Source organism: Natator depressus, chromosome 9 (genome assembly GCF_965152275.1).
Source record: "Natator depressus isolate rNatDep1 chromosome 9, rNatDep2.hap1, whole genome shotgun sequence".
Classification (NCBI taxonomy): Eukaryota; Metazoa; Chordata; order Testudines; family Cheloniidae; genus Natator; species Natator depressus.
In genome coordinates, this window is record NC_134242.1 from 10,662,086 (window position 1) to 10,806,264 (window position 144,179).

General features: G+C 42.3%; 2 protein-coding genes across 4 annotated transcripts; one reads left to right on the forward strand and one right to left on the reverse strand.

Moving 5' to 3' along the window:
* The first annotated feature begins 9,511 nt into the window (after positions 1–9,511).
* DNAJC19 (DnaJ heat shock protein family (Hsp40) member C19) lies at positions 9,512–23,034 on the forward strand. 2 transcript variants are annotated; one of them, XM_074963510.1, is made up of 6 exons: positions 9,512–9,611; positions 11,021–11,072; positions 11,384–11,457; positions 11,936–12,012; positions 13,928–13,998; positions 16,102–23,034. In XM_074963510.1, the coding sequence occupies exons 3-6, from the start codon at positions 11,404–11,406 to the stop codon at positions 16,170–16,172; spliced, it is 273 nt and encodes a 90-aa protein (XP_074819611.1). In that variant the 5' UTR covers positions 9,512–9,611; positions 11,021–11,072; positions 11,384–11,403; the 3' UTR covers positions 16,173–23,034. The 2 variants fall into 2 exon arrangements, with proteins under 2 accessions (XP_074819611.1, XP_074819610.1); XM_074963509.1 differs by having other exon boundaries at positions 9,514–9,621.
* On the reverse strand, positions 20,673–81,038 carry FXR1 (FMR1 autosomal homolog 1). 2 transcript variants are annotated; one of them, XM_074963507.1, is made up of 17 exons: positions 80,934–81,038; positions 69,314–69,366; positions 60,272–60,365; positions 49,294–49,365; positions 45,295–45,443; positions 44,525–44,618; positions 43,305–43,421; positions 42,464–42,634; positions 38,962–39,040; positions 34,947–35,056; positions 33,624–33,710; positions 32,108–32,315; positions 28,090–28,293; positions 26,838–27,038; positions 25,761–25,841; positions 22,914–23,005; positions 20,673–21,696 (listed from the first exon to the last, which is right to left on the reverse strand). In XM_074963507.1, exons 1-17 carry the CDS (start codon positions 80,982–80,984, stop codon positions 21,523–21,525), a joined length of 2,037 nt encoding a protein of 678 aa, XP_074819608.1. In that variant the 5' UTR covers positions 80,985–81,038; the 3' UTR covers positions 20,673–21,522. The 2 variants fall into 2 exon arrangements, with proteins under 2 accessions (XP_074819608.1, XP_074819609.1); XM_074963508.1 differs by lacking the exon at positions 25,761–25,841 and having other exon boundaries at positions 20,674–21,696.
* Positions 81,039–144,179: the final 63,141 nt, after the last annotated feature.

Below are 144,179 nucleotides of genomic sequence, written 5' to 3' on the forward strand. Positions count from 1 at the left end.
CTGGGTCCCACTGCAGCTGTGACTGTGGCCTTTTGCCATTGTTTTGTGTGGTTATTTGATGGTTGGACCCAGACCTGCTCACCTATATGTAGTGACTTTAAGTCTTTAGCTCCTTTCTTGTACCAGGCGGCCTGCTCAGCGTAGTGTTTTCTTAACTACTTCTGTTTTGTCTATCAATCCTCCCCTGGACTGCAGCAAACTATCCCTCATGGGAAGCAGAGTTCCTGGGCTGGGCTACAGATTAGTCCTTGGGATATGTTGCAATGGTCCAACATTGCCAGGCAGGGATCCCTCCTGTCTGTTTTGCCTTTGCCATCAGTTTCTTGGATGTCTTTACTGCCAACTCTGCCTTCCCCAGTGAGTACCCAGGGGAAAGTGTATTGTGCTCAAATTCCCATTGCCTGTTATATTGTTTGAATTCTGCTACGGTGTACTGTGGTCCATTTTTTGACCAGAGCATGGCCAGTATGCCATACCTTGCAGAATGCACCTTCAGTTTCCTGATCACAGTTCTTTCCTGAGTGTCCTCCAGATAGTCCATTTCCCATAAACTGGAAAAGTAATTTACTGCAACCATAAAGTTCCTATCACTACAAGTAAGCAGGTCTTGTTCCAACCTTTTCCCAGGGTTGGGTTGGGATTTCAATAGGCTGTAGAGTCTCCTTCTGTTGTCAGCTACTATACTCTCTGCCAACCTTGCGTGTATGTTTTCAATTGGGCATTCATGCCTGGCCATTAGATACACTCCCTGACTTATCTCAGGTGTGCCTGTATCCTCAGATGTGAAGCATGTATCCATTTCAAGATGTCAATTCTGAAATCTGCTAGGATTATTGCTCACAAGGGAGGAGGGTCCCAGAGACTACACTCCAGCCCAAGCCCAAACATCTAAACTGCAATTTTATAGCCCCACAGACCAGTATACATTAGTGTAAAAATACAGTAATATATGCTTGCATTGCAATATTCTTCTGGACCTGAGAGAAGGGAAAATTTTAGATGTCTGAAATTCCTCTATTTTGGGGCCTTGGATGGAAAATACACATACTTCTAAACTACTGTTTAACTGAATCATTGAGAACATGGCAATCAGTAATAGTTACAGCTTCTGTCAACACAGAATCAGATTGGTTGCATGCATGGCAACTGTAATAGCAGAATTTGTACAGGTTTATAGGCCTTATAATGCTGTGATAGGTACCATCATCACAAAAGCCCTAAAAAAAAAAAAAAGAAAAACTATTTTGCTTTGGGGCTTTTTTAAATGAACATTTTCACAGAAAATTTTTATTTCTTTTGAAATTTCCTGGGTTTTAGTGAAAACTTAAATCAGATTTTTTTCAGTTAGTTTGGGGTTTTCGAAAACTGAAACTTTCTCTTTCTGTTGAAGAGTGTAAAATTTGCACAGAACATTAAAAAAATCATTTACATTTTTTTATCCCAGAAAATACATTCCTTTTTCTGGCCAACTCTAATTTGTCTATGTATTTGGGTAGGATGGGTGCCTAGCAATGCTTAGCAAACCATGCCCTCCAACGGCTGTGGTGCAGAGACCAGTTCTTTAGCTTCTCTCCCAGCCTAGTGCTCAAGACAGTACTTGGGTGAAACCATACCTAGCTTCTGAATGGACATTCTGGGTAGGGAAGAGATTCCCTGTACTGGCTTCCAGCTCAGCATAGGGCAGGATTTTATCTAAAGCATCTAATAACTAGAGGGTCACATGCCGTTGCTTCTGTAGGCTGAACTGTATACCCAATGGGAGAAAGAAGCATATGTGATATGTGTGTGCAGCAAGCTAGGGGCACCTGAGAGATTCCTGGGCCAGCAGCAATTTGGTAAGGTGGCAGGGATGTGTAGGGAGTAGAAGAGGGGAAGTGTGGCCCATGATGGGAACCAGAGATAATGGTCATGGGGGGTTACTCCCAGCCCCTGCACTCAAAGCTGCTTGTCCAGTACCCTCCAGTTACTTGTTAAGCTGACACTTACACTCCTGCCCAATTGCCTTTTCGTGATTTGGGGCCAAAGATGACCCTGTTTTTGCTCTGTCTTTTGATTTTTGTACCACCGCCACCCCGCTCACCCAGTGTTTGTGCATGCCAATTTGTGTTGCCCGCTCTCCCATATCTACTAAGGTGATTTATTTTGGGTCGCTGCCATGAGCTCAGCCTATCTGTCCATCCCCTATCAATTCTGCACCCACATCAGTTCTGCCCTTTGCCCCACCTCACCTCTGCTCTTCACTTCTCACTCTTAGGTCTGAGGGGGCTACGTTGGGGTCCCTTCTCCTCCCTGCAAGCTGGGGGGACACCACTCTCAGGGTTCTTCACCCCTCTTTTCCCTTCTCAGGCCAGGTGTTGCAGGGAGACACAGGAGAGAAGTAGCTGCCCTGTGGCACATGGGAGAGAGCAGGGTTTCGCTGGGCTCTTTCTGCTCCCTCCTTTCCTCCTGTGAAAACGGTGTTGACCCCTGAGGTGGAAGCTGCCTACTTCCTGCAGGCTCCCTGATCGGCTGCCCTTCCCCAGGAGGTGTGGCAGTGTGGAAAGCAGCCATCAGAAGGGGTTTCCCCCCCAAGGAAATGGCAAGAGGAAGCTGAGTTTAACATGCTGACACTGAATGAAAAAGAAATGAGTGGTGAGGAGGAAGGGGAAATTGAGGGGCTGGAGAGAATGGGGGACACAAGAGGTCCTTGGCATTGGGAGAGGAGAGAATGGGGGACTCATAGAGCTCCCAGTTTAAGAATGGGGGTATGAGGGGTTACACTGAATCCCTGAAATAGAGGAGGATGGGAGAATGACACGCAGGGAGCTTGTGTGATAGAATGGAGGGATGCACGGAGCCCCTGGGGTGTGTGTGCAATGAGTTCGGCTGACAAAAGCTACAAAGTGTGCGATGCTCTAGTTTTAATGTTCTTTGTTAAATTAGGGTATTTTGGAGCCAAAATGTTAAACTTATGTTATCGGGAAAAGATAAATAATGAGTGTGGAGCATGTGTGCCTTTTAGATTACTTCTGGGGGGGAGCTCTGCACCACTGTGCAATGCAGAATTTTGCAGAAATTAATGTGCGCACAGAATTTCCTTTCCCCCCACAGAAATGGACTGCAGTGCTGCTGGCTGCCACTAGGGGCTGCTGGACCCGGCAGAGCCCAGCTCACACACAGAGGACACTGCCAGGGCGTTGAGGAGGGAGCTGGAGGGTTCCTGGCAGCTGCAGTTCCCAGCATGCCCGGAGGGAAGGAGACAGCGGCATGCAGGAAACCCCACTCAAGCCTGGGATGAGCATCAGGCTGTTCCTCCCTCTTGATCCCTGGGCTCTCTCTGGGGGGGGGCGAGGAGCAGGTTTCTGGGCTGGGGGCACCCACGGCTGGGCTCTGGAGGAGAGGAGAGGGGATGGGGCAGGTGTCTGGACTCTGGGGTGAGGGGGGATGCAGGTATCGTGGGGGGCCATGTGCCTGGGCTCTGGGGGGGTTGGGTGGATTGGTGGGGGAACCGTGTCTGGGCTCGGGGGGAGGGGTTGTGGGTGTCTGGCCACTGTGCTGGACGGGGCGGGTGGGGGGGGGCAGAAAAACAGGAACTGGGTTGTCATAGGGGTTTTTTTTAACTCTCTACTCCTATGGGAATATTTTTGGTGTGTGTCTGAATGCATCCGATGAAGTGAGCTGCAGCTCACGAAAGCTTATGCTCAAATAAATTTGTTAGTCTCTAAGGTGCCACAAGTCCTCCTTTTCTTTTTGCGAATACAGACTAACGCGGCTGCCACTCTGAAACCCGTATTATTACAGACATACTTGCTGACAGCTATTTTGAAATAAATTACCAAAATAATTGAAACTGGGGTGATTATGTAGTGTGCTTTTGACCAATAACATTTTCAGAATTTTAAAGTATTATGCACAGAATTTTATTATTATTATTTGTTTTGGTGCAGAATGCCCCCAGGAGTATTAGGTGCACAGTCAGCAATGTACATGGTCTCAATACCCAGACTGTATTTGTGTGATGTGCACATTCAGAACTTGCCAGTGTGCAAACTATAACGCAATCTAACTTTTTTCTAGAAAATGAACTCTAATTCACACTGAAAATCAAATAACTTAAATCAGAAAATCCACAAGACGAAGAAACTACCAGTATCTACAATTCTGGAAATAAACTGTTTCATAGTAAATATAAAACAAGCACTGGAATATGGTTGCTGCCCCACCCTTTGGGGTTGTGGTCATCAATCCTTTTAAACAAGTGGAAAAAGAAATAAAGACCTTTTATTAATAAATCCAGATAATAGTATGGCAGGCTATTTTCCTCCTGGGAGGCATTAAGGCCTGGTTCTAGCAAATGAATCTCTGAGCGTGCAGGGTTCTGCTCATTTATACAGCCAATACAAGTATCTTAAGCACTCCAAGAACTTTCTTTCACCCTGTTTAAAATTTACCAGATTTTTTAAAAAATTGGTAGGAGGAAAAAGAAATAGAAAATGCCCTAAAATTTTACCTTATTTACCAAGAACTAGACCTCATTAAAATTGCAGCAAAAATGAAAACAATAACACAACAAACTCCAAACTCTGAAATCATGGTTTATTTTCTAAAGTGAACTCAGTGCTCATAAAACATATATGACAACAATGGAAACTGAATTTTTCAATTTTCCACCACAAGAGGCAGCAGCATTGCAAGCTTCTCTTCCAGTTTGATTCAGACCTCATCTTAGGTCTCTGATCCTATATCAAGGGCTGCCCACATGGAGGAGCTAGCATAATTGGTGCCTTAAGCAGAGAAAGGGCAGTTCAATTTTCATGCTCATTTGATCATTAGTTTTGGGAATGCCAAAAAGGGTGCTCACTGTGAGCCCTTGGGAATGCCAACAAGGCACTCACCATTCCACTAGGAATTACACTGAGACCAGCAACTCACTCATACAGGCCAAAATAGCCATCAGACTAGGGTGACCAGATGTCCCAATTTTATAGGGACAGTCCCGATTTTGGGGTGTTTTTCTTATATGGGTTCCTATTGTCCCCCACCCCCATCCCGATTTTTCATATTTGCTGTCTGGTCACCCTAAATCAGACAGCAGTGTTTAGACCACCTTACCTGAACCAGTAACTCAGAGCAGAAAGCTGCTTTACCCCATTACCAATATTCTGAGCCATCCAGTATCCAAAAATTTGATTTCATAATAGACCTACAGAGGGGCCCTCAACTACTGCATTGTTGCACAACACTGTATTATTAATACATGACACTATATTATTACTAATGCTCACACACAAGTACCAGACCTATAATTCGCCTTCATTTTGTGGTAATCTACAGCAATCAAATAAGTGAGCTTGTCCATCTGGAACCAGTACTTGATATTAAATTTACACAGATTGTACTAGTGGTCAGTCCCATTTGTTGACAGCACAGCAGGGAGTGTTCCATTAAGGTGTAAATTCACAGAGTTCCGTGGTAATGCATCTGGAACAAAAAGACTGATGCAAGAAAGAAGAAAGTCACAGAAAAATGGGATGGTCACAGGCAGAGGGAGGGAATTACACAAATAAAAGATATAATCAGAAAAGATGAAACACATAGGCTTGAGAGGCCAGAGAGAGCAAAAAGAAGAGAAAAAGGAGAGGGGCACATGTTAACAAGAGTGGGAGGAAAACATATCTGCCTTTCGTGACACATGAATTTGGTGTTTGAAAAAGGTGGCAGTCTATTTGACTTAGATCAAGACTGAAGTAAGACCATAAGAATAGCCATACTGGGTTAGACCAATGATCCATCTCGCCCAGTTTCCTGTCTTCTGTCAGAAGCCAATGCCAGATGCTTTAGAGGGAGCGAACAGAACAGGGCAATTATCGAGTGATCCACCCCATCATCCAGTCTCAGCATCTGGCAGTCAGAGGCTCAGAGGCACCCAGCGCATGGCGTTGCATCCCTATCTTGGCTAATAAGTCCTCCATTTATACACAAACCAGATCAACTGAAGCGTTTTTCATACTGTCATGCCTATGCCATTCAAATTCCACCTTGACAGATCACTTGTAAGGATCAGAAGTTGATCAGCTTCCAATCCTTTCTAATTTTGGTCTCTCTAGGACTGCAAGTAAGAGTACCAATCGGTGCCAATTTTGGTGATGGATTTTGTGGCCCAGATCCACACATCCATGGAAGTTAGGAGCCTAAATACCTTTGTAGATCAGGGTTGTCTACTTGTGGTTTAACTGAATCTACAAATTTCACACCACTGCAGTGTCAATGACTGGATTTAATATTAAAGGAATTATGCCAGATGTTTTTAGGTTCCATAGCATTTCTGAAATAGTGCAATCCTGTGTTCAAAGAATTCCCTTGTGGCTGTATTCCTGAATTCTTAAGAACCTGGAACTATTCTACGGGGCTAGTGTACAGTACAAAATTTTACTGTGTTTGAACATTATTGTGGAGAATCAAGTTAACTGACATGATGGTGACTAAGACTTTAGTGTCACTGAGGACAAGAACAAATCCTATTTGTTAGGATATAGATATTCAGGCCTGTCTGTAAAGGCCTTTACTCTAAGAATTTAGGTGTATTCTTATCACTTAATTAGTTATAGAGGTATAAAAGAAAGAATCAAAATCACTGTCTGCCGGTGTAAGGGCCTTCTCTTACTGTGACAGTCTGAGGCCCTGTTCTTAGGCTAAGGCCTTTGGCTAAGCAGCAGAGGCAGCCGTAAGCTGGGAAGCGAAAGGTCACATCCTCACATTCCAAACTAGTCACAGTGAAATAAGGTGCTATTGGGCTGTGAGGAATACAATCCTGTCCTGATAATGCCTATCACCTCCAGCATTACATCTTCTAGGGAAGTGCCTAGAAGATGTAAAAGGAAACTTAGTTTGATAGCATCCTGTCTGGCAAGAACTCACTTATCAATAGATGGGATGTGAAATCCTCCTTTCTTTCAGAGTAACAGCCGCGTTAGTCTGTATTTGCAAAAAGAAAAGGAGTACTTGTGGTACCTTAGAGACTAACCAATTTATTTCAGCATAAGCTTTCGTGAGCTACAGCTGAAGTGAGCTGTAGCTCACGAAAGCTTATACTCAAATAAATTGGTTAGTCTCTAAGGTGCCACAAGTACTCCTCCTTTCTTTGTTGTTCTATCACTGTAGTCCCTATTTCCCTATTTTTTGTCTGTATAATCTCTGTCTGGTTCTGTGATTGTTTCTGTCTGCTGTATAATTAATTTTGCTGGGTGTAAACTAATTAAGGTGGTGGGATATAATTGGTTAAATAACCGTGTTACAATATGTTAGGATTGGTTAGTTAAATTTCAGTAAAATGATAGGTTAAGGTATAGCTAAGCAGAACTCAAGTTTTACTATATAGTCTGCAGTCAATCAGGAAGTAAGGGCAGGAATGGGAACAGGGAATGGGGGTGGGGAAATTGGAATCATGTTTTGCTAAGGGGGGGAATGGGAACAGGGACACAGGTAAGGCTCTGTGGTGTCAGAGCTGGGAAGGGGGACACTAAGGAAGAAAACTGGAATCATGCTTGCTGGAAGTTCACCCCAATAAACATCGAATTGTTTGCACCTTTGGACTTTGGGTATTGTTGCTCTCTGTTCATGCGAGAAGGACCAGGGAAGTAAGTGGGTGAAGCAATAAGCCCCCTAACACTATTCATCATAACGTCAGCTAACCATGAAAGTTTTAATTATGATTAACCGACATGATACTGAGCAAGATTTGCCCTCAGCTTTTCTGACCAGAAAATCACGGTCAGCTCTGTCAGCTAACTTGTTTTTCCACATGTTCAAAATGGTAATATTTTGTAGTGAAGATAAACCTTTTATCACTCTCTTTCTACCTATGTGTAAATATAGTGCCTCTCTAGACAATACAATATAGGGCCTGATTCCCATTGATGTCAATATCAAAACTCGCCATGACTTCAGTAGTCACACAATAGGGCCAATATATTGTAATTTCTGTAGGTTTAACAGTACATACACCTACTTCCAGAGGCTTGTAATTCTGTTGTAAAAATTCCTAAAGTCTGACCCAGATGGGAGCTTTTACACATATTTTGGCCCTGAATGGGACTATTCAACATGTGTGAAGTTAAGCACTTGGGTGTTTGTAGAATATGGGTCTCATCTTGAAATTATTTTTTTGGGGGGAGGGTACGGGGGGAAACTTTAGCCTATTTTAGATGAGGGTTTAAACAAATGTATTTGCCTGGCTTCACTAAATATTCTTTTAATAAACAAATATGATTCAAAACCGACTTCTCTTGACATGTAAATTCAGGGCATTAATTTCTAATGCAGATTAATTGTTTTACATATTTCTGGAAAGCAATTTTCTTTAAAATAACAAAGACACTTATTTAAAACACATATTTTTCTCAAAAAATGAGGGAGGGGAAGGGAGATGGAAAGGAGCAGCACAGAGAGCACCAAGGGAGAAAGGGTGAGCCTCCTTCTCCCCAACCTCACTAGTCAGCGGCACTGCCTCATCCAGTGCTCCCCCTCCTCAGCCTGTACCCTCTCTGACCAGCATTACTGTGACCCCCCTCTGCAGATTGGCTCCTTACCTCCAGCATGAGCCCCCCTAGTGTGTGGCCCCCATCTCTAGCCTACTTCCACAGTCTGTGCCCTCCTTCCCCACCTGGCAACCCCTAGTCTCAGTACCACCCCCATCTCCAGCCTGGCACCACCCAGTCTGTACTCCCTTCCCCCCCAACTCCAGCCTGGGGGCCCCCGTCTACATTCCTTTTCCCCCCCACTCGCATCTCCAGCCTGGTACCCACAAGTCTACGACCCCTTCCCTCCGAACTCATCTCCAGCCTGGCACCCCCCAGTCTGTGTCCCCTTCCCCATCTCCAGCCTGGTGCCCTCCAGTCTGCGCCCCCTTCCCCCGCCCCCATCTCCAGCCTGGCGCCCCCTAGTCTGCATCCCCCCCCCTCTTCAGCCTGGTGCCCCCCAGTCTGCATCCTCCCCCAGCTCCAGCCTGGCACGCCCCCTACTCTGCACCACCCCCCAGCTCCAGCCTGGCGCCCCCTAGTCTGCATCCCCCCCCCCATCTCCAGCCTGGCACCCCCCAAGTCTGCACCCCCCCAGCTCCAGCCTGGCGCCCCCTAGTCTGCACCCCCTCCCATCTCCAGCCTGGCGCCCCCTAGTCTGCATCCCCCCCATCTCCAGCCTGGCGCCCCCTAGTCTGCATCCCCCCCCAGCTCCAGCCTGGCATGCCCCCTAGTCTGCATCCCCCCCCAGCTCCAGCCTGGCATGCCCCCTAGTCTGCATCCCCTTCCCCTCTGGGATCAGTGCCCAGGAAGCTCCAGGCTAGGGTGACCAGACAGCAAGTGTGAAAAATCGGGACGAGGAGGGTAATAGGAGCCTATATAAGAAAAAGACCCCAAAATCGGGACATCTGGTTACCCTGCTCCAGGCCCGCACCCCCAAGGGAAGACACTCCGCGTTCCCTTCCCACCCACCCTCGTCCGCAGCGCTTTACGACAGGCCCTAAGGCCCTTCGCGGGCTTTACGACAGAGCTCTGGTGCCGTACGGCGAGTCGGGGACGGCGGGGCCCCGAGCCGTGTCCGGCCGCTTCCCGCCCGCAGCAGCGGGGCTCCGCCGGGTCAGTCATGGTGAGGGCGGCTCCGGATCCCTCCGTCCAGGCGGGGGAGCAGGTCCCCGAGGGGACGGTCGCGGGGTGGCCCCGGGCCGGGGAGGCCGGAACGGCCGTTAGTCCCGCTCTGTGGCGGCCTCACCCCCGAAGCGCGTGGGCCGGGCCGGGCCGGGGGGGCGCAGCGCGGGCGCCCTTGAGGAGTTTGGCCTTGCCCTCGGCCCGCATTGCCCCGGTGCCGGCTGCCCGGCCCGACGCCGGCAAACCTCCCCCTGCCGGGCCGGTGTGGCGACAGCCGGGTCTACACTAGGCGGCGTGTTTCGCCGTCCCGGTGCCGTTCCGGCCGGGCAGCCCCCGCGGGGCGGAGTGACGCCGCGCTGCAGGTTCCGACGCCCGGCGGGCTCGTGCCGGCCCCGCAAGCGGAGTAAACTCTCCAGGTGCGACCGCAGCCGCCCGAAGGGCTGTTGGAAGAGGGTAGCTAGGCTGGTGAAAAGTCACCCCGCCCCCAGCAGCACAGGGATAGCCGTGCCAAATCTGCCTGCGGACCAGGCTGAAAGATGTGCAGGCGTTCTTGATCTTTAATTATCCCATTGCCCTCAGGGGCCTTACTTATCAGTTTAAAATTAAGCAGGGGAGCAAAGCAACGGTATGCTACAAACTTCTTCCAGTACAGCTGTGTCATGTAGGCTTGGTTTAGGACAGACCTAGCTGTGCTGGCAAAAGCCTGCACTGTAGATGCAGTTATACCAACAAACCATGCTTTTGCTGGTGTAGCTTGTTTGGCTCCTGGGTGTGTGTGTGGAATAAGCTATTCCAGTAAAAGCACAGCTAGGAGCACTTTGCCAGCGTAATATACTGGTATACCTTATGTACATGGCTGTGCAGATAATACAGTTTGCCAACTGTTACACAATAATCACTTATCCAAAATAGCGTCCACATATCTGTTGATTTTCAATAATTGAACAACGTAATTATAATTTTGAGCATTCAGACGTATTGGATGTCCTGAATGATGTTTGGATAATTGAAACTAAACTGTAATATTCGATATTGCTGAAGCATTTTTTATCTGTGGAACTCAAAGCATTTTATAAATACCAATTAAGCCAAAAAATGCACTTGTGATTAGTGGAACATAAGTTTCAGTAAATATATCCATATAGGACTAGTGAAGCTTTTCTATTCCCAAGAGTAACGGTCAACAGTTCCACCTGTAGTTTTGAAATACAGAAGTAAGGCTTTAAAAGCTGCCAGCCAATGTGTGCAAGTTAACTGTATCTATCAATTATATTGCACTTTACTGTTTTCTTGTCATATTTGAAGCCATTTTAGTTTTAATGTATATATGTAATTAACTTGGCTAAAGATTATTTTCATTTTTGTTAATTAATCAGTTACTCTTTCTCCCCCACACCCAGGCTAGTACTCTGATAGCGGTTGGTCTGACAATAGCTGCTGCTGGATTTGCAGGTTTGTATCTGGTGTGAGGAATCTAACACTGGATTCTACTTTTCATTACGTGCTTTAATAATGGTGCAGTGTAAAATATACTATCAGTTCAGCACAACGCAGTACATTATCTTTTAAGGGACACATACAGAGGAGTGGACTGGCTGGTCTGATTGCAGCCAAAGAAAATATCTAAATTTTTCTCTCTTCTTAGTCAGGTCAAAAACATTTTTTTCCTGCATACTAATATGAAAGAAAATTATTGTACTGAATTTCTAAATCTTCATGAAATTATGCCTTTAGTTCTGTTAATGTTAGTCATTTTCTTTAAGGTCGTTATGCGTTACAAGCTATGAAGCAAGTGGAACCACAAGTAAAACAAGCCCTTCAGAGTCTGCCAAAATCTGTAAGTTTTGTTTTATCCATAGTACTTTTTTCAATTGATGTTAAATATTTTTTTCTGTACATAAATAGCTTCACTCAGTCCCAGGCGAGAGGTTAAAGATGCTCGAATATAAATAGAGACAGACCAAACTGTCATCACAGCAGTAGTGTATTACTGATTGGTGCTATTAAATTCGGACAGAAGATCTCCAGATTGAGTGTATAAAACACTTTCACTCATCTCAACAATTTTGCTGTAGGTCAGTTCCAAATTATAGTGGTTGATTTGGCAACTCCACCAAACAGTTGAGTAAATAATGAAATTCAGCTTTGATTGAATTTCATGATAACGGTTCATAAGACGCATCCTTGTACTCTTATAGATAGGAATGCTCTGCAGCTACTAAAGAAGAAATGGTGGTCTCTTCTTCACCTCCAATATTGTTTAATTCATATTATTTTGCCTGTCAGTTTTCTTACTAATGCATCTTCCATTTCAGGCCTTCAGTGGTTATTACAGAGGTGGATTTGATCCCAAAATGACCAAACGAGAAGCAGCTTTAATATTAGGAGTGAGGTAAAAAATCATTTTAATTAAAAATGTAGGATGCAGGAGAGAATACAGCATTAATGAGTTTAAGATCGGGGTCTGATTTTTTCAGAGGTACTGAATCCTCAAAGCTCTCATTGACTTCAGCATCTGAAATTCAGTGCCAAGTTAAATTAAAAGGGATTATCATAATGCAGAAACTGCTTTTACTCAGCTCAGTTCGCAAGACTGGCTACCAGGTCTTTCTAAGGTTGCATATATTAGATTGTTGATTACAGTATGTTGTACAAAGAAACATTACTTTTTAAAAGCCATTTCAAATTGGGGATTCAGTATTCAACCACTTTTTTTTTTTTTTTTGTATTACATTTTTAACTTGCTTTAACACCCAACCTAACTTTTCTGGCAATAAAAAAAATGTCACTGTGCCTTTATATCAAAGCATGGACTATGGTCTATTTAGTATTTCAGTACAAAAAGAATTTTTGTTTTCAGTCACACATACTAATAAAGTTAATGACTGGTGGTTGCCTTCACCAAATTTTGGGAAGACTGACTTTGGTTTTGGCTGCAAAAGTTCCACAAGCTTTCTTAGCAACTATGAAGGCACAGCCTTATTTAGAAAATTCTTTCATTTGAAGTCTATTTGGATTTTAGGAACCCTTGCCCAGACTTCTGCAAAGCCTTAAGTTGTAGCTATCCTCATTCCTATATTCGGGAAATGGCTACTGTGATGACTTCAATTGGCGGACTCTGACTGCATTATTAGCTAATGTACTTGGTGGCCCTCTCTGAAGCTGACTTTATTCTGTAACTGACTGACCATGGAGAGGCTGATAACTGCAATCATCACAGACATTTTAAAACAGTGACCCCCAAATTGTGGGGTGTGCCCCCCTAGGGGGTGTGGAGGAATGTTCCTCAGTTTTGGCTCTGGGCCGTGCCTCTGGGGAAAGGGGAGTGGGCAAATTACATTAGGGCGGGGGGACATGACTTAAAAAGTTTGGGAGCCACTGCTTTAAGAAGTGCCTCAGTGTGGTGATCAGAACTACTTGTATGAGATAAATTTGAGGTAAGATTTTCAAAAGTGCCTATGTCCCATTTTCAAAAATAACTTGGGCTCGTAAAAGCACAAATCCCATTGACTTTGTGAGATTTAGGTGCCCAAGTTAATGGGAGTTGGGCTCCTACATACCTAGGACATAAGGTGCTTTTGAAAATTTTGCCCGTGGCCCTTATTCATTCTTTCACTGCTCCAGATTTGCATCTCATTGAGCTTCCCAATAGCATAAGTCTGTGACATTAGAATACCTATTATTTGTATTGTGGTAGTATCTAGAGGCCCCATCAGGCAGTGGGGCTCCATTTGAAAAGACCCTCTCTCCCCCAAATTGCTTAAGTCTAAGTAAAAATACTAAGAATAAAAGTTTTAGTAAAGAAAAATCACACAAGCAGGCAGCCATAACTAACAGTTTAGGGATTCAAATAATTAAATAGTTACGTCTTAAATGGCTTGCTCTCAAGGACTGTACACATACACCCACAAATGTTTACAGGACTTTTTACAGTCCTAGGGAGGGTATGTGTTTTCTCTTTCAAATATGACTGAATTTTCAAGAAATAAAAGACCATGAAAAGTAATGTCAAGCTCCTTTTGACAGTTCTGCAGTAGAAACTGGTCAACATCTGTCAATGAAGCTGTAAAATACACACTAACTTTGGCATAATGGACTGAAGATGTTGAACAAAGCAGCAACAGAAAAAATATTCAGGGGGGAAAATGTCTTTTCAAATTTCTTAACTTGTTGTGAACAATTTGAGCATGAGACAAATTATTCTTAGTAATTGCTAATTTTTTTTCTAATTTTTCAGGTTTTCTAATTGTATAATATTTTAATTCCTTTAAGTCAGGTTACCTAACTCTCTCTTCTTTTTAAACTAGTCCTACAGCCAATAAAGGTAAAATTAGGGAAGCTCACAGACGGATCATGCTTTTGAATCACCCAGATAAAGGTATGTAAAATCAGTAGGGATAAGTCCCATTTGAAATAAATCAATTATTACTGTCAACCCAGTATATTTTTGGCCCAAATTAATGGAACCAAGATCATGAGATGTATAGGGCATATAGGTACATCATTCATACATTAACAAAAGAAAATAAAAAACCTGCCTAGGAGGAAAATACATCTTAAGATGCTTGAATCCTTGTATATTCAGAGGTCCCCTGCCCAGACATTTGAACACTATTAAAACTAAGGTTTCAGAGTAGCAGCCGTGTTAGTCTGTATCCGCAAAAAGAAAAGGAGTACTTGTGGCACCTTAGACACTAACAGATTTATTTGAGCATAAGCTTTCGTGAGCTACAGCATCCGATGAGATGCATCCAATGAAATGAGCTGTAGCTCGCAAAAGCTTATGCTCAAATAAATCTGTTAGTCTTGAAGATGCCACAAGTACTCCTTTTTTATTAAAACTAATAGATTCAACAAATTAACTCCTCTCTCAGTACCCGATATATCATCTCTGCATTGACTTATCATATAAAGACAAAAAAAGTTCCTTTTCGGTGAAAGCCTACAGTGTGATCGTACAGCTGCTTCAATGTGTGGAACTCCTGTTTGGTTAGAATTGGGCTGTTAGTCTTCAGAAACAGCAACAAACTTAATATGTAGTATTGCTGCTTATGTAATGCTAATGCTGAGATTCAGTTAAGTACTTCAGCACATGCCTAACTTTAACCATATGAGTACTCCCATCTCTATTCATCATAGCACTTAAACCCCATTGACTTCAATGAATCTAAATCATGTCATTAAAAACGGCCATACTGGGTCAGACCAAAGGTCCATCTCGCCCAGTATCCTGTCTTCCAACAGTGGCCAATGCCAGGTGCCCCAGAGGGAATGCATAGAACAGGTAATCACCAAGTGATCCATCGCCCATTCCCAGCTTCTGGCAAACAGAGGCAAGGGGCACCATTCCTCTCCATCCTGGCTAATAGCCATTGATGGACCTATCCTCCATGAACTTATATAGTTCTTTTTTGAACCGTTAGACTTGGCCTTCACAACATCCTCTGGCAAGGAGTTCCACAGGTTGTCTGCATTGTGTGAATAAATACTTCCTTTTGTTTGTTTTAAAAACTTTTGTCTTTTGGTACTTAGCAAATTGGGACCTTTAATCTTGATTTAAAAGGTAAAATGGCCTCCTTGAAGTGACCGCGAAACTTCCTATCTTCTACTTTGCCTCTTTCCTCCTCCTCAAATAAATGGTCATCAGGACCTGCCTTCTTCAGAAATCTTCCAGCAGAGGCAACATCAAGTGAATTCTTAGGCATATACAGAGTCTACTAACATGGGAGTCTCATAATATTGCCAGTTTTTACCAGGAACTAAAGCAAAGAATACTGATGTTAGGAGACACTACCCTTTGTACTCTAAAAGGGTCTGTGCATCTTTTGGTAGGTGATCAAATCTAATTTTGGTGCATTTACAGTATATCAGACTGGAGGGATTACTAACATTTAATCTACTAATCACCTGTATTTTACATTTCACTCAAATTATTCCACCAGTACAGAAGCTTGGGTCAGGCCCTGCTGAATTAGAGACACTGGTTAATCTGTGGACTCATTAGCTTTATATAAAATATGCAGGGAACATCCAAAACACTTGGAAAATAGTTCTGCATACCCCTCTAAATCCTTGGTGATCCTATCATGAAATTCACCAAGTGACACAGGACTAGACTAGAGACCTAATAGAGTTTAGGGTTTGTCTGCACATGAAATTATTCCAAAATAGCTGTTCTGGAATCACTATTCCTGAAATCTGAGTGGAGACATATTCCAGAATCAGTTTTCTTCCTGACAAACTTAATCCACTTTGTTGGACTAAAAGCTATTCCTGAACTCCATGTTTAGACAAATCCTAAATATTCTGCAACTTATCAGATGTCATTTGTCTATTAACTTATGAAATAGAGGCACTCATGTATTTCTTTGAACAGATGTGCTCACATTTTTCTCCCTACTGGTACCATTAAGCCAGAATTGGGCAATAATGTAATGAAGTAGAAAAGATTCTTTTTTTGTGACGACTTTTTCTCTTCTAGGTGGTTCTCCCTATGTGGCAGCCAAAATCAATGAAGCTAAAGATTTACTGGAAGGCCAAGCTAAGAAGTGAATGTGGATATTTAGTTGTAAATTAATGGTTTAGTTTATGTATATTAATATCAGTTTTGATAACTGACCCAAGGAAAGTTGACACCAATCTTTTTGACTTGATCAGTGATTAAACTAATGCAGGGAACCCTCCCCCCCCAAGTCTTGGTTGGATCATGTGTATCTTGTTTTGGGGAGGGTGGGGCTTATAAATAGTGGCTTAGAATAATTTTTGAAGAAGTACTATCTTTAGTAGTGGTACAGTTTACCTCTAATTCAAAGTATTTTTCCTAGGATGACATGGAAAATATTGTGATTTGGTCTGGCTAATGTATATTCACACAAACAGCCTGAGTCTTGAGCACTCTGAAAATGCTGAATTTCAGTTTAACCAGGTACATCTGTTTGAAATTCATGCTGCTGTGGCTTAATATCCCAAAGTTAGCAAGATGATACTAATAAGAGAAAAGACTGGGTTGAAACAACCTAAGGAAAATCATGGATTTATTTGCACAATAGGAATAAAACATTTAGAAATGTACATTAATGCAACGTGGAAAATGGAGAAAGTGGAATGTACTGAATTCTCTTGTAAGATAACGTGTATTAACTTTCAAAAACAAGTTGGCCATAGTCAGTGCTATTGATTTGTCTCCATGTATTTTTTACTTATTTCTACACTGATTTTCATTATTTTTACTGATTCCACAGCATTTAAATAAAATGACAAACTTATACTTGTATTAATAAGTACTAAAATTTCATAATATACTAAAGCCTTACAGTATATGATGATTATCTTAAAAGAATAAGGTGTAAGTACTCTTAGGATAACACTGAAGTTTCTAGTAAGAGATGGAAAGTGGAAATTTTACTTGCATGAGCCTTTAAGATAGAGGCTTAGATTCAAAGTTACAAGGAGGACTTTTTTCTTTATCTGTTTTGAATGAGAAATTGTAAAGGAGTTTTCCCCCCAAACTATCCATTCTCCCTTGATAGAGAAAACATTGCTTTACAGCACAGAAGTTATATTATTTATACATGGACCAGAATTCACTCAACTTTTAGCTTTTCTAAATCTAATATGCTTGTATTGTGACCATACTGAGGTCTCTGCAACCTCTCCCTGGGTCGCTCTGATCCCAGTATGCAAAAATGTATGTCTGTGTTTCACTATGTATGAGCGAATCACCGCTGAAATTCTGTGCGTTAAGAAATGAGCAAGACTAAATCAAAGATGGAAAACCAGAACTACTAAATTGTTTTTAAAGGAGTTTAACAAAAAATATAGAAAAGGAGAAGCATGAAAATCTATATAGTGATTCTGATTGTCCAGGTATTTCCCAAACTAAAACACACAGATCTGTAGGTCCAGCTGTGATATATCTCAGGGTATTAAAATAAAAAAACTTTGTTAATGGCTCTCAAATCTACCTCTACACTTAATTCTTCTCCCCTATGTCCAGGATCACATTTTTCCAGGTGTCGTACACTGGACCCTCGCTAGAACGCGGGATCTGGGATCCATGCCAACTACTGCGTTATAACGGGGACCGTGTTAAAATGAAATTACTGTATACAGTAAGTGTCACATCCATAAAGTATAGAAAACCTTAGAAAATAAACTCCTACTTGAAGGAAACAAACGAGAAAAAAAAGTGTTGCTTTATTAGAGATTTAAAGTACATTACAATAAACTAGTCTAGTTTTTCTTTAAAAAGTTGGTGAGTTGGTTTTGCTTCTTGCTGCTGTGCCGCTTCTGCTTAGCAAACTGCAAAAGACTGTGTAGCTACATAATTTTTTTATAGGCTCAACATCTTGCGTCTCAAACCATCTCAAAGCAGTCTCTAAGCTGGCTATGGTCGCAGTTGACGTTGGAACGACATCCACTTCTTCTTCCACGGCGAAAGCCAATTGTTCAGCTTCTGGAATATTTGGTCATACTGCCTGAAGAATTTGGTCATCCGTTAGACTTTCAGCAACGGGACAAAATTCTTCTGCTTCATTGTCGCCTCTTATCCAGAACTCCGAGCCCGGACAGTTGCTGGCACAGCTCCTGCATCCACGCCATGTCTGTTCTTTCAACCTCCTCCTCTGTAAATCCCTCAAATTCCTCATCAGACTGTGATCTGCTTTCTTCATTTTCTTCCAGGAGCAGGTGGCCAAACGCCTCTCTGTCCCATCATCCAACAGCGGTTTATTGTTTCAGTGTGTAATAAATTCCAGGAATCGCTGCCAATGTAAAAAGTCTTTTATAGTCAACTTCTTCAGAAAATCGGTGACAGACAACTTGCTTTCTGTCATTTGTCATACCATGTTCCGTCGATTAGTGCTGCTTAAAAATGGCAATAACACCTTGATCAAGCGGCTGGATTTTGGAAGTCGTGTTTTTAGGTAAGTATTCAGCCCGTATTTTACCATGATGGGTTCCGAGTCTTTCGGCCGGAGGATGCATTGGACAGTTGTCTAGCAAAAGAACGGCCTTTTCTTCTAAGCGTTTTTCCCACAAATCCTTTCACACAGAAGGGACAAATTCGGTGAAGAACCACTGTTCAAAAATCTCTCTTGCCATCCAGGAATTTTTGGAGTTCTTGTACGAAAATGGCAGGCAATTCACATTTACGTGATGAAAGCACTGAGGCATGCGAGACTTTCCAATGCACAATGGTTTTAATTTATGCTTGCCTGTTGCATTCACACAAAACAATGAAGTAAGGCGATCTTTTGCCTGTTTATATCCTTTTTTCTTACGTTCATCTGTTCTGACAGCCAGGGTTTTATCAGGCAACATTTTATAATAATTTCCTGTTCCTCCGAGTAACCCTCTGCCTGTAAAATTTCCCTCCGATTCGCAGGGTACGATTGCGCAGCGGCATTGTCAGCAGCGCGTTTTTCTCCCGAAACTGCAATCTGAGAGTGTGTATCTTTTCTGAAATTGCTATAGTCAACCCAAACTCACCTTAAAATTGCTGAATTCGCCATTAAGTTCCCAGTCGAATTTTTCCCCTTGCATGGCTATAAGCAGACCAGAGATTGGAATGTCTTTCTGCTGTTCTTGCACAGACCACGTGTACACCGCAGAATCAAGATCGGCATCAGTCACTAAACAGGCTCGTTTTCTTTGAAGGCCATGCTCTTCATCCAATTTATGAATGTAAGTTCCGAGCTTGTCAGCATTCTTTAGCCATCCAAGAAAGGTGGACTCGTTAACGCCCATATCGTGGCTAATCCTTGCCTGGGTTTCGCCATTTCTAAGTCATTCGATAGCGTCCAACTTCTCCTGCACCGAGTAAGCCTTCTTTTTGCCCATTTTTGACATCTTTCTAAAGATAAATACCTGTCCATTATTACATTACATTTGTATGGCATTCTAGGCCTACAGCAATAGTCTTAGGGCTTGTCTACACTACCATGCGGGGTCGATCTAAGATATGCCGCTTCAGCTATGTGAATAGCTGATGCTCGACTGCGCTTGCGCTCCTCATTCTGGTGGAGTACTAGAGTTGACAGGAGAGCGCTCAGCGGTTGATTTATCGCATCTATACTCAAATTGTACTGTACAGTACTTAAATTTGGGATCCATGGCCATGACCACATTATATCTGAATTTGCATTATACAGACACACGTTCTAGCGAGGGTCTGGTGTACCACATTCTTAAACACACATCAGATGAGCTCATCTTTCTCTTTCAACAGTGCCATCGTGACCACCACTACCTTCACGATTACTCCAGTTGTTTACTTTAGAATTATTTTGACTGCATACTTTCACCAAATTGACACTTTTTTTCCCTAAAACATACGGAAAACAATCCATCCCTTCAGCTGAAATGCATACCTATGTCTTGGTTATCTCTTGCCTTGACTGCTGCAGCCTCTCCTTGTTTTGCATCTCAGCTCCTCTGGCTGTATAAAATGCAGCAGTTAAAATGTCACCCACTGCTCAGAGCATGTCATTTCTCAAATCTTTCGACTGGCTTGCATTCACGGAATCAGGTTTAAGATTGTCTTCTCTTTCAAGGCTCTGCACAACCCCACCCACACCTGTTGTGGTATCTTTCTGCATCCCTCTGGTCCACGTCACAAAATAAGTGACCTTGTTCCTTTGCATTTTCTAGTCCATATCAATATTACTTCCATGCCTGGAATGGCCTCTCCTATTCTTACTGTGCCAGGCTTTCATCCTCTAAGTCCGTCCCTCTTTAAAAGCCTGCAAATGTCAACATGTGTGAATGTGCCACTATCAGTACTCCCATCTATATATAAATAAATTATCACCTCCTCTAAATCCCTTCTAGATTAGAGGATAAAAAAGGTATTTTTAAAGTGTCTTAACTAATGTTTACAAACTCCTGTGTAGAGAGGTTAAGCTTAATGTGTTATCTAGGTCTTCCCTAGGAGAGAAGCTAGGGTTTATCTCAACCAGTTAATAAGTAAAGAGTTTAGTACTAAATTACAATGTCAATAGTCTGAAATATCTTGAGTTACTTTAAGTCATCTTTCTGATTAAAGGAAGATAAGTAACCAATGGAAGATCAAAGTTTATTTTTTTCTACCAGCATACAAAAACATATTGCACATCAAACAACCAAAATAAAAATACTCTACTAAGGACTAACATATGTAGTTTATACAGAATAAACTTTCTGGAAATTGATCTTTTCAGTAGTTCAGGTTATGTCTTAATGGACATGACTAATTCAGCTTAGTGTTTTAACTAAAGCTATGTTTGATTTTTAAATACTGTACAGTTTAATAAATAAACCAAACAAAGCCTCAAAGTAGAACAGTCACTGCCAATGCCACCCAATATCCCTGCAGATTATGAGAATTTAATAAATGTATTCCAGTGGTCTGCAGTTTTTTTCCTCTACATACAGCATTTAAAAAACATGTATTAAAACAGACCAGTTTCCAGACTAAACTAATGGAGAAATTACAATTCAGTGCAAAATATTTTAGACTGCATTTCTTTCTAGTTTTCCTCAGGTGAAGAAGTGGTTGCATATTATTAAAAATGTAACAAAAGCAGCTAATGCTTTCATAAAGAATATTACATTAGGGATTCCCCCCACATCTTTGCCATATTTTGAAAACAAAATAACATTTCCTATAGCCAGCAAGTTTTTGTTTATTTAAATGTTACATATACTATCTCAAGGCACATCTGATGATATATTTATAACACAGTAGGTGTCAAAGTATGTTTAACATATGATTTCTTCAGGATCCCTCCCCTTTCTGAATTCCAAAATGGAGGAACTGAAAGTGCGGTGTCAAGACTGGCGATCCATATTCTATCTTTGGCAAGCTTATACAAGCACTATTGTAAAATGTAATGTAAAAGAACTGTAAACTAGGAACTTCAGTTTATGAAACACCATTCAGCACTGCTTCTTCCTGATTATTTTCTTCTTCTTGTATAGTACTTGACTTCTCTTCTTCAGGACTATGCTGTGGCTTAGAAGGTTCATCTCCAGAAGCATTAGCAGGGCCATTTATTGCTTTTTCTGAAGGGCCATGTTCTTCAATCACATCTTTTGCCTTTAAAAGAAAAAAGATTTAAAAAAACCTACTAGATACAACATGGAAAACCCCAATCACGAGAGAGGGGGGCACAGTCCAGTTGTTTTAAACATCAGAAGGGGAGCCAAGGTCACTTGAGTTCTAATCTTGGCTCTGACACTAACTCCCTCACAGGAACTGCCATAGTGGGATCAGACCAGTGGTCCATCTATTCCAGTATCCTGTCACCAACAGCAGCAACACCAGTGCTTCAGAGAAAGGTGCAAGAAACCCTGCAGTAGGCAGTTATGGAATAGTCTATCCCCCAAGAAAGTTTCCTCCTAACCCCCCAGTAATGAGAGTCTGATTTAAATCGGATTAGGTTTTATCCTTTTCAAATCTCCCCTACTCCTTTTTAGTATTTACTAGTATAATTGGCTATTCTTGTTATCCAATAAATGAATAATACCTTTTCAAATCCTGCTAAGCTTGTCATCTCAATAAATGGCAATATTCTGTGTGTGGGTGGAAACGTTTTTGCCCCCTTTAATGTTACTGAATGCTCCCTTGTTCTGATATGAGATGGGTGAAGAATAGGTTCCCAGTTTACCACCCCCATACCATTCATTCTAGCCTCTGTAGCCTTATGCAAGTCACTGACTATCGCTGCCTTAGTTTCCCCGATTTGTAAAATATAAAAAATAATACCCATCACACAGGAGTCATGAGGATTAATATTTATAAAGTGCTTTGAAGATTAAAAGCTTTATAGGTAGCAAGTATCTAAGGAATTGGTGTGAGGACTTCTAATTTTAGAGTACTATGTTAGATGCAGTAAATTCAACTGAGAAAGTCTGCATTATAATTCAACAAGAGATGAACATCAACTGCTGTGTACTCAGTCACTTTCTCTTGTGATGTTACAGTCATCTCAATCAGTTGCCTCTTTACAAAAGATAAAGTGGTTTTAAAACACCAGAATCTTCAGAAAGGCCACCTGATTTCATAAATATTCTGCAAAATTAACGATTTCATAATTTGGCTTGAAGATGGAAACAAAGTACTTTTGAGACCCATTTCAAATATACATTCACAGAGTAAAAGTATATCTGCCTTGCTAGTTAGCATCAACTATATCATCAATAGGGTTTTTCATTCCCAAACTGTGAAAGACTATGAGCATTCCATCACTAAAGGAGAGAAAAACAAAGCAGCATACATTTTTTAAAAATTTAGAGTTTTTCCTTTTTTCTTACCATTTCGTTCTTGTTTTTGGCCAATGTTTCCCTTGGGAGGTTTCTTTGTCTACTCTGAGATTCAGCTCGTGATATGTAATCAGCTACTGTGACTGTGTGAGGGAAGAAAAATTAAAGATGCTGAACCGTTACAAAATATTTTTCAGATTATTTCATGTTTAACAGTGAGCTAATTTGCTATTGTGCCATTGTTTAGGATTTTCTGCACTTTATGCATAAAATATAGATTTTATAGCCGATAAATAAATCTTATTTGTGAATCACCTAGCAACTCTTTGGGTGATTAAAAATTATAATTAAATCAACATTTAATTTATAATAATTTCATAGTAAAGATCAAATTCTGTCCTTGGATAAACATGCAGGGCTTCCACTGAAAGCAGCACACATCTGCTTCTGCAGGCAGAATTTGGTTGTAAATTAGGGTAAAAAATAATTCTAGTTTGAGGTAGGTGTAGGCTAAGCAATCTGAAAGGAAGGACCATCACTGAGCTCTCATCATGACATAAAACACTTTAGATTGTAAGCACTTTGAGAAAGGGAATTTATTTATACTGGTACATTTTATTGACTGGAAAGTGAAGTGCACAGCTATGGTACCATATAAAAAGTAAGGAAATTTCACTCTAAGGTATCCCATAAATAGATTGAAGGGAGATTAGAAACGTGGGAGGAATAGCTAGAATTAGGAGAAAAACAAATTTTTAAAGTAAATAGTATTAAAATACTTATTTCTTGCAAAGTTCTTCATGAACTAAGCACACCCTCCTGCTATTTCCTGTCCACTCCTGCAATTCAAAAGGCAACTCTGTACTTCTAGAACACACACCTGTGATATACATTTTGAAGGGATAAACAAAGAGGTGATGAACCGAAAGAAGTTACATAGTTTGTCAAATAATCTATTGTATAACAATTGATAATTATATTTAGCATTTGACAAACTCCAGCTAGCTATTTTTCTGGGTTTAATGGTGATAAAATGCTAAGACCTATATCAGGGTCCAAAGCAAAATGTATTAATTTGGTTTCTTTTCCATTACTATTAGACACTTCATAAATGGGTGCAACTGCTCAAGAGTTATCTAGTTTTGAGAACAATTCAGTTCTCACTATCAGGGAAGGTGCTCATTTAAAATACTACTTTACACCCAGATTCTGTAATGACTTACATACATGCAACAGAACTACTCACATGAATAGTTAGGCATGTACTTAAGTCTTGTATGCACAAATATTCATCCAAACTGTGCAACAGTAAGAAACATTACAACTAAATGTCTCAAATGAAAACTAATTTTGTATATTGATTTTTAAACATTTGATTATTCAGTGAGCTTTTCTCATGTTCTCATATTTAAACTAATGGAATTTAAAAAAATCACATTACAAAAGGAAAAAAAGACTCAGTACCATCTCTGCCATAACAGTATCATTATAATCTCCTTCCATTTATTCCTATTATATATTATATACATTTAGCAGGAGAGCATTATCCATGAGGACATTATAAAACTACATATCTTTCACTATTACTCTCACAACCTAACATGCTATTGCTCTTTTATTTTATTTACGAATATTTACTAATATAATCAAAGTTTATGCTGAACAACAGTGGCAACAGAAAAGCACAGCCTTCATTCAACTTCTGAAATATGGGGAGAAACTAAATTGATTGAAAGCAAAATTGAGGGATAGTTTGGGGGTTTTTTTTTGGGGGGGGGGTGTCTGAGTTTTTAATAAAGCATGTTTCAGTTGAAGGGAAATGCTGTCATGGCATTTCAAATGCTGACTAATATCTTATATTTCTCATTTACAATAACCCCTTGTGAGGCTGAAGCTGAAATTGATTTTCTTACCAATCTATTTCCTTCTTTGTAAGTACACATCTATTTATTATAGGACTGAAGAATGCTCATAGGTACCGGACTGTTTGCATTAATTTTTTTAAAAAGAGCACTGAAGCATGTGTTTCAGGAAAAACCTACACATATGAACGATTACATGACCCTCAGCAAACAGATGCAAGTAAACCAGTCAAATTTCGAGCATAGCTGGCTGGAAAACATCTCTTTAAATGTACCAAAATGTCTTATGAATTTAGTCACACATTTTCTAGAACAGGTAACACTTAAAATCAGAGAATTCACCTTTAAGATTTGAAGTGTTAGTACACAAAAGAAATGCCTCAAACCACAGTACCAAAAAACCAGAAACATGCAATTTCATTTAAAATGTCTTTTTTCAATTTATGGATGATTTACTACATCCATAAAAGTGAGGGACTGATAGAATTGGCTTGAGAGACACATAGGGCAGGCAAATGTCATGTAAATTCCCTCACATTGTTCTGTCAATGCACCTCAGTACTAAGCTATGCCACCACTGCTGTTCCAAGCCATCTTCCTCTCACATGAAAAAAGCCAATAGTGAAAATTTTAAAAATATTTGGTCATGTCACTTTCAGGGGGTTGCACAGGTGTAAGTGCAGAACGTGTCCCGGTATTCTTACAGAGATTGATTCTGAACCACTGAAATCAACGGGAGTTTAGTCATTGACTTCAATGGGAGCACAGCATCAGAAGCATAAACTGTATTTACAAATGAAAAATTAAATTTTAAAGGATAAAAAAAAGTTAGTTTCATTAGACAGGTTATGAATTAAATATGTTCTGTTGTGAGAATTGTTTTTTGTCTTGTACACAGTAGTCTTGTTAGTTATTAAGTAATTTTTATTTACAGTAGTGCAGCTATATATATATATTTATAGATATACATAAACAGCAGACACGACATTCCTTCATGCTTGTGATCTGAGGTTACCCACAGCTCCACTTGAGTTACCTGGCTGTCTATCTTCTGCCTGACCCCTGAAGCGACGCCTGCGGCTACGATTGCGTCGCTGGGGTTTTTTGTCACTATCATCTGCAATTGCAAAGTTTACCATGAACTATTCTGACGATAAAACTGTTTTTCTTCAGCAGTTTAAGGATGGGCACAGATTGCTTTTATTAACATGGAAGACAAAATAAGATACACTGAAAGAAAATGGAATTTTGAATTGGAAACATTCAAAATTGATTAGAAACTTGATCTTTCACAGTTTGGTCCAGATTCAGTAAAACACTCAAGCACATGCTTCACTTTAAGCATACACTTAAGTTTACTTTGCTGAATCAATGCCTGCATGTGGTTTCTGAACATATAATAAATCAAATATAAACTTGCTACTAAACTACTAACAAGCTGATCATCAGCCCCACATCACTGGAAAGTTAAGTTTTCCTTACGTTTGCAGTAAGATTTGTCTGACCTCAATGTCACCACAAAACAGATGATTCTTCAGTGGGTAACTTTATACTTTTGATATGTGGGAGACAATTATATTCTGGATACTAGCCCCTTGTTCCTCAAGACCCAGATCCAGGAAAGCACCCCATTCAGGAAAGCACTTATGCAAATACTGAAGTGAATGGGGCTTATTCAGGGAAAGCACTTAAGCATAGGCCGAATGGGGTCAGACAAACAGGTGTTTAAGTGGTTTCTTAAATTGAGGTTCAAGTTGCCAAGGGTTAAGGAAGTAGAATTCTGGTCCCAAGGAGAACCAAAAGTGCCTTGTTTCTCTAATCAGCCTCAGAAGGCACTAATTAAAACAGCAGTACTGACAGGAACCAAAGCAGACCCACGAAGGTTCTGTTAGCCAGAAGTATTATGGACATGGTATAGGATAGCAGTAGAGACCAGTCAGAGAAGGAAACCCCATGGTACTTCCATGGATGTGGAAGACTTTTCACCGAAAGAGAAAAAGTTAGATAATACATTAATAATTATTTTTTAACCAAAAATAGATTTTCCACTGTTCAGAACAATCTTTTGTGAGTTAACTCACTCTGTGGTTCTGTTTCCCAATTGATAACATACCTAAGCCATTCTCATTAACAGAAGCAGTGTCAGATTCTGTCATTCCATCCATCAGAACAGCATCTTCATCAGTCCTTCGCCTGCGTGACCGCCTACGACGGTTAGTACTGTGATGAGATTCACTGGCATCAGTGTCCACAGTCTGGTCTGACTCTGTGTTATCAAGTAAGCTGTAAGGGTTGCTGTCCGGATCTTTAAGCACTAAATATCATACAGAAAAGGCCCATCTAAGACAAACTTCAGTTACAAATAGTGGGTCATGCTGACGTCATTATACATTTTAAAATACAAAAATGTATAAAATCATGCAGTACATTGCCATACAAAACAGTTACGGTTTTATGCTAGTTACTTTGGGCTTTTTCACAAGTTCTGATAATCCAACAGGGTGTATTCTAGGGCACCATAGCACAGTAGAACATGTCAGCATCTTATCAAGAGACCCTGAATGTAATATTTAAAACAAACTTTTAGAACATTAGTTTTTAATCCATTTATTTGCTGAATGGCCCTCTACACCTAGTTAGCAGATACATACATGTGGGGCTTCCAATGTCACAGCCCTGCTCACTCGCTCACCAGACAGGAGAGTGGGAGCCACCAAGGGCAGGAACTGTTCAGCAGTGCCCTGCAGTCGGGGGCTTGTCCTCCTATTTGCAATCCTGGCAGGGGGTCTCTGCTCTACCGGGCCAGGACTGCAACCTCCCCTACACATTGTGCCCTGGTGTCTTGGGCCCTTTGGCCATGCAGGAAGCCCCCTGCAGGTCTGGTGTCAGTGCTGGGAGCCCCCTGCAGCCACGCTGTCAGCACTGACCTTACCCTACCCCTATACCTATCCTCCTTAATTTCTAGCAACTGTAAAAATAAATACATAGTTAAATATAAAAATCAGTAACAGTCAAATTCTTCCACGTCTAATTATCCGTGTGGGTTGGTGAAGGGGTGAGGACTAGGAGTAAAGGTTTAGGGAGAGACGGGATGAAAAGCAAAGCCCTTAAACTTTCCACAACATGGTGCATAAAACAAGCAAATCCTGACATGACTGTACATGACTTACATGATCCAACTGTAAATATGTAAGTTTTGATAGTTAGCTTGCAATATACAGCCTGCTATTTTTTTTTAAAAGTTGCAATATTTCAAAAAAAATATATACATACTTTAAAATAGTGATTTACTTAATTTAAGAAGAGAAAATACAGCCAGTTGTCTGCAATAAAAATTAAACCCAAAATATATTTCAACACACTACCAGAGCTAATGGATGACTTCCCACCACGTGGTCCACCACGTCCACGACCCCCAGAAACACTACGCCCTCTTCCTCCAGGACGTCTTCTGCTGTCCCGCTGATGTCGGCTCTCCCGGTCATCTTCTCCTGCCAGTGACCAATCGCTCAGTTCATCTTTTCTCTCAGATTCAGTTTCAGAGGGATTTGACAGCTCAGAGTTTGTACCTTTAACAGTATAAAAAAGAAAAACAAAGAGATAGACATGAAATTTGTGGTCACATTCTGGCTTCAGATGCACATAGGAATCCCACTGACCACATGGATCCACGTGTATCTGATATAAAAATATGGTTCTTAGGTTTTAACTGATATTTAGCTACTCTCTAAAAAACTCTTAGTTTTGTTTTGTTTTGGAATAACAAGAGAAATGTGCGGTCAGCGATTTATTATGCAATTTTAGTGATTTACAAGTGCAATTCATGCATAACATACATTATTTTGTCTTTCCGTACATGGACACAAGGACTGAGGGATTAATTCCATCTATATATACACATGTGGGCTATAGAATCCAGTTTCTAGGCAACTTCTCTGAAAATTCTCAGAGTTACCATCTTATAGAGTTACTAAGCAACTACTCAATCATGCAACCACTGTAATGCTGGTTTGAACAACTTAACAACTATGTTAAGTTATATCCATAAATCTCAATCCGATACCTCTGGGTAACAAACTCTCCATAATTTTCTACTGGATTAAAAATACAGCTCCTGCCTTTTTAAGCACTCAGACACTGAAGTAATCAGGGATGAAAATATTTTGGCCACTTGTGATTATCTCATGAAGGTACAACACCTTGAAAATTGAACTCCCCGAGATAGAAGAGTTTGTTATGTACTACATCAAGATACTGCCAACTGAACAGCACCCATTCCAGTTTAGTACACAATTCACCAAGAGTACAAAATAGTTTAACCTCTGGCACATGGAAGCAATATTTTTTGGTGCGGACAGTAGGCACAAATCATCAATGCTTTAGCACAGGGAACTCTGGACTTACTGGCATCAGGGTTAAACAAAGATCATGCTAATTGCTGGTCCAATATTCCAAAAAGTAGTTGAAAAATTCTAAAATGACAACCTTAATCATAAGATTAAAATCATAGAATTGTAGGACTGGAAGGTTTTCTAATCCAGTCTCTTGCACTCAAGGCGGGACTAAGTATTATCTAGAGCATTCCTGGAAGGTGTTTGTCTAACCTGATTTTAAATAGCTCCAATGACAGAGATTCCACAACCTCCCTAAGCAATTTGTTCCAGTGCTTAACTACCCTGAGAGGAAGTTTTTCCTAATGTCCAACCTAAATCTCCCTTGCTGCAATTTAAGCCCATTGCTTCTTGGCCTATCCTCAGAGGTTAAGATAACAATTTTTCTCCCTCCTCCTTGTAACAACCTTCTATGTACTTGAAAACTGTTATTATGTCCCCCGTCAGTCTTCCTTCTCCAGACTAAACAAACCCAATTTTTTCATTCTTCCCTCATAGGTCATGTTTTGTAGACCTTTAATCATTTTTGTTGGTCTTCTATGGAATCTCTCCAATTCGTCCACATCTTTCCCAAAATGTGGCATCCAGAACTGGACACAATACTCCAGCTGAGGCCTAATCAGCACAGAGTAGAACGGACGAATTACTTCTCGTGTCTTGCGTACAATGCTCCTGCTAATACATCCCAGAATGATGGTTGCTTTTTTTGCAACAGTGTTACACTGTTCACTTATATTTAGCTTGCAATCCACTAAGATCCCCAGACCCCTTTCCACAGTACTCCTTCCTAGGCAGTCATTTCCAATTTTGTATGTGCGCAACTGATTGTTCCTTCCTAAGTGGAGTACTTTAAATTTCTCCTTATTGAATTTCATCCTATTTACTTCAGACCATTTCTCCAGTTTGTCCAGATCATTTTGAATTCTAATCCTATCCTCCAAAGTACTTGCAACCCCTCCCAGTTTGGTATCGTCCGCAAACTTTATAAATGTACTCTCTATGCCTTTATCTAAATAATTGATGAAGATATTGAACAGAATGGGACCCAGAATTGATCCCTGAGGGCCCCCATTTGATATGCCCTTCCAACTTGACTGAACCACTGATGATTACTCTCTGGGAACGGTTTTCCAACTAGTTTTGCACCCACCTTATAGTAGCTCCATCTAGGTTGTATTTCCCTAGTTTGTTTATGAGAAGGTCATGTGAGATAGTATCAAAAGTCTTACTAAAGTAAAGATATACCACATCTGCCACTTCCTCCCCATCCACAAGGCTTCATTACAAACTCTTTCCCAGTTTAGAAACAGAAAAGAGGCATATCTGAGCCCAATCATAAAATAATTTTTTAATAATTACAGGCACTCTCTTTCCTGAATGTTATTTTTTTCCATATCACCTAGAATTACTCCACAAATTACTACAGAAACAAACGTGACGTATGTTTATGGTTTTGTAGCCTCTTTTGTTCTGAAGGATCAAAGTGCTCCATAAAACCATGTATATAAGGCATGTCTATCCAGCACTGAAATGCAGCCACTTCTTGGTTGGAAAAGGCAGTAAGTCTCAGGCAGCAGCACTTCACAATAGATTCTGTGTGATTTTTCTTTTTAAGTAAATGAGGGGAATTCAGTAAGATCTCTAATTAAAACTACATGGGAAATCTTAAAGAGCCCTGCTGAGCCAAAAGGAGGCGAGGAGACTTACAGGGAGTTAAAAGCCAAGTGGTGGTTCTGCACTAGATTTTCAGAGTTCTTAAGAATGCCGCCCTGAGTTGAGGGAAACTGGGGAGAAACCTTAAGAGGTAAATCGGGCGTAGAGTAACTCAGCCTCAGAACCTTAAAAAAGAACACAGGAATTTTCTGACTAGTTTTAGTCAGGAAACTCTGAAGAGAGTGCTACCTGTTTATAATTGTTTTTAGTCTTTAAAATCAATGCAGTGATATAAAAGAAACGCGGCCAGAGACTCCTCATTTGTTTTGGTTCCAACCGAAAACATGTATGTAAATCTGACACTCAATAGATGGTTTTCTTTGCTTAACTTGCGTCATTCTGAGTTTCTGTACAGTTGCACAGACGATTTCCCTGACACACCTTAATATTATATAACTATACTATTGTCAAAGGGTATGTTCTCACCAAGTTCAGTGACTGGATTTTCATTTCATTTCATTTTTCTTCAATTTAAAACATCTTTTCAATAGGAATGCAAACAAAAAGGATTTTCATAAGGCCTCATGGTCATTTGAGATGCTATGTTAATAATTAAGGTGCTCTACCTCCTATGTTAGCCAAGCTTTGCAGTCACTCAAGTGTGTTCCACGCTATAAGTAAGGCTACGTTTTAGTCACGGGTATTTTTAGTAAAAATGGACAAGTCATGCACAGTAAACAAAAATTTACGCCCCATGACCTGTTCATGACTTGTACTATGTACCCTTGACTAAAACTTGGCGGGGGGGGAGGCTAGGGGCACTGCATGTGTGTGGGGTGGGAGGCAGAGAGGAAGAGAGCTGCAGGGATGGTGCCTGCAGGTGGAGGCAGCACACAGAGCCGCCTGGCTGCGCCTCCGCCTAGGAGCTGAACATGCCAGTCGCTTCCGAGGAGCTCCCCCTCCAGGTAAGTGCCGCCCAGAGTCCTCACCCCCTCCTGCACCCCAACCCCCTGCCTCAGCCCTGAGCCCTCTCCCACACCCAAACTCCTGCTGCTGAGGGGCACGGGCACAATGGCCCGAGACTGCCCCAGCAGCGGCCGGTGCAGCTGGCCTGGGGACCACCCGAGCTGCTCAGGCAGCCCCTGGCCTAGTCACACTGGCCACTGCAGAAGTCTCGGAAAGTCATGGAATTCATGACTTCCGTGACCTCTGTGACAGACTCATAGCATTAGCTGTAAGTAACTTATCTAAAAATGGAATATATATTTATAAATAAACCGCAGCATCATTTTCCTAGGCAGAAGTTTCCATACCTGTTCTGTAATTTAAAAATACTCACCATAACCAGATGTATAATTGGGGCCTCTGCGACCTCTCCCTCTTCCACTGTATGACCTGGACCCTTGTACTGAGGAGAGTGTACTCTCATCAGTAGTGTAGCCCTTTTCCTTTTCAGGACCTCTGGTGGAAGAAGGTCTGAAACCCATACCAATCTGACGCAGTTGTTCATCAATCTGGAGCCTCTCCATCCTTAGCTGTTCTACTTCCTATTTTCACAGAGATAAAATCATAACCAGTTTTATAGCATTATGATATGTTGTTAGAAAGTGAATTCAACCCTAGGTGTCATTTTAGCAGAGTTTGTTTAACAGGTTTTCAGCTCTCCCATTACCAATCAATAAAACATCATCTATTTGATAGCTGTCTGAAGGCCAGAGAAAGCCTTGCGTAGCAGTGTATTTACTTTGCTTATGCTTCATTAATGCTTAATTCCTTCTTTATACTTTGTGCTTAGTTAAGCTGGAGTCAGCACATCACATGCAAAAACAGTTGCCTGACCCATAACTGTTGTTGTTCTTCAAGACATGTTGTGCGTACATATATTCCCCATCAGTACACTGGGCACGCACACACCTAGAGTTAGAGAATGTTAGCTAGAATTATCTGTCAGACTGGCACATGTGTGTTGCACTCGCTCAAGCCATGGACTAAAAGTATAAAGGGTGGAGCCACTTTGACCCCTACTCAGTTCTTTCTGACAGGAATCCTGATGTCTTCAGACTCTGATGTAGCAGGAAAGGAATGCGGGTTGTGGAATATATACGTGCACAACACATCTTGAAGAAAAACAGTTACTGTCCAGTTGGAGATCATCTGTGCAGAAGCCACCTAACTGATGTTATCACTACTAAGAACACTGTCTTTGCAAACAAGTAAGAAAGGGCTCCAGAGCCTATGAGCCAGACACCATGGGGAGCTCCAATTAGTAGCCACATGCATTAAGAAGGAACCAAGAAGGGATGAGGATGACTCTGCCCTTTTATATCCTTTGTCCACAGCACATTGCTGTGATGAGTAATGCTAGCTTGCAGTCTCCAATTTGAGGGCACTGGGAATGCACACATATAATATGGATATATATTCATGCAGAATCACTCAAAGGAGAACCTATGTTAAAATATTAAGATTGAACTGTTAAATTAGGACATGCAAAAAATGTAGGTTAAAACACATTATCTCTGCTCCCTTGCATGTCTGCAAGACAATATGGTGAATTTTGAGATCACACACTTTTTATCAAATATATATAGATTTATCAAAAATGTTCTCCTGCAGCCTTATTTTATTAACCTTATTTGTATTTTAGATAATCTGTGATCACATAATTTAAGGCCAACGAAATGCATATGAGCAAGGGAACAAAGTTGAAGCCATACATACAACCTTAGGGCTAATCTTGAGAGGAACTGAACTTCTACTACTCCCATAGACGTAAAGGTGTTGCTCAAGAATGTAAATATAAATTGATAATTTCCTCTAATAAGCATTTCCAAAATACAAAGATAAAAACATACCTTCAGGTAGGCAATATGGTATTCTAAAAGAACTTGGACATTTCCAATGTTTTCTTTAGTGCCAACAAATACGAATGGGACCATTCCCTGTAGAAACAAAACTCTATAATCATTCTCAAAAAGAGCAACATATTATCAAAATCCCCCAAGAAAACCAACAACAAATTATCTGCCTAAGTATTGGAAATAAATTACAAACACCATGCATAACAATGTAGCCTGGACCGTGGGCTGTATATACTAGATACAGTTGGGGAAGGAGGCAACGGTGACAGACATTTCTGCACTTCTCTGAACCTCAGGCTACTATAAGTTAGAGAAGCTTCACGATTGTTATAATTTATGCTTGGCTGCCTATGGCCCCAACAGACCATTTCAGCAGCTGCAGACTGCTGGGGCATGGGGACGTTCAGTCCATACCACTTTCCAGCCATGCCCACTTCACTAGTTGCCAGTACAGGAGTAGCTGTGGTGGTTTTATGCCATTCCCAAATTCCCCCAAAAAGGGAGAATCCTTCACTAGCAAGTTAAGCCATCTTTTCAGCACAGATGAACCTTAAAGGGATCAAAGTTCTAGCTCTATGTTTTCTAAATAAAAAACAAATAAATATTGTCATGAATAAAGAGTGTAGCAACTACATGACAGTTGTGCAGGGGATCAGGTGAGAGAAATGATACTTCAAATCAAAGAATTTGTTATTGAGAAATATATGTTTATTTAATCAACTTTCCTGAGTTGCTGAAGTTTAAATGTAAATTTATTGTTGGTGAAAGGTGCTGGTTTGACAGCCCTGATGAGTGAAGTCCTCTGTACATCCACGCAATAGGTACAGCACTGGCAGCTGCGGTGTTATCTTCCTCTACTCTGACCCACAAATGTGCCTCAACCAAAACCTACAAGGATCATCCTTTAGGGTGAAAGGGTAATTCAGTCTCCAGAGCCAGTTCTTTGACCTTTCTCCTGGGAATGCCAAGAAGAGTCCCTCCCATCTAGTGTCAATTCTAGTAGTTTTTGTGATATGGATACCAGCCGACCAGCAACTGAATTGAGACCAAAATAATGTCTCATAGGCAACCAAACAGCCATTAGATACTAACAACCTCGGCTATATGTGAAATGGAGATCCCAAACTAACCCACTGAGTGATCCAGTACCCCACCCCTTCCCAGACTTGTCAACTTTCTACAAATACTTTGTTAATATTACACAGAGAGTAAACAGTATTGCCTTTGCTCCTTCCAAAACCATTTGTTAACAAATTGCATTAACGTAATTTTCAAAAATACAAGTTTAATAGTTGAAGGAAAGATTAAATAACTTACATCTTCTCTGGGCAGTTTGTTTTCATTGTCCCCTTCAATCCTGACCCGGACGACTCCAGACTTGTCTACAATCTCCTGAATCACTTTTCCATTTTTTCCAATAACTTTTCCTTGTGGGGAGGAAAATAGCTATTTTTGAATCAATGCTTAAAAGTTTTCTTTAACATAGTTTCCTTGTCATTTCCAAGTTACATGTACTAAAACAGTAATAGTAATAAAATAAAAGTCATGCTTTATGAGCCCAATTATCCACTACCTTGGACTTTATGTCACATTTTTCATCTATTTTACATAGGTACAAATGACAACACAAGGTACAAGTGGGAAAATCAATGCAGTGTACAAATCAGATATGTGCCATGGATGGTGGTGGCTGGTTCCAGATTAGGTTCAAGTGTGAGGCTGAATCAGGGCTAAGATTCAATGGCACTATAATTTTACAAGCTCTTCTTGCTTTATTTCAATGTATCTGAACCAGAACCAGGAAATATTAGATTCCTATATAATGGAGCTAACCCAGAATTTTAAAAAGTCCTTCTAAAACAGAGATCTTTCAGACCTACAGTCATACCACCTTGCACAGTGATCTCGTCAAATCTCATGAGATAAACAGTGCTGAGACATACAGCAGTCATTCCTTTATAATGGACTTCCAAACTCAGGGGTGTTTCAGTAGCTGGATGATTCAGTAGATAGCATTCCTCTCCTAGCACCGAACCCGTGACAAAGTATGATGTTAGAAGCACTCTGCTTAATGAGATGCCTTCTATCAGAGGATATATAAAACTGAAGTCCAGGAGTACACTGGGACAAGGAGCCTTAGGAAAATGTGTGTTTTATCTTGAAGAGGAAGTGGGAACCAACCTTTATTTTTCAACAGCTTAAGAGACAGGAATTATCCTAATCGTAGAATCATAGAAATTTAGGGCTGGATGGGACCTCGAGAAGTCATGAAGCCCAGTCCCCTGCACTGAGGAAGAACCAAGTAAACTTAGACCATCCCTAACAAGTGTTTGTCCAACTTGTTTTTAAAAGCTTCCAAAGACGGGCACTCCATGACCACCCTTGGAAGCCTATTTCAAGGCTTAACTACCCTTACAGTTAAAAAGCTTTTCCTAATATCTAACCTAAATCTCCCTTGCTGCAGATTAAGACCATTACTTCTTGTCCTATCTTCAGTGCACATGCAGAACAATTGATCCTCTTTATAACAGCCCTTAACATAGTTGAAGACTTATCAGGTCCTCCCTAAGTCTTCTTTTCTCAAGACTAAACATGACCAGTTTTTTTAAAGGTCATGTTTTCAAAACTTTTTATCATTTTTGTTGCTCTCCTCTGGAATCTTTCCCATTTGTCCACATCTTTCCTAAACTGTGGTGCTCAGAATCGGACACAGTGCTCCAGCGGGGGCCTCACAAGTGCTGAGTAGAGCAGGACAACTACCTCCTGTGTCTTACATACGACATCCTGTTAAAACACCCAGAATATTAGCCTTTTTTGCAGCTGCATTATATTGTTGGACTCATATTCAGTCTGTAATCCACTATAAGACCCAGATCCCTTTACCACCTAGACAGGTATTCCCCATTTTGCAGTTGTGCATTTGATTTTTCCTTCCTAAGTGAAGTACTTTGCACTTGTCTTTATTTAATTTCATCTTGCTGAATTCAAACCAATTCTCCAATTTGTCAAGGTCATTTTGAATTTTAAACCTGTCCTCCAAAATGCCTTCAAGTCCTTCCAGCTTGGTGTCATCTGAAAAATTTTTAAGCATACTCTCTACTCCATTATCCAAGTCATTAATGAAAACAGTGAATGGTTCTGGACCCAGGACTGACCCCTGCGGGACCCCACTAGATATGCCCTCCCAATTTGACAGCAAACCACTGATCACTACTCTTGGAGTATGGTCTTTCACCTAGTTATGCATCCATCTTATTGTAATTTCAATCACATTTCCCTAGTATGCTTATAAGAATCATGTAGAACTGTGTCAAAAGCCTTACTAAAATCCAGGCATATCATGTCTATTGCTTCCCCCCCATCTACTAGGTGAGCAATCCTATCAAAGAAGGAAATTAAGTTGTTTGGGCATGATTTGTTCTTGACAAATCCATGCTGGCTATTCCTTATAACTAGGGCCAGCATTTTCCAGCAATGAAAACAGAGTAATTTCAGATTTTCAAAGCTATATATTTTGGAAATTCAGAATATGCATTACATTAATGCAAAAAATATTGTATTGTATTGTAATACTGAGGGCTAGTGCCAGCTGTGTGCTGAGGGGAGTGGGAAGGAGCCAGCTGTATTCAGGGGAGGTGAATGGGGGAGAGGTGCTGTGGACACTGCTGAGAGCAGGTGCAAGCATCGTCTGTTCTGCAGCATGGTGAAGGAGCCCTGCCTGCCCAGGGGAAGCTCCACAGGGGTTTTGCTGAGCACAAGCCTGTGTGAGGCAGGGAGAAGTTGGCAGTGAGTCTCAACAGCAACCAGTCCCTAGCCTGCCTCTGCCCCGCACCCTGGGAATGAGTCAGGTGGGTTGCCAGATTTCTATTGCACTAATAGCCCAAAGTCACTTAAAAATTAGCCCAGTCTGTTTATTGAAAGTAGGGGTTGCTCAAGGGGTGTGCGTGTACAAGGAGGAGGTATCAGGGGGGAGGTTTACTGGAGGAAATATTTGGGGGGGATGCTGGAGGGAATGTTTGGGGGAGGGGGTGCTGAAGGGAGTACCTGCGGCCTCACATTTGAAGTTGGGGGCAGTGTCGCGATCCCTGTCATGGTGGCAGGGTGGCTGGTGCAGGCCTAGGACGCAGCGCCAGCCCATCAGTCAGTGCCTCCCTGCAAGCCTCTCCCCCTCCCCAGGGCGAGGAGCCATGGCCTGGCCCTGTCACCCTTCCTGGGCAGAAATCTGGGGAGGGCCATGAACCTTCGCTCCACCCACTTGTCATCTCTGCTCCAGCCTCTGCCCTGGGGATGAGTCATGTGTCTTCAGGTAGAAATCTGGGGGTGCATGACCCTGTGTGCCTTGCCCATCCTCTGATCGGTGAGTCCCGAAAAAAATGGCAATTTACATTTATAACTTTCCATTTCTATTTATAACTTTATTATCATCCAGGTGCTTACAAACTGATGGTTTAATAATTTGCTCCTGTATCTTTCCAAGTATTGAAGTTAGGCTGACTGGTCTATAATTCCCCAGGTCCTCCTTGTTCCCCTTTTTAAAGATAGGTAGTGCTATGTTAGCCCTTCTCCAGTCTTCTGAGACCTTTCCTGTCCTCAAAGATAATTGTGAGCAGCTCAGAGATTGCATAAGGGTATTTAAAGAACCAGCTGAAGCATACATTTTAATTGTTTTAGGAATTTCATCCATAAAAAAAGAAGTATTTCTGCCCCCAGATTAAAAAACTCAACTAAAAGGACACGATACCTCAAGAATGATTAGCATACATGAAAGGATGTGACTATCATACTGTTGCTTGTGTATACTGCAGCACACTATTCAAAAGGCATAACCAGTCAAATAGGACCAAGCATTGGACAATGGTATCTTAGTTGAATCACCATGCCATTCTTAGGGTTCAAAGGAAATTATTTTCTTTTAAACTTAATTTTGAAAGATAATTTTCAACATTAATTTTTACAGAGGATATTTTAGGCTCCATTCCTCCCACCCCCATTTATCAATTTAAATTTTACACAAGCAGGAAATTTAAAAGCATATGACTGCACAAGTCTGAATCTGTTATGAATCTCAAAGCGCAACCATAATATCTAAGCATTCTATTTAATATTTTTTAAATTAATTACAAGATAGAATTGACAACAAGATGTCCACATGTGCAACACAGATGTTTTCAACACTCCTGTTATACCTATTGTTATTTAAAAGGTTTTAGTTTCTGAGTGAAGGGAGAAACTGTCAAATACTGGCATCTAAGCCTTCTATGCATAGTCATACTGAACAGGCTTTCTTTCCCCAAATTTTCAAGTGTTTTAAACTTTTAGCAGTATTACATACCAACAAGATTTCTGGGCACCTGAATAAAATCTTCCACAAATTCCAAGTAACTTCTAGCCTTTTTTACTGCATCAGCACTCTAGAAATGAACACAATAGAACTTTATTTTGAATGCAATATGGTAAAAATAAAGCCCTGTTACAACAGCTGGAAATCCTCCAGACAACAGCAGGAACGAAATTAAATTCATCTAGTTTTGAACTAAATGTTAGAGAAATAACGGAGTTTAAAAAGCTCAGGAACAAAACAGGGGCGAGAGAGTGGCATAAATAGTGAAAAACAATGTTTTCACACTACTTAAAACAAAGTTTTTATATTCTGCAATTTACCACAATTAAAACCAACTCTCAAAAATATCCCCTTTATGTTATCTTGCAACAGCTCACTGACTTTTAGAGAGACCATCAACTGGGAAGCCTATATATTCTTTTTTCCCCAAAATGGCGCGCACAATTTCTGAACCGATATGCTTGTACAGAAATATCTATATAACTAACATCACATCACAAAGAAAAAACAGTTACCTACCCTTCTGTAATTGTTGTTCTTTGAGGTGTGTTGCATATGTTAATTTCATCTTGTGCACAACTATAGTTCAGGAAAGCTTATGCTCAAATACAGTTGTTAGTCTCTAAGGTGCCACAAGTACTCCTTTTCTTTTTCCCCTCAGTGATACCCGTTGGCGTGGTTCGAGCACCTTCTGCCACTTCGCACCACTGTGTGCAGGTAGAGGAAGGCAGAGCCATTCCCAACTCCCCTCAGTTCCATCATACTGAACAGACTCCGATAACGAGGGGAAGGCAGGCGGGGGTCATGGAATGGACATATGCAACTCAACTCAAAGAACAACAGGTACGGAATGGTAGGTACTGTTTTTTGTTCTTCAGTGCTTGCACATGTCCATTCCATTGTAGATGACTCACAAGGAGACAATCATGGAGGTAACTGTAAGACATCCAGTCTGAAACTGGCATAGTCTCTGGACTGATGGGGAATGGCATAACACAAAGCAAAAGCGTAGGCTGATGACAAAACGTCACCGCTTTACAAATGTCCATTATAGGTACTTTCACCAAGAAAGCTGTGTGCTGAGCCTGTGCTGCAGTAGTATGCACTGGGGGGGGTTAGATGGTGGGGTTAGATTAGCCAACTGGTAGCATAAATGAAACCATGAAGAGATCCAGGATGAAATCATCTGAGTAGTCACTGGACTGCCATTAGTTCGGTTTGTAACCACAACAAACAACTGAACAGAAGACCCAAAGGACTTAGTATGCTCCAGATAGAAAACTAGAGCCCTTCTGGCATCCAACAAATGCAGTCTCTCCTTATCTCTATGAGTGTGAAATTTTGGAAAGAAAGCTGGCAAAGAGACTGCCCGGATGACACAAAAATCAAAGACTACCTTAGTGAGAAATTTTGGGTGAGGGCGAAGATGAACCTTATCCCTAGCGAAAACGGTGTAGGGAAGAGGATGCTAGGGGCCACCCCTCTGGCCAAGAAAGTGGCCACTAGAAATGCTACCTTCATAGAGAGGTGCACCAGAGAGCAAGTTGCAAGGGGTTTAAAAGGTGGGCTCATCAATTCTACTAGGACCTAGACCTTAAGGAGGGATGGGATCTTGCACATGTGGATACAATATGACCAAACACAGGAGGATTTTTCTGAAGCAGGTTGCATGGTATTAAGACAGTTCGGACACGTCATACTGTCTCATTCCCCAGTATTCTGTACTATAAAGTAATGTTGAAAGTATGCAGCTCTGATAAATTTTGAACTTTGTTTTGGTCTTGTGTTTTAATGATTTCCAGACTGTATGTAAGTTCCTGAAGGTGTTCCTGGCTTTTTGGATCTTGTTCCGGATGTCCTAGTTTGTTCCACTGTCCTAGCTGATGGTGTTGCCCAAGTATGTGAATTTTTCTACACTGGTGAGAACATAAATCCTCTACCTGTACTGGTGATGGTGAGGCAATATTAAAGGTCATGATATCTGTCTTATTGCGGTTGATATTCAGTCCAATTTGCTGGCTGAATGAGTTTAGTCGAGTTTTTTTTTCCTTGTATATGGTGTTGGGTATGTGATAGGAGAGCGAGATCATCTGCAAAGTCCAGGTCTTCAAGGGATGAGAAGGGTGTCATGACCATGCATGGGGAATGAAAAATCTGTAATTTCCTAACTTTTCAGTACTTGACTTTGCAACCTAAATAACTAACACAGTTTTTTGTATGTAATTTCCTAGGAGTTTTTTTGTTTAAAGAGTAAAAACGAATTCTGTTCTGTGCAACTGTAACAACCCCCCATTATGCATTTATTGGCAGGGTTTGAACCCTGAACATTCAGTGTAAGATGGACACCACTTGAGCTACAGAACTATCTCCATAAACTGGCAGTAAGAATAAAGACGACTCCCAAAGGAGGAAATGATTGGACACAGTCACTACATACTGGGTCTGAGGAGTGGTCGGAGTAAGCCTAGTCTGGCGCTCTCCCACCTGGCATTGGGGGGGCTCATACCTTCCCGGGTGGGTGGGCACAGTGGGGCCATGTGGTAGGGGTTACCACAGAAACACAGGGCTCGTAGGAACCTCAAGAGGTCATCTAGTACAGCACCCTGCTCTGAGGCAGGACTACATAAACCTAGACCATCCCTGACAAGTGTCTGTCTAGCCTGTTCTTAAAAATCTCCGATGACAGGGATTCCACAACCTTTCTTGGAAGCCTATGCCAATACTTAACTATTCTTATAGTTAGAAAGTTTTTCCTAATATCTAACCTAATCTCCAGTGATGCAGATGAAGATGACTGCTTCTTGTCCTACCTGATTGATTAGTTAGCAATGAATGAGTAGTGATCTGTAAATAACATTATGATATGTGAACTGTGCTCCAGTCTATTAAAGGAGACCATACTGTGCATATTATATCCTCTTAAATATCAGCTTTACTTCTGGAGCTTTCAATCACATTACAAAAACTCCATGGCCAGAATGAAGAAATCTAAACAGAATTATAAATCTCTAACTTGGTTGTCATTCAAGATGCTAGGGAGAGAAACACAGAAGACTGGAGTTCCAGAATGATGGAATAGGCAGTGCCCAAAAAGAAAAAGGAAAACAAGAAAAAGGTGTGTGGGGAGCAGGGGCTTTACTGGTAAAAAACTACATACACTCAAATCAAAAAAAGTAACAGCTAAAGTGACAAACATTTATTACATGATACTATAGTAATTTTCATCTTCAAAATGTTTTACAAATATGAGACAGTTAAATATAACACCTACAACACTCCCCCTGTGAAGTGTGTATTTTTATTCCCACTTCACATCTGAGGAAACACAGATGTTAAGGTGACTGGCCCCACAAACTGTGTCAGAGTTGGAATTAGAACTCAGCAGTCTCTGACTCTTGTTCCTGTGCTCAGATCTCATCTCTGTGCAGTAGTAATAAACACCAGAGTTAACCAACTATTAAATATAACGAACAAAAAATTCTTTTCCCCTTACCTCTCCATAGATCCTGAAAGTACCAGTATCTTCCTCAAGCTCAATTGCAGTTACTCCTGGAACTTTCCTCGCTTGCTGTATGTTACTACCATGTGTACCTATTGCAAGTCCCATTAAATCTTCTCTTACAACAAATTCCTCATGAAATGCTGCTGCAAGTTGTTTTGTGCACTAGGGAGAGGTGAAAGAATTTGTCCACCATAAGAAGGAACTCAAAACTGAACAATGTTAAATGATTACTTTAAACCAGAGGTGGGCAAACTACACCTGCGGGACCATCCTGCCCTCCCCCGCAGCCATGCTACCGCACGGCCGGCCAGCCTGCAAGCTCCTGCTGCTCGGAGCTGCATGGTAAGGGGGCGGGGAGCAGGGAGGTTGGATAAGGGGCATTGGGTTCCGGGGGGCAGCCAGGGGACAGGGAGCGGTTGGATGGGGTGGAGGTTCTGGCAGGGGAAGAGGGGGCGGTTGGCTAGGTGTGGGAGTCCCGGGGGGCCTGTCAGGGGGCAGGGGTGTGGATAGGAGTTGGGGTGGTCAGGGGACAGGGGGGGGTTTGGATAAGGGGTGGGGTCCCGGGGGAGAAAGGGGCAGTCCCGCAGGAGGGAGCAGTCAGGGGACAAGGAGCGGGGAGGGGGAGGGGGGGTTGGATGGGTCGGGGGTTCTGACGGGGACAGTCAGGGGGCGGGAAGTGGAAGGGGGCAGATAGGGGGCGGGGGCCAGGCTGTTTGGGGAGGTACAGCTCTCCCTATCCAGCCCTCCATACAGTTTCGCACTCCGATGTGGCCCTCGGGCCTAAAAGTTTGCCCACCCTAGCTTTAAACAATTCCATTCTAAGACAGCTTACTTCTAAGTGTTTTGTAGCTTCTTCATTTCTTGACATGAGCATTAGCTTGGTACGAATGCTGCGCAAATGCATGTCACTCAATATATTTACTCTCTTCACTGTTGATTCACCGGCAGACTACAAAAAGAGAAGTGGTAAGATAAACAATATCCCCTTTTGATAAAGAAAATCCACACTCAGAGGGCAAATTACTGTTTAAATTAAATTAAACTGAATTGTAAATATAAACCCAATTTATAAAGTAACTTATTGATATTAGCCTTCCTCAAGGTCTCAAAACAAGACATACCAAGAAAAATTCAGCTTCCAAAACAAAACCCCACAAACCCATTACCATTGGCTCAGTGTGTTTACAGCCACAGTTTTTCTATTGGACCTATACAGTGAATGTTGCACTGAGATAATCCCACTATGGATTTATTATAAATTGCTAGATTATTTTATTTAACCTTTTTACCATATATGTGCAGGTCACCCACTTATTCACTGGAAAATCCAAAAAAGTAAGACGGGAAAACTGAATCTGAACAGGCAAACTTATATGGAAAATTTTGTCCCAAGGAAACAGAACTGCAAAGACGAATTACTGCTGAGGAAAATAGTACGTAACAGGAGCAGATGCAGGACTCCCCAGGCCAAACCCAATTTCAGTCTCATTGCATTTGAACAAATTTGTGAGACTTGCCTTTACATTTTTCCTATGATACTTGGTGACGGAGTACTAGCTTTTCCCTGGCTTTGACTCACAGTTAAAACTAGATAAAAGATAGGACTAACTACCCTTAACCTATCATTCTGTATATTACAAAATCTCCCTAAGGCTCCCAATTCCCTAAATGGCTATGGTTATGATTATGATCTCCCTTCTACATCCAGTAAAGGGAATTTGTGCAAGAGTGCCTTTACCCTCAAAAGAGACTAAGCATGTTACTTCTGCAGAAAGCTGCATCGCAGGAAACATTAATCAGAGAGACCAAAGATCACTCCCGAACTCAGGCTGCCTTTGATGCAGTACTGACACCAATCCAACGAGCCTACTCCAAAATACATATTTTAAAATGATATTATGAAGAGACACATATATTAAACTGCTTGAAATGTGCATAGCCTTACAAATAAATCAGTTCACAGAGATCTGCAGGCAGCACACAACAATCTGTAGTAGGTAATATCCTGAATATTCATGCACTGTCTGCACAAAAAATAAACTGATTTCTTACCAGTATTATTAACTGTGTAGTTTCAGCATGGTAGAAAATTCGACAAGCTCCTACAGCTTTCTTAAAATCCTTATGTGCATTTTCATTAGCGCACCTAGAAAAATGAATGTTGCAAAGGTTACTTCAGCTGAAGAATCATATCAATAAGAACTATTACTCAAAAATGAGAATGTGGCAGTAGTCTATAATAAGGAATGTTTCTCAGCCTGGAAAACGCTAGACTAGTCCAAGGAGATGTGCCGGGGATCCACCTGATTTCACACTGCAAATGTGGAGGAGGTAAAGCTGTCTGCAGCTCCTTGAAAGTCTTCTTTTTCTACTTGTTACTCTATAGTGCAGCTGGCTACTGTAGCAGCTCAGGTGTACAGGGTTGCAGGCTCAGGAAGCAGCCTGTTTGACCAAAGATTTCTTCTTCCATGGCATTCAGCTCAACCACAAAAGAGTATGTGGTCCAACCACCAGAAAAATCACCAAGCCTTCTGGTGGAGGGAAGAAGGAGGGGGCAGGTACAACTGTCCCAGAGTATGACGTGAGGAACATTTCGGGGTGGGAGGTCATCACTCGGTGGTTCCAGCAAGGCTGATTGGAAACCGCATCACTTTCATATTTGATAGAAGTATCACAGTTAATGCCATTTAACTTTAAACTACAACAGGGGTATTCTCTCCAAAAAATAACCCAAGACAAGAATTTAAGATACATATATGAAGAAAGGAATATGCCATGTTGAAATGAATAACAGTGAAGTTACAGTACGTAGAGCTACTCACGCATCTCTCAGATCTTCAGGAACATCCACTGTGCACTTAAAGAACGTGTTCTTTTTGACCGTTTTATTTTGATTCACAGGTCGAAGTCGTTCAAATGTGACTATTTCATTGTACGTGGCATCACAAGCAGCATATTCAATGACATAAAACTAAGGGGGGAAATTTAAAAAAAATCATTAATTAAAAGTAACCATTTCATAAAGATAACAGCTACTATCTCCACCATCAAGGAAATATAAAATATGGGTTTACACATTAAAACATAGTTCTATTTTGACAAAGCTGTGCTCCTGCAATGTTATATGCTTGTGCAGACCTCCTCCCCCAGTGTCCCACTGAAGCCAGTGGGTCTCTATATGGGTGGAAGGGTATGCGGATGCACATCGCATTGTACGACTGGAAACTAAGTTTGCTCAGTTTGTAAATCAAATACTGTTTTTTTTAACTGCCAATTCTGCCGATTCAATCCAGAACCTGAAATTTAAACTGTCTTCATTCTGCTTAGTACATTCCATATACGACTAAAGGTAACGCAACAAGAAATTAGCCGACAATTTTTCCAAAAATGCTTGAGGGAGAACAGAATCCAGCTAATTTTACACTGATGTATTGGCTCTGAGGGAACAGCAGTAAAACTTAAATCCACTGTGTAAATAGGCTGCCCAGCAGATAACTATTGGACATAAAGGAGGAGGAGGTATACTTCCGTCTCAGGCTATGGTGCTACTCTGTATTTACATATATTTATTTCAGTTTCAGGAGACAAAAGGTCTGGAAGATGTAAAAGCTGCAAATATTCTGGCCCTACTGTCCAACCCTTCAGTACACAGGAAGGCCCACAAAGCTCAGCTTTGTGCCGGGATACACATTTTTTACATAGTCTTCACAAATCAAATCCTCTTTTCCATCCCATGGGGCAACTGTGAAAGAGTAGGCAGAATCTTCCCCTGCTCCTACACAAAAACAGATACTTGTTTTTTGTCAACATAAGCAGACTTGACTGAAATACACACAAGGAACAGATATGTTTGGTAAGGCGATGCCATAATTTCCATAAGGTCTTTTCTGACTATAACCACATTTTAAATTAAATTTGGTTCACGGAATGATTTCTTTATTCACAAATAAATGATTACATACAACTATTTGCCATATGTATTGTCTACATAAACTTTTGTTCTCTTCCAGTTTATCTTTAATAATGTTTAAAATGCATATACCTAAACCACATTTTGAAGATAAAAAAAGTCCACATGCTCTTAGAGAAGTAATATTTCTTACCACATTTAGAAGCAGTTCAGTTTAGCAACATGCCATATAAACAGATTACCAAAAATAATCATATGGTTGTTCATCATCAGATACATCTTTTGTGAATTTCAGATTAGTCCCTTGTTTAGCAAACTTAAATCTGAATACCCAGCCAAAGCATCTATAATGAACTCAGAAGTGAATAAAAGCTCGAAGATTATATAATTTGTAACAGATGTAATTCTATCAGTACTTTGCAAGGACAAGTAAGGATACAAGAGATCAAAGCACGAAAACAACTCCTACTATCAATAACTCCGAAAGGTTTGGGGAGTCAGAAGGCTAGGTAACTTCTCATTTGTTTATATAATTAAAAACATATTTGTTGAGTTACATAAAAAAAAAACCATAGATCGCACACCTATGGACATTTGTACTGTTTCTCACTATTTAAAACCAAGTCCTCTAACCAAAAACTTTAGTTAGCTGGTTGGTAGTAAAATCCCAAGCTGCTGTGACTTACAAGAGAAATATATTAGGGCTTGTATTTAACTCCACTGCAGGGGAGTTGACAGATGTTCTAATAAGTATCTCTCAATGTCACAAGTTTAATGTGTCTTTTCTTGCCAGCTTGTTCATCCACACAGATCACAATAAGAGAGAAAACACCTAGATAGGTGACTGTCCTTGACAATGGTTTATTTCAAATGATGTGCTTTAAATAACTCATTGCCCCAATGGAGTTCAACAGAAGCAGCAGAAGTACTAACAAAAAGCTAAGCAAAGATCAAAGCTCATGAAATACGTAACAAATTTTTTATTCCCAACCTTCTTTCCTGACTGAGTTTCTGGAGACGTACTACTCACTAAAGACAAAAAAATACAGCTTTTCAGTTGGAAAGGGTCACTCCAACTAGTACCCATCATATCAATTCACAATACAGCAATAATATTTTAATGGGACAATGTCAGATATGTAGCCATGATTCACTAAACCTAAATTAAGTGTCTGAGTGTGCAAATCATTTTTGTGCCTGCAACTGTAATGGCTATCTATATGAATAACACACATGGAAGACTAGTAGAATCAGGCTCCAATTTATTACAGGAGCGCTGCTGAGATAAACATCTTTCTAAAAGCATCTTTGTCCATATTAAAGATTATCACCTTCAATTATTACTGATTTACTGAAAACTTTAGAAATCTAACTTGCTGTTCTAGCTATTCTGGTTATTTCTAGGGCACTCACCACCACAGCCAACTTTCACTTTTTTTGTTGTTTGTATTTTATTCAGTTTCAAAATGAAGTAAGACATTGAACAGCTTTACTTTCCAAATCTCTTGGTTGATGCATGATGCTGTTGTATTTGGGTTTCCAATTCAGCAGGGCAATATTTAAATGCAACTCCACTCCCAATCCCCACTCAGAAAAAAACCAACCCCCAAACTTTTAACTGAAATATGTAATTAAATTAATGAAATGTCATCATGTTAGGATTTATAGTTTAAGCCCAAAATTCAGTGTATTTTTAACTATTCATGGAAATATATATTTAAAAAAAAAAAAAAAAAAAAAACCATGTCCTTGCTGCATTTTAATCAAAACATGGCTGCATTTTCCTAGTGCATAGGAAGAGAAAACAGAAGAGCATTGAAAAATGTGTTGAATAGAAACAACAGATTAGTCTCCTTTCACTAAGATGAGTGAACTGTAAAGAGAAAAATACAGTAGCACCTCAAAAGTTACAAACACCTCAGGAATGGAGGCTGTTCATAACTCTGAAACATTCATAACTCTGAACAAAACATTATGGTTGTTCTTTCAAAAGTTTACAACTGAACATTGACTTAATATAGCTTTGAAACTTTACTACACAGAAGAAAAATGCTGCTCTCTCTTTTTTTTTTTTAGTAGTTTACATTTAACACAATACTGTACTGTATTTGCTTTTTTGGAGGGAGGTCTCTGCTGCTGCCTGATTGCGTACTTCTGGTTCCAAATGAGGTGTGTGGCTGACTGGTCACTTTGTAAGTCTGGTGTTCATAACTCTGAGGTTCTATTGTCCATACAAATGATGTGAAGTAACTTAATTATTAGAACTGAATCAAATTTAAAATCTTATCAGGATGTTTTGCTTTACATATTTTTTTAACCTCACCAATTCTGTTTGCAAAATAGATTGATTTGTTTCAAATTATATCAGAAACTAAGCACACAGATATACAAGGTACCACACGTAGTCCAGAAATGGTTCATCCAATATACGGACACATAACTCAGAGTTAGGCATACAATGTAGTTCTTACAGAACCTAAACAACCAGATCCAAGGTATACTGACTCAAGGTGTGTCGAACTCACAAAATGGCAAGTATCCAGGAGCCATCCCCATTTACCGAGCAATTTAAAAGAAAAAATATTCATTGTTATTCCCACCTGTGCACAGTCAGCTAGCTACAAGTTACCATCGCCAAGAGCAGCCTTAATTTATGACCTAACCTGCTATCATGGTTTTGTGTTGGTAATACTTAACTTTGGGTTCCTTCTTCTTTTTTCAAGCTATGTTTTGTTTCTGTATTAGCAACAACCCACTCTCACCTGCTCTGTTTTTCATGTCCTTATATCACAGTGTCATTTCTCCATCACAAGATACTGCACACAGATTTAATGAGTCTTGCAATATTTACATTCCATACTTGCTGCACTTCAAATGGGAGCAGATAGTCCTAAGTTTTAAAGTAACTTACCTCTCCTTTCATCATTCGAACTTTTGCCAGCCACCAACCACAAGGTTCTTGGTCATTTGCTCTTGAGTAAACCTGAAAGGAAAAAATACAAGAGGAGCATATTTAAAATATATACAATTAAAAAACCTAACGGGTTAAACCAGCAATGAAGCAGAAAATCTTTTTCAACTAACACAGCTAATCACCAAGATAAAAGCCACAAGTAGCATAAGATACTGCAATTTAAAACTATTTTTGTATAAAATTCCAGTTAGCCAGTCATATGTGCGTCTCATCATATAAATTTTCATAACATTGCACTACACAGATAGGTGTGCAGATTCTGTTAATAATACACAAGGCAGCTTTTTGAGGGGTTTAAAACTAGAGCGTAAAAATTTACTCAATAGCATGTGAAGACACACGATTCTTGCAATTCCACAATAAATTCAAACACTTCTCTATGAGGCTAAAGTGCACAAGAACCAAGAAATTCACAGTTAAGGATGCCATTTTGTCTATAGTTTACCCAGTGACCTGGACTCAGGTCAGCTCATGATAGTGCCACTATACGTACTCCAGTACCTACTTAACATCAGGCAAGTGATGAACTGGGGGACATTCACAACTTTGAATTGTTCCACATGTTTAGTATACATTAATGTAGTACACTAAAGCCATCAGAAAGAAATTTATAAGTAGCCAGGGCAAAACAGACAAAAATATACCCTGCACTGGCCACACTGACTATGCCAAATAGGTTTTTTTTCCTTGATACTACAAATGGAAAAATGTGCACATGCTATGGCAATTCTTAAGACTACATGTCTAAGATCCATCACTCACAATGCTGCTGTCAATACTACCTTCCTTACTGGGTGTTTTAACTTGAAAAAAACCCACCATCTTCCCCTCCACTCTGCAAAACTTGTCCTGTACATATATGTAGCACCCTTTAATAGTAGGAATTTCATGAAGAGATACACTACCCTTCTCTGAGTATCATAATCAATAAGGCAAGTCTAGTCCAGTCACCTCAAGAACATTTATGTTCAAAAAATCTTGATGGAAAATATAAGTGTCAGCCAGTAAAAATAGAGAACTAAATCACCACCAACAATAAAGGATCAATCAAGATGAAAAAAGGCAGTTTCATACTGGATGGAGTGGTACACATATTATCCCTAAAACACAAATATACTTTTTCAAGTTTTTTTTCCCCCTCACACTACCATTTACAACCAAGCACTCTCTGGAGAAAAAGATCTGCACCTTCCTGGCCCATCTTTCCCTATCTGATCCTACCCTGAGGTCAGAAGGCTGAACTTGTGACATCATATTCATTCCCATGGCAAAACCAGTGCTATAAACAGATTGTGATTTTACTGCAGAATGAAACAGATGGAAAAGCTGGGCTGTGATAGAGAATGAAAATATTCAAGCCAAAAAAAAAAAAAAATAGAAATAAGTGCAGAGAACAGAGTAAACCACTGACCAAACAACATTGGAGTTTAGCACACATTCTCTTTTTCATGTTTAATTCTTAGCAAAAATCCCTCTTAAAAAAAAAACAAAAAACAAAAAACAAAACCATAACTGTTCCATTCACATTTAGGAGTGAGGGCTAGCCCTCCTTTGCTCAATGGAATGTAAAATGACACCAGGCCGAAGGGAGGAAAAGACCATGGGAAGAGAGATTGCCAAATATTTCTACTCTGATAAACAAAAAGGAAAGCAGCAGCTTAACAGATCTTTTAATATAATGATGGATACTTGGGCGCTCAGCAGAGACACAAAATATCTATCCAGAAAGGGTCACAGCAGAGCAATGAAAAGCAATCTCTCTTCTCTAAGGATCAGAATATTTCCAGCACAGCCTTCTCAATGTTTGTTAGTCATTGGAGAAAGGAACCAGGCTTTCGGCTAGAACTCTGATCTAGCACATTTTGCTGACAATAGGTCATCAGATTGATCTTGCTTTCCATTCTTGATTTACTGCATATTCCTATAGAATTTTATTAGAATGTGGCTAACCATAACTGCCATAATCAGACATACCACTGTAACTAATAATTCATACTCCAATAGCACCTTTCGTGCAAGGAACTCAGTTCTGTACTCTTAACGTTGCTGGGAAGTAGATACGAATTTCCATTTTAAAGATGGATAAACTGATGCACTAAGCTAATGGAACTGGTGAAGGTAATACAGTGAGTCAGAAGCTGAACTGGATACAGAATTTGCTTTTCCTCAGACCAGTGTGCTAACTACTAGACTACACTGCTTCTCTGCAAAGCTGTATCTTATAATACATGGGCACTGACCTTTCCTACCCCTAATTTTAGCACCTATTAAAAGAAGTGCGTAACTTATTCAGAGATACATTTGCCTTTTCTAATAGTGACATTGTTACACTAATGCTTACTTTACCATTACCAGTTTATAAAACTTAGTTTGCTTCTTCATTGGTATACCGTGCATTTCTGATAAAGATGTTGAGAGATTCTTGCTGTGTAGCTTTGCAGAGCAAATTCCAGGTCACGCTGTCTAAGCCTGTGAATGTTCTTTGAACAGTGTTCAGTCAGGATGGAATTTTCCATTGCATTGAGTCTAGATCAATTTACTGTATCAACTCTGCTGTGCTATTGTGCTTCCCACATGACATTCTCATAAGCAAGTAGGGAAACGTGGACTAGATTAATTTACTATAAGGCAGGTGTATAACTGGTTGAAACACCATACTCAACAAGTAGTTATCAATAGTATCAGTTATCCCGTTAGCTGAAGTGGTAGAGATCTGTGATATGGACCTAAATGTCCAAACCCCATTTCTGACCCAAACTGGGGGTTCTTATGCACAGGCACTGGCTTCCTCTGAGCCCTGTGGGTGTTCAACACCCAACTCTGCCCCAGGCCCCGCCCCCACCCACCTCCTTCCCCCAAGCCTCTCCCACCTCTTCCCACCCCAGGCCTTGCCCCCAACTCTGCCCTGCCTCTTCCCACCCAGTTCCTCCCACTCGCACCCTCCATCCCCGCTCCTCCCCCACACCGTTTCCTGCACACCACGGAACGGCTGATCGCGGTGGGTGTTTTGCTTTATTTTTACTGCTACTACAGCCAACATGGCAAGCAATTTTTAGTTCCATTTATGCACCAGCATAATCTTTTATATTAGCTGTGCAGGAGGAGAGGGAGGGATTTCACTCTCTTTTGGTGTATCAGGATAAAAACGTGGCATGCGTTTCATTTTTCTATTAATTTAATTTTTGTGTGAATATATTGCTCTGGAAAAGATGGAACAAGCAGAATAAGCAGCAGCAGTTACACTACCCCAGCAACATGCTTTCTCCCTGATCTGAAGTTGCCATCACTGGGAATATGAGGGTAGGTGAGTTTTTATGGTTCAGTCAACCACTAGCCTTCAGCTGAGGCTGTTGCTAAGGGCACCAATTAGTTTTAACAGGTATTTTTATTGATGGTCACTCTTACTCATTATTAAATAAACTCTGAATCTTGCCAAATTCATTTCCCATAGGCCACTGCAGCTTTTAGTCATTCTTGTTTTAAAAGGTTTACTTGAACTGGCAAGTCAGAAATGAACGACTCCATATCTTACTATTACGTGCCCTTTTAATCATTCATCTTGGTTTGGTTTAATACACACTGGCAGTGCTCTTTTAAAAAATAAAGATTAAAGAGAAACAGAATGTCACAACTGTCTGAATGTACTGTGCTGAGAACACAGGATATATCATAACTCAAAATGGAATGCCACACTGTTATACATGACCTCTTCAGTTTCCTACCTACTATATACAAAGACAGTTTTATTTATTTGCAGCAAAACTCACTAGGTAAGCCACATAATTAGGGGGTCTGTCAACATCTCAGGTTTTCCTGCAAATTAAAACCCAAATAGTATAAATTTATTATGGTTTAAGAAAATTTAAAACTATGGTTCCCCAGGTAATTGCAACTTAAATCCAAGTCCTCTCTTGGCACTATACAATCTATTCCAAAATATTAGCAGATAAAAAATTACAGTGGAAGTCATATTTTATCTATAGTAGAGTTTATTATGCTGTTACCATATGTTTTTACATGTGTACAAAGAAATGTGATTATCCAACTATTCTACAGTCATATTAAAGGTTTGCTCTACAAGAAGTGCATGTTATAGGGCAACTCCTGCCTTTGGTGTGATCCTGTGGCACAACGGATGCACCAGCCTCAGTTTCCCTTTCAGAGTCCCCAGTAACCCCATGAGAGGTTATCTGGCTTAAATAATACTCTTTCTTGGGGCCAGTTATTACCAAAACATAGTTCAAATAATCCCCAATAAAAGTCCCAAACCTAGCCAACTTCTTACACCCAGCATATACACTGCTTAAAACCCCATTCTTCCTCTCTGCTGAGAGTCCTTCCATAGCATACTCCAGTGTCTTCCACCTAGGCACTTCATCGCTCCTCTCCTGTCCTTTTACCAGGACAACCACCCCAGCCCTTCCAGCTAGAGTGCATCCATGCTCGTCCCAGTGGGAACCCATCCCCAGCCTCTCTGCTGGGGGTCTTTCAACCCTCTGGCTCCAGCTCTTGGCCCGTGGAGAAGTCAGAGGGTAAGTCCCTCCGCTGCTTCCCTGCCTTCGGCTTGCTCCAGCTCTTGACTTTGGCTCTCCAGATTGAAAGCCCCCGCATGCTGTTCTCCTGCCTTCAGCCCTCTCCAGCCCCGGCTCTTTGGCTTGGGGAGGTCAGATACCAAACCCCTCTTGCTGCTCTCCACCCTTCAGCCTTCCCTCAGGAACCATCTACGGCTTTCTGCTCTCACCTACCCTTTCCTGACTTGCTCAGGCAGAGCTCTTAGGCAGCTGACTCACCAGGTCTCTCTCCCTCTCTAGAGCCCAGGTACCCTCTTTTAAGACCCTGATAGGGTCAGCTGATGAATCACAAGTACACGGGCCTCTTCCTTCTTAAAGGACCAATGCCACTCTGTGCTTGCATGCAATACTGATAAAAAATGCATTTCTTTAAATCTTTGAATTACACAATTCCATGCATACAAAAAAATTAGTCACTTGGACTTTCTGCAGGGAAAGTCTAAGAAATCAAGCACTCACGCATCATGAAACTTCATAAAGTTTGAATGCTCTAGCTCAACCCTTATTGTACATTATTTTATATATAGGCATTAAAATATCTCTGTTACTATAATTTATAACAAAAATGAAAATTTCTTATTCTTAAACACAGCATATAATACCATGCTATATTACTAGGTTACCACTTATCAAAGAACAATACTTTTCATTAACATAGACTCCGCTCCTCCATGTGGAGCTCCAAGATCCATACAGGTACAAGTCTCTGAATACCCACATCTCATTGCAAAATGAAATGGTTACTTACAGCAATTGTGGTTCTTTGAGAGGTCATGCAGACGTGTATTCCACCTACGTGTGTGCACACCCAGGGCACCAGAGCTGGAGAATTTTGCCTAGCAATACCTGGCGCTTGCACCTCAGACTCATAGCCCCTGCCCTGGCTATATGAGGCTGCTCCGCTTTGATCCCAGTCAGTTCCTTTGCACTGAATGCCCAGAGACCAGACTCTGCTGTAAAGGGGATGGAGGGTAGGTCGTTGAACACACATCTGCATCACACCCCGAACAACCACAGTTACAGTAACTGTTTCTTCTTCTTCTTCAAGTAGATGCAGCTGTGTAGTCCACTTAAGATGACTCACGAGCAGTACCCACCCCAGGAGATGGGGCTTGCAGACTGCAGTCCTGCCCTACCAAAACTTGCATCCGCTCTGGATGATGTAGTAATAGCATAATGGTTTGTGAATGTATGTATCAATGACCACGTAGCAGCCTTGACAATGTCCCATATCAAGACGTCACTGAGGAAAGCTACTGATGTTACTTGCACTCTCATAGAATAAGCTCTCACCCACTGAGGAGGTGTAGCTGAAGCTATTTCATATGCAGTCCTGATAAGGGATGTCTTCCAATTAGAGATCATCTGGAAAGAGATAGCTTGCCCCTTCATGTGATTTACATATGACACAAACAGACAAGGCAAAACATGAAACAGTTTACTACTATCCAGGTACAAGGCTAGACATGGCCTGACATCTAATATATGGAGACGCTACTCCTCTGTAGATGAATGTGGTTTTGAAAAGAACACAGGTAAATATACCACCTGGTTCAAATGAAACTGAGAAACCCCCTTCGAAAAAATTTTTGGGTGTGGTTATAAAGTCACTTTGTCCCTTGAGAATGGTGTATAAGGAGACCTCTGCCATCAGAGCCTTCAACTCAGACTCTCCTTGCAGATGTTATTGTTATCAGGAACCCAGTCTCCTGACAAAAGCAGAAAGGGACAAGATGCATGGGGCTTGAACAGAGGTCCCATCAAACCACTAGCACCATGTTAAGGTCCCACAGAGGAATCAGCTCCCAGACCAGAGAAGGATGGAGACGAAGAAGCCCTTTTAAGAATCTTGTTCCCATGGCATTGGAGAAGACTGATCCTCCCTGAATGAGAGAGGATGAAATGCTGATATTAACTGCCAGATGCACTCTCAATAAGCTAAGCACAAGGTCCGACGACTGGAGGTGCAGCAAGTACTCCAAGATGTCCTGGATAGAAACCTGCATAAGCTGAATTCCATGGGCCAATGGGCACATCAAAAACTGCTTCTATTTCACCAAATAAGTCATTCTGGTAGAAGGCTTTCTACTGTTGAGTAGGAACTTCTGAATAGCTGCTGAACACTCATTCAACCATGAAACAGCTATACCATGAGAGGAAGGAGCAACGGAGGCTGAACTGACAGTGTGAGAAGGTCAGAGAACCAGCACTGCCTCAGCTATGCCGGGGCAATGAGAACGAGCTTGGCCCAATCCGCCTTCAGCTTGAGGATGACCTGTGGGATGATTAAGATCAGAAGAAAAGCATACAGGAGAGCCGAATGCCAGCTGAGGTGAAAAGTGTCAGTTAGGGAGCCCGGAATGAGGTCCCCTCAAAAGCAGAACAGACATTTCCTATTGTCTCTCATAGAAAACAGGTCAATCATCAAAATGCCCCAAGCTGCGAAGATGACCCGGAGGACACCTAGCCTCAGGGACCACTTGTGACTCAGAAAAACTTTCCTGCTGAGATGGTCTGAAAGATGATTCTGGACCCTGGGCAAGTGGTCGGCTATCAGAGTGATACTCTCCTGAATGCAAAACTGCCACAACCCGATTGTCTCTTGGCAGAGTATCCTTGAGAGTGCTCCCCCTTGCCTGTTCACATAATAAATCACAGTGGTATTGTTGGTAAGTATGTGAATCACTGAGCCCATGATATGGTCCAGAAAAGTGACAGGCATTGTAGATGGCAAGAAGCTCCAGCATTTTGATACGCTGTGAGGCTTCCTGCTCTGACCACGGACACTTAACTTTCAACAACCCCAGATGTGCTCCCCAGCCCATCAGGGAGGCATAACTGACAACAGACCTGGTTGTTAAGGATTGGATGAAGGGATGACAAACATTCTCCAGAAACGTCCACCACCAATCATCCCACAAGTCATCCTCAAGGAGCCCAGGACCAGTGGAGGGAGATGGACCAATTTGTACAAGGGGTGAGGAGTTAAGAAAGTAAATTGTCCTGAGCCACATTTGACGGGGGCGAAAACACAATCTTGCAAACTGGACCACTTGCGTGCAAACAGACATGTGGTTCAAGAGCCCCAGGTTCATCTGAACTGTCCTAGAAGCTGAGACCGCAGACTGAGGCAAAGGTGGCGAACTGCCTTAAAACGGTTGGTGGGCAAAAATGCTCTTGAACTCATAGTCTTTTAGGGCCACAATGAACTTGATTTTCTGAGTGTGAAGTAAAGTTCACTTCCCAGTACTTAGGATGAGACCCAGACAGTCAAGCAAAAGAGCCAGGAGAAAGAGGACCTGCTTAAGGAATAGTATCTCGTGAGAGGGGGCCCTGAAAAGGGACTGAAATGAACCGTGTGGCATAGCCCAATCTGACGGTGCTTAGGACCCAGCTGTCAGTGATGATCGAGCCCCAAGCATTATGAAAGTGAGCCAGCCTGTCCCCAAACAGAGGGGACGGGGGGAAAGGTGCAATGACTAGATCACTGATCTGGAGTCAAAATGGATGCTAGGGGGGCACCTGGGGAAAGCATGTCTATTGGCCAACCCCAGACTTGAATGCCTCCTCCTCTGGAACCTATGCCCCTTTCTGGGATAGTCCTGTTATCTCAGGGGAGGGAAAGCTGCCCAAACGTGCACTGCCTATGATACTGCTGTCGACGACCACAGTGGTGGTCTCTGCACTGCCAATGCGTACATCTCCAAGAGCCTAAGATAGTTCTACGGTCCTTGAAGGAGTTAAGAGTTCATCCATCTTGTCCAAAAAAAAGCACTCTGCCATCAAAGTGCAAATCCTCTATAGTCCGCTGCACATCAGGACCAATGGCCATATTCTGCATCCAGGACACACTTCTCATGGTCACTATCGAGGCCATCACTCTGGCCCAACTATTTATGACGTCCAGTGCAGACTGCAATTAAGTCTTAGCCACCCAGCAGCTTTTGGCGATAAATGCCCAGAATACTTCCCTGGAAGCTTCGGTCAGCTGGTCTGCAAACTTCAGACATAGCCATCCAGTTCACAAAGTCGTATTTCAACAGCAATGCCTACTGGTTAGCAATCCACATATGCAAGGAAGAGGAGGTGTAAATATTCCTATCCATCAGGTCCATCTGTTTAACATGCTTAACCTTGGAAGTGGACTTAAATCTGCTTTGCCAGGCTCTATCATTCACTGTGTTTACAACCAGGGAATTTGGGGCCAGGTGGGTGTAAAAACCTCAAATCCCTGCACTGAGACAAAACAGCATTTCTCCAAACGCTGTGAAGCCGGCATGCTCCAGATAACCCTAGCAGGCTCTAGGAGCACATCATTAATAGAGAGAGCAACTCTCTGAGAGGAACTGGAGTCAACAGTACAGATATCTGACCTCCCTGTGTGGTACTGGAGAGTGGTTAATGGGACCTACTCCATCCCATGCACCAGCATTCACACCGTGGTAGTCTGCGCTCCTTCTGCAGGAGACAGATGAGTCCCCACGCGAACTAGAGAGGCCTCGATCAGTCTTATATAACCTTTTTGTCAGTGCACTCAACAGGGAGCGACTCCTATGTCTCTTCAGAGAGGTGCTGAATCCAGAGCATGGAATGATAACACTCTTGGAAGCCGAGGGCAACCTCCGATCGGATTTAAACCTCGGTGCTGAAGCAGGCCGCATGGCGTGTCCAAGTAGGCTGCTTTACACAAAGATCCACCCGAGTCCATTTTGTGAACAATTTGCAAATCAAACACCATTCGTGTGGCTTAGCCTAAGCACAGAAAGCACCACGTGTGAGGATCAATTGCCGGGGATCGTTCCCCCACATAATGGGTGATGTTTAAACTCTGGTGAGGATATCACCAGGGGAATATTTAAATGAAAGTTAACTAACACTAAATCTAATTAACACTATACTAAGAGTACTAATTAATTATATACAACTAGAAAAGTCACTAAGGAATATAGAGATTGTGAGGTTAAGAACCACACAGAGCTCCAACTCCAGCTACTGGCAGTAAGAAGGAACTGGGGTGTGGGGAGAGGGAGGAGAGGGAGTCGTCAAGGCAGTGCTGCCTCATTTAGCCAGGGTAGGGGCTATGAGCAGGAGGCACAAGTGTTGCCTCCTACGGGTACTGATAGGCAAAATACTCTGGCTCCGGTGCACTGGGCACGCACACACACACACCCTCCTCCCTAAGTGGAACACAAGGCTGGATCTACTCAAAGAAGAGAACCTTAGTCAAATATGTTTAATACAAAGACAACTTTAAAAAAAGGAACCCTAACTTGGACAAACAAAATCACGTTTCACAGTACATTTTCTCTCGTAAATATTTTACATATTATTTATTCAAAGAGCAAAAACAAAACATTCATTATAAAATTAACTTGAATTTGAAACATTTCCACAACTTTCTAGGATGCACAAAGCTTGTTTACACAGCGAATTACTGTGCAGCAACACAGTGTGTGAATCTACAGCACACAAGCTTGCTGTGCACTAGATCACTGTGTGGAAACTACTACAGCAGAGTGAAAGTCCGGGGGGGGAGAGGGGGGAGTGTGTGTGTGTGTGTGTGTGTGGTGGGTTTTTTGTCACACCTCACAACACGCAGACTCCATGAACATTTAAAAGAAAAAATCAAACTACAACACACACAAACAAAAGTCATCAACCAATTTCAAATGTTCTTAACTTTAAATTTACTCAACACGAGCTTCCTTCAAACTTGGTTTTATCCTTGAATCTACCATAAATGAGTTCAGTCATCTTGTGAGGAAACAGAGGGTTAAGGACCTGATCCTATACCACTGAATTCAACTGGAATTTTGTTATCGACCTGAATAGGCACAGGTTCAAACCTAAGGGCAAGTCAGAGATGCAGTAAGGATCAGAAATCAAGTTCTTAACACAGCTGGTTCTTTTTGACCAAAAATGGTTTTTTAATTAAATGGAAATTTTCAGTAGAAAATTTCTGTTTTATTGAATTTTTATGGGGATGGTGAGGTCATCATTTTTGATTGTCAGCAGTTTTTGAGAAAACGTGAAAAGCTCCATTAACATTTTTAATGAAAAAGGTTTATTTCCTATGATTTTTTTAAACTGAAAATAATTTTTTCAACCAATTTCTTCTATATTGTAACTTCTAGTTCGTAATAACCGTATTCCATTTATTCAACCATTCTAGCTTTCAAAAAGTACAACCATTACTAGTGACAGACACTACATATATTAGATGTTCACTTTTAAAGCTTAACTCTACTTTTTCTTGTGACTATAATCACTATTAACATTATCCTGTCTGAATGGTCACTTCCACAGGAGGGCAAGGTAGGAAGGAAACATGACAGTCAACTCACCTCCACTTCATCTCCTTCTCCTATTTCTTTCTTGATATCAGGTGGAGGTGGTAATCTGACTTCGTTAAAAGGAACCTGGCGCTCTGGTTGCCAACTGAAAGTTGAATAGATATTTCACTGATTATTTCAAGAACTAATTCTGGTCTGGCAAGCCTTAAAAATATTCATTGACACAATTCATTCTTAAAATATGTTCACTGTTTAAAATTCAGTTCTGTATTTCTTATTAATTGGCAGTGCCTACAAGCCCTCACCATGAACCAGGATTCCATTGTGGTAGGCAGTGTATAAACACAGAACAAAAGATTATAAACTCTTTGGAGCAGGAACAATCAACGAAAGTTTAATTTCTAAGAATTTTAGAAATAAAATTACTATCTGAATTGACAATCTACTTGGAAAAAAATAGTTCTGTATGAAACTTTTATATGTAACTATAGTAAATACAACACAGGAGGAATTAGAGAAAAATATTTCTTCATTTTTTTTGTTTACTTTTGTGCATTTTATATCACTTTGCATATAATCACTCTTCCCACATGTAGTCAAGTCAGTTTTTCCCTTGCTGAAAAACTTCATACAAACATCAGAGGAGCAGAAAAAGCCTTATGATTTTTTAAAATTCAGGGTATTATATTTAAAAGGCTGTTACATCAAAAGCTGATGCTGCTCAAACAGTTCCAGGAACCGGTCCTTTCCAGGTAAAACGCCTGATGTCCAATGTGTGTAAGATGGTCTCTGCTGGAGTCTCATGAGGCTTGGGATAGAACACAAGAAGCTGGATTGGCTGGTTCATATGAAAGGATGATGTTACCTTCAGTAGAAATTTTGGGTGCGGGCACAGCATGACCTTATCTTTGAAGAATACTGTGTAGGGAGGATCGGCCATGAGCGCCCCGCTCTCATTCACCTGTATGGCGGAAGTAATGGTGACCAGAAAGGCCACTTTCACGGATAAATGCAGCAGGGAACAGGTGGCTAAGGGTTCAAATGGCAGTCTGGTGAAGCATTTTAACACCAGATTGGGGTCCCAGGCCAGGGTAGGTTGGCGAACTTCTGAGTAAATGTTCTGGAGTCCTGTGAGGAAGCGTTTAGTAATTGGGAGCGCGAAGATCAAATTCCCATCAATCTCATGATGGAATGCAGTAATGGCCGCAAGATGGACTTTGATTAAGCATTTCAGCTCCAGTAGGTATTCCAACATGAATGGTAGGAGTGCTGTGGAGGCTGTTGAGTATTTTTCTTGATACCAGGAGGAGAATAGCTTCCATTTTTGAAGGTAAGTGTTGTGTGTGGCCACTTTCCTGCTGTTTAGTAACACCTGTTTAACTTCTTCCAAGCAGGCTAGTTCACCATGATGGAACCATGTAGGAGCCACGCTTGTAGGTGGAGTTTCTCCGGATTCGGGTGAAGAGTGTGACCGTTGTTCTGAGACAGCATGTCCAGACAACCATGGAGAGCTTGAGAGGTGCATATCGCCATGCACATCAGGTAAGGTTGTACCATGCTTGTCTGGGCCATATTGGGACTATGATGAAAACCTTGGCCTTGTCTGTTCATATCTTGCGTATCACGCGCGATATCACTGGAATCGGTGGGAAAGCATACATGAAGTGTGCATATCATGTGATGAGAAAGGCATCCCCCATTGACCAGTGTCCCATCCCCACTCTCAGGCAGAACACTGAACATTTGCTCTTCATTGGGGATGTGAACAAGTCAATGAGGGGAGTGCCCCACTGGTGGAAAATGGAGAGCAAAACTCTCCTATTCATTTCCCATTCATGGTCTTGAGAAAAGTACCTGCTTAGCGTGTCTGCCGTTGCATTCTGACAGCTGGGAAGGTAGGAGGCTGAAATGTTTATTTTGTGGTGTATATACCAGTTCCACAGTTTCATGACTTCGGTGCACAGCAAGTGAGATTGAGCGCCCCTTGTCAATTGACCTGCGGCAAAACACACAGGCAACGTTGTCAGTCATGATGCAAATGGATTCATTCTTTATGTGCAGTAGGCACTGTGCAGTATACAGGCACTGTGGACTAGGCGCAATTCTAGTAGATTGATGTGTAACAGTCTCCACAGGAGACCATTTGCCTTGAACTGTGCGCAGGTGCATATGAGCGAGGCGTCATGATTACTATTGAAGGGGGCTCCTGTTGGAACGGGATGCCCATGTATACATTTTATGGTCTTGTCCACCAGTGTAGACAGTCCAGGACACTGGGTGATATTGTAAGTCGTATGTGCAGGCTGTGCTTGCTGAGTATGTATACCGAGCTCAGCCAGCCCTGAATGCAGCGCATATGTAATCTTGCATGTCGTACCACAAATGCTGTGACTGCCATGTGTCCTAGCAGTTGCAGGACAGTACGAGCCAGTATTTGGGGACTGAATCTCACCTCTGAGATAAGGTTTGTCAGAGTTGTGAATCTGCTCAGGGGCAGGGATGCTTTGGCTTCTATGGTATCAAGATGTGCCCCAATGAAGTCCAGTTGTTGGACAGAGACTAGAATGGATTTTCGTTCGTTCATCTGTAGTCCAAGATCCCTGAATAGTGTGATCATCGTCTGGACTGAGTCCAGTGCTTCTTGTTGAGTTGGGCCTTCGAGAAGGCAATCTTCCAGGTAAGAGAAAATCGTTATTCCCTGTTTGCGCAGATGTGCCACTAATACACCTAGGGTTTTGGAGAAAACTCTTGGTGTGGTGGATAGGCCGAAAGTTAGTACTCTGTTCTGGAAGTGTGTGTCCTACTGTGAAACGCAGAAATTTCCTGTGAGCGGGGTGTATAACAACATGAAAATAAGCGTCTTGGAGGTCAAGGGCTGAAAACCAGTCCCCCTTTTGCAGCGCTGGAAGCATCATGCCCAGTGTCACCATTTTGAACTTTTGAGTGTGTACGAATTTGTTGAGTTTCTGGAGATTCAAGATAGGTCTCCATTCCCCATTCTTCTTCTGGCTCAAGAAGTAGAACCCTTCCCCGTGTATTGCAAAGATACTCATTCCATGGCACCTAGTTGTAGAAGATGATCGACTTCTTGTCATAACAAATGCTAATGAGAAGGGTCCCTGCAGAGGGATAGAGGTAGGGTAGGTGGTCGGGAGGTAAAGGGGAGGGTACATCCCTATTGTACAATCTCTAACACCCATTGGTCCATTATTATTGGCACCCAGATGCGGTAGAATGGGCAAAGACCATGCCCAAAGGATGAGGACGGATCGGGTGAAAGCGCTGCCTGGTGAGGGAGGTCATCCAGACCCTCAACAAAAATTTCAAAATTGTGGCTTGGGCAGAGCCGATTGAGAAGTCAATGGTTGAGCTTGAGGTGCTCTCCGTCGCTGTGACCGTTGGTGATGTCTTTGGTTCTCGTACTGTCACTGTTATTGCTTTCGGTTGGAAGAGAAATCCCTGTTCCTTTGCAGATGGAGTGTAGTTCCCCAAAGTGTGAAGGGTGGCTTGAGAATCCTTCATTGCGTGGAGCACTTCAGCTTTCTTCTTCTAAAAGAGCTTCTCTTGGTCGAAAGGTAGATCCTTGAACTTGGTTTGGAGCTCTCTAGGTATGCCACAAGATTGTAACCAGGATGTCTGTCACATAACCACGGCCATAGCCGTGGTTCTGGTTGCCATGTCCACAACATGCAAAGACGTTTGGAGAGCTGCTTTAGCTGTGAGTTGACTCTTGTTTACAATGACCTGGAATTGTGATTGTTTCTCCTTGGGGAGCTCTGCTGTGAACGAGCTGAGTTTCCCATAATTATCATATTTAGCCAGCGAGGCTGAATAGTTTGCGACTCGGAATTGTAATGTTGCCGAGGAGTAAATTTTTCATCCAAAGAGGTCGAGCCTCTTGTGTTCTTTATCTTGTGGGGTTGATCTAAACTGTTGTTGTTCACTGATTAGTGGCATCAACCACCAAGGAGTTAGAGGGCGGGTGCAAGAAGAGGAAGTCCACCCCTTTGGCGGGGACATAATACTTTCTATCCGCCTTTTTGCTCATCAGCAGAATTGAGCCCGGTCTCTGACTGACTGTCTCTGCTCGTTCTAAGATCACACCATTGATGGGCAGAGCGATTCTGGAAGTAGATGCAAGTTGTAAAATTTATAACAGCTTGTGTTGGTTTGTCTGCACTTCCTCCAACGGGATGTCCTGGCTTTGAGCAACCCGCTTAAACAGTTCCTGGAACTGTTTGAAGTCATCCACTGAGGAAGGTGGCGGTGGCACGATTGCCTCATCTGGGGAGAAGAAAGAATTGTGAGCAGGAGATGTCGCTTCCTGATCAGTGGCTGTTTCTGTGTTGTCCCCAACATTCTGAGCCTCCGTTGGTTACAGGGTGGGAGACGTGAGATTAGACCTCAGCTCACCTCTATGAGCCGTGGGTGGCCTGGATTGGAGGTCCCGGAAAGTTGCCCAGGGTTCCCAATGTGCCCATTGCTTTGGGAAGGCCATGGGTCGATACATCCATGGTGGCCCGTAAAAAAGCTGGTTATGAGGGTATTTAGGACCCATTTGGCTTCAGGCTGGTCGTGGGTCTTTTGGTGATGAGCGGTGCGGCAAGAAAGTGCATGGTTCCTGCACATTATCATCATTACTGGATGAGTGTACCATGCCATGAGAAGTATGGGGATCTCTTCCATAACTTACAGGAGAGCCCTCAGTACTGAGCAGTGGGGACTGCAGCGCCGATGATATAGCCAAGTCTCTTTGTTGCAGTAAATTCTGTGGCAGTTCTGATGTTGGTGCCATCAGTGCCAATTGGGGCGCTCTCGTCGGTGCCCTCAGATGTAGTGTTGATTTAGCTGGTGCGGTCGGTGCCAACTTGGTTTTTTCAGCCAGTGTTGACTGCAATGTCAGAGCCAGGAGTGGAGGCATGGTGCCTGAGGAGACACTTGGCACCACGTCCATTACGGGTGAATTTGGTGCGATGAAGGACGCATGTTGCTGTCTGTGCCTCAACCCAGTCTCCTTCGCTGGGGACTCGGCGGTGCTGGAGGTCACCCAAGCATGTGTTGGCATTGGAGCTACCGACTTGGCAGGAGACCACAGAGAGCAACGTGGAAAAATAGGCAGAGATGTCTGTGCCCTCTTCCTTCGTCTTTTAGAGAAAGGCATGTCTCCTGTCCCTGCAGGGAGGATGCCCAGAGAGGAGGTCCGTTGGTCTGGCTCTGGTTGGAGAGATTTCTCCATCAGTATCATTTTTAAGGGGACATCTCGGTCACGCCGAGCTCTCGCTTTCAGATTACTGCAGCAGCCGAATTTTTGCGGGACATGCATCTCCCCAAGACACTGGACACACAAAGAGTATCCATCTGAAATGGGCACTGGTACGCAGCAAGGACCGCATCACTTAAAGCCTGGGGAGCCAGGCATCTCTGGTGGTTAACCGACCCCCGTGCGGGGAGGTAAGTTGGGAAAGCAAACTTTTTTTTTCTCTTAAATCTATCACTAAGACTAACTAACACTAACTATAACTTACAAAAGACTAAACCACCATATAAACTGCTATCTTCTAAAAGGTTTGGCAAGAATAACGAACACTGCCCCTGAGCTCCGTCTTCAGCCGAGGACGGTTGAGAAGGAACTGGAGCGCTCGGGTCGTGTGCGCACTAGATGCGGCACCAATGGCATCGCAAGACACCTCCTGCGCACACGACACGCGCAGCCACTGCTACCATAAATCGCTGATTGATGGTTCCAGGACGCATCGACACCTGAAGTGGAGCACCCACAAGGACAGCACTCAAAGAAGAAAGGAGGATACCTTGTAACATGTCAGGAATTCATACTCTGCAAATGACACTCTGCAATTCACTATATGTAACTGAAGGAAGAAAAGAGAAAACGCTTTCCTCTCCAAGAAATCAAGCCTTTTGAAATCCTTATCCTTGAGAGTCGCTCTCACTGGGCTCAGTTACCAAGCTTTCTCTCAGGCTGCAGAGACTACTAGTATCCCTGGTATTCGAAGACTATAAAATTGTTAGAAGCCTCTCTATGGCACCTTGTATTGTTTTCGCTCCTCCATTTTCTGTAAGGGCAATGGGAGCAGTGGCCTACCATAGAACTGTAGCTGGCTCTAGGAGGCCCTCATTTATGGGCAATGCTATCCTGCCAAGAGAAAGGAGTACAAAATATTGAATATCTAACAGGCCTCTTCTCTGATTACTGATGCCTCAGTTTCTTATATATTAGCTGAGAGTAATTCCTGAAAGGCCTGAAGGTCATCAGGTGCTGGAATTGGCACAGAGACCTTCTCATCGGGGACATAGATGACTTGTCTTTGGGAGAGGCTGCAGAACATTGGTTCAGTTGTTCCAGACCTATTTTTTCCTCTTGTTCTTCGTCTCCATCCAGGATGGCAGCAGGTATGGCTTGTATAAATGGTCTTGAAGTCAGTGTTGCAGAAAAACAAAGTCTGTGTTTATGTGAGACATCTGGTCCAAAGATTCTAGACAGAAGCCCTAGTATGCCCAACACAACCAAGGTAGTACATAGTTGATTAGGCTTACAATGGGCAAGTCAGAACTCTGAAATTAGTGTCTCTGGCTTGCAGGGATGAACCATCTTCAGATCCAGGGGAGAGAGGAGGTGAAGGTTTCCATCTGGAAGGTGCAGAAATGGTATGCTTGGAAGAGGAAGAAAACATCTCCTCAACTGGTGCTGATCTTTAGGAAGATGTTAGAACTAGGAATGCTGTTGATGCCGAGGTAGATTTTGGAAGCAGAGGCTCTTGCCAATCCCTTACTGGTACCAATCTTGGATGTCATTTCCCTGGTGAAAGGAGCACTGATAGACTGGGTGGGTCTTTGTGGACAGTCCTGTCCTGGAGCTCCGACTTTGATCTTCAGGATCTGAGGTACTCTTCAATGATAGCCCTAGAAGATTTCAGACAGATACCCCTAGATTTTCTTATCCTTTTGGAAATCAATCACCAGACTGAGCAACAACCAACTACAAGGCAGGACAGACAGCAGCTGTGGCCATCTGTGAGGGGAATCAGACAGTCATAAGATGGGCGAGCTTAAAGCCTGATGGCTTTGAATCTGTCATTACAGGCAGCAGTGGAAAGAGGCACCAAACAGAATTCATAAAGAAACAGATTTTTGGAAATAAAACAAGAGGGAAGAGGAGAAAATTTTAGTACGGAATCAATTCTGACTGACCTAAGCTAAACTAAGGAAATTCTACAAGGAAGTGAGAGACATAAGAACATAAGAATGGCCACAGTGGGTCAGACAAATGGTTCATCTAGCCTAGTATCCTGTCTTCTGACATGATCAATGTCAGATGTTTCCGAGGGAATGAAAAGAACAGGGTAATTATCAAGTGATCCATCCTTTTGTCCAGTCCCAGTATCTGGCAGTCAGAGGCTTAGGGACACCCAGAGCACGGGGTTGCATTCCTGACCATCGTAGCGAATACCCATTGATGGACCTATCCCCCCTGAACTTATCTATTTCTTTTTTGAACACTGTTGTACATTTAGCCTTCACAATATCCCCGGGCAACGAGGTCCACAGATTGACTGCGTATTGTCTGAAGAACTACTTCCTTATGTTGGTTTTAAATCTGTTGTCCATCAATGAAACTATAACTGACCCCTGGTCCTTGTGTAATGCAAAGAGGATAACAACATTTCCTTATTCACTTTCTCCACACTAGTCATGATTTTATAAACTTCTATCATACCTTCCCCCACCTCATCATCTCTTTTCCAAGCTGAACAGTCCCTGTATTTTTAATATCTCATCATATTGAAGCTGTTACATATCCCTAATCATTTTTGTTGCCCTTCTCTGTACCTTTTCCAAATCTAATAAATCTTTTTTGAGATGAGGCAACCAGAACTGCACACAACATTCAAGGTATGGGCATACTATGGCTTTATATAATGGCATTATGATATTTTCTGTCTTATTATCTAATCCTTTCCTAATGGTGCCTAACATTGTTAGCTTTTTTGACTGATGATACATACTGAGCAGATGTTTTCAGGAAACTATCCACAATGACTCTAAGATCTCCTTCTTGACTGGTAACAGCTAATTCACACCCCATCATTTTGAATGTGTACTTGGGATTATGTTTTCCAATGTGCATTACTTTGCACTGATCAACATAATTTCATATTCCATTTTGTTGCCCACCCAATTTTGTGAGATCCCGTTGTAATTCTTTGCAGTCTCCTTTGGATTTTAACTATCTTCAGTAATTTTGTACCATCTGCAAATTTTGCCACCTCACTATTTACCACTTTTTCCAGACTATTTTAAATAAGCTGAACAGCACCCATCCCAGTACAGATCCCTGGGGATCCTGCTATTTACCTCTCTTCACTGGGAAAACGGACTGTGTATTCCTACCCTTTGTTAGAAGTATTTTAACCAGTTGCTGATCCATGAGACGACCTTTCCTCTTATCCCATCACTGGCTCTGTCCTACTTTCACAGATGGTAAGAGGAAACTGAGGGATGGTTGTGCCCTTAGGTGGCACGAGGAAGGAACAAGGCTATGCAAGGCACAGGCATGGTCCCAACAGACACTGCTGTAAAAAGATTCCAATCCTGCGTGCAAGAGGCACAGATGCACCTGAAGTTGGGATCCACACAGGCAAATACTCGAAGCAGTAATATATAAAATCCTTTCAAAATTTACAATATGAACGTACAATATGGTACTAATACACTTCAAAAATCTCCAATCTGTACACAGAAACTGTAGCTGAACCAGCTGAAAGATGAACACATGGGTTCTGGGTGACAAAAATACTGCTAAAATGTCAGGGAGTAGCTAAGTCATATAGGGAAAATGAAGCCTTCCTAAAGATAACCCCGGTAAGAGTCCCAAGAAAGTAAAAGTTAATTATCAGAATGAACTTGGTATACTAAATCTTCTAGTGTTGGGAAGGCAGTTAAACTAAGAGGAAAATCTGAGACTACACTAGTAACTGTGGAAGGAGCCTTAAATATCAGGTGTTCTAGAAATTGATCTTATAAAATCAATATAATTTTTTAAACCATGGGGTTGTTTTCCTATAGAATACTTACTTGTTTTCAAATACAACTGTGAGTGAATCCTCATGGACATCTTTGATAAATCCCTGCAATAAGAAGAAAGCAGTAGATGTGATATCTTTATTTTAGTTTGGCTTTTGACACAGTTCTACACAACATTCTCATAAGCAAACTAGAGAAATGTGTTCCTGATGAAACTACTATAAGGTGGGTGCATAACTGGTTGAACTACCGCATTCAAAGAATAGTTAATGGTTCACTGTCAAACTGGAAGGGCATATTTAGTGGGATCCCAAAGGAGTCTGTCCTGGGTCTGGTACAATTCAATATTTTCATTAATGACTTAAATAATGGATTGGAGAGTATGCTTATAAAATTTGCAGATGACACCAAGCACTTTGGAAGGGAGGATCAGAATTCAAAGAACACCAACAAACTGGAGAATTGGTCTGAATTCAACAAGATGAAATTCAACAAAGACAAGTGAAAAGTACTTCACTTAGGAAGGAAAAATCAAATGCACAACTATAAAATGGGAGAAAACTGTGTAGGTGGTAGTACCGCTGAAAAGGTTCTGTGAGTTACAGTGGATCACAAACTGAATATGAGTCAACAATATGATGCAGCTGCAAAAAAAGATTAATATCATTCTGCGGTGTATTAACAGGAGTATTGTATGTAAGACATAGGCTCTAGTTGTCCTGCTGTATTCAGCACTGGGGAGGCCTCAGCTGGAGGACTGTGTCCAGTTCTGGGCACCACACTTCAGGAAAGATGTGAACAAATTCGAAAGAGTCCAGAGGAGAGCAACAATCTGACCTACAAGGACAGGTTTAAAAAAACAAAATTATATATATATTTAGTCTAGAGAAAAGAAGACTATGGGGGAACCTGACAACAATCTTCAAATATGTTAAGGGCTGTTATAAAAAGGATGGTGATCAATCGTTTCCCACATCCACTGAAGGTAGGACAAGAAGTAAAGGGCTTAATCTGCAGTAACATAGATTCAGGTTAGATACTAGGAAAAAACTAACTATAAGTATAGTTAAGCTCTGGAATAGGCTTCCAAGAGAGTTTGTGGAATCCCCATCATTGGAGGTTTTTAAGAAGTGGATGGACAAACACGTGTCAGGGATGCTCTAGGTTAACTTAGTCCTGCCATAGTACAGGGGGCTGGACTTCATGATCTCTCAGTGTCCCTTCCAGTCCTATATTTCTTTGATTCTAAGTGTTTTAAAAGAGGTTGCTGGATCGTTAATGTAGATTTTCAATAAGTCTTGGTACACAAGGGACGTTCCAGAAGACACGAAGAAAGCTAAAGTTGTGCCAATGTTTAAAATTGGTAAACGGTATGCAGGAGTCAGGGCAGAGGGCTGGGGGCATGTGAGGGGGGTGTAAGAATCAGGGCATGGGGTGTGGGGGGGCTGGGTATGTGTGGGGGGTGCTGGAGTCAGGGCTGGGGTCATGTGGGGGTGCAGGGGTCAGGGCAGAGGGCTGGGAGTGTGTGTGGGGGTGCGGGGGTCACGGCAGGGGGTGTGGGCTAGGGTGTGGGGGTGTGGGTGAGAGGGGTGCAGGGGCCTTGAGGGGGTGTGGGGGGGATGCAGGGGTCAGGGCAGAGGGCTGGGGGTGTGTGCTAGGGTCATGGGGGTGCTTCCAGCCCCCTGCCCAGAGCGGCTCATGGCACGGAGCTGGAGGGGATATGCCCTGATTCCACCCCCGCTTCCCCAAGGCCCCGTCCCCACGGCTTCTCCGCCTCCTCCCCAGAGCAGCAAGTGCGCTGCGGCTCCGCTTCTCCCCCTCCCGCACAAGGGCCATCAGCTGATCAGCAGCAGGGATGGAGAGGAGGAGAGGCAGGAACCCAGCATGCTGGGGGAAGAGGCGGGGGTGGGGGGAGCTTGCCTGCCCTGCAGCAGCCACCAGCAGGACCAAGCTTCTTCACCCTGCCCCCGCAGGCAGAGAAGAGTGGGCTGGGGCGGGCAGGATTTTTAATGGCACGCTGCTGCCGGCCTGGGTTCGGCAGCGAGCTGAGCGGGGCTGGCGGCTAGGACCGGGCAGGCAGCAGCGTGCCATTAAAAATCGGCAAGCATGCCGTCCTTGGCACGCATGCCATAGGTTGCTGACCACTCGAGTACACCATGACATGGGGATTGCTGACTACAGGCTGATTTGGCTGGAGTGAAGTGGCCTGCAATGGCATCACATTTTGCACACTCTGCAACATCTAACCAGTTATTTAAGACGTTGTGATCTAGTGAAAATTCTAGTGGTGAGTCACTCACTCAGAATGACCTATGCCTTATTCCAGGTGTACACCTCATCCAATCTATGAGACCAGATTTGGTCATCAGAGACTTGTGTCCAGGAGCTGTTACAGTTTTCTCTGCTTTGGCAGAGCATCTGAATTGCTATAGTGACAATATAAAAACTATTAATAAGTATTCGAAAAACATCAATTGAGAAACTGCAGAGTTCACGACTGACCGAAAAATGTGTACTGTAAGGCATAGAAACACGACAAGCTCTGACACTTCACTGCTTTTCAGAGATGAGTTTCCACCCTCCCATTCAGGTCAAAGAACCAGTATGCAGTACTGGCAACAGGAGGCGAAGAGCAGACCCCAATGGCTGAGGACGAGCTACCACCTGCTCCCAAGGCCACTGTACCCAAGAAACAGCGGCTTAGTGGTCAGGGCCATTCTGTAACCACTTGAATCCTATACTGCCAAGGGCCATCATGGTACGTGCAATATTGGGGTATTGGTCAAAGAGGATAGAGGGAAAGTGCTCTGGGCAACCTCCCCCACCCCCATGCCCTTTTTGTGTTTTAACATGTCAGAAGGAAGCCTGGGGGTGACAGTGAATGGGCTGTAAACAGAGGGAAATGGTTTGTACATTTCAGCAACTCTGGGGTTGGCAGAGTAAAGGTATGCATATTAATGGGGTTTATTGAGGCACTGCTGCATTTCCTGATTTTCACAAGTATGAATAAGCTTGGCTCAATTCAACATTCTGTAAGGAGACAACACATCATCAAGCAACCTTAACTCTGTATGAATGTAGGTTTCTCCCCTACCCCCATTGCATGTACTTTGATTTATGTAAGGTGTTTGACTTGGTACCACATGACATGACATCTTAATTTAAAAAAAAAAAACGACAATATAAACTTAACATGGCACACATTAAATGGATTAAAAGCTGGCTAACCAAAGGGTCTCAAAATGTAAGTATAAACAGGAAGTGAGCACTGAGCAGGTGGAGCTCCACAAGGATCATTTTTAGCAATAACTTAGAGGAGAACATAAAATCACCACTGATAAAGTTTGCAAATGACACAAAAAATAGGGGAGTAGTAGACAATGAACAGGACAGGCTGACAGAGCTATCTGGATCACCTGGTAAGCTAGGTGCAAGCACACAATATGTGTTTTAATACAGCTAAATGTGAACATCTAGGAACAAAGAAAGTAGGCCATACTTTTAGGATGGGGGACTCCTTTGTGAAGCAGTGACTCTGAAAAAGATTTGGAGGTCATGATTAATCACTGCACAAGAGCACCGAGTGTGACGTTGTGGCCAAAAGGGCTAATGTGATCCCTAGATGCATAAACAGGGGAATCCTGAGTAAGAGTACAGGATATATTTTACCTCTGTATTCGGCACTGTGTGACCACGGCTGGAATACTACATCCAGTGCTGGTGTCCACAATTAAAACAGGATATTGATAAATTGTAAAGGGTTCAGATAAGAGTCATGAGAATGAATAAATAATTAGAAAACCTGCCTTATAGCGATAGATGCAAGGAGCTCAATCTACTTAGCTTAACAAAGAGAAGGTTAAGGGATTATTTGATTACAGTTTATAAATATCTACATGGGGAACAAATATTTGATAATAGGCTCTTCAGTCTAACAAAGAAAGGTATAACATGATCCAATGGCTGAAAGTTGAACACAAAGAAATTCAGACCAGTTTTTGACCAGTCCTGAGAGTTTTCTAAGTGCTCTGATTCAAACCATCTTGAAAGCAACCAGTCTTTATATTACTGATAAAGACAGATGATTATAAGGGGCTGCGAGCAACCAGAAGAAACAGAGATTACACTGAGGGCCCATTTGTCAGGTTAAATCTATTCATTACACAGACTTGAAATCCGGATGTCTCAGATGCTCACTTTGCAAAGACTGTATCTTCTGAACTTGGCAACAAGGCTAGGGCCTTTTCTTTAGAATATCAATACTGCCATAGTTATCCATGGATGTGTCACCTTAAATTGGAACACTGCATTGTAATCTACATATATCTATGCCTTAAGACCACAGGAAAACTGCAGATAGTTAAGCTGCAAAGTTAAGCGGGACTTCTCATACAGCTATGCTCCAAAATCTAAAGTGAGCTGTAGCTCACGAAAGCTCATGCTCAAATAAATTGGTTAGTCTCTAAGGTGCCACAAGTACTCCTTTTCTTTTTTAGATGAAATATAAGACTCATTTTGACCCATTAAGTCCTAATTTGTACCTTACCTATCTTTGACACCACCTATTTCCTTGTGTGAATCTGCAGCAAATGCAATTGTCTGAGGCACCTAAAGTAGCAGTCTACTGATTTAAATGAAGTTAGCAGCAAGACATTCTCACTGAGGAGCCCTCAGCTCCACAACTCCCTTTTATCATTTATTATTTGTATTGTGGTAACATCTAGGAGCCACAGACATAGACCAAGGTTCCATTGTGCTAGGCACTAGACACAAACATAACAAAAAGTCAGTCACTGCCCTAAAGAGCTCCTTGGTCTGCAAGAGCATTAATTTGATAACCTTCACAGAACACTGCAAGACACATCTGTTCCTCAATAAGTAACATTTTTAGAGCAGATGGAAAGTTTTTTGGTGGCACTGAGGCAATATGTAATTTTTTAAATATAATTTACAGATTTGTCCAAGTGCTGAGGTAATATTATTACTAACACATTTCATAAATCTAACAAATAAAGAGAACAGTAGTCTACATCATATTTGTTTAGTTAAACGTGAGATATTAATTCCTGTAATGTGTTATAACCTTAGTTTGAAAAATGCAAGGAAGTGGAGAATCAGGTCTTAAACCTTGATTTCAGAGGAATTCTACACCAGCGTAGTAATGTATGCTTTAATAAATGAGAACGATTAAAGGACTGGAAAACACACCTTAAGGAGAATTTGTGAACTTGATTACAATCTATAAATACCTACATGGGAAACAAATATTTGACAATGTGATCTTCAGTCTAGCAGATAAAGTTATAACAAGGTCCAATGGCTGGACACTGAAGCCAGACTAATTCACAGTGGAGATCAGGTATACAATTTTAACAGTAAGTAAAAGAACAACACTGGAACAACTTACCAAGGGTTGTGATGGAGTCTGCAGCACTGGCAATTTTAAAATCAGAACTGGATGGTTTTCTAGAAGCTATGCTCTAGTTCAAACAGGAATTATTTCAGGGAAGTTCTATGGTCTGTGCTATACAGGAGATCAGACTACATGATCACAGTGATCCTTGCTGGCCTTGGAATATATGAATAGATTTGTTTTGTTACTATGAGCCATCGCTTTGCGTTTACAGTAGCCACTTTGGATGTTTTGACAGAAAGTGAGAGTTTTCCCTAAATTAATAGGTAATGAAAAAAATTAACATGTTTTTTCTCAGAGTAACTGGGAAAAGTACTCTGTCACAATGACTTTTATTTAACCATTGGTGACTGTGAAGATAATTATGCCAAACCACCACTTTGGAAATAAACAAAAGAAATTGTCAGAGAAAAAGGGAGCAGTAGGACGGAGCAAATAAAACAATATGGTGAAAAAGGCGAACAGGTGAGCTTTAAATAAGTGAATGGTGATAATTCTGTAACTTCAGCAAGAGGACTATCCAATATAGGGCAAACCCAGAGGTATCTTATGCACTCACAACATATCAGGGGGGAGGGGGGACAGGGAGGGACAGAGAGGAGATGCTTGTGCGCAAGCAAGGTTTCTTCTATGCTAGACTGGGAACCAGAGTCTCAAAATAAAGGTTTCAGAGTAGCAGCCACGTTAGTCTGTATCCGCAAAAAGAACAGGAGTAATTGTGGCACCTTAGAGACTAACAAATTTATTTGAGCATAAGCCCACGAAAGCTTATACTCAAATAAATTTGTTAGTCTCTAAGGTGCCACGAGTACTCCTGTTCTTTTTTCAAAATAAAGGGTCTGCGCACACCATGGAGATCTCTGTATCAAACCCCACAAAAGAGCTACTGATGTATTGGGGGAAATCAAGGGGTGCAGGAAAAGGCTCTACTACAGCTCAGGTGTGGCCACAAACTCACATGGTGAGGAGTGCAAGGAGTGTATATCTGTCAATCTTCCCTACATCCGAGAGCAGGTTTGATTCAGCCCGGTTGTGTGGGGCCCCATGGGTGATACTTCCAAATTGATGTTAAGTGTTCCCAAAAAACAGAAGTTCCCTTACCTGAGGCTTTGCTTATGGGTTTAGGATTAGGCCCACCTGAAGCGAATCATGAGTAATTAATGACATCAGTATTCTGATACAGAATGGCAGTTCTACAGCTTTTAAAAATGTAAGTGAATTTAGTGGTGGGGACAGGTGCCAGCCTCCTATGATTCCAGGGTAGGAAGGGGAGCCTTTATCCACAAAAGAGGCACAGCAGACAGTAGTGCAAGTTTCCTCCCAGATGTATCTCAACCACAAGTAGGAGGAACAAACTCTAGAAATGAGTTCAGTCTCATTCAGTCATTTGTCTGTTTGCTGATATTGCTAACAAGGAACGGTGGCAATTTCTGTGTCATGAAAACCTGGCACATTACAAACTTGACTACGTGCACCTTATTCATTGAAAGAACCTCACATCATAAAGGTTTCGGTAACTAGAGTTGTGGGCTGTGTCTGAAGCTCTGATGTTGAGGTCAAAAGATCTGAATACTATTACCAAATCCTTAAGCCTTTTAATGCCTAAGCACTGTATTTTTATAACGATCACATATGTGAATTATTTCATGTAATACATAAATAAAAAAACCCTCCTCAAGGTGGATAAAAATGGATGATTTTTTTTAATATAAAAATCAGATTTTTTTATTTAAATCAGACTTTTATTGTTATTTAAATTATAAGTTTTTCCCTTCAATAATAAACCTGTTTAAATTGAAATCCAAACTTAATACAAAATATGTTAAGGCCTAACCTTATTATATCATCTTAAAACATTTAAATAAAAAAAAATTATAATGCTGAATCTATGAGCCTCTATCAAACACTCTGAATTGAAAGCTGCTTTTCTATATAAACAAAGTAATGAGAAAAATCTAACTTTTGAGGTCAAGCTTTATAAATATGGCACAATAGATCATGTACTGTTTTAAGGCCTTGTTTTGTTTAATAAAAATACATTTTATGTGCTGTAATGTCTCAAATTAAATTCCAGCTACCATCCTAATGCAGCTTGACACAAATCATGAGCAAAAAGTTAATCATTCACCATTTTCTAACATATTAAAAGTGTACAATTAATAAGAATCTGAAAATATTAAGCTATATCACTGCTTAAACAAATGTATATAGTTATAGTGTACCTTCCTATGTAGAAAAAAGATGTACCAAACCTAGCGTACACATTCTAATTAACTGTAAAATCAGCATGTTTTAATGGTTATATCAACCAATGCGAATACATCTCTCTTTAGAAAATAACTGAAGCACAAACGGAAAAGTTGATTAAAACTGGATATTTAAATCAAGGCTTTTACTTGGTATTTAAATCAACCTACCCTGGCCCCACTTGGCAGTTTACTATTAATGGTCACTTCTTAAGACAGAATTTCTGGGGAATCAGAATGACATCTGGTACATACACAACTTTCCTATGATTACCTGAAGCAATAGTCAATACTGGCTCAAATTTAGCCTGGGCATAAGTGTATATTATTTCCACTGGTAACAAACAGGGAGTTGCACCTGCTTATGCTAGGGATATTTTTGGTCCATTGTGTGTTATTTTTCAGCATGCAAGTCTAGTTATTACAAATGTGTGTTGGATAAAAAATAATCCTTCAAAAATATGTTAACTTTATTTTATCAACAAAATGTACTTTGACCTTACGGTTAAATAATAACTGAGACTACAAATGCACATAAATCAGGAAATTCAAAGGTATAGTGTCTGCAGTAACTACAATGTGGCGCCCTAGTACGTAAGTAGTATTCTGCATTGCTGTATATGCCATTAAAGGCACACAAGCAATATAGCAAAATACAATTGCAACAGTATTGTACCATTTAGTTTCTTTATTTTTGACCACACTATTAAAACCTGGGGTTTTTTTTAGATGCTCATCTGAAGGATCCTGCAAAGATTAATTTACCTGGTGTTCAACTTATCTGCCTTGGCCTCATCATACCTTAGGCCCCAATCCTAAAAGTTGTTCCATGCAGGCAGATCTCAGCCCACATGAAACCACTTGAGGGACCAGGGCTTTAATTTGTGAACCTTCTAAGAGGAGTAAGATGCGAAGAGTACTCTCTGTCCATTGGATAAAGTAAAAATGATTAACAGAACCTTGTCAGATAATGTTTATTTCAAAAAATATTTAAAATTGGTTTGGAGGTTAATGGTTTAGAGCAGTGGTTCTCAAACTAGGGCCGCCGCTTGTTCAGGGAAAGCCCCTGGCGGTCCTGGCCGGTTTGTTTACCTGCCATGTCCGCAGGTTCGGCCGATCGCGGCTCCCAGTGGCAGCGGTTTGCTGTTCCAGTCCAATGGGGGCTGCAGGAAGGGCGGCCAGCACATCCCTCTGCCCGCACCGCTTCCCACAGCCCCCATTGCCCTAGAGCAGCAAACCGCAGCCAGTGGGAGCAGCGATGGGCCGACCTGCGGATGCGGCACATAAACAAACCAGCCCGGCTCGCCAGGGGCTTTCCCTGAATTAGCAGCAGCCCTTGTTTGAAAACCACTGGTTTAGAGTTAAATCGGATTATTATATTACAAGAGCTAACCATCAAGAAATCCCTCTTGTAGCATACACCATAACCAGTTACCCTTTTAATTAAATTGATTTATATTGTGGAAAAATAGATTTTGATCTTTTCTATTTTTAGAAAAGTACATTAACCATTTTCCTTACTAAATTATGTCATTTACAATACACACATAAAAAACTCTATAATTCTAGCAAATGAAGTGCAGTTAGTGAGGGACAAGAGAAGCTATTATTGATGCCATGTTCATAGCTCTAAAGAACTAAATACAGTAAAACATATGGCAACCTTGAATTAATATTAAAGATTTTTGTAAGCACATGATTATAGCTTAGCTGCAGTTAAGTCATTTATACAAGAATTATTTTACACAATTAGCAGCTTGGCTTTGTATCTGTTGGCATGGTGGGTAAGTTTCACATCTCATGACATGATTGAGGTATACTGCAATAGTGAGTTTGAATCCAGGACAGAGTGCCCTCAGGTTTCATCCTGTCATGCTAATATGTTTTTTTTCCCTTCAGAAAAACAAGGTAATGCCTTCCATACACTGACCTGAGAATACACAAATCTTACCTGAGATAGTGATCCCCTTGTAAGTCTTGCTATTCTATCACTGCCCGGGGATGCTGAAAGCATCAATCCGATTCCCCCCTCCCTCCCTCCCTTCTAAACCCTAGACAGAAAAATTAAGCAATTTAGATCCTAGACACACATGCAACTTTTATTTGCTTAACATGCAACAGCTTTTTAGGTCAACCAGACCTGACCATCAGCAGATGTTATTTCACCGTATTTATCTACCAAAACAAAACAGGATCTTCTGAAAGGGTGTGTGGGTATGGATCACAAGGTGACCAAAAGTCTTAACTCAATACATTTCAACCCCAGAAAGAAACTGGAATATAAACCTAACTCTTAATAACTGGACTACATTCAGTATTAAATGTCATCCTTACTCCAGACCTCAGTTAATAGAGCTGACCGCCAAACTAGTCATTTCTAAGTAAAACCCACTTAGGGTCATCTCCCTATGGCCCATTGCTTCCATTAACCACCCTTTATAGTGCTAAATACACAATAGTACAGATCCAGCCCTTCCAATTCTCACTTACTTGGAGGGACACTTCATCATTCCAGATTATAAAGCAGGCTTTTTATGATGATAATTTTGAATGTACACATATCCTTTCATCCAAAGAGTCTAAAGTACTTCATAACACTCTTGTAAACCCTTGTATTCTTCAACAGATGAGAAAACTGTAGCATAGTTAAGTAAATTGTCCAAGGTCACAAAGCAAGGCAATGGCAGAGCCAGGAATAGTATCTAGATAAAATTCCTGACTACTCTAACCAGCAGAAAAGGCTCCCTTCTCTTTTTTAAAAGCATCTTTCTCTTACGATGAAGGATTTTAATGTGTGTTCTGATGAGACTTTCAAAATCTCAAAAAGACTTTTAAAATTTCTTTGTCAAAGTCAAACATCACTCTTGATCTGAATAAAAAATTCAACACTACATATTAAGAGTGGAAATACAATTTTCCCTAGTAAGTTCTTTCCATCAGAGTCCTTCTTAATAGTTTATCAACCAGCTACCTATTAAAAGACAAAAACTTGTAAAATCAGCTGGTTATGATCCTTAAAACACCAACTGGGTTTACATACTATAAAAATTACCATATGATATCCAATGTAAATCCACAGACCGAACCAACAGGAAACTCATGGTAAGGGCAAATAAATCACTGTCTGACGTAGTGGGCTATTACAAATCTATGATTAGATGTAAGTGATTAAGGGAGTCCTGAAATTAAGTGCACAGGGAGCAGAGCATAAAGTGAGTGCTCACAATGATGGCTGCAATCACCCCTCCTGTGAAGGAACACAGAGAGCTCTCTCTATAAAAAGAGCTGGGATTCTCAAACATCTCAGGCCTGGCTTAGGGAAAAAGACTGACAGGCAACAGCTGAGAGTATTTTGTATTGATTCTGTAACATCCTGGCATACCAGGGAGGGTGGTGGTGAAGGAAGCTTTCTGATGACATAAATAAACTCCAAGTCCCTAAGCATTATATTATATGGGCTTTTATTTTCAGCAATTTAATCCACCCCCCACGCTCCTACAAAACTCTTCTAGTCTTCAAATAATAATCCAAACCCTCACCCCCAAAAAGGAAGAAATCTTTCTCCATTTGTCAGCTGACAACCTGCCTCAGAGCCAATGAAAGCAGACTCCCCCTTCCACTTTACATGGGACTAGCCCCATCATTTGAGACTAAACCTCATCTAGGCGCCCCCAAACTCCTGCTCAAACCCTACCACACACGCAGATGTCTCCTCCCAGCCCAGCCACCTTCCCCAGGCAGCCCCTCCCCCAGCCCACCCCACAACCCAACCCCCTTCTCCCAGCGCCCCCAAGCACTCGCACTCCCTCCAGCCCACCCTTCCCCACTACACCCAGGCAAACCTCCCCCCCGCCCGCAAACACCCTTGCCCCGCAGGCCCCGCCTCGCTATCACCTGCCCGCCCCGGGCCCGAAACTACCCTAACGGTTTCTTTGGGTGAGAGGGACAGGCCGAGCCCGGGACACGGAAACCGTTACCCGCCCCGCTCCCGCTGCTCGCCGCGGACCGATACCTTGTAGAAGGCCCCGTTGGAGCCGCGCACTTCCACGGTCAGCTCCTCCATGTTGAGACCGCAAAGGACGCCGGGACAGGCTTCTAGAAACTGTCACCACTGGGGGGGAGGGGGTGCTCTCCGGGCTCCCTCTCCGAGTCCTCACACGCCGCGGGGCGGCGCTGGCTCGGCTCCCTCTCCCCTCGCACGGGGGGGCGGGGGTGTTCCCGCTCGGCTCCCCGGCCCCTCCCCACACACTGCAGCGGCTAAGTCCCTCTCACGCCGGGCGGGGCGCCCGTCCCTTCCTCGAGCTCCCTCTTCCTGCTCGGGTCGCCTTCGGCCTCCCCTTCGTCCCGCTCGCGCCCTGGGCCCCTCTCGCCCACCCCGGGGCGGAGCAGAACCGGCTCCCCCAGGGCGCGGGCTGACTCCGAACGCGCAAAAGGGCTGCCTGCCGCCTGTCCCCAGCGCTCCCGCCGGGCCGCCCCCCACAGAAGCGGCGCTGGCTAGTGCCCAGCAGCAGCCTCGTTACCCCGCCAACCCAGGCCTAACGCTAACCCCGCGCCTAGCCCATTCCCCGGGCGAACTCCCTCAGGGCGCCAGACGCGGGAGAGGGGTGGCTAGTCCCCAGGAGAAGGGTCTCTTCCTTCCCACACGCTCACACAGCCTGGGCGGGAGCTGGCTCATTCCCAGGAGATGTTTCAGAGTAGCAACCGTGTTCGTCTGTATCCGCAAAAAGAAAAGGAGGACTTGTGGCACTATGGGGGCTCACTCCCTTCCCCCGTTTACAGCTGCTAAGCCTCCTGGGACAGTGTCTGGTGACTACCCCTTACCCCCAGGAGGGGCTCTTCACGATCAGACCCAGGAAACCTGTTTCCCTTCCCCACCCTGGAGAGGGGGCCTTCCATAGGCACAGGACAGCAGGCTACATCTTTCATTCCTTCCTCACCACCTCCCACACTAGGGTGACCAGACAGCAAGTGTGAAAAATCGGGAGGGGGGTGGGAGGTAATAAGCCTCTATACAAGAAAAAGCCCCAAATATCAGGACTGTCCCTGTAAAATCAGAACATCTGGTCACTCTATCCCACACACAGTTCTTCCACCACTCCCACAACCCTGTATTGTTTACTCACTGATTGTTTGTGCCCTGCCAAAGAGTTGGATCAAATGTTGTGAAGGGGGAGGCATAACACTGGAAGCGGAGTTGTGGGTGGCTGGAAGGGAAAGAGGAGGGTGGTGAATGACGGAGGAAAGATGTACGGAGCGGAATTCAGTATGTTTAAATCACTCAAAGTTTGATAAGCCTTACGCCTGTTATCAGCCAATTCACTGTGTATGTTATCTCCCTTCTTTCTCAACCATTTGTCTGTCTTTGTCCTTTTGGATTACATGTACTTTGGGGTAAGGGCTGTGTCTTTGGTGTTCGGAAAGCACCTAGCACGTTGTGGACACTAATATAAACAAGAATCCGCAGGAGAGGGAGGATCTCTAAACACACAGGAGGGCCTGACTCCCCAAGAAAAAAGGCTTGCCTGTATATACACAGACACAGGGGGCAGGACTTTCCCACACATACAATGGGGCCCTGGCCTCCGCAAACTGCCACAGACTTTTCCCAAATAGTCACATAAGGGGCTGAAGGGGTGGCTCTCCAAATTCACACAGAAAATCCTTAGTCTGGGAAATAATGCATACGACTCTATGTACTACACAATATGGAATCAGGGCCTAAATGAGTACTTCTCCGAACCTCTAAAACAAAACAAACTCCTTGCAATTACAAAATGTCAAATGAATGGGAAAGGTTTGATGTTATTCTTTCTTTTTCAAATGTGTAAACATATTCTGTGAGATGAAAGGTTAAAATTTTAGAAACTGCCTGCTAATCTGACAACTATCTAAACTCCTAGTTAAACTATAAAAATTAGTTTTTCATAGCCACTGATGGTTACAACACTTCATATTAATCATGTTCTCTCATTCATATATTAGGAAACTAATTGGAATATACACAATCTCTGTAGGCAATTTATTCCAGTGCTTAACTACCCTGACAGGAAGGTTTTCCTAATGACCAACCTAAACTGCCGTTTTTGCAATTTAAGCCCATTGCTTCTTGTCCTATATTCAGAGGTTAAAGAGAACAATTTTTCTCCCTCTTCCTTGTAACAACCTTTTATGTACTTGAAAACTGTTATCATCTTCCCTCTCAGTATTCTCTTCTCCAGACTAAACAAACCCAATTTTTTCAATCTTCCCTCATTGGTCATGTTTTCTAGACCTTTAATCATTTTTGTTGCTCTTCTCTGGACTTTCTCCAATTTGTCCACATTTCCTGAAATATGGTGCCCAGAGCTGAACACAACACTCCAGTTGAGGCCTAATCAGCACGGAACAGAGCGTAAGAATTACTTCGTATCTTGCTTACAACACTCCTGTTAATACATCCCAGAATGATGTTTGCTTTTTTTGCACCAGTGTTAAATAGTTGACTCCTGTTTAGCTTGTGATCCACTCTGACCCACAGAGCTCTTTCTGCAGTACTCCTTCCTAGTCACTCATTTCCCACATTGTATGTGTACAACTGATTGTTCCTTCCTAAGTAGAGTACATTGCATTTGTCCATGTTGAATTTCATCCAATTTACTTCAGACCATTTCTCCAGGTTGTCCAGATCATTTTGAATTCTATACCTAACCTCCAAAGCACTTGCAACCCCTCCCAGCTTGGTATCATCTGCAAACTTTATAAGTGCATTCTCTATTCTTCTTTCATCTGGCTGGTGTAGAGCAGCAATTACAATTTCACCTAAAGTTGATCGAGCCTAATGGCTACATCAGGAGTAGCAGAATTTATTGCAGTAATGCCTCCTTCATATTTATAAATTGAGCAGTAGGTAGTGATATGTTCAATGGTCTGTCGTGGGGAACCACACTCGCACACTGGGGACTCCTTTATTTTCCATTTCTACATTAGATATCTGCATCTACCATGGTTGGTTCAAATTCAGTTCAGAGTTGACCAAGACGACTGTGTGAAGGACATAAATCCACACCGTGTAGAGGTCAAGCAAAGGAGTTTATTACGTACAGCGCAGACGGAGTGTCACCTCGCTTATTAGGCTCAGAGACACTGTCAATCAATTGATTACAATGGAATATATGGATTTTCCATGGGTGGGGAAAGTGATGGAGTAGGCAGTCCCACACCCTCGGATAGGTCTAGCTGCAAGACATGATAGCACAGTAGCCAATGGTCAAAAGGTTACATAATGTCTCCGCCCATGGTCTCAATGTTAACAAATTAACATTTAGCATTTAATTAGTACTTTAATAAATGTACTAGTATAGAATATATGTTGGATTCAATTTGGGGTCCATAGGAATGAAGTAGCTCCTTTGATTGTCCAACAGATACATATCTAGGGGTAAAAGAAACAGTGAAAGTATATGGCAGTAAAGATTGTCTTTCAAGTTGCTTATTTATGTTTTAAGGCAGGCATTGCTTCCTGGGCAAAGGAGGTGGGAGGAGGCCATATCTTATACTGACATGCTTGAACCTTTCATAAACTCAAGGTTGGATGTGTGGGAAGAACATCTCACTACAGAAGAAACTAACACAACAGAAACAGGGCTTCTTTGTTCTATTTGCAACTTTGAATAAGACACAATTATTGCCCCAACATCTGGTGTTTTGCTGACCAGGCATATTTTAGCAAAAGCAAGATTATTTTTGGTTATTCTGCTTTCTCTTAGCTATTGCTAGGCCTCTGACCTCTTGACCAAACTCTGGACTTTGGGCCTGTACACAAATCCATATACCAGGTTATTACATTAGCAATGGATTTTAACCCTTCACCATGGAAGTCATCGATAAAGATTTTGAACAGAACCAGACCCAGAACTGATCCCTCTGGGATCCCACTTGATATCCCTTCCAGCTTCACTGTGAACTACTGATAACTACTCTCTGCGAACGGTTTTCCAACCAGTTATGCACCCACCTAATAGTAGCTCCATCTAGGTGATATTTCCCAAAATTTATTTATGAGGTCATGCAAGACAGTATCAAAAGCCTTACTAAAGGCAAGATATACCACATCTATAGCTTCCCCCATCCACAAGGCTTGTTACTCTGTTAAAGAATGCTATTATGTTGGTTTGACATGATTTGTTCTTGACAAATCCATGCTGTTACTTATCACCTTATTATCTTCTAGGTGTTTGCAAATTGATTGCTTAATTATTTACTCCATTATCTTTCTGAGTACTGAAGTTAAACTGATTGGTCTGTAATTCCCTGGATTGTCTTTATTTTCCTTTTTATAGATTGGCACTCTATTTGCCCGTTTCCAGTCCTCTGGAATCTCTCCTGTCTTCCATGTCTTTAATGGCTCAGATATCTCCTCAGTCAGCTCCTTGAGTATTCTAGGATGTATTTCATCAGGGCCTGGTGACTTGAAGACATCTAACTAGTCTAAGTAATTTTTAACTTGTTCTTTCTCTATTTTAGCCTCTGATCCTACCTCATTTTCACTGGCTTTCACTATGGTAGACGTCCAATCGCTACTAACCTTTTTCGTGAAAACTGAAACAAAAAATCATTTAGCACTTCTGCCATTGCCACATTTTCTGTTATTGTTCCCCCCCACACCCCATTAAGTGATGGTCCTACCCTGTCCTACGTCTTCCTCTTGCTTGTAATGTATTTGTAGAAAGTTTTATTGCTACCCTTTATGTCTCTACCTAGTTTAATCTCCTTTTGTGCCTTGGCCTTTCTAATTTTGTCCCCACATACTTGTGTTATTTGTTTATATTCATCCTTTGTAATTTGACCTAGTTTCCACTTTTTGTAGGACTGTTTTTTGAGGGTCAGACCATTGAAGATCTTCTGGTTAAGCCAGCGTGGTCTTTTGCCATACTTCCTATCTTTCCTACACTGTGGGATAGTTTGCTCTTTTGCCCTTAATAATGTCTCTTTGAAAAACTGCCAACTCTCTTGAACTGTTTTTTCCCTTAGACTTGCTTACCTACCAACTCCCCAAGTTTGCTAAAGTCTGTCTTCTTGAAATCCATTATCTTTATTATGCTATTTTCCCACCTACCATTCCTTAGAGTCATGAACTCTACCATTTCATGATCACTTTCACCCAAGCTGACTTCCATTTTCAAATTCTCAATCAGTTCTTCCCTATTTGTCATTTTCACTGGCATTCACAACATAACAGTTCTTCAGCACTATGGTGGATGGGTTGGGAGTAAGGCTGGAGCACTGCCAACTGTGGTGCTGCCAGAAGTAGCCAGCAGCCAGTGTCCTCCCTGTGACAGAGCCATATCCTCTTCCCTGGCATGACAACAGTCTTCTCTAGCTAGATAGCTAGATAGCTTCTTCAGCCTTGGATATCTCCCCATGAATACTCTCAATGAATTCCTCATGGGCACGGATGCTCCTCAGCCTAGGTACCTCTCCCTGCAGCTCTCCCACCTGCTTTCTGAGAAATTCCACCAGCAGACACCTTTTACACTTTTTCTTTCCCTATTTTAGCCTATGATCCTAGATAATTTTCACTGGCATTCACTATGTTTGACGTCCAATCACTACTAACCATTTTGGTGAAAACTAAAAAAAGTCAGTTAGCACTTCTGCCATTTCCACAATTTCTGTTATTGTCCCCCCCCCCCTCCTCCGCCCTCATTGAGTAACATGTCTACCTTGTCCTTGGTCTTCCTGGTGCTTCTAATGTATTTGTAGATTGTTTTCTTGTTACCCTTGATGTATCTAGCTATCATGTGAGCATCATTTTTTTTCAGCAGGTTAGAAAAAAGTTTTCTTTTTTTTCTCCCACTCAGATATTTCACATTTTTGTTTGGGGATCTGGTAGTACTAGGGATACAATGGCTGTTTGATTTGCATCCTCCTTAGTCCTCTCACATGCATAAATATTTTCTCTTTACTGAGTTACATTAATTTCATTTCAACCTTTAACTACAACAAATATTGGATAAGTCTTTATAGGACAAATCTCGGCTGGTTGTTAAATGATTTTGTGTCATAAAAAGAGGCAATAAGGGCCCAGTTATGCAAGGTGCTGAGTGCCCTTCATTCCCATTAGTTGAGGGCACTCAGCACCTTGGAGGATCAAGCTATGAGAGGTTCAAAAGGAATATTATCTAACAAACAGTTATGCAACCAAAAAGCCAATGACAAAAAATTGAATTGCTTAAAGACTTTCTGTGGTAAGTCTAAAAATATTTCTGAAGCTATTCATTGTTTCAGTGTTAAATATTTGGAAAAAACTGTGTCATGGGTTAAAAATGAAACCTTAAATATTAGGTATCATCCTCAGCAGTAAAAATGGCAAACAAAATTCCATTGTGTATTAAAAAAGGTACGTAATAGGTATCAAATGAAGTTATTTTAGAACTGTAAGAAGCACCCCATGACCATATTTGGATTATTGTGCACAGTTCTGGTCAATAATGATAACAAGAATTGGTTTGAGCAAATGTAATCTGCATGTGACTTTGACTGATTAAAATAGTTTTGCTGAAAATATGCACTTGATGGTGTTTAAAAGGACAAGCTTGTTTACAGACTATTCGTGCGGCAGGTTGCTGCAGCTGGGTAAAAATGGGGCACAGGGCAGCTGTTTTTAGGAGGTTGGACAGCCATTTGGAAGCAATCAGACTGAGGAAGATGACTGCACCAAATTCCGCTTTTATTTAGATTACTGTAAATCAGGAGTGACTACTGAAATCAATTTAGCTACTCCAGACTTGCACTGGTATAAATATGAACAGAAACTTAATACCATGCATGAATCTTCTTTTGTGTTCGCTAAGAACAAGCACGCAGCTTGCAATGATTAGCATGAATAGTGCCCATCACGGGCTAAACTTTTAAGGTACTGTAGCATAATTTAATCCAACAATAGTACTTAAAGGTCAGATTTGTAAAGGTATTTAAGTGCCTAATGATAGTAGGTGCCTTGTGGGATTTTCAAAATTGCCTAGATGCCTAATTCCCATTAATTTCAATAGCACTTATATGTGCCTAAATACCTTTAATAATCTATCTCTAAGTGCTTTGCCTAATCAGGGCCTAAGTAACTGCAGTCTGCGTTTTATGTAGAGTTTTTACTAACTGGTTAAGTCTAGATCAGGGATCTCAAACTCAAATCACCACAAGGGCCACATGAGGACTAGTACATTGCCAAGGGCCACATCACTGACACCTTTCAATACAAAGATACAAAAGCCCCCCCTTTGCCCCCACCCCCACTCCAGCCCTTCCATGAGGCCCCGCCCCTGCCCCTCCTCTTCCCATCCCTTCCCCGTCCTATTCCAACCCCTTCCCCAAAGTCCCCGCCCCAACTCCACCCTCTCCCTGCCCCTATTCCAACCCCTTCCCCAAATCCCTGCCCTGGCCCCGCCTCTTCTCCACCTCCTCCCCTTAGCATGCCGCATCCCTGCTCCTCCCCCTTCCCTCCTGGAAAGTCGTAAGCACCACCAAACAGCTGGGAGGAGCTGGGATGCAGCGAGCTTGGGGGGGTGGGAGAGCTATGGTGGGCTGCAGGAAATAACTCCACAGACCGCGTGTTTGAGACCCCTGGTCTAGATAAACATCTAACATTTTTATGGCTGACTTAGAACAACGCTACCTCAGCTCTCATCTCCTAATGCCCCTACTCTACTTGCGCTAGATTGATGACATCTTCATCAACTGGACTCATGGAAAAGAAACCCTTGAGGAATTCCACCATGATTTCAACAATTTCCATCCCACCATCAATCTCAGCCTGGACCAGTCCACACAAGAGATCCACTTCCTGGACACTACAGTGCTAATAAGTGATGGTCACATAAACACCACCATATACCGGAAACCTACTGACCGCTATACTTACCTACATGCCTCCAGCTTTCATCCAGACCACACCACACGATCCATTGTCTACAGCCAAGCTCTACGATACAACCCCATTTGCTCCAACCCCTCAGACAGAGACAAACACCTACAAGATCTCTATCAAGCATTCTTACAACTACAATACCCACCTGCTGAAGTGAAGAAACAGATTGACAGAGCCAGAAGTTACCTACTACAGGACAGGCCCAACAAAGAAAATAACAGAACGCCACTAGCCATCACTTCTGGCCCCCAACTAAAACCTCTCCAACGCATCATCAAGGATCTACAACCTATCCTGAAGAACAACCCATCACTCTCACAGATCTTGGGAGACAGGCCAGTCCTTGCTTACAGACAGCCCGCCAACCTGAAGCAAATACTCACCAGCAACCTCACACCACACAACAGAATCACTAACCCAGGAACCTATCCTTGCAACAAAGCCCGTTGCCAACTGTGTCCACATATCTATTCAGGGGACACCATCATAGGGCCTAATCATATCAGCCACACTATCAGAGGCTCATTCACCTGCACATCTACCAATGTGATATATGCCATCATGTGCCAGCAATGCCCCTCTGCCATGTACATTGGCCAAACTGGACAGTCTCTACATAAAAGAATAAATGGACACAAATCAGACGTCAAGAATTATAACATTCAAAAACCAGTCGGAGAACACTTCAAACTCTCTGGTCACTCGATTACAGACCTAAAAGTGGCAATTCTTCAACAAAAAAACTTCAGAAACAGACTCCAACGAGAGACTGCTGAATTGGAATTAATTTGCAAACTGGACACCACTAACTTAGGCTTGAATAAAGACTGGGAGTGGATGTGTCATTACACAAAGTAAAACTATTTCCCCATGTTTATTCCCCCTGCACTGTTTGTCACACGTACTTGTCAACTGCTGGAAATGGCCCACCTTGATTATCACTACAAAAGGTTTTTTTTTCTCTCCTGCTGGTAATGGCTCACCTTACCCGATCACTCTCATTACAGTGTGTATGGTAACACCCACTGTTTCATGTTCTCTGTGTATATAAAATCTCCCCACTGTATTTTCCACAGTATGCACCCGATGAAGTGAGCTGTAACTCACGAAAGCTTATGCTCAAATAAATTTGTTAGTCTCTAAGGTGCTACAAGTACTCCTTTTCTTTTTGCGGATGCAGACTAACACGGCTGCTACTGTGAAACCTGGCATTCTCAAGAGTATCAGTTCCTGTTCTGTTGTTCACTGTGAGCCAAATCTTGCAACCCCATGCAAAGCCCAATAGGTTGCACACATACAAAATGGGAATTGACTGCCTAGGAAGGAGTACTGCAGAAAGGGACCTGGGGGTCATAGTGGATCACAAGCTAAATATGAGTCAACAGTGTAATGCTGTTGCAAAAAAAGAAAACATCATTCTAGGATGTATTAGCAGGAGTATTGTAAGCAAGACATGAGAAGTAATTCTTCCGCTCTACTCCACGCTGATTAGGCCTCAGCTGGAGTATTGTGTCCAGTTCTGGGCGCCACATTTCAGGAAAGATGTGGACAAATTGGAGAAAGTCCAGCGAAGAGCAACAAAAATGATTAAAGGTCTAGAAAACATGACCTATGAGGGAAGATTAAACAAAACCAATTTTTTCAGTCTGGAGAAGACAAGACAGAGGGGACATGATACCAGTTTTCAAGTACATAAAAGATTGTTACAAGGAGGAGGGAGAAAAAATGTTCTTCTTAACCTCTGAGGATTGGACAAGAAGCAATGTGGTTAAATTGCAGCAAGGGCAGTTTAGGTTGGACATTAGGAAAAACTTCCTAACTGTCAGAGTGGTTAAGCACTGGAATAAATTGCCTAGGGAGGTTGTGGAATCTCCATCATTGGGGATTTTTAAAAGCAGGTTGGACAAACACCTGTCAGGGATGGTCTAGATAATACTTAGTGCTGCCTTGAGTGCAGGGGACTGGACTAGATGACCTCTCGAGGTCCTTTCCAGTTCTATGATTGTGCTCCCTCTACATTTGGGCAAATGGGTGGTAGCTGATTAGTGTAGTCATAGATTCACCAGATCGTGCCCTGTTCCCTCCCGACTTCATTCCACAAACCTCCCCCACTGTATTAGGACATAGGCGCCTTCATGGAGCACAGCTTTGGATCTCCAACATGTAACTTCTTTTTCACATTTGAGCAAGTGGTTACAGAAAAAGGGTCAGGATTCTGATTTGTGGAATTAGAAATGGCATAAAACTGATTAAATGTAAGATACTAATTATTGTACAATATTTTTCATTATGTGAGATCCCAAAGAATTTTTTTCACACTACATGTAATCCTGTAATCTCACTCCTCAAAAGTAGTTCCATATAAATCAATAAGACTACTCCTGGGAGTACCAGTCATTTACATAATGGGTTTTTTAAATATACTTAGACAAAAACTATGTTAAAATTGAATTAAGATACCAGTTATATGGCTGAAATAATTACAGGGATATTGTGGTTACCTCAAAAATCACCCTTATAAACCTAGGAAATTCAGAATTTAAGTTAAACTTAAATGAAATCCAAACATTAAAAGTATAGAAATACTCAGACAGGGCATCCAAATAACCTTAACTCTGCTCTAGTGACTTTATGCAATAACCATATGTGTGTGATTAAGGAATTCTAGTGTCTGTGGTCCCAAATACGATTGAACTGATTTTTTTTAAAGACACACTAGATTCCCCCCACCCTCATAGCTGTAGAGAAAAACTTGAAAATTTGACTTTTATGTACCCTAAAGGCTCAGAAATAAGAAGGTAAATAAAAATAACCTTTTTATTATTGTTATATATTACAAGGTAATCAACTCTTTCTGTTACAAGAGATATTAGTGTCTTCATTGACTTACAAGCCTTTCCAGGAAAATGAAAGGGAGCTGTTGCATCTTACTGGGCATAGTCCCAGAGATTTGTTATTAAAAACAAGAGCAAACTGTCTAAACATTTTTCTTTGCAGAAATATTTAGGCAAAATTGAGAGTGCAGACAAATTCAGACTTGTTTCTTCATTTACTAACCAGAAGTGTTATGATCTTGTTTTTACATTCCATTTTACACATGAAAAGGCTACTGTTACATTTATAGTACACACACAAAGATATTAGATTTTAAAAATTACTCTTTTTGGAAGGTTGCAATTTAATACTACTTTATTTCTTAGAATCTAGAACCTCAACACCCAAGAACCCCAAACCAGAGAGAGACAAAGCAAGCTGCTCCATAAGGCAGAGAGGCACAACAACTCAACTCACCTGGCTCTGGGTTGGCGCCTCACCAACTTACTGCTGAAAAAAACAGATCTCACACACTTCTGTACAAAGCCCCGTACCCTGAAAGCAGGACCAGAAAACCACATGCAATTCAGCCAGAGGTTATCGGTCCATTACGGGAGTGAGTGGGTGAAGTTCTGTGGCCTCAGATGTGCAGGAGGTCAGAGTAGATGATCACAATGGTCCCTTCTCCCCTTATAGTCTACGCAGCATAAAGCGATAGCTTGTAATTTTAACACAGTTTTCAATACCACAGCTACCACTTAGCAACCTCTGTGATGCAATGAAAACCATCCCTGCTAACTCCTCTTTGAAGTGGGTTAAATGTCTACGGCTTGTTTGCTTGTTCTTAGGGTTGCCAACTTGCTACTCGCACAAAACTGAACACCCTTGCCCTGTCCCCCGCCCCTCCTCCGAGGCCCCGCCCATGCCCTGCCCCTTCTCCGATCCCCTGTCCCTCGTCGCTCGCTCTCCCCGCCCTCACTCACTCACTCATTTTCACCGGGCTGGCTCAGGGGGCTCGGGTGTGGGAGGGGGTGAGGACTCCAGCTGGGGCTGCGGGCACTGGGGTGGGGCCAGAGATGAGGGGTTTGGGGTGCAGGAAGGGGCTCTGGGCTGGAGCTGAGGGGTTCAGAGTATGGGAGGGGCTCTGGGCTGAGGCAGGGGGTTGTGGTGTGGGAGGCGGTACAGGCTCTGGGGTGGGGGTGCGGGTTCTGGGATGGGGCCAGAAATGAGGGGTTCAGGGTGCAGGAGGGGCTCCGGGTTGGGCAGGGGATTGGGTGTGGGGGATGGGGGCTCTGGGCTAGGGTTGAGGGGTTCAGAGTGCGGGATGGGGTTCTGGACTGGGGCAGGGAGTTGGGGTCGGGGGGGTGAGGGCTCTGGCTGGGGGTGCAGACTCTGGGGTGGGGCTGTGGATGAGGAGTTTGGGGTGTAGGAGGGTGCTCCAGACTGGGATTGAGGGGCTTGGAGGGTGGGAGGGATACCAGGGCAAGGGGTTGGGATGCGGGGGGAGAGTCAGGGGCGCAGGCTCCGGGAGGCAGCTCCCAGAAGCAGCGGTATGTCCCCCCACTCCGGCTCCTACGCAGAGGCACAGCCAGGTGGCTCTGTGCACTGCCCTGTCCGCAGGCACCGCCCCACAACTTCCATGGATTCCCGGCCACTGGGAGCTGCGGGGGCGGTGCTTGGGGCGGGGGCAGTGTGCAGAGACCCCTGGCTGCCCCTTTGCATAGGAGCCAGAGGGGGGACATGCCGGCTGCTTCCCGGGAGCCATGTGGTGCGGAGGCTAGCAGGGAGCCTGCCAGCCCTACTGTGTGGCGCTGCCAACTGGATAGTCAATGGCCCAGTCAACAGCACTGACCGGAGCCGCCAGGATCCCTTTTCAACCGGCTGTTCCAGTCAAAAACTGGACACCTGGTCACCGTACTTATTCTGCTGCTTTGGCAGACTGCTGATATCCCTAGACTCTCAATTCCAGATCCTTCCATCCACAGCAGGAGCTTGGGCAACTGCAGCAAGTAGAATCTGATTCTGTAACATGCTGAACATACTCAGCTCCCAGTTTAATCAGTGTGAACAGCTGAGGATGTTTTCGATTTCTCAGGAAAAGGCCACTTAAGCTGCTAGTAGATGGCAATAGTACATTACTTCACTATGTTCTACCAATGGCCTCACAGAGTTTGCTATGGAAAGATAATACAATCCTGGGTGTATGAAACTGGAGACAAGCCTGTTGAAAGTCTCTGGGTTAAGTTTAGAGGTGAGAGCAACAAGGGCGATGTCATGGTGGGTGTCTGCTATAGACCACAAGACCAGGAGGATGAGGTAGATGAGGCTTTCTTTGGACAACTAACAGAAGTTTCCAGATCACAAGCCCTGGTTCTTATGGGGGACTTCAATCACCTTGACATCTGCTGGGAGAGCAATACAGCAATGCACAGACGATCCAGGAAGTTTTTGGAGTGTGTTGGGGACAACTTCCTGGTGCAAGTGCTGGAGGAACCAACTAGGGGCCATGCTCCTTTTGACCTGCTGCTCACAAACAGGGAAGAATTGGTAGGGGAAGTAGAAGTGGGTGGCAACCTGGGCAGCAGTGACCATGAGATGGTCGAGTTCAGGATCCTGACAAAAGGAAGAAAGGAGAGCAGCAGAATATGGACCCTGGACTTCAGAAAAGCAGACTTTGACACCCTCAGGGAACTGATGGGCAGGATGCCCCAGGAGACTAATATAAGGGGGAAAGGAGTCCAGGAGAGCTGGCTGTATTTTAAAGAAGCCTTATTGAGGGTGCAGGAACAAACCATCCCGATGTGCAGAAAGAATAGCAAATATGGCAGGCGACCAGCTTGGCTTAACAGAGAAATCTTCTACAAGCTTAAATACAAAAAGGAAGCTTACAAGAAGTGGAAACTTGGATAGATGACTAGGGAGGAGTATAAAAATATTTCTTGAGCATGCAGGGGTGTAATCAGGAAGGCCAAAGTACAATTGGAGTTGCAGCTAGCAAGGGATGTGAAGGGTAAACTTGTGGCAATCGGGGGAGGTCCCAGACAATTGGAAAAAGGCAAATATAGTGCCCATCTTTAAAAAAGGGAAGAAGGAAAATCCAGGAACTACAGACCGGCCAGCCTCACCTCAGTCCCTGGAAAAATCATGGAGCAGGTCCTCAAGGAATCCATTTTGAAGCACTTGGAGGAAAGGAAGGTGATCAGGAACAGTCAACATGGATTCACCAAGGGCAAGTCATGACTGACCAACCTGATTGCCTTCTATGATGAGATAACTAGCTCTGTGGATATGGGGAAAGTGGTGGACGCGATATATCTTGACTTTAGCAAAGCTTTTGATACGCTCCCCCACAGTATTCTTGCCAGCAAGTTAAAAAAGTATGGATTGGATGAATGGACTATAAGGTGGATAGAAAGCTGGCTAGATTGTCAGGCTCAACAGGTAGTGATCAACGGCTCGATGTCTAGTTGGCAGCCTGTATCAAGCGGAGTGACCCAGGGGTCAGTCCTGGGGCCGGTTTTGTTCAACATCTTCATTAATCATCTGGATGATGGGATTGATTGCACCCTCAGCAAGTTTGTGGATGACACTAAGCTGCGGGGAGAGGTAGATATACTGGAGGGTAGGGATAGGGTCCAGAGGGACCTAAACAAATTGGAGGATTGGGCCAAAAGAAATCTGATGAGGTTCAACAAGGACAAGTGCAGAGTCCTGCACTTAGGACGGAAGAATCCCATGCACTGCTACAGGCTGGGGATGGACTGGCTAAGTGGCAGTTCTGCAGAAAAGGACCTGGGGATTACAGTGGATGAAAAGCTGGATATGAGTCAACAGTGTGCCCTTCTTGCCAAGAAGGCTAACAGCATATTGGGCTGCATTAGTAGGAGCACTGCCACCAGATTGAGGGAAGTGATTATTCCCCTCTATTCGGCACTGTTGAGGCCACATCTGGAGTATTGTGTCCAGTTTTGGGCCCCCCACTACAGAAAGGATGTGGACAAATTGGAGAGAGTCCAATGGAGGGCAACGAAAATGATGAGGAGGCTGGGGCACGTGACTTATGAGGAGAGGCTGAGGGAACTGGGCTTATTTAGTCTGCAGAAGAGAAGAGTGAGGGGGGATTTGATAGCAGCCTTCAACTACCTGAAGGGAGGTTCCAAAGAGGATGGAGCTAGGCTGTTCTCAGTGGTGGCAGATGACAGAACAAGGAGCAATGGTCTCAAGTTGCAGTAGGGGAAGTCTAGGTTAGATATTAGGGAAAACTATTTCACTAGGAGGGTGGAGAAGCACTGGAATGCTTTACCTAGGGAGGTGGTGGAATTGCCATCCTTAGAACTTTTTAAGACCTGGCTTGACAAAGCCCTGGCTGGGATGATTTAGTTGGGGTTGGTCCTGCTTTGAGCAGGGGGTTGGACTACATGACCTCCTGACGTCTCTTCCAACCCTAATCTTCTATGATTACCTTTATACATCCCCCTGCATGGTGAGTTCTGGAGGCAGCTGTCAGCAGTGGGAGTCCCATCAAAGCAGTTCCATTAGAACTGTGCAGTCAGGATGATCTCTGAGGCACAAAACTAGTGTGGAAGTACAAAGTCTCTATATGGATGGTTCAGGCCTCACACTGATTCCTACAGGATCTGTAGAGTTTGGGGGAAGGCCTTGTGGCCTGTCCTGCAGAGGGCAAGCCCTGTTCCCTAACAGAAAAAATTAGGAGAAAACTCCAGGAGGAAAGCCTTGTGGAGTTTTGCTCCCATTTTATCCTCACCTACTGTTTTGCACTATTTATCCCGATTATGAGCTAATAAGAAAATATTTACAGCCAAATTTTGAGCAGCCATCCACAAATGCACTCTACATTAGCAAGTGAATAAGCTTCTGTTTGTAGATGGGATAAACAAAAGATTTGTATTCACTGGAGCTGGAGATGTAATTTTCTCCTCGGGCTGGCATACCTGTGCTAGCTCTGATCAGATTAGTGCATTAATCACAGCAGGGCAGATATGGCAGCTTGAGCTGTGGGATGGGCTAGCCACCCCAAGTACAATCACATCTGAAACTTTAAGTTCATACTCAGGGTGGCTAGCCTGTTCTGCCATGCTAGCTCAATCAGAGCTAACACCAGTATGTCTACCCAGGCTGGAAAGTACAGCTGCAGTGCAGACATATCTTGCGTGAGCAAACCTCAAATACAATTGCAGATATTGTGAGCACAGTTTTACAGACAGAGGGCCATATTTGAAAAAGTGGCCAATGCAAATATGCACCTGCAGTGCACAAAAAGGTCCACATGCAATTTCAAAAAGAAAAGGAGTACTTGTGGCACCTTAGAGACTAACAAATTTATTTGAGCATAAGCTTTCGTGAGCTACAGCTCTGATCAAGTGATCTGTAGCTCACGAAAGCTTATGTTCAAATAAATTGGTTAGTCTCTAAGGTGCCACAAGTACTGCTTTTTTTTTTGCGGCTACAGACTAACACGGCTGCTACTCTGAAACATGCGATTTCAAAAATCACTTTTGAAATCAGAGTTCACAAAGGGTGCTGTTAAGCTATTTAATGGATGTATTTCTAAACAATTTTTATGGAATGCAGTTTCAAACCATTTTGTTTACTGATGCACTGAAGAAAAAGTACTTGTCTGCTACTGAAATGAGTGAAGGAAGTAATAATAATTGCCAAGCCATTATCCTTTGCATCTGTCTTGGGATGGACAATATAAAAATTGAGATTGTAATGCTAAGTTATTTTTGTGTGTATTAATAGGGATATTGTGACGGGATCCCCCCGGGGTGCAGCCTGGGACTGTGGGACCGCTGTGTCCCCTTAACTCTCTCCAGCCTGGGTTGTCTCTCACAATGCTTTGCTAGTGACCAGCAGCAAGCCCCTCCAGATGCTGTCATCACTCAGCACACCAGCATGTGGAGCCCCACTCCCAGCTAGATTGCATGAATGCTCCCAGAGCCACTCATGAATCACACCGAGAAAGGCACCAGAGCCAAATCCCCCCAGCTCCCAGCACTGTACCTCAGGAATATACCATCTTGCACTGCTCAAGATGGGTAGTGCAGATTTATTAATCGGTTCACCACTTCAGCAATGGAAAGTGGATGTATACTAGCCTTTGTGAAACCTGAGCAGATTTGCAACACACTTCATACAAACTCACTGGTAAAGATAAACAGTTAAACAAATTTATTGACGATAAAAGATAGATTTTAAGTGATATTAAGTGATAGGCAAAAAATCAGAATTAGTTATCAAAAGAAAAAAATATAAGCATGCAGTCTAAAGTCTCAACCCTATTAGACTGGACAACATCTGGATTAAGCAGTTTTTCTCACCCCACTGGATATTGCAGTCCTTAATATACAGGTTTGTTTCTTAAACCTGGGCTAATCTCCTCTGTTAGAGTCTTGTCTTCTTCTCAAAACTTGTCTACACTGGCAAGTTTCTGTGCAGGCAAGCAGCCTTTTGCACTCAAACTGCAGATGTGTACACACTGCCAAGCCTCTTGGTGTGCAGAAACTCCTCAGTTGCAGCGCTGCAATAAAACCATCTTGACGAGAGCCGTAACGCTATTTGCGCAGAGGCTCCAGCGCTCTATTGCCAGTGTAGACACTTGATTGCTTTCTGCACTGGAATTGGCCTCCAGAGCTGTCCCATAATGCCTCAAGTGATGGCTCCCCTCATTATTTTGAACTCGGCTGCCCTGGAGACATGCGGCCCTCCCCTTTCAAAGCACCGTTTCCGACAGCCGTTGTGTGCTGTGCTGATCTGCTCTGGGACACAAAGCAAACCATTAATGTGGAATGCTCGTGCTGCTGAACACAGAGGCAGCTATCTGTGTGTGTGAGAGAGAGAGAAAGAGAGATTGCTGTGCAGAGAGCCCAGGGAAGGAGGGAGGGAGGGGCTGATGGGGTTTCCCCCTCCCCCTGCCTCAGGACTGGTTGCTTCCTGTTGCTGTCTGAACTTACAAGACAGCATGGTGACACACTCTCTGTCCCACAAAACACACTGTCTCTCCCCCCCCTCCATACGCACACAAACTCCCTTCACACACTCTTCCCCCCCCTCACTTCAGCTGAGAAATAGCTGGCAATGTATTAGGATGCCCATGGAACAATGGGATTGGAAAACTTGCATCATGTGATGCTGTGCCTGCCCCATGAGGCATTGCAAACCCTTCTTAAAGCACCCTGTGGCCAGTTGCACAATGGGATAGCTACCACAATGCACTGCTGTCTTTGCCGTTGCAAGAGCTGCTAATGTGGATGCGCTCCAGTATCACAAGGAGCACAGTGTGGACACGCAACAGAGGTTTAATTCCAGTGTTTTAATAAAAGTGTTATAACTTGTGGCACAGAAACTTGCCAGTGTAGACATACCCTCAGTGACTTAGTTTCTTGCAGCATAGGTGGGGGCAGGAGAAGGGCCCAGTATGTGTCCACTCTGTCTATTTTATACCCTCAGTCCATGTACTTGGAAAACACAAGTCCAGGCATGTCTGGGGGCATTGCTAAGTTTCCAGCAAGGTTGAACAATTCTCCTGGTGTGGCCTCATGGAGGTGAATCACTGCAGTGTAGCTCCCTTGCTGGACAATGGCTATTGATGGGTGGATTGATACCCCGCCTGGCTGTTGGTTACTTTCCTTGGTGTTGCCTCTGGCTGATTCCCCAACTTACAGCATAGTTCAGTGACAACCATACCACACAATTCTGATAACTTCATATGCTATAATGCTATATGTATATGGATAGAGAAATGACTTTCAGCAAATCATAACCTTTCCCGTGATATCTTACAAGGCATGCTTTATATATAAGATTACAATTATATAAAAATGAGGAATATGGGGGTTCCAGGATGCTCCCCCAAGGTATAGAATGTCAGAGATATAATAAGGCATTTATTTTCCTAGTGTCTGGACACACATAAATTCACCCCCATTAAATATTTCACAGATATAGGGTTCAAATTCACTCTATTTAGAAAATGAAGAGGGTATGAATAACTCACAAAATACAATAGGTGGCATATTATTAGATGCTGGCTGCTGTTGCTGGAATCTAAAAAGAGGAAGTGATTGAGTCAATTCATCATCAACCATATAACGAAGGCCTGAAGTACCAACATTAAAAGAAAATATTTCTTGACTGTGCTCCACATCTACACTGAAATAGCTCAGATGTGTAAGAATTTCAAGAGTTTCAACTTTTCACCCATTTGTTCAGGAGCCACTCAGCGACATGCGTGCTCACCAAAATAAAAGACTTATTCCAGGCAACAAAGTACTCGGTGTTGTGTGAAAAGTAGTTTTAATGATGAGTGAAACAAACTTCTGGCCTGCTTTTGCCACATGGGTGAGCTTCAGCTTTGCCACTGTGTAGTTGGACCTCATATGCTGTGAAAACAGAACTGACAGCTGTCATTCAAAAAGCAACCATCATATGAAAGCTACTCTTGGCCATGGTGACAAGAATCCTGGTACAAGAAACTCATACTATACCAGATAACAAAGTCAGGAAACAAAACTAATCTTTAAACCCTTATCCTATTTATGAAAGCTTCAAGAAGCTATTGTTATTGGGTGAAATTAACCCAGTATAGAGGGGCTGTAAAATGCCTCCATTGCCACTTAAATCCAGCTTTATTTTAAATGGTATAGATAGCCTTTTGTAGGCCCTGTGCACTGGAGTGAATTTCACCCATTCACAGAAGCTGCCTTGCATACAGTTGGCAAGGAACTTTGTTGTTTTGGAAATTTCCATTCCCAGGGTAGTGCTGGGACCTCTGTACATCCCTAGGGATCTAACTCATCATAAATACAAAAGCTCTGCCCCCCTTTGTACCAACATATGAAGATGACTTGGGATATTGAGGAGTAGGCTGATAGTGAAGGAACGCTGAAGTTTGCTCAATCCCCCAGCTTCCCATAGTTCTGCAGCATCCCCCAATACAAGGCACTGCCTAAAATTTTATCCCTTTATATTTGTTCCCTTTATATTTATCCCTTTATATTTGTTCTTTCTTGGTTTATTTCTTTCTTTAACCTAAAAGAAAAACACATAGACTGAAAAAAAAAGTGTTTTGCTTTTTGTGCATGGAAAACATGACACCTATAGAACATCACAGACTTTTAAATTAAAATATCAGGTCTGCACTAGACTTTTAGGTTACAACCCTGCAGCCCTTTCTTATGTAGATAATCCTCATTAATGTTCCCTTACCTATGTTTCCTTGAGCAGTGTGGAGCACCTAGTTGAACTGCCAGTGGGAGGTCTGGGTGCTCATCCCCACTAAAGATAAAGTCCTTAATGAATTAGGAATAAATAAAAATACACAGGGATGTGCATATGTTGTAATTTGAATGTGGGCAAGCCTCTCTTTAATCTTTGTATACTTTTGGTTCTGTCCACATGGAGCTTTAAGCAGAGTTTAGGAATCATATTTAAACCCAGATTAAATACAATTCTGGCTAAACCAGTTTCTAACAAGTTTAGCCAGTAAATGTGATGGGACAAATCATGTTAGAACTACGCTTGAAAATATACTGTAGATTAGACATGTCTTTTTAAATATGACTGCAGTGTGTCCCTATCCATAATGATCCCCAAGATGTGTTAGGAACTGGATTAGCTAGAATCACCTTTAAACAGAGTTTAATCAGAGTTCCTTAAGTCATTTCCCAGCCTGTGAGCAGGGCCTTGATGGAGTGGTAGCAGTAATGTCTTGAGGCATAGCTTAGAGGTGGATGCTAACTAAACAGAGAACTTCCTAGTTTTTCTGAATTTGTTTGTCACTCTTAACAAGGCTTTACCTTGAGAGAGAGAGAGAGAGAGAGAGAGTGTGTGTGTGTGTGTGTTGGGGGGGGGCAGGAATTTAACCTTTTACGGTTAAAAATAAGATAGCAATAATTATATTAAATTATGCTAGGGATAAATGTAATTTATTCCTTTTGTGCCCCATAGGCTTTCCCCCTCTTCTGTCGAAAAGATCTTTAGAAAGCAACGTAACATAATTTCGAATCTAACATAGTGAGCATGCTGATGCAGGCTCCAACTATTCTGTTAATCCTTTAGGCTGGCTTTCTTGAAATTTCTATCTATTATAACATGCAACATGTATATTACATTTTAACATTTATATTATTACAATATATTGTTCTATTCTTAAGCCTTTTGAAGCTATGTGTATCAGTGAACGGGAATAGCTCTGATTCCATTTCCAATACTATGTTATTTTAAAGTAAAATAATAAAGATCATAATTATTAATAACTAAAGTACACAAGCATTGAAATCTAATTAGAACCAGCCTCTGGGATACTGCAATAATAATTGCAAACAAGTGTGTACCACACCATTCTTCTTTTTTTAACTTCCTCTTTGTGCCACAATCTTCAGTTGAAAATCTTCCGCAGAAGGCAGGCCCTTGGTGTATTGTGTAGTAAGTATGGCCCCAAAGTTGTAACTTTTTATTATTTAAGAATTGCCCAGGCATCAAGGCCTTTTAGAAAAGACAGAACAGAGGGCTGACAGAATAAAAACCCACGATCTAATGGCTAGATTTCTTCAACAGTCTGAAGAAATTCACAGTTGCTGCAGTCTTTTGCAAGAAGGTACCGCTGGTGCAGCTAAAAGAGACTTCTCCTTTTTCCCCTGTCTGTGAATGAATGAATTTAAAAAATCAAACATTAAGATATACTATGAGGTGCTAGATACAGTAGTGAAAACAGGGGACTCGATGGAATCTAATATTGCAATTAAATAAAGTTATAAGTATAAAATGGGTGTCAACTATTTGTGATACAGCTTAGGGCAAAATATTGTAAACTTTAATGACAAGGTTTAACTCATAAGCAATCCTGTTTGGGAAAGAAAGGGGTTGTGTTCATATTGATTTATTTAATTTAAGTAATAAAGTGAAGAAGTAAGGCTAATATTCGCAATCAAGCATGCTTATGCTATCAAGTTAATGAAATGTACCTGTGATGAAAGAAGCAGTAAATAAAAAGAACTGAAATCAAATATTGTGTTTATAAGGGCACCTGGTCTCAGAGTGGAAGAATCAGAAATGTAACTGTTTGGTTAATAATTCACAGATTCAACTCAGCCATTCATACCAAGGTCCCACCAATGTTATTAAAACAAAGAGAACAGAAATGGAAGATTTATACAGCTTTCTGATCTGCTGGAGAACAAGAGTGCTTGAAGTGTCTTTGCATTGTATAATGGACTATTAAACAAGTTTAAAGACCATCAAAGAATATAGAGAGATATTGTATGAAATTTAAACTGGACATTTCAGCAACTGGCGAAGGTTGATGGAGAAACTGAAACTTGAACAAGCATAATTGCAAAGTTAGACATGGGATGCACCACAAAAGGGTGGAAAGTGACTTGCAGAAGTAATGACAGGTTTCAGAGTAGCAGCCGTGTTAGTCTGTATCCGCAAAAAGAAAAGAAGTACTTGTGGCACCTTAGAGACTAACAAATTTATTTGAGCATAAGCTTTTGTGAGCTACAGCTCACTTCATCGGATGCAGAAGTAAGTTGTTGACTGGAGCAAACCAGCCAGTGTTCAAAGTATGTCCCAAGATGGCTCTACCAACATTTACATCCTAATTTGTCTTACACAGGCTGGTGTGACAAAATGTGTTGCGTAAAGAGACAGGAAAATTCCAGTGCAAGTTGCTAGAACTGGAAAGCTGATGTCTTGTTCCCTGATTGGATGGTGAAAGAGGACAACTCTAATTTTAGTTGGACATTTCAAATCTTCGATAGAAGTATGGGTCATGTTGTACAGATATTGATTTTAAAGACATAGAGAGTTAAGGGTGTTTATAATTTTTTAATTGTTTAATATTAAATAGGTTTGAGGTTAATTTTAAATAGAGCTTTTGCTTTTATTTGGTGAATACTTAAAAGCATTTATTTAAATTAAAAGTTTATTGGTTAAACATAAGAAAGAACAATTAAGATGAGCATTTATACTGAAATTGTGGTTGAGTGATTATGCAAAACAAACAGTTCAATTTTATTTTTTTAAGTTAAAATATTAGTGTTTATTTTTGGAGCAACTTTTTTGATGAAAAACGGTTACTTTTACTTTTAGTTTTGATGTTAAATGCATTTACTTATTCTGTTTGTAACAAACAGACACAAGGTGGAAGAGAGACAGGATAGAAAAGATGGATGAAATATGGCTTTTGTTGATGTTTTTGGAACACTGGATAGTTATGAGTAGATGCTTTGGCTGGCAAGTCAACCACAAAACCTCCTGATTGGACTTTGGGTAGTTGTGACTTGGTTAGGGCAGTTATTTTGTTGGATTTTTTTAAGACAAGGCAGGTTTGAATGGATGCAATATGATTGATTTCATGATCTGATGAAACGTCAAGAGAATGAGATAGGAATAGGATAGGAAGAAAGAAAGAAATTGTGGGGCAGAAAATAACACATGAGAAGGGAATACCATATACAATATAGGATTTTATGTGCCTTTGTAGTGCTGGCAGTTAAATATCTTCACTTGTGGGCTGAGTCCTGGATGTCATGATAATGTGAGAATTTTTAGCACTCACCAGTGAAAACAGTTTCTTAAACAAGAACAAGGCCAGCTGGTCTTCCTCTCAGAAAGAAAGCCCTTTAGATGAATCAGTCAGGGAATGAGCTAGGATGGAGGAGATGAAGATGTGGTAAGACAAGCTGGGATGGAAGGTGCTGGGATGATGATGAGACAGAGAGCTGAACTAATAATGTGTTTTTGAAAAAAGGTTTGAATTTTTTGTTTTTAAGAAACCAAGAGAGCGAAAAAGTGGGCAGCAAAGTATATTCTCCTCATTATTTTTATTTACTAATTAGGCTGTTACACTAATTTTAGTCTATTAACTTTTAGTTCTACATTTTTTGTTTTTATTAAGCATAATTTTAATAGTCCTTGGATTATAGTAACATAGCTTTTGGGGTTTAATTTAGCTTTTTTGTTTGCACTTTTTACAACATTCAATGTAGTAAACAACTTGACTTATTTCTCCTGGTTATTGAAACATTTTATGAACTTTTACATACTTTTAACATCTTAGCTTACAATAGGGGTACATTTTGTAGGCCTAATAGTCACAACAGTCACAATCTGATTGGTCCATGTCACCACCTCCAAGAAGAGGAACCACGTTGGACCACCCAGCAGAAATTGGATAAAAGGGCCATGTCTCCTTCATCACATTGCTTCCCAAAAGCTGACACTACTTGGAAGAGAGAAGACTGAGGTCTTGGGCCAGCCACCTGGGAGTCCTCCTGGTGATATCAAGTGACCACCTCTGATAAGCACCTTTAACTGTATCTATTTTCCAACTATTCAGGTTGCCTGCTAGCATGCCAAGTGACAGTCATGTGAGTGCTTCACTCCACCTGTGTTTGCAATGTCAACTCCTGCTTTGAATAGTAACTGATAGCTGAGCAAAAATCTGATGATAAGCAACACACTGGTTTCCCCTTGGGTGACTACCCAAATCAGTCAGTTGACCAATGCCTGAAACTGAGTACCTAATGAGTAAGAACGTGTACGTGGTTATATATGTGTTTTAAAGATTGACACAGGGTTACAGTGTGGATCCTTGTTTTGTAACAAGCTCCAATCAAGATTGTTGTAAAGTAGCTTTGAAACTGAACAAGTTACTGTTGTTAACTAAGATTGTAGAACATTGTATGTGTGTCTACCGCATGTACCAATGGCTTCATAGTGCCATTCAAGTTCTAGGTTCATACGGCACTAAACCAAACCAACTGTACAAGCCTCTTGAACTGCACTGAGTATATACCAGGGGTTCTCAAACAGGGGGTCATGAGGTTATTACATGGGGGGTCATGAACTGTCAGCCTCCACCCCCAAGCCCTGCGTCGCTTCCAGCATTTATAATAGTATTAAATATTAAAAAATGTGTTTTTAATTTATGAGGGGGTCGCGCTCAGACGCTTGCTGTGTGAAAGGGGTCAACAATACAAAAGTTTGAGAACCACTGGTATATACAGCCTGTCAAATGTAGGAGTTTATTAGATAGTGTCAGATCCTGGGGCTAATATATTTTGCGGAGAATTAGCTTAAAAATGGTTGACTACTTTAGATCCATTGGGAAGGAGATCTTGGTGAACTGGCATAGAAGTAATTGACCAACTTGTCTTGTGATCTAAGTTGGACTGGTTTTCCTTTCTTGCATTAGCAACACCAGAATTGATAACCAACGGGCACAAGTGAAGCCCTGTGCTGAGGGACCCTTAATCACCAATCTAAATAGTCAACTTCCCAAGCTTGTGATTGAGTACGTGTTATTTTCTGTTGTAGTTGTGTGATTTAATTCTGAAAACTTGAACAGTTATACTGACCAATTTTCTAGTTTGTTAAGCAAATCATAGCTCAATACTGTTTTTGCCTTCTTATATCCTATACTATTAGTTGCTTTTTTAAAGATAGTTATTAAAACTAAAATCAACCTTTTCTTTAGGTAAGCAATCAAAATTAAGAGAACCCAAAAAAGGTGGTATGGGTAATCAGTTAAGCAGTTGCTTAACTAAGGTTTGTTTTATAACCTATCTTTCCTACAATTATTATGGTAAAGGAATGTTTTCAATACTATGCCTCCAATTCAGCAGAATACGTTCTTCTCTCTCATCTCTCTTCTCCATCTCTAGGGCCTAGATTCAAGCAAAGCACTTAACTCATGTTAAACTTGAACTTGGTGGGTCTTGTTTATCTTTAAGTGTTTTCTCAGCAAACATCAAAGTGTGGAGTTTTTGTTCATCTTTATGAGCATGTGGCTTTGGAAAGACGACTGATAAATATACTGATTGTGGAGAAGGAAATCAGATATTACTTTGGAGAGAAAATTAGGGTGTAGCTTAAGCTGTACCTTCTCCTTTTAAAAAAACAGCGTATGGAGGATCTGTAACCAGGGCCTACACCTCCCTTACTCTCCTTGCTGAGGTGACGGCTATTAGAAAGTCCACCTTCACTGAGAGATGTAACAATGAACAGTAGGCTAACGGTTTGAAAGGGTGACCCATGAGAGTTGATAAACACTAAGTTCAAGTCCCACAGTGGAATAGGGTGTCTGATGGGGGAAACAAGCTTTCTAGGCCTATTAAAAACCTAGTGCCATAGGGTTAAAGAACAGTCCTACCCATAATATGGGGGTTTGTCAGAGAAAAGACCTATTTGGGGTGCTCCCTAGGGCAAGCTACAGTACAACATGCACCCTGCCTCAGTTTCCCCTATCAGATAACCAACTAACTTCACTTCAGGCACTTCTCTCTCAATATCTCTCTCTCCTTAGGGCTGATTTATTATTACAATCTCATGCAAAATAGTTCATAATAAAAGTCTCAACATAACATCCATTCATCACCCTCACGTAAATAGCCATTAAGATCACCTAATGTAGTGTAGCTCATCCCACAAGACCCCACATACCACATCCTGATGCCTTCGACCGTGCCCAGACTCTCAGTCCTCTTTTGTCATGCTGGACAGCCACCCCAGCCCTTCCAACTGGAGTGAAACCCTGCTCTTCCCAACAGAAACACCCACAGCCTCCCTTCTGGGAGCATCCTTGCCAAGGGAGCATCCCTCACTCCCCATGGCTCTCAGAATTCCTCTGGCTCCAGCTCCCTGGCCCTGGAGATGTCAGTGGATAAGCTCCTCCACTGTTCCCCTGCCTTTAGCCCTCTCCAGCCCTTGGCTCCAACTCCCTCTGCTGCACCCTGTCCTTTAGCCCTTTCTCATCCTGGTTCTTTGCCTTGTGGTTGCCAGGCAGCAACCCCTCTCCTGCCTTGAGCCTTCTCTCAGGAACCACAGTCAGTCTCCTTGCTTTGGCAGCTCTCACGTCTGGCCATGCTCCTGAATGACCCAGGCCATGACTTACCAGGTCTCTCTTCTCGAAGGCCTACGTGCCCTGTTTTAAGTGTAATTAAATGGCCAATTTGGAATGTACTGATAAGGCACAGGTGCATTGACCCTGCTCACTCTTAAAGGGCCAGGGTCACCCCGTGTCAGGGCGAAATGCTGAAATTGCCACCAGGTGCACTTTGATGGAGCTGACCACCAACCTTGACTTTTTTAAGTTTAACAAATAATCCAAAGTGTTTTGAATCATAGATTGCGTAGAAGATACACCATAGCTAGCCTCCCAGAAATGCTTCCACTTACTAAGGTAAGTAGCCCTTGTAGATGGTTTGCTACTATTAAGTAGGATTGCTTCTGAAAAGTCCTACTCTGGGTTTAAGCCACTGAGGAACCAGGTCATGAGGCATAGCAACTCAAAGTCTGGCTGCAACACCTGCCCGTGAATCCGGGATATCAAGTCCTTGACTAAACGGAGGAGTAAGGGTTTCCTGACGGACAACTTGTGCAGATCCCAGAAACATGGCTGCCTTGCCCCAGCTGGTGCAGCAAGTATCATTTTGCCTTGCTCTTGCTTCAGCTTCAAAATGATCTTGGGAATCAGTAGCACATCTGAGATGCACCCAGGGCTGTGACTTGCCTTGGAACAGAAAAGGGAACACTTCCTATTCTGATCAGCTGCAAATAAGTCCATGTGGCTTGTCTTGCACTATCGATGCAGGAGGCCTGTCCGAAGCACGTAACAAGTGGTGCTGATCCTCAGTGCTCTGCAGAAGCTTGATACTAACATTGAGCAAGTCGATCAGTGCCATGTAGAGAAACTTCCTCCCATCAGGGATATGTTTCCCTAATGTAGTGGTTGCCCGGTACTGACTTCAGACAGGCTTTTGGTACCAAGAAGCGGGACTTCCCTTCTTCAGGAGCAGTTTCTGTAGTGCAGTGGAGATAAGGATCGAGATGCTGGAGACACTCCCTATAGCACCCAGTCCAGTGATGGGCAGATACGATACCAAAGACCAATTTTGTCTAGATCAGGCACTCCATTCTCTCAATCTGCTCTTGTAAGGGTGACTCCTATGGGAATGGGGACAATCCTTAGAGGAAGTCCTGGAGTCCCTCAAGTGGGAGATGTAGGAACCCTCTTCAGGCTCTCAGGAGGAGTGTGAATACTCCAGAGGCCGGGATGAAGAGGAACCGGGCATTGTTGCTGGAGAGTGTGATCATTATCTATGACAGGTCTGTATCGGCAACAACTTTGGGGGCTTCCTGGCTGCCAGTACATGTGCTGAGGCAGTGGTCTCAGAGCTGGCATCGAGATTGCTGTAAGCGGACCAGACCTGAAGTCACAGACACCATAGCAGATCCCAGCATGGAAGCCAATGTGTGCACTATGTGTGACGGACCTGAGAACTCAGCAGATTCTTTGCAGCTGCACAGGTTTCCAGCCTGGTTAGTACCAAAAGGGCCTTTACCCCCCTGTGAGTAGAGGCTGGGCTGAGGAAGCAACCAGCCTCAATGGTCCCAGCACAGGAACCAGAATCAACAACTCTGGCCTGGTTGAAGCCACCAGGATGTGGTACCAGGGAGTGGTGGGCCGAAGGGTGCACTCTACCTTTGGTACAAGAGTGACTAGCCTCTATGACTGAGGAGTCCCACACAGAGAACTCTATGTGGAAGTCATCCTTTTCTTTGGTTTCAGAGGCCAAGAGTGCCCCAAGAGCTTGTGCCTCTTTGAGGACTGCTCCAGTGAAGGGGATCTCCTCCTGTCTCTATCCATAGCTAAGGCCAGGAGGGCCCTCAGGGATGGAAAGGAATTCCCTTTAGCTGACCAAGGTGGTACTGATGCCAGGCAAAGAGTGGCTTTCACAAGGATGTACCTGAGGTGTTCTCTCTGCTTCCTACTTCTTGTCTTGAAGCATCAGTAAATCACACACCTACTCCTGACACAACGCTTATTCAAGCACTTCAGACAGCAAGAGTGAGGGCTGCTCATGGGTGTTGATTTGTGGCACCCAGAGCAGGGCTTGAAGCCAGAGGACCCTGGCACACGCTTTCCTGGTACCAGGCAGAGCCCACAGTCCAGTAACTACTAACAGTGGAGAATATGTTAAATGAGAGGGTGGGGGAAGAAAGAAGGTCCAAGGACTCAAAATAAGTGCCACTAACTAACAAGAAGAATTAACTATAATGGCTTGTTTGCAGAACGAATGAGCTAACAGCACACACTGACCACCAATGGTAAGAAGAAACTGAAGGTTTGGCAGGGCGGCTCTGCCCTTATGCCCTTGGCTCAAAGCATGGGGGATACCAGATCACAGGTGTGGTCACCACTATGAGTACTACTAGGGAAAACTCTCTGGCACTGGTGCACAAGACACACACAGACATAGTCCTAATGTAATGGACATATGCAATCATTCAAAGAAGAATTTCAGTATCAGTAGTTCTGCCAATATTAGCCTTATTTAATTCCCACTAAAGTCAGGAGGACTCTTTTCATTACTTTAATGGATGTTGGATTGGCGCTATTTGATGTTAACTTTGCCTGCTGAACTTTTTCAGTGATATCTGGGGGAGAAGAGTTACCATTGATAGTCAAAGGCTACAGATAACACATTTATATTCAAGGTGTTTCAAAAACACTATGGGCAATTGCCTTGATACAGATATACACTGCAACTCACCCAGTACCACTGCTAGATACAAAAGTGCATAGTATACATAATCCTTCAGTGAAATTAGCAGTCAAGAGGTTAAAATATGGCTTCAGTGGCTTTAGTATTTGCTGTCTTAGCTTAGACAATCTTGTTCTGAATAATCATTTGGGTGCATGGATTGCAGAGGTATCAGATTAACTGTAATCAAGTTGAAGATGATGAGGTAGAATTTGACCACTTTCTTGTCTTTTCTCTGTCTTCCTCACCATATTGTAAGATTAGCAGAATGGTGTTTTCCACTGTGTATCTATTGGATAAGATTAAAAAGAGGATTAATGAAGCAAGCTACTTCAGTTATAAGAAGGCAATTCTGATGAAAACTGCAAAATTGACCTAATTTTTTTGCTTGGTCTCTTATTACACAAGTACTAATAACCTTATGTCTTCAGAATACAACCACTCCTTTTATTACTACTTTTTTGTACTGGTACCAACTGCTCTAGGTCATCTGTCTGGCATGTTAAAAACTGTATTTTCTGATTCCACAAGCACTTCATTGCTCCAAGACTCATCATTTTAGCGCTAAAAATTGCTGGTGCTCTAAACTAAAATTTGCACTATGCTCCATAATTTTCCATACCTACTGGTTCTAGCCTATCTTAACGGAATAATACCTCTAGCACTGGGATTTCCCCTGCTGTGCTGAATGGGTACTTCTGAAAGGAGCTCCTGTGCTCAGCATGTGAAATGTTAGTTAAGACAGTGAGGGAGAAAAGTCTAGTGTCAGAGACCGAATACATTAAGATACTATCAAAAAGTGAGACTAGAAGGGATTAGTGGGAAGAGCTGAAACATGGGAGAAGAGAAATGGAAAGGCAGAGAGGAGATAGCAGATGAAAGGGGGCAAAGATGAGAACAAAGAGAGGATGGGGAACAGCAGATGAAAATAGAAGTGGAAAGGGAGGAAAAAGAATAGCAGAGAAAGGAATGGAAACTTTGATGAGGAAAGAAGGGAATATGTGAGTGGGAAAGAATGAGAAAGGGGGAAAGACAGGAAGATAAAAAGATAGATGGCAGGTAGGGAAAGAAGACACAGATAAGTAATGTATGGTGAATGAAGGGAAAGCAAGTGATGGGACCAGAGTAAAAAGGACAGGGAAAATGGAGGTGATAAGGGGAAGTGAGAGACTGCTAATGGGACAAAAAGAGAAGCTTCTGGGAATAGATGGGTATTTGTGTGGAAGGCCATGACCTAGCAACATTTTTGTTCTGTCATTGTCTATTGTAGTGCCTGCTCCTGGAAACACTTAGGGTATGTCTACACAGCGTATTGGAGCCCACGGGGTGAGCCTCCTAGCCTGGGTCAACAAAGTTGGATAGTGGGGCTAGTACTAGTGCTCTGAAAATACTTTGTACACAGCGCTCAGAAGTTGGGGCACATGCTGAAGCATGGGCTCTGAAGCCTAGGAACGGTAGTGGGTACAGTAAAGAATTAAACACTAAGATAAAGTCTCAAACCTTCAAAGAAACTCAGGCCCCTTCTTTGTTGCCTTGGTAAGGTCCCTATCACCAGGCCTCAAGCAGCAGCTCCTATGGTGCTCCTTCTCCGGAGCTCTGAGAGTAGGTCAGTTTATCTCCACTGCCTGCCCGCCACTGAGCTACTTTTTTAAGCTCCTCCTCCAACCTGTGCAAGCTTTGCAGGTGCAGTGGGATGGGAATGCCTGGGTCCAGAGTATCTCTTTAACCCCTTCCCTTCCAGTGCATGGTTTGTAGACCCCATCACCGGACATAAGGGTGTGCCTGCATGAATCAGATTGCAAGGATCTGGGCCTTTAAAAGGATGTGCACATGCCCATTTGATGGTACCATTTAAACTGTATACCAAATATTTTGAAAATTATTTGTAGTAGTATTACTGTAGTGCCTAGGAGCCCTAGTCATGGTCCAGGACTGCACTGTGTTAGGCACTGTACAAACATAGAACAAAAGATGGTCCCTGCCCCAAGAACCTTACAGTCTTAAGTAAGACAAAAGACAAGAAATAAGCAGTTTTATCATTAAATGTTCTTTTATTTCCAGTTAAAATAAGGACATTGCTGAAAAAAATTTATCCAGTTTCATAATGATGAAGTCTGTAATTTTAGCTACCTATAAGAATTCCTCGGGGTCAAAAAGTCCTAAAGCCCCCCAAACCCCTACACAGAAGCAATTTAGGTCTCTGCAGATATAACAATTTGAATTAAAAGTGCAATAAGGGCTGCATCCTGCTGTAAATGAAACATTTCCCAAGTCCATCTCTGCTTTTCAATCTCTGTAATTTTTTTGTTAGATCAAGAGTTACTCATTTTTGTTGGCAGTAAAGAAATTCCAATTTGAACTGCCTTGTGTCTTCAATAGGAATTTTCCCAAAGTGCAGAAATAAAAATGTAAAACTTTGCTGTGTTTCATTACTTTTATTCTTTTGAACATTGCTTCTCTGAAAGCTCTGTGTGAAATTATTAGAAGACAGGTTTTGAAATGCTTGTGAAAGTAGATGCATATATGGGGTTCAAAGGGCCTTATTTAAAAAAGAAATTTGTCAGTTACCCAGATCTCTGGTTGGTTATGCCCATTCAAGGATACAGAATCCATCATTCGTATGATTATTTTTACATCTGAACTTTTTTTTATACTAGATAGACTTGAAACTTTCAGGGTCATTTGCCCAGCATGTAGTGGAATGTCCTGTGCTATAGATTCCAATTAGCAAGACCATGTTCAATGGTCTTGTACCACCAATGCTGTCTAACTGCTTTCCACTTGGCTTTATATGTTTCTTCTTTGTTGCAGCTGCAACCAGGTCTATCCACCCTTTGATGGAAAAATTTCAATTACCCCAGGGAGAAGCTTTTAGCTTTATTAAGCATTGAAGTCTATACATTTGTTCTTTAGTTGAAGAGCAGTTCAAAGGAAGAGTTTCTCAGGAAGTAATCTGATAAATTAGGATAAATCTTGTGGACTTTCACGGCTAATGTTTTTCTGTAATCTGAGCCTAAGAATCTGCCAACTCAATATACTGTTAAGCATTTCTTTAACACTTTTAGCCCCGGAGAGATGTTTTTTACACGTCTTTACAAGTAAATGGCTCTTTAGTGGTTGTGAGACTGCTGTGCTCTTGGCATAAAACTGATGTCACAGAAAACTGGATAGCTCAGGCACTATGTGACAGGATACAGAGCAGTTCATTAATTATGATCTAGCTTAAGTGGACACTGAGAGAAAATTGTCTCTATTGTTGGCCATGTGAATAAACGGGTGGTTTCAGTTCTTCGCTGACGTGTCCATGTCACTGCAACTAATTTTGGTAACCTCAGAAGAGAAACAAAGGATTGGATACACATGGTGGCTGAACTACCTTCACATTGCGGAGGTGGGCCTGCTAGGACAGTGTGGTGGCAAAGTGACATGGAGGAAAGCTTGTACTCCTGCTATGTAAGCTATATCTCTCCTACAGAGACAAAGAGAGCTTCCCTTTCTAACGCTGTCAATCTTGTACCTTCCCTCATCAGTGGGTTCATTTATATAAATAAATGAGGCTGTCACTTATATTTTTTAGTGTTTGAAAATTCCACAAAAGTTGCACGTCAGTGATTTGAAATGGAATCCTTCATTATTGCCTCTATCTTGCAAATTAATTTATTACTGCATTTGAAGTCCTAAATGCCTCTTGAGAAAGCTGAACATATGCTCTAACAATCTACCCATAAAGAGCAAACATGAGAGTCAGAAATTTAAAGAAGATAATCTTTTAGTTGTACGAAAATCCTGTCATTCTTGCTTTACTGTTTTTAAGCTTCACATAATGCTGTCTTTCCCACCCCCGCTTACTTCCGTAGAGCTTCAGTTCTTCCTAACTCATCCTGTTCTGAGTGATGAGGGAAAACAGACTCATTCTGATGTGCTGAGTAAAGGGCACAAGAACTAAGTTTATTGTTAACATCATCAAATTAGTCAGAACAATGTGTTCTTTAATGGAACATATTCTGGAAGGGGTTCTCAGGAAAGAGTGCGGAGGAGAGACATATATAGCAGAGGAAAGAATTTTCAAAACTTGGCATCCCTCATGTGTGTGGATTTCTAAAGCACTCATTTTTGTATATAGAGGTGATAACAGCTACCAATTTCAAGCACAGGTAATAGAATTTACACAACCAAATACCATTTTGCCAGAAACAATACCCTTTTCAATTGGTCTGGTAACACACAGTGCTATACCCTAGATCATTACCCAGGCTGTCCCAAGACACAAGACTACTACTACTAGCACAAAAAAAGGACTTTGGTGAAGTTCTCTGCTGTGCAGTGATCCAGCACAAGGCCTAATACCACTTCACAGATATGTAGGCCCTTGCGCTGTCCCTCTGATAGGTAAGAATTTCACCCTTTATTAGTAATTAACCCCCCTCCAAAACAATAAATAAATGTACAGTAAGAAAAGAAACCTAGAAGCTGTTTGATCTCTTTATCATCTACTTACAAATAAACCAATTCATGAAACCTAAAACAGAGGAGAAATAATTAACAATATACAAATTATTTCTACATCTAAGTCCCTCCAAGGATGTCTAGTGATATCAAAGCTTTGCCTTCTCTTTAACAAACTGAAAGTCACCTGACATGAACTATTGAAGAATGATTCTGCTCTGCACAGTGATCTGTAAAACCTGGCACTATGGCTCCATTTTTATTGTCTCAATGCTTTCTATACAAAATCTGATTGGTTGACAGGTACAAAGATTTCTTTTTCTAACTGATGGCTGTGCAAACTCAACCTGGGATCTGCAACTCCTTCTTTCCTTCAGATATCCTTCTGCGTTCTTTCCTTCTGATGCAGCATCACCAGCAACAGAGGTTCTGCATGTCATTTTAGGCCCACAGTTCCATTTGTGCAACACCTATTCAAATATCACTTTCAGGACTACATAAGCAATGGCCTTTCCCCTCAGTGCATTTGGGCAGGAGTAACTGACTGAAAAAAAGTAGTGAAAAATTCGGATGATGAGGCAAAAAAAGGCATAGACTCCAACTCATTCCCTCTGAGTTGTATTGGCCCCTGCAAGGCTAACTGGTGGAAAAAGCAGTAAAAACATATTTTTGTCATAAAAGTCAGCAGGTAAGACTCTGAACACACAGAGAACAGCATAGATGCTCAAACTAGGCGTGCTGGGAGTGCTTCAGCACTCCCTGGCTTGAAGAAGTAATAACAACCCAAATATGTAGTTTCTGCCTACAGGACCCCCCACTATAAAAATTGTTCCAGCACCACTGGAGCGCAAAGCTGTTGAGGAAGAAGGTGCTGTTTTTCCCTTTTCAGAACAAGTCTGCATTTTAAGGTCTATGCTAAGAATTATTTTATTATTCTGCATTGTTTTAAAAATAACCTTTTAGAAACTTAAAAATAAAATTCTTTTGCCAATTTTGTTTAACTATGATATTTTCTCTAGGGTTTCTTATGAACACAAGACACTGAGGATGAGCGTCGTTTTCTTTTTTATATATCAGCACCATCAGTGATGGCAACCCAACTCTATGAATAAGATTTATTAGCTAGCTTGTGCCCCCTCTGATGGCTGAATAGCTGATGCTGCAACAACAAAGCATAAATGTTTTAAGGTGCTTCAAAAATAATGTCTATTTTGGTTTGATTTCAGAGTGGTAGTCTGTATCAGCAAAAACAATGAGGAGTCCTTGTGGCACCTTAGGGACTAACAAATTTATTTGGGCATAAGCTTTCGTGGGCTAAAACCTACTTCATCAGATGCATGGAGTGAAAAATACAGAATGCATCTGATGAAGTGGGTTTTAGCCCACGAAAGCTTATGCCCAAATAAATCTGTTAGTCTCTAAGGTGCCACAAGGACTCCTCGTTGTTTTTATTTTAGTTTGGTTTGAGTTTACAAGCAACAAATTGGTAGATAAAAAAATAATTCACATTTAGAATTATTAGAAAAGTCCCATCCCCACTGGATTTATAACAATATTAAACTACCACGAATAACAATTTTGGAAAGAACTACCTGATAATATCCGTTCTGTAACAGGGTGGCTGACCCTAAGAACATGCGTAGGAATGTACAGTTCTTTTGCTGAGTCACACTAGGCTCAGACGCTAAAACCCTGTGTTATAGTACAAGGTAATTACTGCTGAATCATGCTGGTAGATGCAGTTTTGGGAGCTTGGACAGACGAGATACTGTGGAGAATCCTAAAAGAGCCAAGCCTGGGGAGGAAGCTTATGCTAAGGTTTATACTGTGTTGCTTTTTGAATGTTTGAGGATGGGTTACGAATGCAGCCTATTAACAAGTCAAAGATAAAAGTTCCCTCAGTACAAGACATAGAAAACATTGATTTGTTTCTTTTTCTAACTTGGGCATCTAAAGTTAGGCAGCTCAGTTCACATTGCTCAATGCAGCCTCCTAAATAAACAACCTAATTTTTGAAGGGGCCCTTCACCTGCAGTACCGATTGAAATTAGCAGAAATCTGAAAAAATTGGCCATGGTCCCTGCAATCTAAATAGACAGCACAAATCAGACATGAAAAGCATTGGATGGGTTACTCTTAGAGGGGCTATGTTTTGTGTGCAATAATGGAGAAGTGACAGCATTTTTCTGACACAGCTTAGCATTTGTATGTTTCACAGAATTTGAAAGAAGAGGAATTTGGGATGGAGAGGATGTTCCAGTCATAGGAAGCAGGGTGGAAGAAGGCATGAGAATGAAAGGAGATGAAGGGAGAGGTAAGAGTAATTGGCAATGTGGGAAGCGGTAGGAAATAGGATCAGTGATGCAGCATGCAGAGCCTTGCAGAAGAGGGGCTCTCTCCTTCACAAAAACTAAAGCCACAAGACTTATCTTGGGGGAGGCAAGTGTCTAGGGAGTATCCACAGGTAAATAAAATACTCAGCTTAAAATTAAGCTAAGTAAGGTGTGCACTAAATTCCATGAGACTGATTATAGCTGAGTCTATAAGCTGCCCTGTGGGTAAAACAAGGACTCCAGAAAGATCACCTTCTTAGGTCAGAAAGATCACTGTCGCAGACATGATGCCCCAGGTAAAGGTGGTAGTAGCCCTTACCTCGGTGCCTGCCCCTGAATGCTATAGGAGCTCTGCAGCTGGAAAAGGCATTTATCTTCGCTCCCTTGAGAGGCTGCATTACACTCAGTTTTTAAATTACATGATCTCAGGCGCCATCAGATTAAGATGTCAAGCTGGCAGAGATATTAACCTTCACTAGAGCAAATCTTTACTCTGATGGAGCATAGATGCTATACCAGAAATTTTGCTCTAGCATAGTGTGACGTTGCACTCCAGATGTTTTATGGAAATATGGTTATGAGTGTGAATATGATGTAACTGGAATATGCTTTATGCAAAAGGTCTCTTGTAAGGTATCATTACAAAGGTTATAACCTACTGAATATATTCCTCCTATTAGTATGCATGTACCATTCTTGTATCTGAAGCTAGAAATATGAAGTATAACTCTGAGGTCCTATTGTAATTATGCAAAGTGTGGGCCATTAATGGTGGTTTAGAATCTTGATGACTCCCATTGACTAGGGCAATTGGTTGTAAATGGTTTATACACCTGCAAGCCTTCCTGTGTATGTGTGGGCCAACCCAGGAAGAATGGAGACTAGGGGTCTTACAGTGACATATGACCATGTCACCTGATAATAAAATCCATCTTAAATCTGGTACTTTTCCATTTAGAAGGAAGGGTGGGGACCAGAGAGACAAAAGAGTCCCTCCTTGTGTCAAAGCTATAAAAGGGGGAGAAGCAGGATAAAAAGGGTGGCCAGCCATGAGAAAACCCCTGCTTACCTCCTGAGATGTCTCCTGGAACTAACAAGGACTGTACCAGGGGAAAGGATTGGGCCCAGACTAAGAAGGAGTCTAGTCTGTGAAAGAAGCTTACTGGAACATCTTTGAGGGTGAGATATTACCTGTAATCAGTTTCTTAATGCTTTTACATGGGTATCTGCTCCTGTCAAAGTGACTTCACTTGCTCGTAGTGATGGTTTTGGGGCCAGTCAATGACCAACTTCACAGAGGAGGACTTCAAGGTGCTGGTGAACTGCCTTCTCCAGGGGCAAGTTTGGCAATCTGGTATGGGGGTTGCTGGAAGGACAGACTATGAATAGGGGTGCCCAATGCTGTGGGAGGCTACAGGAGAGATCTGAAAGTCTTTAAAAAAAAAAAAAAAAAAAAAGCAGAAGGCACTGCAAAGACGTCAAGAGGGTGGCACCAACTAGGCAGCGGCAGGAAAGAGGAGTTTTGGTCAGAGCTGGGAGAGGGGACACATGTCCTGTTGCATTATGAGTATTGTGGTTCTCTAGTCTACCCTATGGAAGGCAATCCATTGCATTAGAAAGATGAACACTACTCTCACGAGCTTGCAGACCTCAAGGGTGTGCGCAGGAAACATTTGTGCCTTAACGCATATTTATAACCCAGGCAAAATGTAAACTGTGTAACTTCTTCCCACTGCTTTTCCTCCTGCACCCCACCTCATTGTATTTCCTCTTTCCAGATCATGTCTTGAGTTCTGCCCCCATGGAGCTATACATGAGCTCACCAGAATCCAAATTCACTGGAATGTGAGGGGAGACAGTCAGATAATGAGCACTGTTAGTGATACTCTTGCAGCATACAGCTACTGTTCATCGGAGTAGTTAGATGGTTTGGGAGAATAAAACCTTTAACAAGAGGACCACCAAGCCAGCAGCAGTCCCTCAAGGTAGCATTGGCTGGCACCAGCTAACATCTCTAGTGGCAAGAGCTGCCAAGCCCCGGAGGGGATGTATTCGAGGCAGAGAAGGAGGAGAGATATGATACCTGGGTGAAGGATGCGACATCACTGCCCTCATTTTGTTCCTTCATCACTCCGCAACAAGGGAGGTTGATAAGGGCACCAGGGCCCTCCCTCTCCACTGAGCTTTGGCCCAGGACCCTGTGAGAGGTAGTGATATCAAACATCCTGGAGTGCTTCAACTCTGCCCTCCTGGGCGATTTCCTACCATTCACTTCCCCACACAGCCTTAAAGTCCTTCATGTTGAAGTCCAACAGAAGATAGTCCAAAACAACTGAATCTTCAGCCCAGCTGGTAGCCCTTTTCCTTGCAGGCTAGAACCATCTTCAAACTGGCCCAAGTTCCTGGATTTCACTCCCACTGCCTGGGGGCTGTCACACACTCCCTCCACCCAGGACTTTAGGCAGGCAGCAGTCCTTGATAAGCCCCTCTCTCCAGCCAGGCTCCCATTGCAGCGCTCAGCCTTCAGGCTTCTCTCAGTCCTCAGACCAAGGGAGGAAGATCCCAATTACCTCTCACTTGGGTCGCCTCCCTAATCCCTCCTCTAGGGGCTGGGATAGCTGATAGCTGTCACTTACAGACTTCTCTTCTGCAGTAAGGACTTCTGCTATGCTGTTACTCAGGAGCTCCCACAATAGCTCTGTCTTGCTATCCTGTCTGCTCCTCTTCTGAGCTGCCTGCCTCCCTTTTGAGCTTCTCCTCCAGCTGGACCAGCTCTGCAGGTGTGGTAGGGCAGTGTCATCTGATCCTAGAACTGCTCTTTTACTCCTTCTGTCCCAGTGTGGGGTTTTTACACCCCATCACAGGAACCTGGGTGGGTATTGGGGGGGGGGGGTCACCTTCCTCTGCAGCACGGATCACTGACAGGTTTAAACTAGTGTAAATGGTGGATTCTCTATAACCTGAAGTCTTTAAATCATGATTTGAGGGCTTCAGTATCACAGCCAGAGGTTATGGGTCTATTACAGGAGTGGGTGGTGAAGTTCTGTGGCCTGCGATATGCAGGAGATCAGACTAGATAATCATGATGGTCCCTTCTGACCTTACAGTCTATGAGTCTAAAATCTGGAACAGCTCCCCTCATTAGACTGATTTTCACAAAGAACATAGACTCAGTCAGTCAGCTGCTCAGTCAGCACACAAATTTCCATGGTGGCAAGGCACCTACAAGAGTCCTGTGAGTCCACCATGCGTACCAGAGGTGGCAGGACACCAACAATATAGTAGGCCCCACTGATCTGTCATTTCACAAGAATTGCTCTTACTGCCAGCAGTACTGCGCCAGCCAAATGCCCCCACTCATCTCCACAAAGTAGTGAAACATGTAAGTATTCTGCTGCTGAGGGCCACAAGCCAAGTAATTGAGGAAGAGAATGGGGGCACATCCCATCCCCCTCATGTCTGTGTTCCATCTTGATAGTCAACCCCATCTTTTTTTTTTTTTTCCCATACCAAGGAGAACCTGGGCATGCCCTGGACAAGCCTAACTCTTTAGTGCCTACATCTGGCTTTGCCTCATGTGAAAATCCTTGTTGGATGCCTAACAATAAAGCAAAAATATTGAGTACACATCCCCAACGGTATGCGCAGCTGGCTTGCATACACTTAAATCACTGTTGATTGGGACTGTGTGCAGACAGTGAAATTCCCTACATGGGATACTGTGCCCTTAGCCGGCAGGAAGTGCTGTCTATACTTACTGGAAGGGTGTGTTCTGAAAATGCCAACCCTATGTCCTCCAATCAGTACATATCCTCTAACATTATAGGGAAACCACGTGAGCTGACATCACTTGACCTTTATCTCCAACTCTCAAATTCAGAGCACAGCAGCCTTGTCACTGAGGTGGCAGCTGGAATGATTTTTATTCATGATTTTTTTTAAAAATTATTTTAAATCTAAAGCTAATATCTTCTCTTCATTGACCCGGGACTATTCAGTCCAGAAAAAAAGAGCACGAGAGCCCTTATTGGATGGGAAACATGCAATAATTTTTAAATACGTTATTTTCACAAATCAATACATGCTCTAATTACTCTTATTTCCGTCACTTGTACAACCTCGATTTATCTTTGAGACAGGGAGCAGCATGGCCCACAATGGGTAGGGCACAATTACGGGTGTCTAGGATACAGCTCTCCTGTTCCCAGCTGTAGGGCCTTTATATTCTCCATGCCTCGGTTTCCCTATCAATAAAACAGGGATAATACTTAATCATCTTCATCCAGTGCTTTCAGATATTCTGATGAAGAGCAGCCCTGTAAGCGTTAAGATTTATCTGGAGTGACTTGCCTCTAATTTTACATTGGTATTTAACAATTCAATCTCTTTTGCCTACTGTTTTACTGGCAGTTGAAGATTTTGAAAAGTGAGTTGATGCATAAAATCCTCAGGTTTACCGTAAATATCCATTGTTTACAAGGGGCCAGGTTAGGACTGGTCCTTTCATGGGTGTTTTTGAGAGTAGGAGCAAAGAGCTTCCAGCCTCTTTGTTGATCTTATACAAGAACCAGTCATAACTGCAGTCTCTTCACTCAGAAGAACACAGGCACTGCTCCTTCTGTGCCACGCATGTGGCATCTCAAAAGGAAAGAGAAGGAGGCAGAGTCTCTCCCCCACCACGGCAGTCCACACATCAGGCTGAATGCACTGGGATGGGGCAAGTGCACCATGCTGTGTACAGGGGAAGCCTGGGGTGGGCACAATCCCCTCCCCAAGCTTCAGCTAGGACAAAGCAGCTTTGCTCCCCTTCTTGGGATTGTGCCTTAAAAGGACAAGCTAGCCAATTCTGTGCATCTTCAGCATTAAGTATGTGAAAAATAAACTAACAGCCAAGACCACCTTTTCCTTTACATTTCCAGGAGGGCCTGATCCAATGCCCACTGATGTCAATGTGAGTCTTGCCATTGAAAGCAAAGGGCTTTGGATCAGCCCCCAAATGAATATCTCACTCTTATCCATCTGATGGTCTAGATCCTGAGCTATAAATCTTTGGGGAGGGGGAAAGCAGGAAGAGTTTACAATGGAAAAACAGTGACCAATTCCTAACAATACCAATGCTAATGGACATTAGGATTTCCATCATTATAGCAAATGAATGTTATGATGCACCAAATTCCACTGTTCACTCACTATCAGCAAATATGAACCATGCAAATATTGTTTGTTTAGTAACTCTGCCTTTACATTTCTGCAGATCTTCTCTATAATTTAAACTTGCTGGAAATGTGAATACAGCATGAGCACGGATGAAGAAATATCATCAGGAGTTGTTCTATATGTTGTTCCACTGCTGCCACCTAGAGTATAAAAGTAGTACGGTACCAAGAAACTGTCAAATACATTTAATTAATGCCTGTTTGTATTAAAGAGTGAACACATATAATAATATTCATTACTTTTTAAATATTTTGTTCCACTGCTGCCACCTAGAGATACAGAAGTAGTACAGTATTCATCCAACTATACATATTTAATTAACGGTTATTTGTATTAACTGTGGGTGATAGCTTACCTTTCTAATGTTTTTACCTGTGGCACTGTTTCTTTGTCCTCAGTAGCAGTTTTACCTGAGTAAGAAGAGCAGAATTTGACTTTAAAAGAATGTAACAAATCAGTTAAGTCAAATATTTAATTTTGCCTTTTTTATTTAAAAAATAAGACTAGACTTATAGAAAAACATGACTTTGCAAAATGCTTTTATGGCACACACAATTGTATGTATGCCTAAGGGACTGTAAAGAGATTAATGAATACAATTAGAACAAGAAAAGAAGTACATCAGTATTAAATGAGAGTGATAATTAAAAGAATCTTCAACAACTAATGTATGTGACTTACTGCTGTATTTGAAAGTGTAAAGGAGTTCCCCTTTGATGCCTTGAGGATAGCTGGGTGACCATGAGAAGTAATTTTAGCTATCCTTGTTCTTTTGGCGTATTTGATTTCTAAGAAACTTTGAATGACTGAGCTAGAAGGCCTCAAATAGCAAAGAGCAGCCACCAGTTTACTACCTGCATTGTTCCTTCTTCCTTTGGAGCCAGTGCCTTTTGCTGACTTAATCACTATAATAATCACTTTTCTTGTGACCCTCTGCAGCTTTACTGGGATTCCTCATCTTGTCATGTCCACTGTGAAGGTTAGCACATTCCATACCCTTGCCTGACAATTCTGTTGCAATGCCTCACATCTCAGGAATTTCATGCAAGGATCTTCTTGATTCCTTCCTCTAATGGTAGGTTTGATTCAAAAAAACAAACAAACCCAACCCTTTACCTGAATTTTGACCACAGAATGTTCTCAAGGAGACTATCACTGGCTTCTGGAAATCAGCAAGAATCCACCCACAGGTCTCTGTTGTTCGTATCACATAATCTGATGTACCCACCCACCACCTTCCTATAAAATAAGACTGACCTATCTGCAAAGTAACGTTATTTTCAAAACTCCTCTCCAGCTTCTTCATACTCAGACATAGCTGTTATCACAATGGCCTTGGATGAATAACATTAATTGGACAATAAAATGCGTCTTCCTATCGTTTCCAAATACTTCACAGTAGGAAGACTATTGTGGGCAGCATTTAGTATAAGGAAGATAATGATTTTGTTCTAAGAGACTATATGGGAAAACCCACTCCTGTTTGATTTAGAAGTCTATAAACAACCATGGTAATAAAGGTTTGACACACAGAAATTTTAGTAACAAACTGTTGCTCAAATCCCAGTCCCTGTCACACATGGGTAGGGCTAAAAAAGTTGTGCCCCACTCACTTGAAAGGGGTTACTATCCACTTACTCGAAGACTTACTGTAACATCTTCCCTTGTACTGTCAGTAGCATCTTGGATATCTTTGTAAGTTTTATTTATGTGTCATCTGTCCTTCCTGTACAACCGTTGAATGACTTTGGGGAAGACAGAATAGCTTTTTTTTTTTAAACTAATCCTTTTGACTATGAGACTAAGGGCTTGTTATGCCATGCTTGAATTGATATTTCAAAGAGAATTAAAAAAATGAGGCAGTTGTGACTGGTGAGCCATTATTGGAATCTGATCTGGAATCTCTCACCATGGGCAAACTGTGATTCGATATATTGTGTAACAGCTCAGGTTTTAAACACGCAGTACTCATTAACACTGGACAAAATTTTTGTGATGAAAAAGATGTTTTTCATCAAAAATAAGGGTTATTGAAAAAGAAGGATTTTGCATAAAAATCATTTTTGGTGAAATTTTGTTTTCTATAATATTTTCAAAACAAAATTTAAGGGGGAAAATGCTCAATTGATTCACATTTTTCATTTTGAAATTGCGCATGTTGTCTCTGCTTAGCCTGTTTTCCAACTATTAAAAGTTAGAACACCATGAGGAAAAACCCACTATCCCTGACCTTTACAGTTGGAAAACAGGAACAAAGTGTAGAATATTAGTTCTCAGAGTGAGAACAACACTGCCACTTATAAATGAAATATCTCTCTCTCTCATAAGAACAGGCATACTGGGTCAAACTAATGGTCCATCTAGTCCAGTATCCTGTCTTCTGACAGTGGCCAATGCCAGGTGATTCAGAGGGAATGAACAGAATAGGAAATCAATAATCAAGTGATCCATCCCTTGTCATCCACTTCCAGCTTTGGAAGAAAGAGGCTAGGGCCACCCAGAGAATGAGGTTGCATCACTGACCATCTTGGCTAATATCCATTGATGGACCTATCCTCCATTAACTTATCTGATTCTTTTTTTGAATCCCATTATAGTTTTGACCTTCACAACATCCCCTGGCAACAAATTCCAAAGGCTGATGAGTGTTGTGTGAAGAAGTACTTCCTTTTGTTTGCTTTAAATCTGCTGCCTATCAATTTTATTGGGTGACCCCTTGTTCTTGTGCTATGAGAAAGAGTAAATAACACTTCCTTATTCACTATCTCCATGCCATTCATGATTTTGCAGACCTCTATCATATCCTCTCTTAGTCGTCTCTTTCCCAAGCTGAAAAGTCCCAGTCTTTTTAGTCTCTCTTCATATGCAAGCTGTTCCAGACCCCTAATCATTTTTGTTGCCCTTCTCTGTACCTTTTCCAATTCTAATCTCTCTCTCTCTCTCTCTCTCTCACACACACACACACACACACACACACACACACTCTTTCTTACTGTTTCCCAATGTTTTCCAGTTTGCGAAACAGTAACAAATTGTGAAAAGACAGGAAGAAAGCCACATTCCCACACTTAACATTTCCCAAAGGAACATTTCCTAACAGGAAAATTTCTAAAGTAGATTTTTCTTATAGAATTTTTGTCTAAAAAGAAATCTATGTTTTCCAGACAAGTTCGATCAGTAATCCAATGACAAGAGGTAAGTAATCTGTCAGGTTATTTAAATATATTTGCATCAATTCTGGACCTAGCTCAATCATGAATCTTAGTTGGTTTCAGTGGTTCTTTTACGTTGTTTTCTGATTTTAATGATTTAACGCTTAGATACCTTCCGCCCCACCCCTCTCCAAATGGCAACGTAAGGGCTGGCCAGAATAGAACATCTGGGGCTCTCTTCTTACAGTTTTCATTACTCATATGTATGCTGTGTATTACGCTTAGTATCTCTGACTCAAGCTGTGTTCTATTCTGACAATGTTGTTTGCACAGAATCCCATCATATGTAACAATCTTATCCCTGGAGTCAACATAAGTTTTATGATTTGAGATACCTGGGTTTTTTTTCGGCAGATCATCTATTAAGAATTACTCTCTCAAGACATTTCTGGAGAGGTTGGGTCATTTAGTATCTGAATTTGTCAAATTTTGTCTCAGAAATGGATAGTATTTGAATCCTATTTACTTCATGTCCTTCTTTCTTCAGCTCTTTCCTTTCAGAATGTATAGGTACTCTACAAGGTATATCTGCTATAAAATGTTCCTTACCAGTTCTGTTTTTTCACAAGTAATGAGTACTTTTAAAGTTTCATGATTTTTTTAAATTTGATGTAGTGCCTTGCACAATTGTTTCTGTACCAAGCGTTCCATGGGTTTATGTATTCCTGTCCATAAACACAATAAAACTGATCACAAACACACCAACAGGAAGCATTTCTGTTTCAATCTCAGCATAGTTCTGTTGTGTTTTAGTCAGTGCTTTGGAAGCACATGCCACTGGGTGATCATCTAGCCAAAAACAAAAAGAATGAGGAGTACAAAAAATAAATGTGTTAGTCTCCAAGGTGCCACAAGTACTCCTCGTTCTTTTTGCTGTTACAGACTAACACAGCTACCGCTCTGAAACCTGTAGCCAAAAACAGTATGCATCCCACATGAGCTTGCATCATCTGTTATTTTGTTCTTTATTAATCTCAAAATATTTCAGGGGAGATGTTTCTGTCTCAATTTTTTCTTCAATTTCTAAAAATTACTATTTTGCCAGCCTTCCCAGTGTCATGCCATACTGTCATCAAGATGTATTCTGAGTGGAACATTTAAGTGTGACAAATTAGGGATGAATTTGCTTAAATATGTTAACATGCCCATGTATTTCTCTAAGGCTTACCTGTTACAGGGTCTCTTCATTTTGTACAATTGTCTTCACCTTTTTGGGTGGAACTGAACTTCTTTGTCACTGAATATATATCCTGTCCTGTATAACTAGCCTCATTTGGCCTGATCTGGTGTTTGGTTCCTGTTAAGTTTAAAGTTCTGTTTCTTTGCATGCTACAAAACATTACTCAATCTCTTAATGCACCACCGATCATTTTAATTACAAATCAGAAACAATCACTTATACCTCTTCCAGAACCTCAAAGATTGAAGCCTGATGCTTTCATGCAACTTAGTTACTGAGTCAGTTCTGAAGAGAAAACTTTTAAAGGGTACTTGCCAACTGCAAAGGAGGATGGTACAGAGTTTTTCACTTCCTTTATCAAGTTGGACCTACCAGAACTCCTGGCTTGCACGCAAAATGGAAATCCTTGTGCATTTCCAAGTTCAGACATGATCTCTTCCACTATTTTTTGGATCTATAACTTGCAGCCTTATCTTACTTGGTTTTGTTACAGTGACCTTGCTGTTAATTCAGTACATGTCAGAACTCACTCAATAAAAATTAATTTAACCATTGAGGCAAGTCCAACTGTAATTCTCTATTGGTGCTAATGGAACTTTGTATGGTTCATGTATTGTGTCAGCACACTAGGATCTATATTAATTTAATACATTATCCTTAAAACATACTATTCTGTTAAACATTCCATTAAATTCCTGAAGAGTATCTTTTGCATCTTGTTCAGTTGACAAGTTATATACTCAGTTGATCCAGTTGATCATCTGCATTTGCAAACTGCTCTTCACCCAAACCACATGTTCCTGTTGTACTGTTTCAAACTCTACTGAGTGGTATCTCTTCTTGACAGACATGCCAGAGTGGCTCATTTTGCGCCTGCTATATTAAACAAGCATAGTTTTTGCTTTTTAACATTAGATGAACATTCATCTTTTTGTATATACTTACAGTAATTAAGTTGCACTCAGTGCCAATATCAATTTTGAGATTCACTTTCTGTTTATTTCCAATATCATAAACCAATTGTAAAATCTTGCCTTGTAAATTTATCAAGAGGCTCCGAAAGAACACTGCTTTTGTATCATCAGAGCTTTGTCCTTAAGCTGTATATTTATAAATGTTTTGCTTTTGTATTTCTTTGCAATTTTTCCTGAGAGTGTCTCACCTTTTGCAAAATATTTGCTTTTATTGCATACATCCCCTTCCCCCCACATCCCACACACATACACTTTGTGTGGGGATAATTTTGAATCATGTTGCATTTGCCTCCACACTTATATAAAACAAATCTGGCTTCTGCCATTTGTTTACTTTTTATTCAGCCTTTATGCCATAGTATGGATTTTCAATTAGATGTGATTCAGGTTTTTCACTGCTTGCTAACACTTTCATTTGGGAAGAACAGTTTTTCACTAGCTCTGCAAATATCCAATGTCATTTACATTTTCTTTGACAACCAGGCCAACGCAAGGTTATCAGTTATACCACAGATAATTCAGCCTCACTGTTGAAGTTCACATGATTTAGCTTTATTAGGTAGATCTGTAACATAATGGTGAGGGGTCTCACCTGGCAGTCAATTTCTTGTAAAGAAAATGTGACTTTCCTAAGTGACATTCTTATGTGGATTATTGTGAATGACTTGTATAGCATCTTGCAGTCCTTTTTATGCTCGCACTGAAATATACTGTAGATCTTCCAGTGCCTCTGGATCTGGCATGGGTAGCAAGGTATGGAGGATTTCACTTTCTGGTTTTTCTACAGTATCACTTTCTGCCAAGAAAACATGGAAGTGCTGCAACCACCTTCTCTAGTTCTCTGGTAGATTTCCTTCCAGCCTGAAGGAGTCATGTCACTTCATGTGCTCCATTTTCCCACAGTTTACTTTACTTCTGACACAGTTAATAGAGGTGCAACACAGTCAGAGGACATGGGTCAAGGTTTCAAGAAGCTGCACCCCTCTCACAAGACAGGGGCCAACACACCCACTAACTCCAGTGGCTCTCACTGCTCTAACATAGTAGATGCTTTCAAGACACAACTGCACTTCTTCCTATAGTTTGGCTTTTTTGGTAACTTAAATAACAGCAAACACAAATTTCAGCCTAAGCTTTCTCCCCAGATTTGGCTGTTCCTACCACAGGGACTTTCCCAAGGACCCTTCTATCCCAGCCCCTTCTACACCACAGAGGCATTTCAATCCCCTTTATATCCTGAAGCTAACATGCTACACCTGCTAGCATGAGTCAGCAGTAAGTACTCTGTATCTTTATGCAAAGTTCTTGCTCTTAAGCTTAGGGTGACTTTACAGAGTCCCATATATCAGTGCAGGGATCTAGAAACTGTCTGCCAGCCTTGTCACAGAGCCTTATTTTCCCCAAACTGATATCCACAATTTACTTTAATCCCTTCTTTGTCATCCTCAATTTTTTCAGACAGCACTTTTCTCTTCTTAGTTGGAATGGCCTTATCTCAGAAGGGTTCTCCCAGGTGTAGCCTATCCCCCTGTGTCACAGATCACAAAATACGTCTGCTAGAACTATCACATTGTCCTGGTTAGCATCCCACTTCATTCTGCTTCTCAAATTTGTGTTTATGTTTTCACAGTGCAGTCCTTGGCTCCTTGTATACAGCTCTAGAGAGCCACATTCTTTCTATAATAAATTCCTCTGTCAGAGTTGCCTGTGTAACCTAAGTGCTGTTTTCAACTGCTCCCACAATGAATACCCAACCTCTTTTGTAATTTCCAGTTCAAAAAACACTGGACCAAATTCAGAGCTGGCAAAAGCAAGTGTAGCTCTGATTGAAGTCCTTTAGAATTGTGGTTGTCTATATCACAACTGAAATCTGACCCACTGCACCTATTCCATTGCATTTGTCTATGCCTGTATCATTTCTGTATCTGACGTTAGGAATATTGACTACTTTGGGTGATGCCCACTGCTAACACTTCAGGTACAACAATGGAAAAGCCAGACAGGACTGATGACCCAAAAGTGAGGAAAATGGACTGTGAAAAGGCTTGGCCTTCCTGAGGATGCTCCATACTGTCACTGACTCATGGACACTGTGATGCTACAGAGTCAGGTGATCTTGTCACCTAATACTAAACATTACCTGGGACTTCTTGTAACTTTCCACTGGAAGGGAAGGGCGGGGTCAAGTTTGGGAAACAAAGGATTCCTGCCTCATGTAAATCCTATTTAAAGGTGGTGAGGAAGACAAATGGGACTTCTCCTGTCCATGGCCAGTCTGCCCAAGAAGAAAGACTACTAAAGCTACCTGAAGGGAAGACAGAGGGTGAGTCCAGGCTGAGATGGGTGCAGTCTGAAAAGAAATATAACTGGAACTCTGAACCACAGAAACATTGCAACCTGCCTAAAATAACATTTAGGGTAAGAAATTACATTTTGTAACCTGTTTCTTAAGTATATTGAACTTAGCTTGTGTATTTTTCCTTATTTGGTCAGTAATCTGCTTTATTCTGCCTGTTATCTCTTATATTCACTTAAACTCACCTTTTGTAGTTAATAAACATATTGCTTATTTACAATATAACCCAATTTATGTAATTTCTAAAGGGCGGGGGCAAGAAGTTGTGCATATCTCCCTCCACATTGAAGGAGGGGGTGAATTTCATAAAACATTTGGGTTTGTACCCCTTAAAGGAAATGGGCACCAGAGTGTTGGGGCAAGCCCCTAAGGCTGAATCTTTCCAGAGTGGATGTCTGTCTCTGTACAGCTGGGTGTGGCCCTGCCTGTGTGCTTGGCTGGAAGAGGTTTGTGAGCCTAACCCAGCAAGGCCAGGTAAAGAGGACGCAGGCTGGAAGAATAGGCTGACTCAGTGGCACCGCAGCACATCCAGGGGATTCAGGTTGCCTGGGGTCTTCAGAGGCGGGGGTCCTTCCGCTCAGAGTCTTCGGGGAACTTCGCCGAAGACATGGAGCGGAAGGACCCCACACCGCCGAATTGCCACTGAAGACCAGGAGCGGAAGAAGCGGCAACGGGTCCTTCACTCCAGGTGTATTCGGTGGCACTGAAGGACTCCCCGCTATCGAAGTACCGCCAAAAACTCTCATGTGGGCCCCTGAAAACTCTTGTGGGGGTCTCTGCGGGGCCCAGGGCCTGGGGCAAATTGCCCCACTTGCCCCCCCTTTGGGCAGCCCTGAGCACATCAGGTGATACCCCAAAGGGCCCAAACCCATCACAGTGGCGACCACATCTGCACACAGTATTCAAGATGTGGGCGTACCATGGATTTATATACAGGCAATATGATATTTTCAAACAACTGCAAACCCCTCTATGGCCACTCTTAGGGTATGTCTGCACTGGAGCTAGAAGTGTAATTGACTGAAAGAGTGTAATACAAAGAGTAGCTGTGGCGGCGTAAGCATTGATACAGGCTAGCCACTCAAGTGCATACGTAGAGTCTTGGACGGGATCGTAGTCAGGGTAGCTAGCCGCTCATGCCATTGGCACCTCTTCGCCAACACTTCTGTTTTTGATCAGAGTTAGTATGGGTATGTCTGCGCAAGCTGGAAATTATTCCTTCTAGCTCCAGTTGAGGTCCCCGAGCTTAGCAAGGGATGTGTTTTGGTGACTCCCCTGATGGGACAAGGCAAAAGGACAGCACAGGCTAGGTCCCATGAGATTTTTCAGCCCCCACAGGGTAGGCTTGCTCTGAGGGCTACTTCCTGCTTTCTGGTTTCCAGCAGGCAACCTCTTCCCTCTTCTACCTGCCCAGGTGGGGCCACAACAGGGCAGTCTTCCTAAGCTCTGCCTTCTGCTGCTGCTGCAAGCGGGCCAGCAGCTGTGCAATCCATACCAGGAAGGCTTAACTTCAGAGCAATTCACTTCCATGGTGCCCCAGGTGGAGCTGCTCAGGGGCCAGGTTTTGGCCTAAGACAGGAGCTGCTTCCTCCCCCATTGGCCATGCAGGACTTGGGGTTCTATGGTGGTGGAGGTTAGGAATCCCCAATGAGGCCAGGCCTGAGCCCCATGGTCCAGGCAGAGCGTTAGTAGGGAATCCTGGCTGCCTCAGGATGTGGGCCATGCCCATGAGGAATTGCTTGTTGCCCTGTGGGACTTGAATTGGCAGCAGTAGTAGCTGCTGGATGTGCACTTAGCTGGCTTCACCCCAGCCAAATGCTCCTCCAGGAGTGCACCCAGTCTGCCCCCCTGCCTGCAGGGCAGAATTTCCCTGGTAAGTCTGCCTTGCTGTGGTAATTTAGTTGGTCCTTACCCTGGGCCCATCACTACTCCAGCAGGGCAATATAGTGGCTCGGTTGATCTCCATGATCTGGGATGAGGTCTGATGCTCCCTAGAGTGGTTCTTATTCCTGGTACAGAGACCCTTTCTATCGGAGCATTCCCCTATGCTTGTGGTCTCTCCTTAGTTGCCTGTGGGGCACTAGCCATGCCTGCAGCCTAACCCTAGAAACAACTGTCATGGGATGCTCTACTCACTCCTGGATGGCACCTCCTTCTGGCAATTCTGGGGATTAGTTCCACCCAGTTCAGCAACCCTTTCTTCTATTCCACTGTTGTAGCGCTCTTCTGAGTCTCACTACAGCTGCTTCATAACTCAGCCCTCCAGCCAGGTCACACTGATTTCTCATCCAGGAGATGGCAGCAGCCCTATGGAATCTTGGTTGCTAAAAGCAGTATCTGTGGCCAAGGGAGCACTTGCACCCCACACCTTTTTATCTTACACTACACTGTTTGAGGAGTTTCAGGGGGGCTGAAGGACTATGCAGGGCCTGGCATATAACAGAACTCCAACTTTGGCAGTTCTTGGTCTTGCTATAGCTATCTGGTTATATGGAGTGGCCTTTTACTTCTAGTCTCAGGGTTAGCCCGATCTCTACTGGGTATTCATGATCCACATGCATCCGCCTGGCTGCCAGGATGTGGAGCAGTGTCAGGAAGCCACTGACCTTACAGGTCCTTAGGCAAGTAGTTAAGGTTCTTCCTGGGGGTCTACCATTTGGGTGGGTGGGTGGGGCAATATTCTTCAAGGCAGCCTTTCTGTTGGATTTCTTTGGGGTCTTGCGGGTCAGTGAGTTGTTCTCTTCAGCCAAGGAAGACTCTTTGGGGCAGGCTTTCAAACTACAGGACATGCAGTGGGAAGGTGATTCTCTCCAGCTCAATATCAAAAACCAGTCAAACTGGGGTTGGCATGGCTGTTGCTCTGCATCTCTCTGGTGAGGGGGGACCTGTGTCCTGTACTGGGCACTGCAGACATATGTGGCTCAATGGCCACCCAGTGAGGGTCCCCTGTTCCTGTATGCAACAAATTCCAGTTTGTGGGCATGTTTAGGAAGGGACTGTCATTCTTGGGCTTGCCACCAACGGAGCAAGGCTCCCACTCATTCCACATAGCGGCTGTAACAGCGGCTAACCAGTTGGGTCTGAGGGTGTCAGAGGTCCAAGATATAGGGCATGAATGATCGAAGGCCTCTAAGTTCTACGTGCAGCTGCCTGAGGGGAGGCCAACACAGGTGGTGAACAGTAAGCACCACTGGTTTTAACCATGCCTGCTTCCTTCCCCATGTCTATCATCTAGAATGCATTGGAGTATGCCTGTGGCTGGGGATATGGATTTATGGGCACAGCACTGTGCACTGGGCTTACAAGAGAATGTGTAATTTTACAAGAGAATGTGTAATCACAGCTGGTTCTTGGGCCAGATGCAATTTTGTCTTGACACGGCAGATGGGGCATGTGCTTGGACCAGCTCATGCATCTTTTACATGGGCTGGTGACTCACAAGGAGAAACCAGACATCACTGTTGTTCACGTTGGGGATAATGACCTGGGAATGTGCTCTCGGCTCCAACTACTTTAGAAGGCTAAGTGGGATACTGGACTGCTGGTAAACATGTTTCCTGGCATGAGATAGCATGATGCGAGCCTGCAGGGTTTGGCAAATTGCAGTCCACCCATGAAAAAGGTGGAGCAAGCCCAGTGGAAAGCATCGACATGGCTGGAGTCCCGAGGTGGCTCGGTTATCAGGCCAGAGTGTGACTGAGTTTTATTAAGAGGATGGAGTGCACCTCTCTGCTATAGGTGCTGACTTGTTCCTGAATGATCTTGGTATTGGGTTGGCCAAACTTCTAGGTAGCCCATGCAGTGTGTGTGGCGGGGAGGAGTGGGGAGGCAGCCAAACTGATGCTGGCGCCTCCTTGTGGCAAGTGCCCGGTGCAGGCACTTGCTGACTTAGGCTCCACATCCAAAAAGATAACATAGTGAGCATCTCCTTCCAAGATGGGGGCATCCTGTCTAACCCCTGGGGAGCAAATACAAACCAGGGATCAGAGCACTACCCCAGGGAGATCACCCCCCAATGCACTTGACAGTGGTGATGGCTGGGGATCGAGGTCTCCTCTTGTTTCAACCCCTGAAAGAGGGAGGGATGCTAGCGGGTGAGTGGAGGCACCCAGAGACCCTTCTGGTATGATGACTGGTTCTCCATATGGTGCAAGTGACTGCACTGGGCTGTTCCCCAGTAGGAACCTTGGATGTAATATGGCTAATGAAGTGGCAGCCTGGTTAAAACCCATACAATATGTCCTTACCTTTTTCCACAGAGTGAGCACACCAATAGACATACCCTTACATTTATTTAAACTTGACTTATAGCAGTTTAGCCTGCACCTACAATTTACAGATTCTTTATAAATAACTGATATAAATCAGGTTTAAATTGAAATAAACATTTCCATGATTAAGGGCTTGTCTTTACTAAACATTACCACTTTTGGCAACTCGAGGTACTTAATGCGTTTGTAAAGGCTAATGTGGACTCTCCCCACACATTTAATCAAGGCTACAAATCTTTGTTTTCTACCCTAGGAATCAGGTCAGGGAAAAGGACAAACCTTTATAGAGTGGAAGACCTGACATGAATGTCTCCATGAGCCTCCTCCGTTAAGCACCTTAAGTTAATTGCCAGTCAATTAACTTGAGGTAAAAAATGTCTAGTGTAGATATACCCAAGTCCCACAGGTTTAACTAAGTTGGTTTAAAGGCAAACTTTTAACTTGTTTTCATTGCAGAGCTAACTCAAATGTTCCCTTTAACTCAAGTCCTGTCCACACACAAAACCCCCTAGCTCAAATACGATGATGCTTTTAAACTGAACTGGCTGGCCCATCTCGGAGTATAGGCTCCAGCTCCAGTTAGGAAAACTCATTGGCTGCTAACACACAATCTCTTTAGCTCAAATGTTAAAAGTGTGGCTGTGATCACTGGAGCTAGGTTAACTCAAGAGGAGTTAACTGAAGTGTAGATAACTTTAGTTAACTTTGCAGTGAAGAAATACCCTTAGTGAAACTGATGCAACTTTTGCATAGACCAAGCCTTAAATCTGGTTTATATCAATTTAGATAATCTCCAAGGAATTGATTTATCTACACATCCAGAATAAAAATTATTTTATGATGGAATAAGTACTATACTTCCAAAACAGAGTAATTATTCCAGAATATAGTCACTTTTATTTTGGAATACAGTGTCCATATGGGGAATTATTCCAGAATAGCTATAGGAGAACACTTATTCTGGAATAGGTATGCTGGTTAATTTCCCTGCGTAGACAAGCCATGAATCAACAGAACATGTCCAAGACACAGGATCTCAGATTGAAGGATTGGGGCACAGCTTGCTTAAAGACAAGTACGTTGCTGGGTCCACCAGAGCGCAGAAAAAGCACAAAACACAGAAAGTATTATACAGTGCCAGCAAAAATCCCCAAAGTATGGATGTTCTAAGATATTCAAAGGCCATTTGCTGCGTCTGCAATATCACAGTGAAGGAGCAAATTAAGAACCTTTATTTACTTTTACTATATTACGGTAACATCCAGAGGACTAAATCAGGCATTATGTTAGGTGCTGTTCAAACAGATATAAAGGAAAATTCTACCCCCAAACAGTTTACAATCTAACTAGCAAAACTAACACACAATAGTAGATTATGAGCATAATGGCAAAGGTTTGTGTTTTGTGAGTGACTCCACTCAAGTCAGTGAAGTTACTCCAGGTTTGAGGCCTGAATCTGGCACTGAAGTTGGTACTTTATCCTTAAACAAGGTCTTCTCCCTATAGTCCACCTCTGTTTTCTGTCTGATCTTACTCTGAAGGGATAAAGTTGAATTTGCACATCACAGTATTTCCCATGGAAACAGATTGTGATGTTATGATGACTAGCAAACAAAACAACACCACCACCTGAACTGTTGGAGGGAAAAAACCCTACTAAACACAAATATACATATGTAACATTATTAATATACGTATTTCTAATACCTCCAATACCACCTTCTACCTGAAAGCATGACTCTGCTGTACAAAATTAAAGATTGTAAATTAAAGGGCTGAACCAGCATACATTGGAGTCAATGGAAAGACTCTCATTGGCACCAATGAGAATTAGATCAGGCCCTAGAGCATCACAACACCCTGTGAGATAAGTAAGTATTATTATCCTCCTTAGGCAGAGGGAGGAAATGAGGCAGTGTGACTGACTGGTCATGTGACTCACCCAAGGTCACCTAGTAAGTCTACGAAAGAGGAGTAGAAAGAATTCTAATTATTGAACCCCAGTCCTGTCCCTTAATAATAAAGGTGTTCTTTCCCTGTATTGGAGGCCTAGGTGGATTATACCTATATGTTAGTAACAATCCAGCAGACTTAAAATTCCACCTGCCCTGCAGATTTGTTCTGACCCAATGGCAGCAGCACTGAGAACCTGTTGCCAAAAAAAAAGACAATCCCTTTCTGCAGGACAAGAAAGGACTGATCATAAAATACAGAGGGAAATGCAAAAATGCAAAGTGGGTAAATATGAATATTTTTAAGACACTGTTTGCAAAATGTATAAAAATACTAAACTATAGAGCCCAGTTTTGCTCCCACTGAAACCATTACCAGTTTTGTTACAATCATGCATCCAGCCCAACAGGCCCATTGTTAGGTTTGTGTTTTTTAAAATACTTTTTATTATAAAGAAATATATCTAAAAGAGCCCCTGCGATAAATGGCAGCGGCAGAATGGAATGTCTGAATAAACCCTTTGAAGCTTGCAGCTTTATAAGCTCAGTGTCTTCTGAAGTAGTTAGAGACAAATGGAGACAGCTAAGGCTTTGCACACTTACTTCAAACATAAGTGAGTGACTATCAGAAAATTGGCGTGGCCATTAAAACTTCAAAGGAGAAGTGTGACCTGAATTTTACTTGCCATAGTCCATGATTTGTTACTGGAAGATCTCATCAACTTTTTCTAATTATATTGTCTCAGTCTGATTTTGAGGTCATGACTCACGTAAACATTTCTTTCCCAGATGGAATTTTATTGTTAATATGTTATTGCTCACATCATCCAAGGCAGCAGTTCATAAACTGTGGCCACAGACTACTGCTGGTCTAAAGAGCACTTGCTGGCAGTCTGTAGGGAGCTGGCTGGTCACATGGTGTTGGCTGCTCGTCCTTGTTTCTAATAGCTAAATCACATTAATAGAAGCTAAAAAGACATCAAATAATTTCCTAATGGTGATTCTCCAAATAGGCCATTACTGTAGTTACCACAGGGATGTTACGTGACTGCGAATCAGAGGTGAGGTGGTCTACTTAGTCATGGAGGAGAGAGAAGGTGGCTTATGTATTCATGAATGGGAGGGAAGGGGTACATGAGACAATCTCTCTATGAATCTCTCTACACTATGTAAAAAATTTGAAAACTGCTGCTCTAAGGCTAACTTGGAATGTCATCTTGTCCTCATCTAAGAGGTTCTGCACACACTTCTGCTTACACCTCTTCTCATATCTCCCCCCACCCTACTGTTCTGCTAATTCCGCTTCCCTTCATATCTCATTTTATCTTTTTCTTGCAAGCACCTTTTGTGCCTTCTTCCATTATGTCCCCTCTGCCTAAAAAGCTTTCATTTATCCTGCGTAACATACAATCTCCCTCTCCTCCTGCATAACACTCCTCAAAACCCAGTTCTTTCCACAGTCTTTCTAACAATGACCAAACTCTCAAGCTAGCCTAATACAAACTAAAAGCCATATTTCTGATACCCATACCTGAGCAGTACCTTGCACTATGAATAGTCCTATTGAAGTCAATGAGACTACTCCTGAAGAACTGTACCACTTAATGTCAGAAAAGGCATCAGAATATGGCCTAGAAATAGGAGCGAATACCTGCAAAAACAAGTAACTGAATAGCCTTAATTTGTGGAAGGTCTCCTTCCTCCCCCTTGCCTGATGTCATCTGTTTTTGTGTCATATCAGGTTGTATCCAACCTGAACTGTAAGCTCCTCAGGACAGGGACCATGTCCTGATTCCCTCTATAAAACACCATACACACCTATCGCCCCATGTACAAATGTTTATATATATAAATAATATCTTTATGCTACATTCTGTTGAAACATAATCAGAGAAACCAATAGAATTTGGGACGACCGCCCTTAAGATATTTAGTCTAAGAATCCAGTCATACGGGTCCATAATGGTCTGTTTCCATTTCTGTTAGGGCTCACAAATAAATGTAACCTGTCAGGGCTTGCCTACGTGGTGTGTTACTCTGCACCAGTGGGGTGTAAATTCTAGTCGACACTAGCATATCATGCACTAAAAGGTCCCCAGGGCACGTTAACATAGTACTGTTTGAAATGGGACTACGTTAATGTGCACTGGGGAACCATTACTGCACACCAGCAAGGTCCACATAGGCCAGTTAGTGTGCGATATACGGGTGTGGACTAGAATTTACACCCCATTGGTACAAACTAACACACCATGTACACAAGCCCTCAGTCACATAACTGTGGACAAAATCATGACATAGACCCTGCATTTGCAGAGTGTTTGGGACCATTGCCAGTGAAGTCAATGGGACAACTCATATGAATAAGGACTAGAGCTGTATAAATATGGTTCAATGACTGAAAAAGTTTCATCTGAAAAATGTCAACCAGCTCTAATAAAGATTACTCCAGTTCAGGAACTTGCATGATTGAGCCCAAAAGGTATAGTTACTTCACTTACAGAGGGACAGGCAAATATGGCAATGCTTGATACTTATCACTTAAAAAGTTATTATACATCTGAGATCCCTGCCTGGACATCTCCCATCTTCTAAAAAATGGCTCAGTGAGAATTAAATAGAAAAAGATGTCAATCCACCCCCTTGGTGCCCCAAAAATTAGTTAGATTTGCACTCCATAGAAAAATAACTATTCAGCAGCACAACAGCCAAAATAAATGAAGTTAATGTAACGAACCAGTAATTTAAAGCAGCAAGATATACGCTGCCTTCAGGTTTCCCTTAGAGGCCCTCACAGATGGATGATGGTCTTTGCAATGTACCTTGACAGTCAACAATTTCAGGCTACTTCAGACAAAGGATTTTGGTTCCATTATATCAGTCATATAAGTTTCAAATCACTGTACAGAAGGCCCTATATATTCCGTGATCCTGCAGCCACAGTATTTGTATGGAATTTGCCCCTCTCCACAGAATTATGCTCCAAACTCTCCTCTTTCACTTTAATATATATTTGCAGATTATAATAGCTATAGTTGTGTGTAATTTTGTAGGGAAGGGTGGTGTGGAGCATGGGAATGAAGGGTATTTCACGGGGCATAAATTAATATTGCAACAAAATTTAGGAGGTTTGCAGCAGAATTTAGTGATTGTTGCAGCAGAATTTAAGGAATTTGGTTCCGTTGTGCCTCGGCATATATGGGGCCCTGATTATATATGTAATGGGACTGTTGCCCCCTTACTAACATTCAGTGGGGGTGTTTTAGTTGCTAGCTCCCAGTACTAAAAAGGGGGAAGGGTCGATGGGGAATCAGGACCCTGAGACTGACAGCCCCCAGGAACAATGGGGAGAGGCCAATGCTCCAGGTCAGCCTGAATGACAGGGCGGGCAGGCTAATCAGGGAGTCAGGAGGTCAGGGAGGTCCCGTCCTCCGTGTGAGCGGGATTTGCCTGGGTCAGACAGAGTGGGGCCGAGCTAAGGAGAAAGCAGGGGCCCAAGCTGAGCTGGGGAGCAGAGCTGTGCCAGATCCAGAGGGACCAGACCCTGTCCTGGGAGCAGAGCTGCAGCCCCAAAGCCAGAGGCACAGCCCAGAAAGAGCAGACTTGCCCTGGGAGCAGAGCTGCAGCAACTAGAGCCAGAGGGGCCAGCAAAGCAGCCCAGGAAGCAGGTCAGTGCCTGGAGCAGAGTCACAGAAGCAGCCTGCAGAGCAGACCTGTCCCGGGAGCAGAGCTGTAGCAACCAGAGCCAGAGGGGCCAAAGAAGCAGCGCAGGGAGCTGGAGGCAGAGCAGCAGCAGCAGTGCAGAGACAGAGTGGTGGAGCTGGGGCTCAAGCAGTCCAGAGCTGGGTGCGGTGAGCAGCTGCGGAGACCAAGGGGGACCCTGGGCAGCAGGCCCAGCACAGGGAGACGCCTCAGCCAAGAGGCTTTGCAGACCAGGCTTGGATTGTAACCCTGACAGGGCGGGGGCGACACTGGGAAGAAGGGTCCTACCACTTAGAGCCTGAGAGCGTGTGGCCACCACCAGAGCAAGTGTCCAACTCACAGCATCCTTATAGCACAGCCAGGGCCTGAGAAGAAGGCCTGGGACTTACAAGGAACAGACTTTGAACTGCCTGGACATTCCAGAGACACTGTTTGTGATGTTCCCTCCCACAGAGCGGGTTGATGTGTTTCCTTTAACCTTTCCCATTTTTCCTTATTCTTTTTAAATTTAATTGTTGATTAAATAACTTGCATTTGCTTTAACTTGTATGTAATGGTCAGTGGGTCAGAGAAGTGCCCAGTGCAGACAGTACCCCAGAGTGGGGACACCCTAGCCTCTGTCCTAGGTGACCACAGCAGGGTTGGGGGTCGAGCCCCCCAGGAATCCTGGGCCCATCCTTGTTGGGATTATGAGGACTCTGCCAGACAGGAGAGTGGAAGGGGAGTCCTCAAGGGCAGGGAGGCCACTGGGTAAAGGAAGTGGGAGTGAGGACTCAGATCCTTTCGCTAGCCCACTTCACCGGGGTAGTGCAGAAGCCAGGAAAGTTCCCCACAAGAGCGGGGCTATTCCCCCGCTTACATAAAGCAGTCAATTAAAGAAAGTTCTGACATTGGTAGTTTTAGGTTTTAGAAAATGTAAACACTATATTTATGGTAAACTATAATTCTACTTTCCCCAAATGAATACTTACCTTTTCTATTGGTTCATAAGAGACACTTCAGATTGCCAAAGTAACTGCAGGAGCTTCAGCTTCCCAGCTGAGGGCAACGTATCTCTTAGCTACAGGCAGTGACAAATGGATACATTTCTTCTTTTATTTATTGGCAGACAAGTCCCCCTATTACTAGGAGAACACAAAATTCTGGAAATCAAGGGAGCCTGAGGTGAGTCACTGCAAATGAGAAACCCCAAAGTAAATTATTGAAGATGATGGGGATTTGGCATGTAGCAGGAGCTGACTGAAATTTTTCAAATGACAATTTCTTTGAGCGTGAAAATGCCCTTTTTCAAAACGAAAAATGTTGACAATCATTTTGGGTTATTCTGTAGCATTCCCACAAGCCCTGTGTATGGGATGGCATGCTGGGAGCAGCGCATGATGTTTCAGGAGGAAGTAATGTGCTATGGGTGTATGCCAGCAGCAGATTACTCCCCTCTCTGCTTCGGCTCAGGAGCACTGGGGCTGGGAGGCAGACCCCATTCCTCATACACCTGCTTGTGGGGAGGGGAGTAGTAGGCACACCATGCCTGCTTTCTCTTAATTACCCATACCCAAGGTCCGGGTATTTGGAATCCAATGGGACTGCTCATGGTAGTAAGCTCTATGCCCACTAGTAGTATGTGTTTGCAGGGTTGGACCCTTTGCTTTGTAAGTTCTTCTAGGTAAAGACCTTGTCTGTCTCCTTGTCTGCAACCTTCCTGGCATATTTTTAGTGCTATGTATATAAATAAGGGTCAGATGCCTTCACACAGCTTCTCCCCAACTATTCTATTGCGGATAGGAGTTGGGGGAAAGGGAGTATCCCAACCTTGCAGAATGAGTTTCTGGCCCATTCCCAAACTCTAGGGATCTGTGTGGATGCTGGGGTATCAGAATAATCTGTGAGGAGGCTCTCTGTCTCCACACTGCTCCCCTCCACCTCACTTCCTGGCATCATGGCTCCATTGGAGATGTGCTACTAGAGGCCCCCTGGCCGCGTCTGTCCCAGAGAATCTCTTTGAAGAGGTCTCATGGAACAGGCAACCAATCAGTATTATCTTGTCTGGGGAATCGCCACAGAATCAGAGTGAGGGATGCCATGTGTCCCCAGGGCCATCATGGGGCTATTCACTTCATGTGTAATCCCCATCTCCTTCCCCACGTGGATCCTGACTCCATGGGATCCTAAGAATGTGGGGAGATGGTACCACAAAGGTGGTAGTGGGAGGACTGAGAGCCACAGATCTTGGGAGTATGGGCATAGTTTTGGGGGGGAGCATTGCCCCCAAACTGCAAGCCTTGGGCAGCCATGGAATTTGCCCCCACGCGTCGCTCCATTGGCCTGACTGGAGCTGCCCCCCCCCCCCCAAATAAACAAGTCAAACTACACCTATGCTTGGGAGCACAATCTGGCCTTAGGTTAACAAATTCCTGGATACTGTGGAACCAGATATCAGTTGCATGCCTCTAGGAGCAGTTGCTGTTATAACAACTGTGGGTAGGAACTTATTTTTTAAAAATCCAATAAATAACTTAGCCACCTCCTTTAAAGCATTCACCTCTCAGCTGCGACTATGAATTTCCTCCTGCTCATGTCTGGAGAGCAACTTCCTCTAAGTTTGCTCAATGAAAGGAGTTTATTGTGGAGACCTGTCCTTTCCAGACACACAAAGATGCACCTTAGTTGTGCACTTTTCTCTAAAGCAGTGAAATTTATTCATTTAACAAAAAAAAAAAAAAAGAAAAAGAAAAAAAAAGAGGAGATTGGTCTTTGTGCTCACTAGGACCATGTCACAGTAGCTTGTGTTGCTGCATAATGAAGCACCACTAGACAGAACAGTCACTTGTGGCAGGTAGCAAAGAAATTTCAATAAAGTAAACTCTCAGTATTATCAAAATTATACATTTGGGGCTGTTAGCGTGGCCTAGAAAAAGATGAGGACAGGCTCATCTCATTAAATGAGAAGAAATAGTGGAATTAGCTTGAATCTAATTACAAGCCACACTATCTAATGTAAAAACATGACTGTTTTTTCACTCCCATTCATTTTGGCTAGTAATTAGTTTTGGCCTCTAAAATGCCACCCTTTAATCATCCAAACACAGATGTGATTTGCCGTGCAATTTAATCTTGCTTTAATGAAGAACTAATGGACGCATCGCAAATTACTTTCCCTGTTGGAGAAAAATTCTATTTCCTGCTTTTCAAAAGATCAAGAGTATCTTGTGATAATAGCCCAAGCGGCCCTGGCAGCCTCATCGCACAGAGCAAACAAGCTCTTTTACTCAACTCCCAATTCAATGGAGAAAAAGAGGCTACAATTAGCAACAAAGCAGGGGAAACGCAGCATTATAGCCGAATCACTTTCTGCAGCTCAACCCCCAGCAACCACTGCCTTGTTAGAGCCAGGTCTAAAGTGTCAGGAGCGAACAATGTGCTGTGATAAATTACTCTCTTCAAACAGCTGCACTGCTAATTTTCAATTATACACACAAATGGCTCTCAGATTGGAAGAAAATGGAGTGTGCAGGGAGAACAGTGGTAGATTTCTATGTTTGTTTGGTGGTGAGTGTGGAGGCGGGAGAGTGACATCCTGAAAAAAAAGCTGTAGCGTGTGGAGTCCGTGTTTCAACACCAGATGACGAGCCCTCCCAAATCTTACAGAACCTGGTGGTTTCCTTTCCAAAGCTCAACTCTGCTGGGGGGAGGAGGGGAGAAGCCAAATTAGTTAGACCCATTTTTAGATCTAAAAGGCTTTGACTCAGACCAAAGCATCAGATGCGAAATACCTGAACTCTTTGGAGATACAGTTTCAAATCCTAGCCCAGCTGAGTTACCCCCTCATCCTACCAAGGGAGATACATTGCATTCCATACAATTCATTCTGTGGGGTTACATTTGGTTGAAGCATTCAAACCTGAGGTTCTGTGGGGACACTGAAGATCCCATTGCACTTTTTGTAACAGCAGGGATTTGGCCCACTGCCTTGGTTAACATTCTCCATAATCCAAGCTGCTGTTGCACAATGGCCTGCTGCCTTCCCATCTCATAACTCATATAAAGCCAAATCCTGAAACCATGACTTGGGAAAAACTGTCACTGATATCAGTAGGAGTTTTGCTTGAGTTATGACCCCTAATTTGTAAAGCATTTTGAGATGAAAAGGGCTATGCAGAGGTAAAATGGTATATTGACCACATTATCCTGACTGTAAAGAGGCTGTGGCTGAGCTAAAATGATTTACAAAGGGTTGATCACTGGGTCAAATTCTTCTTGCCTTACTCAGCCTTATAGTCCCATTGATGTCAACTGGAGCACTTGCATGAAAGACCAAATTGGATTTGGC

Coding starts and splice junctions, on each gene's coding strand:
- DNAJC19 (XM_074963509.1), top strand. Junction 12,013..13,927: donor GCTTTAATATTAGGAGTGAG/GTAAAAAATCAT, acceptor TTTTTAAACTAG/TCCTACAGCCAATAAAGGTA. Junction 13,999..16,101: donor TTTGAATCACCCAGATAAAG/GTATGTAAAATC, acceptor TTTCTCTTCTAG/GTGGTTCTCCCTATGTGGCA.
- FXR1 (XM_074963507.1), bottom strand. CDS start 80,984: ATGGAGGAGCTGACCGTGGAAGTGCGCGGCTCCAACGGGGCCTTCTAC. Junction 42,635..43,304: donor AAGCTACAAAACACTTAGAA/GTAAGCTGTCTT, acceptor ACCTCTCCCTAG/TGCACAAAACAACTTGCAGC. Junction 27,039..28,089: donor GAAGTCATCCATTAGCTCTG/GTAGTGTGTTGA, acceptor TATGATATTTAG/TGCTTAAAGATCCGGACAGC.